The sequence below is a fragment of the Dromiciops gliroides genome, chromosome 2, assembly GCF_019393635.1.
Source record: "Dromiciops gliroides isolate mDroGli1 chromosome 2, mDroGli1.pri, whole genome shotgun sequence".
Lineage (NCBI taxonomy): Eukaryota > Metazoa > Chordata > Mammalia > Microbiotheria > Microbiotheriidae > Dromiciops > Dromiciops gliroides.
Window position 1 is genome coordinate 374,321,829 of NC_057862.1, and position 144,179 is coordinate 374,466,007.

At 42.7% G+C, this 144,179-nt stretch overlaps 1 protein-coding gene across 1 annotated transcript; it reads right to left on the minus strand.

The window, feature by feature from the left end:
- Nucleotides 1-55,372: 55,372 nt before the first annotated feature.
- Nucleotides 55,373-100,360, minus strand: RSPO4 (R-spondin 4). Its single transcript, XM_043988946.1, has 5 exons — nt 99,832-100,360; nt 70,706-70,894; nt 69,685-69,825; nt 67,785-67,973; nt 55,373-55,682 (listed from the first exon to the last, which is right to left on the minus strand). Exons 1-5 carry the CDS (start codon nt 99,908-99,910, stop codon nt 55,606-55,608), a joined length of 675 nt encoding a protein of 224 aa, XP_043844881.1. The 5' UTR covers nt 99,911-100,360; the 3' UTR covers nt 55,373-55,605.
- Between the last annotated feature and the right edge of the window lie 43,819 nt (nt 100,361-144,179).

Here is a 144,179-nt window from a genome sequence, read left to right on the forward strand (position 1 = left end):
TTGCTATATTTATGAGATTTAAGCATTACAACTGTGGAAAGTATTATAAAACTATGCTATTAATATTTGGTAATAATACCTACTATGTGATGCATATGTCACAGCTAGTTGGTGCAGTGGATAGAGCACTAACTGAAGTTGGGAGAACCCGAGTTCAAATCTCATCTTAGAGACTTACTATCTGTGTGACCCTGGGCAAGTCACTTAACCCCAATTGCCTTAAACATCCAGGGCCATCTCCAGTTGTCCTGATGTATATCTTGCCACTGGACCCAGATGGCTCTGGAGGAGAGAGTGAGGTTGGTGACTTTGCACAGCCTTCCCTCCCTTAAATCCAATTCATTTGCCAGCCATGACATTTGTCATGGTCCTCTTTGAGAACGAAGGACAAACAATATGTTACATTAATGGGCAGGATCTTCTTTGATCTCGGTGCTCACAGTTTAGAATCATTTGTATGGTTCTCCCTCTGGGTACTGATGGTCCAAACATTTACTATGAGAATACTCTGGTATATCAAGAGTTAGTTTGGTTTTGTTAAAGTGGTACAAGAGACCTTGAAAAATCAGAGGGTGTAATTATGTTTGCAATGGGCATTAACTATGATCTGAAACTAGTATCTTCAATCTTTGATTCTCCAACATCAGGAAGAACAAGTATGACTGTATAGCTCATGAATAAGCTAAAAGACAGCTCACTTGGTTGAAATATTTTCATGCATTTTCAGCTTAAAATGAATTGAAATCACGAATGTTAAGCCTAAGAATAAAATGAAATCAGAAATGAAAGCACATTTGGAAGTTCTCTGAACATGGTAATTAGAAAATTGGTTTAGACTTTAAATCTTCAGATCATGACAAAAAGATTATATGAATTTTATAAAATTTATGCACTTGGAAATTGCTTTGTCTGTGCAGATTTCCTAATAGTATCCAAATCCTGTCCCTCCATTTCTACCAGATGGGAAGATAACACTTTTACAAGCAACTTATTAAGGAATTTGCTTGATACATGCTCCAACTTTCCATCCCATCCAGCTATTAGCCTGGACCTCTTTGACCTCATCAGGACTACTTTCCCCCCTCCCCCCCTCCCCTTTCTGGTTCTCTTTCCTTTTTATCTGTTGTTTTTCCCTATCAGAAAAAAAGTTCCTTGAGGGTAGGGATTGTCTCTTTAAAATTTAAAAACAAAACAAAACAAAACATCTTATCCCCATCACTTAGCACACTGCCTGGCACAGAGTAAAGCTAGATGACTGTCCAGTTTATAGTCTTACCACAGGGCTGAGAAGATAAAAGGTAAATCAGGTGATAAAAAGTTGAAAGACAAAAAAAAAGCCATAACGATATCCCCCAGAATCTATCATTTATAACTTCCCCTCTACTTTCCTCTTGACTACTGAATTGCTGATTCATTGACCTAGCTACTTTGACCATGATGGAAGAAAGATCATAAGTCACATTTGCAATCCCAAGAGATGACACCTCATACATTAAGTTCCCATGCTTATCATTAGAGAAGGTGCAATTATCTGTACAGTTCATATCAGAATCAACAGGCATGGGATTTTGTTCATAGCTAAGAGATAGAATGGATGGAGAGCCAAGAACAAAATTCAAGTCCTGTCTTAGACACTTACTGGCTGTGTGACCCTGCACAAGTTGTTAATCTCTCCATGGTCTAGACCAAAGCTTCTGAAACTGTGGGTCATGACCCCATATGGGATTGCATAACTGAATGTGGTGGTCGTGAAAAATTTGACAGTAAATGTTTGATTTCTATACCTATTTTGTATACTTAGAGTTTGTAGTTCCACTCTTCCCTTCTTTGACAGCCAGGACACTTGCCACTCTCCAGTCCTGTGGCAGTCCTCTTGTTCTGCACAATCTTTTTTTTGGGGGGGGGGAGGGGGCCAATGAGGGTTAATCGACTTGCCCAAGGTCACACAGCTAGTAAGTGTCAAGTGTCTGATGCTGGATTTGAACTCAAGTCCTCCTGAATCCTGGGCCAGCACCACCTAGCTAGCTGCCCCTGCACAGTCTTTCAAAGATGACCCACTCCTATATCTCATTGGCCTCTTATTTCACTACTGGAGGGAGGTGGTGTGTGTGTGTGTGTGTTACATTTCTGGCCTTGGCGACCTGAAGGATATCCAAGACAGCCAAGTCTTTTCTTAGTTTTTCCTTATTTATAAGAGGTTCCTCCTACTTTATTTTGATCATTTGTGTCATATTTCTCCATCTCAAACTCAAAATGTCCAAAATGGAGCCCGTAACCTCTTTCCCCAAACCCACATCTCCTCTCAGTTTTCCTTTTTCTGTCAAGGTCATGGTCATTCTTCCACCTGCTGTGGTTCACAAGCTCAGAGTCATCCTTGAGGTCCACCCCCTCCCCCTTGTCCAATCACTTTCCCAATCTTGTCAATTCTGACCCCATAACATCTCTCATATCCCTCCCCTTCGTGTGGCCCTCATCCCATCTTGTCTATACAATTACAATAACCTATGTACCACAGTGGAGAGAGCTCCTTGGAGTCAGGAAGACCTAGGTTCAAATCTTTCCTCAGACACCTACTGCAATGTACCAATGGGCAGTGCCTTCTAGGTGCCTCAGTTTTTTCTTCTGTAAAATGGGGAGAAATTATAGTACTTGCCTCTCAGGGTTATTGCATCAAATGAGATAATGGATGCAAAGAGCTTTACAGATTTAGAAACAATATATAAATGTCAGCTATTACTATTAATTACTTCCTAATTGGTTTGCTTGTTTCTCATCTCTCCCTTCTCCAATCCATTCCCCCACAAGAGCTGCTATCATATTTCTAAAACACAGGTGTGATGACAATCACTCACCTCAAGAAGCTACAGCGACTCCTGATTCCTTTAGAATAAAAACCCAATTCTTTTGTTTGATATTTACAATCTGGCTTCAGCCTGCCTTTCCATGATTACTTCATACTGTGCTCACAACCACCACCCATGCCATGCAGGCCCTGCTCCTGCCAAAATGGCCTATTAATGTTGCCCATACGTGGCAAGCCATCTCCCACTCTGGGCCTTTGCAGAAACTGTCCCCAGGTTCCAGAATGCCCTGCAGCCCCAGTTCTGGCGCATAGGATTCTTCTTTTGCTTCACATCTCAGAGGGTCAGGTGGCACCTTGTAAACCAGGTTTGAGATCCCTCCAGTTGTTAAGTGCTCTCTCCTTCCCATAATACCTATCTTCATGCCTGCCATAAATTCCTTGTGGACAAAGACGGTTTGATTTTTCTGTTTGAATTCCTAGCACCTAGTATAATGTTTCACATTTGGAAGGCATTTAACAAATCTTTGTTGAATGAATGAATGAATGAATGGGGTTGCAGTGAGAAGTCAGTTCCCTTCCCTGGCCAGTTCTCTCTGTGGCTTAGACTTTGTGGAGAATTGCTTTTGGGTACTTCTCAGATACAACTCAGCATTGACTTTTTTTTTTTTTTTAGTGAGGCAACTGGGGTTAAGTGACTTGCCCAGGATCACACAGCTAGTAAGTGTTAAGTGTCTGAGGCCGGATTTGAACTCAGGTCCTCCTGACTCCAGGGCCGGTGCTCTATCCACTTCACCACCTAGCTGCCCCTCAGCATTGACTTCTAAGGAGGTGGAAGTGGAGTAGGAAGTGGAGCATTCGTGGTGGGGGTGGGGAAGAAGGTGTAATGTGAAGTAATCACAGAAAGGTAGGCTGGGGTCAGATTGTTGTTGTAGTTCAGTCCTGTCTGACTTTCCATGACCCCCTTTGGGGTTTTCTTGGAAGAGATATTGGAGTGGCTTGCCATTTCCTTCTCCAGCTCATTATACAGATAAGGAAGCTAAGGCAAAAAGAGTTAGGTGGGGGCAGCTAGGTGGAGCAGTAGATAGAGCACCGGCCCTGCATTCAGGAGGACCTGAGTTCAAATTTGACCTTAGACACTTAACAATTACTAGCTGTGTGACTCTGGGCAAGTCACTTAACCCCAATTGCCTCACCCCCTCCCCAAATAAAATTAAAATAAATTAAAAAAAAAAAAGTTAGGTGACTTGCCCAAGGTTGCACAGCTAGTAAGTGTGTGAGCTCAGATTTGAACTCAGAAGGATGAGTCTTTCAGGTTTCAAGCCTAGTGCTTTACCCACTGTACCACCTGGCTGTCCAGAGGCAGATTATAAAGGGTTTTAAATGCCAAACAAAAGAATTTGGTTTTATTTTAGAGGAATTAGCAGTCACTGAAGTTTCTTGAGGAGGTGGATGATTTTGGTCAGACCTGTGTTTTAGGAATCTGATAGCAGCTCTTATGGGGAGGATGATTGGAGAGGGGAGAGATGAGAAACAAGCAAGCCAATTAGGAAGTAATTGGTCACGATAATGTGCTGCCCTGATTTAATCATTATAGATCAAATGGAGTGCTGATAGGTAAATGTTTAACAACCAGCACTCTGGAAAAAAGTATACTTGGCACACTTACAACTTAATCTGCATTATTAGCATTTCCCCATCACTTTCTTAAGTCTAGACCATCAACAAAACAGTGTCAAGCCTGATTTGTAGCATTTGATTCCAAGGTGTAAATGGTCACATTGAAAATTCCCCAATTAGGTTCTCTAGAGCAGGTTTGAGCTAGCTTCATGACAGCAATGAAGCCTAAGGCCCTATGGAAGGTTGGTGTGTGTGTGTGTGTGTGTGTGTGTGTGTGTGTTGAGGGTGGGGGGGAGGTGTATTTTTGGTTGGAGGTTAAACTTTTCAGTGTTTCTCATGTTGATGGGTGACTACAGCTACCCTTCTTTGATTGTACCCAACTTTTCTCCTTTCCTTACTTAGCACCAAACCTAGAGTCAGGAGACCTGGGTTCAAATTCTACCTCTGACTCTTATTAGGTGAGCAGTTCTCCCTACCTATCTGAGCCTCAATTTCCTGATGTATAAAATAAGGGTAGTAATCCTTGCATTACTGGCCTCACAGGTTTGCAGCAAAACAAGTGACTGAAGGAATGAATAAACAAATGAATGAATGAACAAAGAAATAAATGGATAAATAAATGAATAAGTAAATATATGAATAGTCAGATAAATAAATAGATGAATAAATGAATAAACAAACAAACAAATTGTAAAGAATTAATTGTTTTTTGAGGTTTTTATGCCTCAGTGGGCACTGGCCTGGGGCTCCGAAAACTGCAGGGTGCTCCACCCACTGGTTGTAGCCGTTGCCATGGTGCTGCTACCTCACATCATCACCACTCACTGATGCCTACATGAGCCTGGCAAACTTATAATGATTGGAAGCCTAGTGAGGGCAGTCATGTGACTGTCAGAGCGGCCATCCAATTGGCTGGGGGCTGTGTGGAGTGTGCTGGGAGGAAGGAAGTTTTTTTTTCTTTCTGGCATTCTGGCATTCTGGCTGGAAGCTGGAAGGTGACAGGAGCTCTGCTGTGTATTCTCAGCTGATTCCTGGGCAGTGGTATTTTTCAGGTTGTATAATTTCCCTTTCCCCATTTTATCTCCTTTCCCTTGATCCTACTGATCCTGTTTGTGTTTTTTTTTTAAGTTTGTTCTTGTTGAAATAAATCCTGTTTTGAGGGAGGCTGCTGGTCTCCTTCCTTGCCCCAATATTGTGGTGAGCTGCTTAACTTACACTCCCCAATTAAAAATTGGTCCCCACAAAATAAAAGAGGGGCTTTGCAAATTATGTGGTACTCCTTTGGAAATGTAAGTTGCTGTTATTTTTTTGAAAGAGGAGACTGGGCAAAGTCATTCCTTCTCATAATATTTGATTTTACCTTTTGCACTTACCATTAACCACATGGACAGACTGTCTATGAGGTCCCTCCTGGATCTAAAATTCTGTGAGATGCCCACCTATTGAGGCATAGTTAAACAAATTGTGGCACATAAATGTAATGGATTACAACTATACCTTAAGAAACAATGAAGACAGAATTCAGAGAAGTATAAGAAGACTTATATGAACTGGTACAGAGTAAGGTATGCATAACTAGGAAAGCAGCTTAAATAATGGCTACAACAATGTAAATGGAAAGGAGAAATAAACTTGAAGCTGAATCCTATTTAGTTATAATGACCAAGCTTGGTCTGGGGGAAAGAATCAGCAAACATACCTTCTTCTTTTCATTGCAGAAGGGAGGGATTATGGGCGGGGAGTGTTAACTATGCTCTCAGACTCTATTGATGTGTTGGTTGGTTTTATTGAACTAAGTATCTCTCTTTTGTTTTAGGAGATGGTTCTCTGGGTAAAGGAAGGAAGAGGGATATACATATATACACGCATACACACATACATGTATGTATATACATGTATAAATGAAGGTGATGTAAAAACAAAGATCTCTATCTCTACTTCTACCTCTACCTCTACATCTATCTATATTTATATCATCTATCTCTATCTCTATATCATCTCTATCTTTCTCTCTACCTCTCTCTCTCTCTCTCTCTCTCTCTCTCTCTCTCTCTCTTTCTCGTTAACCTGGAAATTAAGGAAACAATCAATATAGGAGAAATAATCAGGGCAGAGGAACTATTGCTTGTGGTATCACAAAGCTCGGAATCTAGGAATACCCAAAGGTGGGAACTGAGGATCGTGTTTTTATGGTGTAACAGAACAGAAGGGAACCAAAAGATTGCTCCAGAGTCACTTACAACTACTTAATGTAAATGAACCTTTAACAAAAGAAAGAATAGAACTGCTCCTAAGTTAAGTATAGGAGCTACTGACTCTAAATAGAAACTACTTAATGTAGGTGGACCCTTTTTTACATAGTAACATAAAGCCCAGGGAGTAAGGTGGGGAAACATTGGGAGGGGATAAGTTGCTTGGGAGAAGGTCCATAAGTCCATCAAGAGTCCCGAAATGACAAAGATTGGTTAGCCTCAGGCAATTCATTTGTCCGGGAAAGAGGGGACTGGGTGGGGAATCAGTTCTCAGTAAATTTTGTAGTCTCAGTCTCTACCTCTACCTCTACCTCTACCTCTACCTCTACCTCTACCTCTATCTCTATCTCTATCTCTATCTCTATCTCTATCTCTATCTCTATCTCTATCTCTATCTCTATCTCTATCTCTATCTCTATCTCTATCTCTATCTCTATCTCCATCTCCATCTCCATCTCCATCTCCATCTCCATCTCTATCTCTATCTCTATCTCTATCTCTATCTCTATCATCTCATCTCTTTCTCTTTAGGTCTATCTATATCATCTCTATCTCTCTCTATCTCTCTCACTATCTCATATCTCTCTCTCAAGAATTCTATGACAAACTTCCCCTACTCCACAATTTGGCTGTGGTTACTTCTAGTCAAGGTGGTGGCGGCTGGTCTGAGGGTGGAGTAGGGGTAGATGGGGAGGAAGTGAGAAGGAGAGGATGATGTCCCCCTGCCCTCAGCATCTCTTCCCACCTGTTAAATTTGCTGATGCCAGAGCAGAGCAGGCTTGAGGTGCTCCAGACCAATATGGTCAATCACCTCTCAGTTATCAGAACAGGCCAGTTGGGGCATTGCCCATAACCCCTGAGTATTCTTAGAACCGCAGGACCAGATGGCAAATCCCTCAGCCATTAGCAGAGCAGTTGGACATGAAAAGGAAACCTTATTGTTGTAGCAAGAAAATCTGTGATTGTTATAAGAACTAAATGAACCCCTAATGCTGGCCAGGTTATGTCAGCACTATTCCATCAGGCAGGGGCCTTGACTATAATGGACTATTAGGCAGGGACCCCATTTTCTTTCAGAGAGATTATAGACACTCCTCCCCCAGCTTCCCCAACCTGATCTACCACCCTCGGAGTGGGGAGAGAAAAAGCCAAGAATGTCTGGAACAGGGCCTGCCATGGCTATGGGGAAGCAAGGCTGGTTGCAAATCAGAACCAGGTGGTACTGAGTGGGTCATGGGAAAAGGAGAAACTTGCCTGCAGGGTGCTGCTGATCAGGACACACAGTGGGTTAGGGGTAAGAGGGTTGGTTGAGGACTAGACTGCTTGGGTGGATCCAGGGATGTATGGGAATGCTCAGGGTGGCACAAAGCGAAAGGGTGATGGGCAAATTCATGAAGTATTCCATAACATCATAGCCCTTCCAACCTTTCCCTCATCCCAATCCACACTAATTTGGTGGAACACCTGCATGAAGTAGGTTTCCCATTTCATTTCCACCTCTTAGAATGTCTGGTTTCCTCCAAGTCTCAGCCTAAACATCACGGTTTCTTAACTTGGGGTCCAAAGACCCACAAGACGCCTGCTGACAGATTTTGCAAATGACTGTAAACTAGATAACAAATGAGTTTTGTTGTTTTTTTTTTAAAAACATCTTTTGATAACTTTATTTCAGCACAACTGTTTTCCTTTGTAATACTATGGAGTTTCTTTTCTGCATTTACAAACATTCATCTGAGAATTCACCAGACTGCCAGATGGGTCCAGGACATGAAAAAAGGAAGAGCTCTTGTTCCGTCTGACAGATCCCCCCAGCTGTTAGGGCCTTCTCCAGTTACCTTGGATTTTGGATGTACCTATATCTGCTTTCTCCCCTAAGATTGTAAGCTTCATAAAAGCAGGGACTATTATACTTTTGTCTTTGAATCTTTGGTGATGACCATCGTGCCTGGTGCTTAGTGGGAGCTTAATTAATGTTTATTAAGTGATATCTTGCCCTGTAATGCTACTTATCTTTTAATTTTGTTTTTGTGGGGCAATGAAGGTTAAGTGACTTGCCCAGGGCCACACAGCTAGTAAGTATCAAGTGTCTGAGGCAGGATTTGAACTCAGATCCTCCTGAATCCAGGGCCAGTGCTTTATCTACTGTGACACCTAGCTTCCCCTGATCTTTTAAATTTGTATATTCTTCCCCCCTCCCACCCCGCCCCCCCCCCATAGCTAAATGGTGCAGTGGGTAGAACACTGGGCCTGGAGTCAGGAAGACCTGAGTTCAAATTCAGCTTCTGATACTTACTAGATGTGTGACCCTGGATAAGTCACTTAACCCCTGTTTGTCTCAGTTTCCTCATCTGTAAAATGAGCTGGAGAAGGAATGACAAACTAGTATAGTATCTTTGTAAAAAAACAACAACACACCCAATAAACCCAAATAAGGTCATGAAGACACAAATGAAAAGCAACTAACTGAACAAAAACAACAACAACAATTCCTCTCCTGACTGGATTTTCTTGAAGGCTGGGACAGTGGCTCATGGTAGGAGACAGCTTAAAGTAGTGGAGAGAATGCTGAACATAAAGTAAGTAGATCTGAGTTCAAATCCTGACTTGGGCTCTTATTAACTGGTTGACTTGGGAAGTTATTTTAATGTCTGTGAGCCTCACTTTCAAAATGATTTTTTTTTTTTTTGCTGGGCAATGAGGGTTAAGTGACTTGCCCAGGGTCACACAGCTAGTAAGTGTCAAGAGTCTGAGGTTGGATTTGAACTCAGGTTCACCTGAATCCAGGGCCAGTGCTCTATCCACTGCACCACCTAGCTGCTCTCAAAATGAATTTTGCTGCCTTCCCACCCTGGAGAAAACTCTGCCCTGAGCCCCACTCTCCTGATTGGTGGCTTTCTAGGCCAGACCACCATTTCTTTAGGGCCCCCAGTCATTCCCATTTCACCCCTAGATCAGCTCTCTCCCAGGACTTCTCCCCTTTCTCAGTTGCAGCCTTAATCCTGATCAGATACCCTCCCTTCTTATTTCCAGCTCCTCATTCCTAGGTTGTCTTTCCCCATTTGAATGTAAGCTCCTTGAGGGGAGGGGGATAGTCATGTTCACTTGTATTTGTATCCCCAGTGCTTAGCACATGGTAAATACTTAAATGCTTCTCTCTCTATGTCTCTGTCTCCCTCCTTCCCTCTCCCATCTCTTTTTCTCTCTCACTCTCCTCCCCTCCTCCCATTTCTCCTCTTTTCTCCCTACCTCCTTGCCCTCTCTCTCATATCTATCCATGCCTATTTATCTGTCTATCTACCCATCCATCCATCCATCCATCCATCCATCCATCCATCCATCCATCCATCCATCCATCCATCCATCTAGCTCTATTTATCTACATCTTTCTGTCTATATCTATTAATTGCTCTGTCTCTGTCTCTGCCATTTTCTCTTCCCCCACTTATCTATCTATCCATCTGATACTTGTGCTACTTACCTCACAGACTCATGGGAAGAGTACCTTGTAACTCTTAGTACATTTCATAAATTCGAGTTGCTCTCATTATATTTCTCTGAGTCTCCTATGGCACCATGCATGTAAGTGTTGGCAGTGTTGGGGTTCATGGGCCTCTGTAGCCACATGGCTTCTCCAGAAGTCTATAGACAGGCTCACTTAGTGTGGCGTCAACAATATCAGCTTCAGTGATGAATGAACCCTTACCTCATTCTGGCAATTGAAAGTTCTCCAACCCCAGATTCTGTTCCGGCTCTTCTCTGATCACAGCCCCAACTCTCTAGCTAAGTTGTATTCCTGGGCTTTCCCAGTTAGTAGACTCAGCTCCCCAAAGCTTTCCCGGACCAGCCTCTGATAAGAACCCAGCTGTGTCCTCCACCCTGTCTCAGCACTCCCAGCTGACGTCAGGATTATGGGAGCATGTCCCTGGCCAGCTCATAACAGGTTGACTGGGACCGATTGATTGCCAGCTCTGTGTGGGTACACAATAGCTGCAAAATTCTGCAAAAGGGAAAATGAAGCTTTGCCAAAATTGTTCCCTAGAGGGCAATGAAAAAAAAAAGCAGAAGGAAAAACCAATAGAAGTAAACTTGGAGCTTTCTCTTTGGAGGTCTGGCAAGTCATTGGAACCGAAGGAAAAGGAGTTAATCAACAAGCTTTTATTAGGCACCTACTGCATGCCGTGTGTTGTGGTCAGTATTGGGGATACCAATACAAAGAATAAAACAAGCCCTCGCTCAAGGATAACAGTTATCTGCAGGAAGTTAACTATTAACGGTTAACTGCAGTTAACAGTTAACTGCAGGTCAGTTATCTACAGGAAGATAATCATAGGATGCAGAATGTCAGAATGAGAAGGATCCTTACAGCATAGAAGGTCTGAGCTGGAAGATCATCTGACTCATTGATTTAGAGATGAAAGTGATAATTAGAGATCATCTGGTCTAAATTATTCATTTTACAGATGAAGAAACTGAGGCTCAAAGATATTAAATGAGTTGCTGGTAAGAGGATAAGATTTATGTGTTTTTAAAAAAAATTTTATTTGTTTTTTTAAAGAAGATAAGATTTAAACCTAGAATGGACCTTATAGAGCAGTTTGATCCAACTCTTTCAATTTGCAGATGAGGAAAATGAGAGCTAGAGAGGGGGGAATAACTTGCCTGAGGTCCCCATAAGTAATAGGTAGCAAAGGCAGGGCTTAAACCCAGGACCTTAGATGTCTACCCTACCTCTAAAGCATTTGGACTTGAAGCTGATGTAGTACTTTATATGATACCATAAGTGGATAATTTAAAATTCCAGGATAGGACACATACATTTATTCAGCCTACTTTGATATCTCTCCATCCATCCATTTATGCATCTATCCATCATTTATCTTTTTTTTTTTTTTTTTTTTTTGCGGGGCAATGGGGGTTAAGTGACTTGCCCAGGGTCACACAGCTAGTAAGTGTTAAGTGTCTGAGGCTGTATTTGAACTCAGGTCCTCCTGAATCCAGGGCCGGTGCTTTATCCACTTCGCCACCCAGCTGCCCCCTATCCATCATTTATCTATCTATCTATCTATCTATCTATCTATCTATCTATCTATCTATCTATCTATCTATCTATCTATCTATCATCTATTTCTCTCTCTTTCTATCTATTATCTATCTATCCATCCATCCATCCATCTATAATGGATAGAGTTCAAGTCAGATAACAAGTAAGTGGCAAAACCGTGAAGAAAAGATTTAGAGATGGAACAAACTTTACAAGTCATCAAGTCCTATACTCTTATTTTACAGATGAGGAATCTGGGGCAGCTAGGTGGAGCAGTGGATAGAGCACCGGCCCTGGATTCAGGAGAACCTGAGTTCAAATCCTAGCTGTGTGACCCTAGGCAAGTCACTTAACCCAAATTGCCTCATCAAAAAAAAAAAAAAAAGATTGGTTCCAGCTGAAGAATCTAAGGCCCAGCCAGACTTGTTCAGTGTCACACAGTTAGTAAGTGTCTGAGGTGGGATTTGAACCAAGGTCCTCTGACTTCAAGACCAGTGCTCCTTCCCTTCTTCCCACTGCTTTCTCCTAGTCTGGGATCAATCAATACAAATTTATTTTAATAGATGCCTGAACAAAACATAATCAAAGAATAATATGCAGCTATTACAAAAATCCAGACAACGGATTCCACAAGCCAAATAGAAATGATGTTTGGGTTATCCACCCACAGCTCCCTTTCAATTAGTACAAATAACTGGGAGCAGACATACCTTGTTTGCAGACTACCTTCTTCCAATGAGTTTCAAGTCATGGATGTCATAATTATAGCCACAGATTGTTAGAGTTGGAAGAGACCTTAGAATTATCTAGTCCCACTTCCTCATTTTACAGATGGGGATACAGGGGCCCATCGAGGGGAACTAACTTGCCTGAAGTCACACAACAAATCAATTTAGATCAACTGCTAAATTCCAGGTTTAGTGAATCCCAGTTCTTTAAGACTTTTATTGCAAAAAGATTTCTGGGGTAACATCCAAATAGGCCATTGTTTAAACATTGAGAGAAACAATGACATTATTTACTATAATCCACTCTGTCCTCTCTGCCCAGACTTTTTTTTTTTTCATATCATATTTCAATCTCTTGGTAATAGAAAAGAGTAAGTGTGAATAGAAACCTCCTCCAAGTTTTCTGCCTTTCTTGGCCCATTTCTCTTCCTTCTTGCCCCTCCTGGGGGTTATCTCTCTCTCTTTCCCAAAATGGGGCTGGTGCCTGAGTTGTTATAGATTCCTAATTTGTTGTGGGGCTCAAATGGATTCTAAAGATCACTTAAGGAATCCCCTCATATTACAAATGGGGGAAAACAGCTCTGAGGGAAAGTCACTCGGGGGAAAACAGCTCTGAGGGAAAGCCACTCGTCCGGGATAGCGTAGAAAGTCTGATGCGCAGCTGGAACTGGAATCTCTGCTACTTTAGACATCAAAGCAGGCTATTCACAAGTATCTGCTGAGTACTTTCTACAAGCTAAGTGTTACACTCTACATTATTGGCTTTATGGAGAGGAAGACATTGGCAGGCCATGGTCCCCCCTAGATTTATGGTCTAATTAAGGAGACAAGGCACTGTTGAAAGAACTAGAAGTACAATTAAGTACTAAATGAACAGTGCTGCCCCAAAAGTAGAGAACCCTGGGGTCAGGGGAAACTTCCTGGGGCCAGGGAGTGTGCAGGTTGTAAGGAATGTGGTAAATTGAGCAACAGATCTTACATAGAGTCTATGTCAATCAGGTTAGGGGAGGGGTGGGCCAATGGTGTGGGGGTCAGACAAGTTTCCTAGAGCAGAATATTTGAACCTCTGGCATTTTGTTTATCTTGAATCCTTTCAACCCTGTCCCATGGCCTAGATGGGGTGGGGAGTAGGTGAGTGTATTAGTAGCCTGGGATTCCATTCAAAGTAGGTTTAATACTGGAAATACCTACCTAGGATACTATTTTCTACATAGTGATAATGAGCAAGTGACAATTTCTTATCTGTAAAATGGGATTATTGATTGAAATACCAGGCAGCTAGGTGGTGCAGTGGAGAGCATGCTGGGCCTGGAGTGAGGAAGACTCATCTACCTGAATTTAAATCTGGACTCAGACACTTAATCCAGTTTGCCTCAGTTCCTCATCTGTAAAATGGGTTGGAGAAGGAAATGGAAAACTGCTCTAGTATCTTTCCCAAGAAAACTTCGAATGGGGTCATAGTGTGACATGGCTGAAATGATCGAATGATAACAACAACAGCAACAACAGACAAGAGATGATAGTTAAACCCCTGGGAGCTGATGAGGCTACCAAATAGAGAGAAAGTATATGGAGAGAAGAGGCAAGGGTCCAGAACAGAGCACAATGTGCATAGTCTGCTCTATGATTTCTCCATTTTAGGGGCTCTCATTTGTATCTTCCATTTACTTTCCTCTGTTAATTTCCTGTTAATATTTCCCCTTCTCAAGTTGAGAGCCTCCTTCTCTAGGAGCAAATTCTTCTGCCTCCTACCTATTTCCAAATAAGAAAGATGGAACGTAAAATGCTTGCAACAGCGTCCTTCCTTTAATAAAATTCACAGTACAATCTCTAAACCATTTCCACACTAATCATTCCCAGCCCTGCTTAGCTGAGAGGCAGGGCTGCCAATCCCCATGTTTCGTCAGGTCATTTAAAACTAATTTGGAGGAAATGTAACTAGGAAGGACGCTTAGGCATCATCTAACCCTCCCATCTTTCAGGTTGGGACGCTGAGACCCAAGAGAGAATGAATTACTTGCCTAAGGTCACAGAATGAGAGTTAATACAGCAGAACCCAGGTGTCATGACTTCCAGTTTAAAACCCTTTCCATCAAAGCACACTGCAGGCTTCCTAAGGACTCTTCTGCCAAAGACCTGATGACACAAGCCAATAGGTAGGTGGGCTTTTCATTACCTATTCCTTCAATTTAGAATGTTTTCAGTGCAATCCAAGTTAATACCTAAACTCCTAACACTTTACAAAAATTTTCCTTCTATGATTAAAGGCAAGGCTGAGAATGTGAATAACCTTGGGGAAAGGGATGCCAGGGGTTGGTATTGCACTAAGAGGTGCCATTCCTGTACCCAAATGCTGCAATGGATCTGGGATCTCATCAGTTCAGAAGTTTCTTCTGAAGATGCAGGTAGTGACCCATCCATGCCTGTCCATCCTGTATGATTCTCATCCTCCTTCCTCCATTTTCCCCGACATTTTGAGAGTACCAGTAGAATCCTCTGGTTGACAACCCATCATCTCTTACTCTAGTCCATTTTCTCTTAACAATTCCTTAATGATACCCTTTATTCCTGTTCTGCAGAGCTCTTTGTTGGTCATAATTTGCAGCCTGATCATCTGTACCATGCAGGTTTCCATTGCCTTTTGTGGGATGCTCATCTTTAGTTCTTTGGAGGTAAGTGATGTTTCATAACTCACTGTCATAGAGTAATACCAATAATATGTTTATATTGAAAAAGTGCAACTAGGTGGTGCATTGGATAAAAGTGCCAGGCTGGGAGTCAGGAAGACTCATCTTCTTGAGTTCAAATTTGACTTCAGACACTTAACAGCTGTGTGACCCTGGGCAAGTCACTTCACCCTGTTTGTTTCAGTTTTCTCATCTGTTAAATGAGTTGGAGAAGGAAATAGCCAACTACTTCAGTATCTTTGCAAGGAAAGCCCTAAACGGGGTCACAAAGACTCAGACAGGACTGAAAAAAACCCCTGGAAATGGAAAAGATGGGCTTTTGCTGTTGTGGAAAGCTTGGGGTCAATACAATTACTTTATAATTTCCTGAAAAATAATTTAACCTACTCTTCAACATTCTGTGTAAAATCAGCCACTAATGCTGAGTCATTCTGAAGAAACCCCATTTTTTAATCTTGGTGGGCTTTAGCTATGTGCTGCCAGCCTACAGGAGAGGGCTGTCTTCATACCCATTGTTCCCATGTCTTCATAAGTACGTGTACAATTAAAAATATTTTTGCCCTTCTATGGAAATTGCTTATTCCTGTCTAAAAAGCAGATACATAGATTGAATCCAGGGGAGTAGCACCCACCAAAGGCTAGTTGCCTTGGTGTGCTAAATAAAATCCTTTTAACCTTCTCTCCTGAGTTTTCCTCATTAATTGGGGTAAGGCTAAACAAAGATTAACACTTCATCCATTTGGTCTTTCCTGTGTGGATAAGCAGGCCAAACCCCTTGAAGTGATTATAGATTTCTTCTAGGAGGCTCTGCAATGTCTCAGGGCTTGATGGAATCAGCGCAATGCCATTCAGAAACAGGAGCATCTGGAGGACCTCACGACCCAAATCTCTGTTTCCATAGCACTTTGAAAATGCTCTTCTCACTTCAGTGGATGGATGCTGAGCGAAGTGAGCAGAACCAGGAAAACATTATACACAGTAACAGCAACATTGTGTGATGATCAGCTGTGATAGACTGAGCTCTTCTCAACAAGACAGTTCCAAAGGACTCATAATGGAAAATGCTCTCCACATCAACCCCCCCCCCCCAAAAACAAAAAAACCCAATGCAAAAAAAACCCTGTGGAATCTGAATGCGGATTGAACCATACTGTTTCTACTTTTTTTTTTTTTGTTTGTTTTTTTGAGGGTTTTCCCCTTTTGTTCTGATTCTTCTTTCACAACATGACTAATGCAGAAACATGTTTAATGTGATTGTACATATCTAACCTATATCAGATTGCTTTCATGCAGCTCATAAGTAGCAGATCAGCATTGGATCCAGATATTTTGAATTCTAAACCTAGTCATAGTTCACACCTAACTCTTCTTTCTTCATGGGGACCCATGCTGGAAGGTCACTCCCTTTCTATAGCATGCTCCTCTGATTGGCTGGTTCCTCCCAACCTCTATTTTAAGGAAAGTGCCCAATTCATCCCTGTTCACTCCTTTGTTCCTCTTTGGGGCTTCCCTCCTAACTCTCTGGACTTTTTATTCACCCCTGCTCTGAGTACTTTTCTCTTCCCCCAACCCCACCACTTTTTAGCTTCTCTTTATGTGTTTGGTGAGCTTGTCTTGGATGATAGAAACAGAGAGAAGAGACAGAGAGAGAGACAAATAGAGTGAGAGAGACACACACAGAGAGAGATAGAGGAAGAGGGAGACAGAGAGGGAGGGAGAGAGACAGACACAGACAGACAGACAGAAGAGGGAGAGAGACAGAGACAGTTTCAGAAGGCAATCATCTGAATTTTCCAATTCCATTTAATTCAAACATCTACTTATTCCAGGCAAGGTGCTGTGTTAGGTACAAGGAATTTAAGGATTTTTAAAAAAATGACCCAATCTCTGCCCTTAAGGAATTTCTATTCTAGAGTAGGGGAAGATAGACATTCTCTTAACCTCAGAGATATGTTTATGACATGATAGAGTGTTGAGACAAAAAAGATGTCCATCATTTTATTAATTTCTTCCTCTGTCCCTTGCCTCCTAAATGCCTTTCTGACACTTTTTTTTCCTGTTTTTTTTGGCTGGGCAGTGGGGGATAAGTGACTTGCCCAGGGTCATACAGCTAGTAAGTGTCAAATGTCTGAGGCTGGATTTGAACTCAGGTCCTTCTGAATCTAGGTCTGGTGCTCTATCCACTGCGCTACCTAGCTGCCCCTCTTTCTGACACTTTTAAGGATACCTCCTCAACTTTCAGATTCTTTGTGGTTCTTAGAATCAGACAATTGAAAAAGAATTTGGAACCATATCAAATCCAGCTTCTTCATTGCATAGATGAAGAAACCGAGGCCCAAAGAACTGGTAATAGAATTCAGCCTCCCCAACTTCCTATTCTGTCTAAAGTCCTACAACACTGTGTTTACCAATTCCTGCCTCCTATTGCTAGGTTTTGTCAGTCTGTGATATAGCAAAAGGGGCAGTTAGGTGGGGTACAGTGGATAGGGCGTCAGGCTTGGAGTCAGGAAGATTCATCTTCCCAAGTTCAAATCTGGCCTTAGACACTGATTAGCTGTGCCACTCTGGGCAAATCCCTTAACCCTGTTTGCCTCAGTTTCCTCATCTGTAAAAAGAGCCAAAGAGGGAAATGGCAAACCACTCCAGTACTTTACCAAGAAAACCCCAAATGGGGTCATGAAGAGTAGGACATGACTGAACAACAAAAATGAAATAATTGAAAGATTGGGGGGGGCAACTAGGTGGCGAAGTGGATAGAGCACTGGCCCTGGAGTCAGGAGTACTTGAGTTCAAATCCGACCTCAGACACTTAACACACACTTACTAGCTGTGTGACCCTGGGCAAGTCACTTAACCCCAATTGCCTCACTAAAAAAAAAAAAAAAAAAAAAAAGATTGGGTTTAGAGTCCCAAGTTACTGGGGCTCAAATTCCGGCTCTGCAAACTGGCTACATATTTGGCCTTGGGAAAGTCAGTTATTCTCTGTGGGCTGGAGTTTCCCCTTTTTAAAATGGAGGTTTGGACTAAATTCTCTCTAAATGTCTCTTTCACATCTAAATCCCCTGAGCTTTTTCTTCTAAAGGAGATTAAATTCCAAGTAGGCACACAGATCCTGTCTAATCTATCTGCTTCCTCTCCGGCTCAAACACATGACCCTATGAGTCCTCAGTAAATGCTCGTTGTGGTAACACTGACATGAAAAGAAAAAAAATCAAATAGTACAAGTCAACATTTAAGTGTAAATTGGACAGTACAGATGACAAGTGCTACTTCAGAGGATGGAGAGGTCACGATGGGCTGAAGGAATGGAGGGTGGGTCCCGAGAAGGGCCTTAGAAGATGTGTCCAATTCAGATATACAGAAGTGAATTTGGAAGGGAATTCTGGGTACCAAGATGAGGACATTGGGAAGGACAAGGTGGGCTTGGGGGACATTGTGGAAACCAAGCTGGCTCAAGAAAAGGGATCATACAGCAGGGGGGCAATGGGGACAGCCTGTGGCCAGGCTTAAATACTGAAATCAATCCTAAGGTACAAGGGAACCACTGAAGGCTTTTTAGTAGGTTTAGAGTGGTAAGTGATTAATAAATGACACCAGTGAAAATGGTGTCTGGCACAGGAGCAGAAAAGAGGTCATATTGATGCACTTAGGCTATAAGCTCCTAGAGGTGAGGGACATCTGTGTATATGCCACAGGGCTGAGCACACAACAGCACCACATATAGACACATTGAGTGACTAACCATTACCTCTGTTGCAGAGTTGTTTTTGTCACTACCCCATTTGGGGTTTACTTGGCAAATATACTGGAGTGGCTTGACATTTTCTTCTTCAGCTCATTTTGCAGATGAGGAAAATGAGGCAAACAGGGTAAAGTGACCTGCCCAGAATCAGAGTTAGTAAGTATGTGAAGCCAGATCTGAAACTCAGGAAGATGTCTTTCTGACTCCAGCCCTGGGACTCTATCCACTGCTCCACATTGCTGTCCTAATCATTCCTTACCTGTTTCTATGTGTTGGGGAAGGAGCTCTGGACTCAGGGAGTCAAGAGACCTGGGCTCTTGCCTCAACTGCATGACCTTGGGCAAGTGATTTCCTTCCTCTCTGCCTCAGTTTTGTCCTCTATAAAATAAAGAGGGTAGTCCTAGACAATATAGAAGCTGATGATTTCCAGGACTGACATTCTATGCTCTAGGATTGCTTCCAAGTCTGACTTCCTATATTCTGAGACTCTGAGATCATCTTCCATCTGGCTGCCTGGTGAGTCAGCCTGAAGGTCAATTTCCCAGACTGTCCTGGAGCCTTGTAGTCTAACCTGTGGCTTATCCCAGTCTATGGAGTCCCAGGATTTCACCCTGCTGGAATTCAGTGTCTGTTTCTTTTTATTTTTAAAATTTCTTTTAATTTTTTAAAAACATTTTCAAAAACTTTATTTATTAATTTAGAATTTTCCCCACCTTACATGTAAAAACAAATTGTAACATTGATTTTTAAAACTTTGTGTTCCAAATTCTCTTCCTTCCTCCCTAACTCAAGTAATTCAGTATAAGTTATACATGTGCAGTCATGCAAAACATAGCAGACAAAAAACTTTAGAAAAAGGAACTAACAACAACAACAAAATATATTTCCATCTGTATTCCGATACTATCAGTTCTTTCTCTGTGGATGAATTGCATTTTTCATAAGTCCTTCAGAGTTGTCTTGAATCATTCATTGCTAAAAATAACTAAGTTATTTGCAACAGATCATTTTACAATATTGCTATTATTTTGTATACAGTACATTTCACTTTGTATCAGCTCATGTAAGTCTTTCCAGGTTTTTCTGATAGCATCCTGCTCATTTTTTTTTAAATACCAAACTACATTTATATAGTACTTTAAAGGGAGATTTCTTTACAGACCAATCATGAGGTTGCTTATTGCAACAACAATAATAGCTAACATTTATATAGTACCTTATACCTGACAAAGAATTTTTTTCACAATAGCCCAGCAAAGCATGACCATCATCAACATCTTCTTGTCCTCATCTTATATTGCTCTTGCCTCTGCTTCAATTTTCCCCCAGTTACTATTGCTGTTTCCCTCCATCCTATTCGCTCCCCATGATATTTACTCTATTTTCTATCTTCTTTTACCCTTTCCCTCCTCAAAAGTGTTTTGCTTCTGACTGCCCCTTCCCCAATCTGCCCTCCCTTCTTCACCCCTCCCCCCTTATCCCCTTCCCCTCCCACTTCCCCACAGGGCAAGATATATTACTATACCCACTTGAGTGTGTATGTTATTCCCTCTTTAAGCTAATTCTGATGAGAGTAAGGCTCATTCACTCCCTCGCTCCCTCCCCATCTTCCCCTCTATTCCATAAGCTTTTTCTTGCTTCTTTTATGTGAGATACTTTACTCTATTCCACCTCTCCCTTTCCCTTTCTCCCAGTGCAATCCTCTCACCCCTTAATTTTATTTTAAAGATGTCATTATGGGGCAGCTAGTTGATACAGTGAACAAAGTACTCACCCTGGACCCAGGAGGACCCAAGGCCAAATCTGGCCTCAGACACAAGACATTCGCCAGCTGCTAAACCCTGGGCATGCTACCCCACCCTGACTGCCCCTTGAAAAAAACAAAACTAAACAAAAAATAAATGCTTTACAGATATCATCCCTTCATAATCAATTCCCACCTGTGCCCTCTCTCTAAATTTATTCCTTTCAGCTGCCCTAATGTAAACAGTTTAACCTTTTAACCTCCCTCATGATTTCTTTTTCCTGTTTACCTTTTTATGCTTCTCCAGGGTCTTGTATTTGAAAGTAGAATTTTCTATTCTGTTCAGGTCTTTTCTTCATGAATGCCTGAAAGTCCTCTTTTTCATTGAAGTCCCATTTTTTCCCCTGAAAGATTATACACAGTTTTGCTGGGTAGGTGATTTTTGGTTGTAATCCCAATTCCTTTGCCCTCCAGAATGTCATATTCCATGCCCTCTGATCCTTTAATGTAGAAGCTGCCAGATCTTGTGTTATTCTGACTGTGGCTCCACAGTACTTGAATTGTTTCTTTCTGGATGCTTGTAAAGTTTTCTCCTTGACCTTGGAACTCTGGGATTTGGCTATAATATTGCTGGAAGTTTTCATTTTGGGGTCTCTTTCAAGAGGTGATTGGTGGATTCTTTCAATTTCCATTTTACCTTCTGCTTCTAGAATATCAGGGCAATTTTCCCTGACAGTCTCTTGGAAGATGATATCTAAGCTCTTTTGGTGATCATAGTTTTCAGGTAGTCCAATAATTTTCAAATTATCTCTCCTGGATCTATTTTCCAGGTTAGCTATTTTCCCAAAGAGATATTTCACATTGCCTTCTATTTTTTTATTCATTTGGATTTGCTTTATTGTGTCTTGATTTCTTATAAAGTCCCTAGCTTCCATTTGTTCAATCCTAATTTTTAAGCAATTTTTTTCTTCATAGAGCTTTTCCATTTGGCTTTTCAAGCTATTGACTTTTTTCATGACTTTCCTGCATCACTCTCATTTCTCTTTCCATTTTCCCCCTAGCTCTCTTACTTTTCCCTCTACCTCTCTTACTTTATCCTCAAAGTCCTTTTTGAGTGCTTCTATGGCCTGAGACCAATTCATATTTTTCTTGGAAACTTTGGATGTAGGAGCTTTGACTTTGTTACCTACTTCTGAGGGTGTATTTTGATTTTGCTTGTCGTAGAAGAAACTTTCTATGGTCCGTATCTTTTTCTGTTTGTTCATTTTGCTAGCCTGTTTCTTGATTTTTAACTCCTTCTTAAAGTGGAACACTACTTCCAGGATGCACTGTCCCAAGCTTCAGAGGATCCCATGTGGTACAATTTAAGGAGAGGCATGTTTGGCACTTGCTTGGCCTGTGCTCTGGTCTGTTAATAACCCCAGGCCTACTTACTCTTTAACTCAGAAACAAAAATCTGTTTCACTGTGGTTGCAAGCTTCAGGCGAGCTTCACCCCTCCCTGACCTGGGCCCACCACTCAAGACTGCTCCCTGATTCCTAGCACAGGCAAAACAACTGAGTTCTGCCTCAGGGCCAGCAGAGACCCCTGTGATCTCCCCCAGGACAGCTGCTCAGCCCTCTTATCAGATGGTAAACTTACTTTCAGAAGAAGTTGTTGCTGCAGCAGATTCAGAGGCTCCAGGGGTCTCTTTCTTTCTCTGGTGCGGCCTGCCTGGGGCTATATCTATGTTGGCATGGCCATGGAACTAGGCTCCACACACGTTTTTGGCTGAACATCTAAGCTGTCTTTGGCTGGAAAATAATCTCACCCTATCCTTTTGTGGGTTCTGCTGCTCCAGGAATTGTCTTATGGCATTATTTGGAGATTTTTGGCATAGTCATGTGGGGAGCTCTGAGAAGTTACTGCCTTTTCTCTGCCGTCTTGGCTCTGCCCCATTTTATCTCAGTGCCTGTTTCTGATGGAGCCCTTATTAAGTCTCTTCCCATAGGCCCTGGCTTTTCTGCTTCCATTTCTATCTGATAGTGATTTGTTTGCCCCTTGTGTAATGTACTCCTCCACTAATGTATCATGGTATGGCTATCTGTCTTTGTACCCTATCTCCTTACTGGACTATAAGCTCCTTGAGGGCAGGGATTATGTACTTATGTAAACTTTGTTTACATCTAGGACAGTGTTTTGCATACACTACATGATTAAGAAAAAATTGTTGAATTGAAATCGACTTCAATTCAATCAAACATTTATTAATCACTTAGCATTGTAAACTTAGGAAAATGCTTTCTTGATGGAATTTAGATCTCTCTTTCCTGATTGATAAGGCCCTTCTTCTGAAAAGGGAAGGAAACCAGAGAAAGACCATGCCTGTAAAATTAAAGGTTTTTATTAAGCAGGGAAGAAAAAAAAATGACATGCTGCATGGGTACTATCCAGCTTATGCTCAATAGGACACCATGAAATAGATTGCAAAGGTTTATATATAGTTTAAATAAAGGCAGGTAAGGATTTTGGAATGTGATGTTTACAATTCTAGCTATGTTGTCTAAAATAATCTAATGTGTGGTCACCTAAAATTAGAAGCTTTAGTACCAGTCTTTTGGGCATTAAGCATTTATTAAAACATACTAGGTATTAGGAAAAAAAAAGAACACTTAAGAAGAGTCCTATCTAGCCTAGAGTTCCAGCCTGGTCTGGTTCTTCCTCAAGTCCTCCACCATAATCCTGCTTCAACCACGAACCTCTTGTGAAACAGGAAACAGGGCTGTCCACACACACACACACACACACACACACACACACACACACACACACAGCTCCAAGCGAATTGGCTGGCAACTTTGTTTTTGTTTTTGTTTTTGTTTTTGTGGGGCAATGGGGGTTAAGTGACTTGCCAGGGTCACACAGCTAGTAAGTGTCAAGTATCTGAGACTGGATTTGAACTCAGGTACTCCTGAATCCAGGGCCAGTGCTTTATCCACTGTGCCACCTAGCTGCCCCTTGGTAACTTTGATTGACACAACTAACAGGTGGTAACTTCTGGACACTAAGTCACATGTGGATGCCGAGTCACATGCTTTCTCCTCATGGTGGAGCTTCCTTGCAATATCTTTCTCAGCATGTTGGTAGTACTCTAATTCCCACAGGAGGAAAGGTGGGCCTAGAAAGGCCCACTTCCAAAGGGAGGTGTGTGTGTGTGTGTGTGTGTGTGTGTGTGTGTGTGTGTGTGTGTGTGTGTGTGTATAATTCCAGGGGTTGAGGATGTGGCCTTTGGTAAGGAGGCAGTTCCGTTCAGGGATTGATTAGGAGATGCCTTAATAAGGAGATCACTTCAAAAAGGAAAAGGATTATTCCAAAGTTAGGGAACAGCTTAAGATAAGGTCCATATCCATAGTTACATATCCTGCACTCAGATAAGTCTTTTTTTGTGGGGAAATGAGGGTTAAGTGACTTGCCCAGGGTCACATAGCTAGAAAGTGTCAAGTGTCTGAGGTTGGATTTGAACTCAGGTCCTCCTGACTCCAGGGATGGTGTTTTATCCACTGTGCCACCTAGCTGCCCCCTCAGATAAGTCTTTGACTGACTTCAAGGTTGCTGATTTCCTGCATGTCCAATTAGGTTTACTCTTGGTCACACAAAGGATTATTGGTGTATTAGCCAATGAAGCCAGTGCTCATACAGTTGTTCTGGTTACCTGGATAATTGGGTGGGGGGGCAGGATCAAGCAAATCAAGGTATCAATTTTTACATCATTTATAAGGTGTTGTGAGTTGGAAATACAAAGATTAAAAAGCCACAGTGCTCGTCCTCAGGATGCTTAACATCTGCTAGACTTTTTGTGTCATGTACATCTGTAATTTGAAGTAGTTTGTATCAGTGGAGAGAACACTAGACCTGAAGTCAAGAAAACCTGAATTTGAATCCTACTCAGACACTTAGCTGCTGTGTGAATCTTGATAAGTGATGGCCACGGTTTCCTCATCTCTAAAATGAGGATAATAAGCATACCTGCCTCACCAGCTGTTGTGAAGACCAAATGGGATAATACATGTAAAGTACTTTGCAAACCTTGTGGCATTTTATTATGTAAATGTTAGCTCCTATTATGATAAAATGAGGAGAATGTGATAAAGATAAAAGAAAGATAGAAAAAAAATGTTCTAGGAAGGAGAGACCTGGAGGGTGTGGGATGGCTGGGGGAGATAAGGAAAGAGTCACAAATGTAAGCTAAGCCTTGAGAAAAAGAAAGATATCAGTAGGGGGAGGTAAGGAAAGAATCAGGAGATCTCATAGCTGGAAAGGTACCTAAGAGGCGATGAGTTCAACCTGGACCTCACCTAGCATCCTCTTTACAATCCCCTCATGAGTCAGCTTCCAACTTTCCTCTAACGAGTTCTAGCAAGGTGGTCCATTCCTCTTTGGTGCTCTCTGATTTTTAGGACATTTTTATGTCAGGCCCAAATCTGTCTTTCTGCAACTTCTATCTGATGCTTCTCTCTGGGACCAAGCAAAACAGATCTAACCTCTTTTTTTTTACATGACTTTCCTCTGCCCTGGTCAAACTGTGTCTGAAGTATTATGGTGACCTCTGACTCCCCTCCTCCCCATTTCAAGGACATTAATGTGCTATGGGAGGAGGGTTAAAGATGGTAAAGGTCTTACCATAGGAGAACTGGTTGAACCAATAGGATGATTAGCCTGAAGAAATGCAAATTTACTAGGAAAATAAGAATAGCTGACATTTATCTAGCATTTTAAAGTTTTCAAAATGATTTACATTCATTATCTCACTTGATCCTGACAATAGCCCTGTGAGACAGGAGCTATTGACAATCCTCATTTTACAATTGGCATCAGAGGTGTCATGTGACTCGTCCATGGCCACATTGCTAGTGTCACAAGAGGGATTTGAACTCTGATATTCCTGACTTCAAGCCTAATACGCTGTCTGCTACACTATGCTGTTATATTTAATGATCTAGTCATGTCCTGTAACATCTTTTTTTTTTTTTGCAACATTTATTTTATTTTTTCCAGTTACATGTAAGGGTAGTTTTCAACATTCATTTTCATAAGATTTAGTGTTCCAAATTTTTCTCCCTCCCTCCCTTTTTTCCCCCCTCCACAAGACAGCAACCAGGTTATGTATGTACAATCCACAAGTGCTCTTTTTATCAGTTCTTTCTATGGGTGTGGATAGTATGCTTCATCATCAGTCCCTTGGGATTGTCTTGGATCATTGTATTGCTGAGAGTAGTTAAGTCATTCACAATTGCTCACTGAACAATACTGCTGTCACTATGCACAATGTCCTCCCGGTTCTGTTCACTTCACTATACATCAGTTCATGAGTCTTTCTAGGTTTTTATGGGATCATCCTGTTTGTCATTACCTATAGCACAATACCATTCCACTACAATCATATGCCACAGCTTCTTCAATCATTCCTCAGTTGATGGGCATTCCCTTGATTTTCAATTCTTAGCCACCACAAAGAGTTGCTATAAATATTTTTTGCACAAATTTTCCCTCTTTTCTCTTTTTCATGATTACTATTGTTATGTCCTGTAACATCTTACACCTCCCTCATTCTGAATGGTATTCCTCTCTTAAGGTAGTCTAAGATCACTCTTACTTTTTTGACCGTCATGTCCCCATCTTGGCTCATGCTGAACTTAGTACTCTAAGACTCCCAGATAGTTTTCAGCTAAATTTCACTCTTGCTATGCCTCCTCTACCTTGTCCTTATGAAGCTAGAGGGTTTTTTTAAAATCCAAGTGTAAGATGTTACATTTATCCAAGTTATATTTCATGTTGTACATACATACACACATACACATGTAGGTATAGATATAAGTATATATACATGTATGTATGTATGTATGTAAACACACACATATAATTAATATTATATAGAATCAGTCAAATCACTTAACCCAATTGCCTTAAACATCTGGGGCTATCTCCAGTTGTCCTGATATATATCTTGCCACTGTACCTGGATGGCTCTGGAGCAGAGAATGAGGCTGGTGATCTTGCACAGCCCTCCTGCACCTAAATCCAATTCACTGAAAGTCATGACATCACCTCCCAATGTCATGGTCCTCTTTGAGAATGGAGGACAAACAACAGCAACAACAACAATTTCAGGTTACTATATTCACCTCAACATTGTTGCCGGTCAAGATCTTTTTCAGATCCTGCCAATCATCTAATAATTTTTGTTATCCTTCTTGCTTTGCATCATATGTAAATCTAATCAACAGACCATCTATATCTTTGTCCAAGCCCCTTCTAAAAATATTACACAGCAGAGAATCAACATATCCCTAGGGTACTAGGGTTATAGACCACAATAGACCTCTTTTTGTGTGTGGGGGGGGGCAATGAGGGTTATGTGACTTGCCCAGGGTCACATAGTTAGTAAGTGTTAAGTGTCTGAGGCCAGATTTGAACTCATGTCCTCCTGAATCCACGGCCGGCTGGTACTTTATCCACTGCACCACCTAGCTGCTTCCCACAATAGACCTTTTTGCAAGTAGACATTGAGTTACTATTGATGACAACTCATTCTGTGTGGTCCTCATCTACCTCCTAAATCCACCTAACTGTGCCATCATCTAGTTCTTTCCCACAATAGGAACTATCTCAAGAAAGGAAGTAGTGTGAGTCTGGAAGGGTCTTTTTTTTTTTTAATGCATTTTATCTGGGCAGTTGGTCTTTACATCATAGTCATTTCTGAAAAAAGAAAATCTTCCTCAGGTTGAATCCTCCCTTGTGACAAAGAGTAACAATTAAACAAAGACAACTGATAGACATGTTTGTTGTTGTTGTTCAGTCATTTTTCAGTTGTGTCCTGCTCTTCATGACCCACCCCATTGGGGTGTTTTTGGGGTGGTTACTGGAGTGGTTCGCCATTTCCTTCTCTGGCTCATTTTTGTAGATGAGGAAGCTGAGGCAAACACAGTTAAGTGACTTACCCAGGGTCACACTGCTATTAAGTGTGTGAGGCTAGATTTGAACTCAGAAAGATGAGTCTTCCTGATTCCAGGCCTAGTGCTTTATCTGCTGCATCACTGGATAGACACAATCTTCTGTCCCCTACCTCTGCTGTGAGAAGGGATATATTTCATGTGTTCTGTGGACCTTCACTGATTTTTCATTAACTCTGAGCTGAATTGTTTCATTTACACCATTTCAGACATTGCTTATGTTGTTCTTCTGGTCCTTATTTTCCTCTGTTATCAGTTCATACTAATTGCTCCACAATTCTCTGAATTCTTCATACTTGTAATTTCTTGCTGTGTAATAATATTCTGGTACATTCATATACTACAGTATTTTTAGTCATTCCCCAATTGGTAGGCACTGACTTTGTTTCCAGTTCTTTGTGGCCACACAGAGTACTGCTAAAAATATTTTGGTGTTCATTTACCTTTGTTTCTCTCTTTGACTTTTGTGTGGCATATGGTACGTATCCTGTTCTTGGTGAAGCCATGCTGACTTGTGTCTCTTCTAAAAATTTACCCACCATTATGAAAAAAAAAAACATAAAATAGATAAACCTTTGGTTAATGTGATTAAAAAAAAGAAAACCAAATTACCAGTATGAAAAATGAAGAAGAAATTAAAGCAATAATTAGGAGCTATTTTGCCCAACTGTATGCCAATAATTTTGACAATCTAAATGAAATGGATGGATATTTGCAAAAATATAAATTACCCAGATTAGCAGAAGAGGAAATAAAATCCTTAAATAAGCCCATTTTAGAAAAAGAAATTGAACAAGCCATCAATGAACTCCCTATCCAGGACCAGATGGATTTACAAGTGAATTCTACTAAACATTTAAAGAATAATTAATTCAAATACTATATAAACTATTTGGAAAAAATAGGTGAAGAAGGAGTCCTACAAAATTCTTTTTGTGAGACAAATATGGTGCTAATACCTAAACCAGGAAGGGCCAAAACAGAGAAAGAAAATTTCCCTAATTAATATTGATGCAAAGATTCTAAATAAAATATTAGCAAAGAGATTATAGCAATTTATCACCAGGATAATACATTATGACCAGGCAGGATTTATATCAGGGAATGCAGGGCTGGTTAAATATTAGGAAAACTATCAACATAATCGGCCATATTAATCACAAAACTAACTGAAATAATGTGATTATCTCAATAGATGCAGAGAAAGCTTTTGTCACAATACAGAACCCATACCTATTAAAACAGTAGAGAGCATAGGAATAAGTGTAGCTTTTCTTAAAATGATAAGCAGTAACTATTTAAAACCATCAGTGAGCATTATATGCAATGGGGATAAGTTAGAAGTGTTCCCATTATGATCAGGGATGAAACAAAGATGACCATTATCACCACTATTATTCAATATTTTACTAGAAATGTTAGCTTTAACAATAAGAGAAGAAAAAGAAATGGAAGGAATTAGAATAGGCAAGAAGGAAACAAAACTATCACTCTTTGCAGATGATATGATGGTATACTTAGAGAATCCTAAAGAATCAACTAAAAAAGCACTTGAAACAATTAACAACTTTAGCAAAGTTGCAGGATATAAAATAAACCCACATAAATCATCAGCATTTCTACATATGACCAAGAGAGCCCAGCAGTGAGAGATAGAAAGAAAAATTCCATTTAAAATAACTGTAGACAATATAAAATATTTGGGAGTCTACCTGCCAAGACAAACCCAGGAACTCTATGAACACAATTACCAAACACTTTGCACACAAATAAAGTCAGATCTAAACAAATGGGAAAATATCAATTGCTCATTGGTAGGCAGAGCTAATATAATAAAATTACAATTCTACATAAATTAATTTACTTATTCAGTGCCATACTAATCAAACTACCAAAAATATTTTATAGAGCTAGAAAAGCTAATAACAAAATTCATCTGGAAGAACCAAAAAGGTCAAGAATATCAAGGGAATTGGGGGCAGCTAGGTGGCACAGTGGATAAAGCACTGGCCCTGGATTCAGGAGGACCTGAGTTCAAATCAGGCCTCAGACATTTAACACTTATTAGCTGTGTGACCCTGGGCAAGTCACTTAACACCCAGTGCCTCACCAAAAAACCCCAAAAAAACCCAAAAAAAGAATATCAAAAGAATTGATGAAAAAAAATGCAAAGGAAGATGGCCTAGCCATAACAGACCTAAAAAATATTATAAAGCAGCAACCATCAAAACTATTTGGTCCCAGCTAAGAAATAGAGTGGTGGATCAGTTTAGGCACACAAAACACAGAAATAAATGAATATAGCAATTTACTATTTAATAAACCCCAAAGACTCCAACTTCTAGGTTAAGAACTCACTATTTGACAAAACCTGCTGGGAAAGTTGGTAGAAACTGGGCAGAGAACAATACCTTACACCACATACTAAAGTCAAAATGGGTACATGATTTAGACATAAAGGGTGATACCATAGGCAAATTAGAAGAGGAAGGAATAGATTACCTGTCAGCTCTATGGAGAGGGGAAGAATTTATGACCAATGATGAGATAGAGAACATTATGAAATGCAAAATGGATTGTTTTGATTACATTAAATGAAAAAGGTTTTACACAAAATCAATGCAACCAAGATTAGAAGGAAAGCAGAAAGCTGGGAAATAATTTTTACAGTCAGTGTTTCTGATAAAGGCTCCATTTCTCAAATATATAGAGAACTGAATTAAATTTATAAGAATTCAAGTCATTCCCCAGTTGAGAAATGGTCAAAGGATATGAATAAGCAGTTTTCAGATGAAGAAATTAAAGCTATCTATAGCCATATGAAAAAAAATGTTCTCAATCACTACTGATTAGAGAAATGTAAATCAAAACTATTCTGAGGTACCACCTCACATCTATCAGATTGACTAATATGACAAAAAAGGAAAATGATAAATGTTGGAGAAGATATGGGAAATTTGGAACACTAATGCATTATTGGTGGAGTTGTGTACTGATCCAACCATTCTGGAGAGCAATTTGGGACTATGCCCAAAAGGCTATAAAACTGTATACCCTTTGACTCAGCAATACCATTATTGGGTCTGTATCCCAGAGATGTTAAAAAAGGGAAAGGACCCACATGTACAAAAATATTTATAGGAGTTCTTTTTGAGTTAGCAAAGAACTGGAAATTGAGGGGATGCCCATCAATTGTGGAATGGCTAAACAAATTGTGGTATATGAATGTAATGGAATATTATTGTGCTATAAGAAGTGATGAGCAAGCAGATTTAAGAAAAACCCGGAAAGACTTACATGAACTGATACTGAGCGAAGTGAGAAGAATCAAGAGAACATTGTTGGGGGCGGCTAGGTGGTGCAGTGGATAAAGCACTGGCCCTGGATTCAGGAGGACCTGAGATCAAATCCGGCCTCAGACACTTGACACTTATTAGCTGTGTGACCCTGGGCAAGTCACTTAACCCCCATCCCCACCCCACACACACAAAAAGAAAGAGAACATTGTACATAATAACAGCAACATTGTGTGATGATCAACTGTGATTATAGACTTAGCTCTTCTCAGCAATACAATGACCCAAGACAATTCCAAAGGACTCATGATGGAAAATGCTATCCACATGTAGAGAAAGAACTGATGGAGTCTGAATGTAGATCAAAGCATACTATTTTCACTTTTTTTTGTTTTTTGTTTCTTCTTTCTTGTGGTTTTCCCCTTTTGTTCTGATTCTTCTCTCATAATATTACCATTGAGGAAATATGTTTAACATGATTGTATAACCCATATCAGATTGCTTGCTGGCTTTGAGAGGGTAGAGGGAAGAAAAGGAGGGAAAAAATTTGGATCTCAAATTCTTACAAAAATGAATGTTGAAAAGTATCTTTACATGTAATTGGAAAATAAAATAAAATGGTATTTAAAGATTCACCCACCATCTCTTTAGTAACATGTTCTAGGAATTTGCTAGTTTACCAACCCAAGTCCTAGAAAGGAGTGTGTTCTGGGCATGAGGCATTAATGAGTATACAAAGACAGCAAACAGTAAGAAGAGAGTAGAGTGGTCAAGTTTAGCTGGACCAGAGTCCATGAAAGGGAATAGTAAGAAATGTCTGGAAAAGTAAGTAGGAGGTGGATTGTGAAGTACCTTGTTGAGGAGTTTGCATCCTATCCTAGCAACAATTGGGAGCCATGGAAGCCTTTTTTGCAGAGTGACATGATCAAACCTGCACCTTAGGAAAGTTATTCTGGCAGCTTTGTGGAGGATGTATTGGAAAAGGGATGGACTGGAAGCAGTGAGACCAATTAGCAGGCTGTTATAATAGACTTCCAGCAGGGTGATGAGGGTCTAAACTGAGACAGTAGCAGTGGGAGAAGAGGAAGAGGTGCTGTCACCACCTGTCCCACTTCAGCCAGCTTTGCTCTTCTATCATGTTTACTCAGGGCTGTGCTTTGCCTCTCAGGGTGGCTCTCCATCAAGCTGGCGATGATATGGTGAAACTTCTATGCCTCTTCTTATACCTGTGGACTCCTCCCTGGAGCTCCTAAGCACCAACTTGCCTTGATGTCTAGAAGCCCTCATAGGTGAGGTTAACTTGTTTCTTTTCCATAGTGCACTGAGGACTCCCTTAGACCAGGCTCCCCATACATGGGAACAATGGGAGCACATGGTGGAGGAGCACTCCACTACTGTGCCCAGGCTTCTCCACCACAGAGGCAGTCCTGTCCAAAGAATATCTTCCCCAAGCTTCTGTGCTGAATCTCCCCAATCTCCCATCCCCTTAGTGCCAGGCCCCCAAACGCCCTCAAAATCTTGTCCCTGTAGCCCAATCCTTTCAGCACTGAGCTCTAACTACATACTCTTGTTTTCTCAATGCCAGGGTCGTCCTCCAAACCCCAAAGTCATATCCCTTCAATGTTAATTTACTTAAATTATCTCAAAATCCAGTCCCCTCTAACTGCTTTTTTCATCTTGTTGCCAGAAGGTAACCAACTCTAATGTATTAATTCACATTGAGCCATTTTAGCCTTTAACACAAACTCACAGAATAGAGGGTTGGAATGAACCTCTGAGGTCATTCATTCCTTCCCTCTGATTCTATATAGGAAGAAAGGGAGTACCAGGGACTCATAGATACAGAGCCAGTCAGTGGCAAAGCCAGACATAAAGGCTAGATCGAATGACTTTCAGTCTATGGTTTTCCACTCTCAACATTTATTAACAGATTTCTGTATGTTAGGCTCTGTCCTTCGCAGGGCAATAGCAGTTAAGTAGTTGTCCTCAGAGAACTTATAATTTGGTACATGATACATTTAGAGGTGGAAGGCCATTTGAGGTCTTCTAGTCCAGTATTTCATTTAATAGGGAGGGAACTGAGGCCCACAGAAGAGAGGTGACTTACCCTAGGTCACTCAGGTAGTGAGGAACAGAGCTAGGCTTTAAGCCCTGGTGATGTGACTCCACAGTGCCCCTTAGGAGATAAGACAGGGCCATGGAGAGCTATAATAGCGGGCAGAATGTCCTAAGGGCTGTAGTAGAGGTAGCCAGAAATTGAAGGCCATGGATAGAAGACAAAGCAGAGTTCATATGATATGAAGATGGGAATTTCAAGTGGGCCTTCAGCCCATCACCCATCATCGAGGTCTACTTCCGATTGATTTCCAGAATGCATATTCTTGCTGCGAATGCAGCGAGTGAGGTCTATACTAGAAAACAAACTTGGATTCCAATCTAGATTCTGTCACTAACTAGCTGTGTGATCCCAGACAAATCATTTCCTCCAATATATAATGAAGCAATTTGACTAGAGGACCTCCAAGGGCCCCTCCCAGCTTGGATATTCTATATTTCATTGTTCCTCCCAGCTCAGACATTCTGTGCTTGATGGTCTAAACTCTCTTCCAGCTCTGACATTCCATGTTCAAAAGTCTCTTTCAGCACCAGGAATGAGAATGTGTGGAGCAGGCCTGCCACCCCAGAGAGGACTCTGTAGACTCTACCTCTGACCTTAGCAAAATCTGTTGTTGAAAAAAGGCCCCAAGTGAGACTAATTCATCCCTATCCATTCGGCTGTGGTGTGGCCCTCTGCACAGAGGAGAGAAGCATAAACACTGGCCTTCCACATGTCTTATGCTTTCTCCCTGCACCGATGGGAGTCATGTAAGGTTAAAAAACAGCTCTAAACTCATCTGAGAACCATTGCCCCTCCCAAAGCATTGGAAAGAGTCCTCGAAACCAAATTCGGGAACACATCATTACCCTAATGGAAACAGCTCGGTGGGGCCTCGGCCTGGACCACGGGCTTGCTCGTGCAAGTCTCGTCTCCGGGAGAATTCCCCTTGGAGAGGTCTGGGCTGGGAGGCCTCCCAGTCCACATGGGCAGTGAACGAGACCATCTGTGCATCTGCTCCCCATCAAGAAAAAGGCCATGGATAGGGGAAGACACGGCTCTGCCTGTAGGAAATTCAATAGCTCACATTGAAGGCCAGTCTTACACATAAAGATGCAATTTCAGCCCCCTGAACTTACCTCCTCCCACTACCACCTCTACCCCCTAGTCTTCTTCCATTGTCCACCCTAAAGACCAATCATAGAATCTTTTTTTTTTTTTTTAGTGAGGCAATTGGGGTTAAATGACTTGCCCAGGGTCACACAGCTAGTAAGTGTTAAGTGTCTGATGCCGGATCTGAACTCAGGTCCTCCTGACTCCAGGGCCGGTGCTCTATCCACTGTGCCATCTAGCTGCCCCCAATCATACAATCTTAACATGATCTGGAAGGAAAGGAAAAGATCATCTAGGCCAATCCCCGCATCTTACTGAACAAGAAACTGGGGCCTGGAGGAGAGATGACTTGCCCAAGACTGGTGCCCATTGCAGAGTCAGGCACACAGTAAGCACTTAATAAATGATAGTTGGCTTACTGATTGATCATGCCATAACTCAGTGGCAAAGCCAGGAACACAACTGCATCTCCAAAAATCTCTCAGTCCAGTAAGTTTGGTGTAGCATAAAGAACATTGGATTTGGCATCATTACATCACCATTGACATTTCACTTTATCACTCAGTCCCTCGGTTTCCTTATCTGTAGAATTAGGGGAATAATAGTATTCCTACCAACCTCTAAGATTGTTGAAAAGAAAGTGCTTTGTAAACCTTAAAGTCATAGAGAAATGTGTGTTATTTGCCCTTTCTCACTATCTCTTATTATTGTTGCCTAGGTCAAAGTTTCCAGATCTGTAAAATGAAAGGGCTGACTTCCAGCTTTGACTTTCTATAGTTTCTTCCCCCCCCCCCCTGCCAAATTACATTTTTGTTTCAATGAGCAAGCATTTATTTTCTTGTCCTCCCACCTCCCCCTCCCATTGGGAGAAAAAAGAGAGAAACAAAAGCCTTGTAAGAAATATGCATAGTCAAGCAAAACAAATTCCCACATTGGTCATGTCCAAAAATGTGTGTCTCATTTTGCGTATTTGCATCACCTCTCTGTCAGGAGGTGGGCTGCAGACTTCATCACGGGTCCTTAGGAATCCATGATTCCTGTTTTACTCTGTCCCCTCCATTCCTCATCCTCCCTCCCTCCCACCATTCCCAACCACCAGTTCTAATTAACTTTAATGTAGTTTAACAAAGACATTAAAGGTCTATTATGTTTAGTACCCTTTGTGTAGCACTGGGGATATAAAGATTAAACAAACAAACAAACAAAAGACTTAGTCCCAATGCTCAAGACACTTACAATCTAAATTATATATAATAGCCATAAACTATATTATATATCATATAATTATAATGAATGATGTAATATAATTATTTGTATATGCATCAATGAATAAACAAGAATTAAGCACCTACTATTTGCTGGGCTAAGTGCTGGGCATACATTAAAAGCAAAAGACAGTCCCTGCCATAAAGGAGTTTACAATCTGTGGGGAAGACAACATGTAAACAAATATCTACAAAATAATTTGTATTCAGGATAAGTAGGAAATAATTAACAGAGGGAAGGTGCTGAAATTAAGAAGGGTTGGGAAAGGCTTTCTGTAGAAGGTGGGATTTTAGTTAGGATTTAAAAGGAAGCCAGGGAGGTAGGAATCGGAGTAGAGGAGGGAAAGCGTTCCAGGCATGGGGGTCAGCTAGAGAGAACGCCTGGAGCTGAGAGATGGGGTGTCTTGGTCTTGGGATACCCAAGAGGTCAGTGCCACTGGATGGAAGAGTAAGTGTTGGAGAGTAAGGTATAAAAGGAGATTGGCAAGGTTCTGAAGGGCTTTGAATGCCAAACAGAGTAGTTGCTCCTGGAGGTGATAGGGAGCCACTGTAATTTATAGAGTAGGGGGTGGGTGGGTGTATAATTATAATGAACTATAATGACAAATTTAAATTTGTGCATAGGAGGGATCAAGCTCACCTCCCTCTCACCATGACTGATCTCTCCTCTGAGAAGACCTTCCATTTATACTCTGTATGTTTTATCATCTACAGAGTTGTTTGCATGTTGGCTCCCCCATTAGACTGTTAGCTCTTTGAGGGAAGGGAGCACATTTTTGCCTTCCTTTTATCCCCAGGACTTTGCAGAGTGCCCAGCACATAGTAGGTGCTTAACAAATGCTTGTTGACTTACTGGCCACATAGGAAGTTGAGCTAGCCCTACTACTACCACTCATAACTATCAACCCTATAGCCCAACCATGTTAATCCCACATGAATGGGGCAGTGAGTGGTTTTAAGACTACAAAACCTTTCACCAACATGGACAGTCTTACCTGGCTTTTCTCCCCTAATGGGGTCTCCCACTTTCTCACTGCCAAGCTTTTTGCTCATGCTATTCTTCCCATATTCCTGTCTCTGCCTGTTGACTTCCCACCTGTCATTCAAAGCCTTCTTCCAATGTCCCTTTAAAGGGAACCCTAGTCAATCAATATTAAAACCTTTGAAAATACTCATGAAGAATTTTCGAACATGGAATACAAAAGACAAAGGGCACTTGCTCTTCTTTTTATAGTTGGTGGCACAGTGACTGTTGGAATCAAGAAGACCTGAGTTCAAATCTAGACCAGGATACTTGCTAGCTGTGTGACCCTGGGCAAGTCACTTAAAATTTGCCTCAGTTTCTTCAACTATTAAATGGGGATCATAATATCACCTTCCCACCTCCCAAGGTTATTGTGAGGATCAAATGAGATATTTGTCAAGTGCTTATCATAGTGCATAGGACTTAGTAGATATTGAATAAATGCTTGTTTTCCTTTCTTGATTTCCATCTGAGGCATGTGGCCAATAACCTCTCTGCAACGATGAGCAAAGATTACTGTCTGCCACCCACCAGGGGCCAGTAGTAAAAATGAGTGAGTGAGGAATTATAAATTTGGAGCTGGAAGGAACCTGAAGGTCATCAGTCCAATAGCTTGATTTTATGGATGAGGGAGATTGAGGCAAAGAGAGCTTAAATGACTTACCCAGGGTTACACTGCTAGTGTGCATCTGAGGTGGTATTTAAGCTTAGGTCTTTCTTACTCCAAGTTGATTGTCCTACATTGCACCCAATTACCTGTCCAATGCAGGAAAGCAGCCCATCCTCAGCATAGATGGGCCCATCATGGGACTATGCTCACTCCATTAGTAACATTCAGTTCTATGGATGGGAACCATGACAGAGATAGCATAAAATGATTTCTTTCTATTGGAATATATTATTCAATATTCCTTTGACAAACATTTATTAAACATCTTTTATCTGCAAAGACTTGTGATGGGTACTGAGGGAGGGATGCAGAGATCAGTAAGTCTCAGAGCTTATAGTTTACTAGGGAGAGATAAGTCATGCACATAGATGAAAACAGTCGAAATTATACTATGGTATGCATGAGAAGTATAAAAAAGTACTATGAAATTTGACAAGGGAGATATAACTGGCTGGGCAGATCAGTAAAGACTTTATAGAGGAGGTAGAATTGGAGCAAAGCTTTGGAAATGACCAAGATGTCCACAGGTATAGATAAGGCCACAGGTGAACCAGTGTGAGTAAAAACAAGGAAGAGAGAAAGTGGGAGCTCTATCAAGGGGATGGCAAGTAGCAGGTTTGGGCTAAAGAGTAGCATAAGTCATAGGAGAAAAGACCAGAAAATCTAGCTATGCTAGGCTCATGTTTTTGGCAGTGTAGGCCCTGGAGAACCATTCAAAGGTTTTGGGCAAAGAAGGGAAGTGATCAGAGGAATGACCAGATGGCCTTGGCAGTATGTGCAGGATGAACTGGAGGGGCAGAGAAGACACAGGTGCTGGTTAGGATACTATTAATATAATATAATACAATACAACATAACATAATATAGCATAGCATAACACAACACAATATAATATAATTAATATAATGTAATGTGATGTGACATGATGTGATGTGATATGATATAATATATAACATATATAACGACATGACGCAACATTACAACATAATAGAAATGTAATTTTATACAAAATAATAAAATATGTAATATAATAAATAATATAATGGTTATACAATATAATAATTTTCCTAACAACAGTTTGCTTAGGTAAGTATTAAAATGAGTTTGTATCCTCTGATGATGACCCTGGAGGGTGACTGGTTAAAACACCCATCTCTGGATGATGAGACAGGAGACTTGAGTTTCAGTTTCATCTCCATTATTTGCTTGTTGCATAACCTTAGATAAATCACTTTCCTTCTCTGAGGCTCAGTTTTTTCGTCTTTAAAGTGAGGATAATACTATATTACTGTCCTGCCTCCCTCACAGCACTGTTGTGAAGAGCAAATGAGATAATTTAAATAAAGTATTTTGTAAACAAAATGTGCTATATGAATATATATATATATATCATTAATATTAGGATGATGAAGACTGTCCATGAGCTACCGCCATTACTTAACCAGCCTCATTTGTTAAATGGGGAAAATAATACCTGCCTGGGGCTGGACCAACTAATCTTAGCAGGTTTCCTTCCAGTTCCAAAATTCTACAATTTGCTATAGATTGTTGTTGTTGTTGTTGTTGTTTGTTTGGTTGGGTTTTTTTGGAAGAGGACTACTGACATCACAGGTGATGTCTTGACTTGCTTGTGACTTGGATATGAGTGAGGCAGAGTTGCACAAAGTCCTCAGTCTCATTCTCTCCTCTAGGGTCATAAGTTCAGTGGCAGGACAAAAGTCGAGATGACTGGTGATGGCCCATTTACAGTGGGTGACCTTGGCATCTTCCATGTCTGACCAAGCTCAAAGTACTCCACAGCGCCTCCTTCATGGCTGTGGAGCAAATTGTGCTCACCTCTCCACTCCCCCATTACATTATAGACAATCCACACATGGATAAGGAAGAGTTGCTTCTATTTACATCATAAACTTGTTTATGTGATTGTGACCTTAGAGACCAGGTCTATTCCCTGGGAATATTCATTTTCTTCACTACCTAATTTCCTGTGGTTTTTCTAATGCCAGGTGAAACACCACTTGGGACCATTTTTCTCCTATGGATTTCGAAGTAACTGGTAGCTTCCCACAAGCCAAGGATGGAAGGAAATGCCACTATCCTAGGAGCACAGAAGGCAGAACCTGAAGAGACTTTAGAACATAGGAGATAGGGTGTTAGGATGGGAAGGGATCTTAAAACAGAGAACGTCAGAGTTGAAAAAGGACTTGCACTATAGAAAGTTTGAGCCAGAAGGGCTCTTAGAACCACCGAATGTTAGATCTCTAAGAATATGGGAGGTCACAGAGGGAGAGTGCCATAGACACCATTTAGTCCAATTGCCGAGGGGGATACCGAGGCCTGGGGAGGGAAGTTTAGTGGTATACTCCAAGATTGTGTACTCTTCCAGGGTTGTGCCCCTGTGAATTGTAATAAATTGTAATAAAGGGCAGGGAGGAGGAGGAGCCATTTGTCTTGACAGTCTCTGGCCTGGAAACTGATAGACATACCAGGGGACTCATCCTGGGCCCCCCCACATCCATGATGGTGTGGAGGGTGTGGATCAAGAAGCAGACCACAAGTCGAGAAAGCAGCCCCAATTGGAAGCATATGGAACAAGCCATCTCTTGGCTGAGCATGCTGTGTTCTTTCACTCCCTTTGACCGTGGCGGGCGGGCTGCTACATGACCGGTCCAGTGTGGTCAGCTATCGGGGCCTTGGTAGGGGCCAGACACGGTCTGGCCAGACAGGGACTCAGGACTGGAATTCCCCCCTCCCCTCACTTTCTTCCTTCTCTGCTGGGCCTCCTAGACTTTGGCCCAACTTCAAACCCTGCAAGAGTCCTGCTCCACAGGCCGTCTGTGGCCAGCTGAGGTCCAGGGGCGGGGAGGGACAGTAGGGGAGCTGTGTATGGATTGCAACATAGTCAGCTCTAGCCCAGGCTCGGGGCCAGCCACATCTGTGAGGCCACGAGGAGGAGAGGGAAATGGGGCTTTGGAGGAAGGGCAGAGGGGTTATAGTAGATACCCCTTTTAGAGAGTCAGAGGCCCCTAGGCTTCTGGGTAAACCCGGGCACAGCTAAGGCAAGGGATCCTCTCCTAACCCGACTGGGCAATTCTGCTTGGCGAAAGGGCTTGAGATTCTTTCCCCAAACTCTCCTTCCCCCCATCTCCTTCTCCCTAAGACTAGAAATGTGCAATGGAAAAAGCATTGGCCTAAGAGTCAAGAGACCTGTTTGATGTTCCAGTTCTGACACTTATTAACTGTTGGACAAATCATTCTTCCTCAGCCTCAATTACTCAACTGCAAATTGATGGAGTTAGAATAAAGTCTAAGATCCCTTTCAGTTTTGACAGTCTAATGTACTATATTCTAAGTTTATAGATCTACTGCTGGAAGGGTCCTCAGGGATCATTTAGTCTCCCCTCACCCCCCGCCTGATTCTGCCACTTTGTTTTACAGATGAGGAAACTGAGACTCAATGAGGTTAAATAACTTGCATAAGGTCATAATAAATATCTGAGATAGGATTTGAACCCAGTCAGTGTTCTTTCCACTATATCATGTGTCTTCTCCCCTCCCTCTCCCTTCCACAACCCTTTTAGCTCTAACAGCTTCGGTGTTCTCAGGACTCTTGACTAGAATTCAATTCAATTCAACAATCATTTATTATTTCAGCTCTACTATCCCATTGCTAAGGTCCATTTTAGCTTTGAAATTCCATGTTCTAAGTTCTCAGGTTCCTTCTAAAGTTCTCTGTCTAAGGTTGGGGATGGATTCACAAGTTCTTTTCTGGTAACTCTTGGTCATGCCCTCTAGGAAGCCTTTCCTGACCAATTTCAGCCTTTCAAGCATTGATTGAGTCTAACTCACTTGTTGCCTAAATAGACCAATGTTCTCTGGCATTCCATGTTCTTTTTTTTCCATATAAATATTTTATCATTTTCCAGTTACATTGAGACACAGCCTTCAACATTTGCTTCCACAAGATTTCTAGTTTCAAATTTTTTCTCCCTCCCTCCCCTTTCTCCCCCCTCCCCAGGACAGCAAGTAATCTGACATAGGTTATATATGTATAATCACATTAAACATATTTCTGCATTAGTCATGTTATGAGAGAAGAATCAGAGCAAAAAGGAAAAAACCTCAAAAAAAGAAAAACAACAACAACAAAAAATAGAAATAGTATGGTTCGATCTGCATCTAGATTCCACAGTTTTTGGTTTTTTTTTTCTGGATTTGGAGAACATTTTCCACCATGAGTCCTTTGGAACTATCTTGGACCATTGTATTGCTGAGAAAAATCAAGTCTATCACAGTTGATCAACACATAAAGTTGTTGATACTGTGTACAATGTTCTCCTGGTTCTGTTCATTTCACTCATCACTAGTTCATGCAAATCCTTCCAGGTTTCTCTGAAATCTGCCTGCTCATCATTTCTTATAGTACAATAGTATTCCATTCCATTCATATACCACAACTTGTTCAGCCATTCCTCAATTGATGGGCATCCTCTCAATTTCCGATTCCTTGCCACCACAAAAAGAGCAGCTATAAATATTTTTGTACATATGGGTCCTTTTCCCTTTTCTATGATCTCCCTGGGAAAAAGAACTAATAGTGGTATTGCTGGGTGAAAAGGTATGCACAGCTTTATTAGCCCTTTGGGCACAGTTCCAAACTGCTCTCCAGAATGGTTGGATCAGTTCACAGCTCTACCAACAAAGCATTCCATGTTCTAAGGACTTTCCCAGCCCTAACATTCTATGTCATATGTTCTAAGGTCATTTTCAGTTGTAACAGTCTATGTTATGACTCTAACATTCTATGCTTGCTGTTCTAAGTTCCCTTTCAACTCCAACATTCTGTTCCAAAGGTCCTCCCAATTCTGTTGTTATAGAATAATAAGGTACTAGTTGGGCTACTTAGACAAAAGGAGTTAAGAGTTAGAACAGAGAGATCCTCTAGGGCTGAGATTGATCAGAAAAGACTTCCGAGAGGAGAGGAGGAAAGACATTAAGGGTAGCCAAAAGCTCTTGAAGAAGGAACCATAAGCTCCTTCCAGACAGGGCAGATAGTCTCCAAGAGTTATTCAAGCTTAAGAATTCATCACCCTGAAGCCAACCTAGTGTTAAACCTCTCTAGCTTGGTTAGGCTCATGCTAGAACCAGAGATGCACAATCCATCACTAGGTGTGTCCTCAAAACCTTTCCAGATTCACAGCTTCCACTCAAGCTTGCACTCCATTGGTGTTTAGGATTGGGGTTATAAAAATAAGTACTATTATTCCTAGAGGGTCATGATTTTCTTTTAAAAAATGCTCTCCTATCTAGGAGTGGTGCAGTAGAAAGAGCAAAGGTCAGGAACCTGAGTTATTGTCCTGCCTCTCCCCCAGGCTTCTGTTAGGACTTTGGGGAAATCACATTTCAAGTCTTACTCCCTCCATCCAATTAAAAATAAAACCAAAAATATTACCACCACCACCACCACCACCACCACCACCACCATCACCACCACCACAAGAAAACACCACATATTCCAAAACTGACTCATTATCTTTTCCCCAAACCCTGTCCTCTTCCTAACTTCCCTATTGCTCTTGAGGGCACAACCATCATCCTGGTGTCTGAGGCTCAAAACCTAGGCTTCCTCCTTGATTCTTCATTCTCTTTCACCTCCTATATCCCATCTGTTGTCAAGTCCTGTCTATTCTATCTCCTCCACACCTCTCCTATTTATCCCTTTCTCTCCTTTGATACTGCCATGACCCTAGTACAAGTCCTCATACCTAGGCTATGGCAAAAGACTGTTGGTTGGTCTCCCCGCCTCAGGTCTCTCCCCATTCCAGTCAATCCTCCAACTCAGCTGCCAAAGTGATCTTCCTTAAACATATTTTGACCTTGACACTCCCCCCACACCTAGAATAAATTTCAGTGGCTCCCTATTACTTCCACAATCAAATACAAAATCCTGTTTGCATTTGAAAGCCTGTCATAATCTGATCCTTCTGATCTTTCCAGTCTCCTTACACCTTACTTCCCTCCCCATCCTCTGTGTGTTGTTCCTCACACATTCTCTAGTTCCAGACCCTGGTCATTTTCTCTGGCTGTCCCAAGTGCCTGGAATGAGCCACCTCCTCATCTCTGTTTCCTTGGCTTCCTTCAGGTGCCAGTTAAAATCCTATCTTCTATAAGAAGCCTTTCTCAATCCCCCTTCAATCTAGGGCCTTTCCTTTGAGAATACCTCCAATTTATCCTGTATATATAGCTTGTGGGTACAAAATTGTCTGCATGTGGTCTCCTCCGTTAGATTGTGAGCTCCTTGGGGGCAGGGGCTGTTTCTTTGTTTTTCTGTTTTTGCCTTTTACATCCCCAGCATTTAGCACAGTGCCTAGAAAACAGTAAGCTCCTAATAAAGGCTTGTTGATTTGACTTGCTCTTGGATCTCTGTTTCACCTTATTTAAATGAGGGGGTTGGATTAGACCCTTTAGAGCTCTTTAGACTCCAAAATTATATGTTTCTAAATTCTAAGCTTTAACAATCCGGGTTCTATGTTCTAAGGACCCATCTATCTCTAACAGCCTAATCCTATATTCTAGGATCCTTTCTAGCACTAATAGCATCACAGATCTAAAGCCTAGGGAAGGGGTCCCCAGATGCCATTTATTTCAGCCCTTTTAATTCACAGATGAGGAAACTGAGGCTCAGGGAGTTGTTAAGTGACTTATTCAAGGACCTATGGGTAGTAAGCATGAGAGGCAGGGTTTGAACTCAGATCCTCTTACTCCAGAGACAGTGTTGTATTTTTTTTTTAACTTTACTAACCTGTCTCCTCTACATTCTATGCTCGGAGGTTCTTTCTAGCTCTGACATTCTGATTTCCAGCTCAAACACTCTAAGATTCTATGCTAGTCATCCCTCAGTTCTTGTTTTCCCCCTTTCTTCCCTCTCTTCCCCCATTCTCAGGTCTCTAGCTCCCCAAGACACAGGCTATATGAGCTCCTCTGAAAAGAAGCAGAGTCTGCAGCATAAGAAAGACAAACAGCTGGGGAATTCCTTTCCCAGCACTCTTTGGGGAGAAGAGCTGGAGGCTGCCTGCATAACCTTATCCTCTGCTTGGCAGGATCTGAGCTCAGGACCTGAGCACATGGATTCCCGGCTGTCTTTTGGATGCAAACAGAGTTTCCAGTGGAGAAAACATCTCACTGTGGGGGGAAGGTCAGGCTTGTTCTTACCTCCTCCCTGACACAAGCCCAAGTTGAAGGTGGGGGGGGGGGGGAAGCTGGGCCTTCTCCTGCTTCCCCCATGGTTTCCTGAGTCCCAGATCCAGGCTCTTTCCCAGAAGATGCCATAGTCTCCAATTCAGCCTCCTTGGACTCCCCTGGGAATTGCTAATTATGCTATGGTAGATGGACCACATGACTGGGAATTCGACCTGAATTCTCATCTCTGCTCCACCACCACCTACATGACACCTGTCCTGATTCTTATTTTCCCAGGGATTCATGCTCCCTAAAGGCTCCAGGTTCACAGGAACCAGGTTCTATTCTAGGAAGTGACCCTAAAGGACCTACTTCTCTCTTTAGATCATTGTCCTCACCCAGTGTTTTCCAGAAAGATCTTTATCATAAAGGTCAGGTAGGCATTGTGTCAGGAATGCAACTAGGTGGTTCAGTGCATAGAGCTCTGGGCCTGGAATCAGGAAAACCTGAGTTTAAACAAGGCCTCAGATGTGTACTAGCTGTGTGACCTTGGGCAAGTCACTTAACCTCTGTTTGCTTTAATCCATTGCAGAAGGAAATGGCAAATCACTCCAGGATTTTTGCCAAGAAAACCCCTTATGGGGTCACAAAAAGTCAGACACTACTGAATGGCTGAACAATAGGCATTGTGTCTAGGTTTCTCCCATAGTAGGATAAAAGAGTACCTAACCCCCTCCACTGTCATTCAGTGGTGACAAAATGGGAATCAGCTACAAACTGACCTTTATTTTACCTCTCTATAAATGCACAACATGCAAAGTACAGGAACCCATGAACAAATACAGAAGCACAAAGCATCTGAATACCCCATCAGACTCCTTCCTGGAAGGTAAAGGGTCTTTGTGGCTACTGGGCATCTCTCCCCATTCACTGCCTAAAGAACTCATACTCACTCCCACACTGTCAATTTGGTGATTTCCAGATTTTCTGTCCCCCTCTGGCAGAGCTACAGGGGTAACTCTTTTCCTTTTCTAAGGAGTATTTCATTGAAGAAATTCTGAAATTCTTATTCATTCAGAAACTCTTCAACTTGCATGGAAAACACATTCTTCAGGAACACTAGCCTGTGACATGCTTAGAAAAATAACCAGAGGCAGAATAAAGAGTATAGGCACCTGAGCAGGTTCCAAGGATCATGAGACACCTGGGCAAACACAATAGAGCTTGCTTTGTGCTCCTCCTAAAACCTACATTTTTCTGCTCCTGAAGAGGAAAGGGGAAAAAACCCTCTCTATCTTGCTGTACTCTGTCTAAGAGTACTCTATATTCTGGCTTAGAAGTCCAAGAGAAAGGGCCAATTTGTTATTCAGTTTAGTTTTGTAAACTATTGAGAGAAAAGTGGCTCCTTTGTCCAGGATCCATCCCCCAATTCTAAAATCCCAGTCATCTTGGAGAAAGTCCCAGGCATGCATTGGGGATCAATCAGAGGAGTTCCTTGTGTTATCCAGCAAGATGCTAAGGACACTGTCAACCTTCATGGGAGGTACCCTTCAGCTAAAGGTCCATACCCTATAATTACAACAGATTGATCAGGAGAATTCATCAAACACATATGTAAGGATAACTCCTACACACATGTATCTATGTGCATACATATGTATGGATGTATGTACATCCATCCATACGTATGGGTGTATGTGTATGTGTATGTGTATTTTGCTGTGCACATGTTGGGCCTTACACCCTTCCCACTCCACCCACCTCCATCACCAGTAGAATGTAAAGTTCTTGAGGGCAAGGACCATTTTAGTTTCTGTCTTTGCATCTACTGAGTAGACACTAAGTACATAAATACTTTATGAATTGAACTGAATTGAATTTACACTGACTTTCTGTGTAACTTTGGTTAAGTCCCTGAGACTCAATTTCCACACCTGAAAAAAGGAAGATAGTTAATGTGTAATTTAAGATTCTAAATGTGGATTCTAATCTGTTCCCCCAGTTTTGGGGGAAACTGACTAAAATCACTGATAAAACAAGTTTAGGTTTTTAAGGGTTTATTGGAAAATAGAAAAAGATTGAGAACAGAATTCCAACAGCCTGGCATTCCTATCTTTCCTCAAATTTCCTGTGAAGTCCTCTGCCGCCACCACCATCCAGTCAGGAACCCAAAAAGCCCCAGAGCTCTCCGTGCAGGCTCCCTTTCCTCCTTCCTGTCTCCTCCCAGACCATAGGAGGCTCCTCAAGTTGATTGGCTGGTAGCCTTGATAGACAGCCCCCATGAGCAAACGTCATTTCCTGACGCCAAGGAAAAGCCACAATGCCTCTGAGGCATTTTCCTCATGGTGGAGCTTTCCCACAGCAAGTCTCCAGTAGGTGGCATCATTCCAATCATTACATTAACAAGTCTTTATTGGGTCTTTATCAGCCCATGGCTAGTCATCCTTTAGAGATACAGAGGAGAACCACTTGTTGCCAAGAAGCAAGACTTATACAGAGCAATCTATGCCAAAGACCCAATATGCGGTAGTGCCAAATTCCCCATACAATGGAAACAGCCAAATCCTAGGAGTGAAAAGACTGCAGATAGAGTCCTACTTCTGTCATTAACTTGCTGTGTGACCTTGGATAAGCTTCTTTCTCTCTCTCTGGGCCTTAGATTCAGAATCAGAGATTCACAGAACTTCAGAGATTCCCTCTCGAGGTAGCCCATCCTGCTTTGGGATAGCTTTATGACCTCCACTGCTCCCTCATAGTTCTGCTCTCTGGGACCACCCAGAACAAGCTGTATCTCTTTCCCACATGACAACCTTTCAGGTACATGAAGATGCATTGTGTCTTTCTCTCCCCCTCAACCCCATCTCCCTTTGAGCCTTTTCTTCATGGTGAACATCACCAGTTCCTCCAAATAACAACATGCCATGGACTTGAGGCCCTTCACCATTCTTGTAAATATGCCCTAAAATGTGATGCCGAGACCCTACACAATATTCTAGACCTCTTTGCTCCTGAAACTATGCCTCTCTAAACACAGCCCAAGATCTCTGTAGCGTTTGGGGGGACCGCCATACCACACTGTAGACCCATATTGAGCTTGTAGTCCACTAAAACCCCCATATCTTTTTCAGAAATACTGCTAACCTGTTTCTCTCCTCTTGTAGTTATGAAGTAAATTTCTTGAATTCAACTATAAGGTAATACCTTTCCGTATTAAATTTCATCATTGTACATAGATTCAATCCAGCTTTCTACACTGTAGAGATCTTTTTCTGAGCCCACCTCAATCATCCAATGTGTTAGTGATCCCTCTTAGCTATCTGTCAAATAGGAATCACAGGACCCTACTATTTTGGCCTAAAAGGGACCAGAGATCATTTAGTCTAGTTACAGAAGAGGAAACTGAATTAAATAATTTGCTCAAGGTGATGAATCCGGATATGTATACAGTGATATGGTGGTAAATATTTAACAACCAGCTTTCTGGTATAAAAGTACACATGACACACATGTTTAATCTGCATTATTCACATTTTCTCTAACACTTTCTTAAGTCTAGACAATCAACAAAATAATAAATCAAACCCTGATTTGTAGCATTTGCTAATTTCTGAGGTATAAATTTTTATGTGTGTGTGTGTGTGTGGGGGCAATGAGGGTTAAGTGACTTGCCCAGGGTCACACAACTAGTAAGTGTCAAGTGTCTAAGATCGGATTTGAACTCAGGTCTTCCTGAATCCAGGGCCTGTGCTTTATCCACTGCGCCACCTAGCTGCCCTTGAGGTATAAATTTTTACATTGGAAATTTAACAACTGGTTTTTAAGAGGCAGTAGGAGTAGGTTCAGCACACCCCCATTACAGGGCCTTTGAATTCCAAATGGGGTGTTCTTTCCACTATCTCCTCCCTTCCCCTCCCCTAGCTCAGAGAATTTCTATGAGGCTCAAATGAGAAAACCTATAATGCTGTATGGATGAAATGAGGAAGTCCTTAATAGGAGTAAATAGTTTTTGTAAGGTCTGGCCAGTTTACATAGAGGAAATTCTTCAGGTCGCCGAAGGATTCCTTTGGGCAGTTCTTTGAAAACTTAATTTATAAAAATTTAATTTACATGCATCTTTAGGAATATAAAGGCCAATCTTCTTCTCCTGTTCCTGCCTTCCCCCTTCCCCTCCCCATTGCTACATGACCTCTCACAATAAAGGGAACGGTGGCTTTTGTTTATTTGTGTCTGGGGCCAGGGTGGGACACAGAATTAGGCTGTTAGAGCTGGAAAGGGCCTTGAAGATCAAGTCTCGGTATGGTAGGCTCATATGTCTAGATATGGAAGGAAGTTTCAGAGGCCAACTCCTCCAACCCCCTCAATTTGCAGAGGAGACAACTGACGGTCCCAGGGTCACACAGCTAGTGAGTGTCTGAGGTAAAATTTGAATTCAGTTCTTCCTGACTCCAGGCCAGAGCTCTATCCACATCCCCAGTGGGAGAGCTCATTTGGTCTGTGTTGTCTGCTATACATTCTCCAATATATACATTCTCTGATTTCTGTTTGCAAAAACAAAACCTCACCTGCCTACATCTATATTTCCCATTGTATCACTCTCCCTACCTCTCCCAGAGACCCACAATTGCCTATTTTGTTTTTTTTTGTAATTGCCTCTGTCCCTTGCTTAGTAATAATTCAACCCCTAGCCACAACAGAGAAAGGTCCTTAGTACTTTTCTTGGTTTTTGGTTTTTTTTTTAGGCAACGGGGGTTAAGTGACTTGCCCACGGTCACACAGCTAGTAAATGTCAAGTGTCTGAGGCCGGATTTGAACTCAGGTACTCCTGAGTCCAGGGCCGGTGCTTTAACCACTGCGCCATCTAGCTGCCCCCCTTAGTACTTTTCTAATACACTAACCATAACTCTTTTTGTATCCTATTTTTCTGTGCCAATGTCTTCTTTCCTACTAGAATAGAGGCTCCGTGAGGGCAAGAACAAGATCTGATCTAGATCAGAAATCTCCCAGAGACAGATTTGGAGGGGATAATTCATCGAGTTATAGGGTTTAGAGCTAGAAGAAACATTAAAAAAATATCAAGGTCAATCCTCATTTCACGGATAAAGAAACTAAGGCCCAGAGAAGCTGAAGGACTTATGAAGGTCCCAGAGCTAGTATCAGTCAGGATCCAAATCTATTGCTTTTCGATCTACATCATGTTTCACAATTTGCATGTGTGTGTGTGTGTGTGTGTGCATATGGAGGGGAAGGAGCGGGGATTGCTTGTTCACCAAAGGATGTGTGTGGGGTGTATTGTGTATGAGCTTGGGGAGAGGAAGGCCTTCAGTTGTAGGTCACTTTATGACCCATAATCCCATGGGAAGTGGGGGTACACCTCTCCTGGCCAGGCAGCTGAGACAAGAGGAGGAAGCCCAATATCCTCTTTCCTTCCCTCTCTCATTCTCTTTTTCCAACCAGGTGGGCTGGGAAGGGCATTCTAAGACTCAGCTGCTGCTTCCTGTTGTTGTAGAATCTCTGTCTCAAAATAACTCTTCATCCTTCCCCATCTCTGCCCTTCCCACAGTCTCAATAGGTTGGGGTACTAGTGACCACCTCCATCTGAGTGGGTCTGAAGAAAGACTTTACAAGGACCAATGTGCAACAGATGCCTGTTGTGAGCAGGGAAGGGAGGCCTGGTGAAGGGCATAGTGACTGAAGCTCCCAGGCCCAGGCTTCGGCTATCCCTCTAAGATAAGATTCGCAAAAGGGAATCTGTGCTAAGGCTGTCCATACACACTCCATTCCTCCTAAGGGAGGCTTCTCTGTGGTGGGCAGCACTTACAGCCAGAGCCTGGTTAAGCACTTAGAATCTGAGAATGCCAAAGGTGGAAAGGACCTCATAACAGAGCAGAGTATCTGAGTTTAGAACACAATGTAAGAACTGTAAGGAATATGAAGTAAGAGACTGTTAGAGCTAGAAGGGCCCAAAGAAAATAGGCAATTAAAGTTGCTTCTCAGACCATCCCAGACATAAGTCCCTCACAGCCAGCCAGGCCTCAGGGAAGAGGTGGTCTTGTCATGTTCAGGGCAGGAGGAATAGCATGAATTCTCCTAGGCTAAGGGGGGGGTGGGGGTATACTGAACCCTAGTCAACAGAACTGGGTGAACGCCTCCTAAGAGAAATTTTAGTGGAGCTCCACTGCCCCCTGCCGGTCCCATTGCCTGGAAAGTTGCTTGAGCCCTTGGATGACTGAATGTCTGCTTCCCCAGCCTCTTACCATTTGCCACTCCTATTTGCACCAGTAGCCTCAATGAGACAGGGCCCCAGGGAGCAGTACAAACACCCTCCTGCTTAGGAGCACCATTCCAGAGTCAGTGCTTTCAGGATGGGGGACAGCCCGGGCATCTTGGTAAGCTTCCTACCTCAGATCTATTGATTCTAAAGGGACCCTTCTACAAATTCTCTGCCATTCTGCTAGAGCCTGCCTTGAGTGCCCAACCTGGGGGTGGAACTAGCGACCACTGAGGTGGATAGAGGTCTAAGATAAAACCTGGCGGGAAGGGGGAAGGGCAGAGGGTGAGGGGAGAGAGAGGAAGGAAGCAGGTAGGAAAGGAAGAGTCTGCAGGAAGGGGGGGGGGCAGGCGGCAGCAATTGGTGGTAGGTCTCAGCTGCTGGGAGAGTGAGAGAATTACCAGTCATGTAATAAATACCGGCCAGTAAGTGCTAGGGTTGTAACCCAAGAACCTACTGACCACTAGCTCATCAGTGCAATACTTCAATGACCAGGGATCTGTCCATGTTGCAACCCATCTATGACTCAGTGAATAGTCTTTGACAGTTGCAGACCTCTCCAGAAGCTCATTACCTTGTTTTTTTAAAAATTATTTATTGATTTATTTTTTTTAATTAATTAAATTTTTTTTTAGTCAGGCAACTGAGGTAAAGTGACTTGCCCAGGGTCACACAGCTAGTAAGCGTTAAGAGTCTGAGGCCAGATTTGAACTCAGGTTCTACTGACTCCAGGGCCGGTGCTTTATCCACTGCGCCATCTAGCTGCCTATTACCTTGCATTAAACCTGATTGTGGATTCCTCCATCACATGCCACCCAGGACCACAGACACAACCCATCAATGGACATGTACTCTAAGTCTTGCTAGCTTGGCAGGACCAGCCAGAATTTGTCCTGGACTCACTGATATAGACTGAGAGCTCAAGGTCACTGGCATCACCCTGTGGTGACAGCTGGACTTTGGTGGAGGTGCTGTGTGGTTTTTAATGGAGAAAGTGCTCACTGAAAATAGTGGAAATCTTTTGTGGGGAAGGAAGGGGTGTGGCGTGGATGTATTGGTACTCAGACAGTTCCTTGACTTGAGAAGCAACGGTTCAACTCGCATTTATTCTTTAAGAGGTATTCATGGAGGGGAGAGGATATGGGGTTAGGAAGGAGAGATTACTGTGTTAAATCATAGACCGCATGAATGTGCTTGGCTAAATGCTGCCATCTCCTGGCCATTTGTGGGAAGAACAAGGATGAGAGGAGGAAAGCCGCTCTCTGGGCTAGGACTCTGTAAGGCTAGGTTTGCCATGGGCATCCTGTGAAGGAAGAAGCCTGAGCGTTGCCTGCCCTGCTGAGGTCTGCTGGGCCTCTGTACTTTGGGCCTATTCCCCAGAGCGGCCTTGGGGAAAGGAGAGGGGAGGCTCAGGAATTCCCTGAGCCCCCAGCCTCCCATTCTGTGCATAGCTAAGATGGATATCCACCCCATTAGGTCTCCAGGTCAAGCCTGGGCTCGGGAAGGCCTTTTTCAAGCACTCAGCGCTGTACAGAATTGTTCCTCCATTGTTCCTCTTCAGGGCCCTGAGGGTCACTAGTCTTGAGAGAAAACCAGATGGGACTCACAGGAGGCCACCTGCTATCCTCTAATGGGTTCCTGGAATCCCATCCTAGTTGGGTGACCCAGTTTGTCTCGATACAACTTGAAGCATGTGTGGGAGGGAATACTTTCCACCTCAGGCAACATTTCTATCCAAGTTTCCTTAAGGCGTTTAGAATCTTACAATGTCTGAATGGAAAGGAACCTAGCGGAGAATTCACATCTCTGTCCACCTGGCTTTGTCAGAGGGTCTCTTCCTCACCTTTCAGCTCTTTTACCCAATGACATCAGATCTGAGCTACATGCAATCTGTTCTCATTTCACCAAACCTCTGTTTGCTTCAGGGCCACAGAGTGCGGCTGAGCTTATGGGACTCCACATGTTCAGGGGACCCAGCCATTTAAATAGTATAACACTTATTGATATCCAAAAAGTTTTTCTGTTTCTTTTATTTTTCTACTCTTTACAACAAGAAGCTCTGAAAAGCTACTGTCTTGAAGAAAAGGAGAAAACCAAGAGCCTGCTATCAATGATAAAGTTACCTTCTAGGCCCCTCATCTCATTACATTGGAACCAAGGCCTAGGGTGTTGAGAGCTGGGAGGTCAGGCAAGGTGCTTCCCCCCCCCCTCAGGCTTTTTTTCCTCATATGCCATAGGAAACAGATGCATTAGATAGTTTCTAAGGAGCCACGGACTCTATGAACCTCCATCACTCTTGTGGACTTGGTCCTTCAACCTTCTAGAAGTATTCCCGAGGCTGAGAGAGTCTTGGCCCCTAAAGGAATGATGGGAGAGACACACATGGCCGTGGAGGACGGCTGCTGGTTTAATTAGGAGGAGTCAGGGTGTGGGTTGATTGGCAGCTCACAGGGGTTGAGGAAGCCCTCTGAACATCGGAGAGCGAGGCACAGGTCCTTTGCTGGCTGGTTGGTCGGGCCTAGACTCTCTCCCCTTTCCAAAGATGCCCTTGCTGAGTTCTCCACTCTTCTCCCTCTCATCTGTCCCATCCTTGCATTCTATGTCCCATCTTTGTTCTCTTCTAACTCTCAGCTAATCCCTCCTAAAGTGCTCATTGATAACTAAGGTGACAACAGTTAAGAAAGAAGCTTTGGTGGAAGGAGCCCTGCCTGGCTTGTGATCCCATCTCTGCCACTAACTTGCTGCATGACTGTGGACAAGTCATTTCCCTTCCATTGAGACAGTTTTCTATAAAATGAAGGGGTTGGGCTAGATATTCACTAAGCCCCTTCTCTGACATTCTATATTCTATGTTCTAAGGTCTCTTTCAGCTCTAACATTCTAGGTTCTAGGTTCTGAGGTCCCCTCTAACTTCTGTTCTATTTCTTTTTCTCCCAAGGGTATTTACTTCTTTTTGTTTTGTTTTGTTTTGTTTTTTGCAGGGCAATGGGGGTTAAGTGACTTGCCCAGGGTCACACAGCTAGCAAGTGTCAAGTGTCTGAGGCTGGATTTGAACTCAGGTACTCCTGAATCCAGGGCCGGTGCTTTATCCACTGTGCCATCTAGCTGCCCCGGGTATTTACTTCTTAATAAAGAGGCCCAAGGAAGCAGAAGGCCCAAAGGAATGAAGTCATAATGATGGGATCAGTGGAACTGATTTATTTTGTGAAGGGACACTCGGTTGGCACCCCCACAAGAGTGCTGGATTTAGAATTAGAATCTAGGTTCAGACCTCAATTCTGGCACTTGCCATCTGTGTGACCATGGGCAAGTCATTTAACTGAAGCCAAATTTCAGTTTTCATATCTGTAAAATGGGGGTAATAGTACCTTGCCTCATAGGATTGTTGTGAAGTTCAAATGAGATAATGTATGTAAAGCGCTTTGTAAACTTTAAAGCGCTATAAAAATGTCAGCTATAATAATAATAATTATTATTATTGTCATTTCCCCTTTCTGGGACACAGTTTCCTGCTCTGTAAAATGAGAAGGTTGTATTAGATAATCTCTAAGGTCTCTTCTGGTTCTAAATCTACGATCTGTGAAAATCTCCCCACTTCATTCTCTGTTTTCTTGAGATCTGGAGCTCATGTAGGGGACTTCCTTATCAGGAAGAGCCCATGACTACCTTATTACCCCAATCCATCCCTATTTTAATCCCAGACTTCTTCTGCAGCTGGTACAGTTGCTTGATGGGATTTTGGAGAGGGCACATGTGTTTGGCTTAGAAGGGGATAGGGTGATGGTCTAGAATTCATAGTTGGGACTGGAGTTGGTGGCCTGGTCTTACAGGGAAGAGCAGTTCTCTGACCTGCTCCTTCTGCTCCCAATAGCCCCCAGGGTTCTGATCATAATAAACAAGTTAGAGACCTGAAGACAGCTAAAGGGATGGAGGAGCGAGGGAGGGGTAGGAAGGAGGATTGATGGAGCAGGAAAGCAGGAGGGAGAGAACCCAAGCTTCTCTAGGAACCTTGGGACAGGCTGGGCTTAAGACAGGTTCTCATGACCTTCTCCTGCCTGTGTGGCCTCCCTGCTCTGACAAGGAAAGCTCATTCTGCTCTGTCCCTTTCCTCCTTTTCCAGAAAGAGGTCAAGGCTGCTTCCTCAGCTTTTCAGCTCTGTGAGATCAAGTCACTGACCCTCTCTGGGCCTCAATTTCCTCCTCTGTGAGTTGAATGGGTTGGACTCAATGATCCCCACAAGTCCCTTCAGCTCTGATGATTGGCTGAGAAGGGGGTGCCCTGCGACCCCAGATCCAAGTCCCTTTGAGTCCCTCAGATGTATGACTGCTGAAGGTCCATGCCTGGTGAGGGTCTATTCCCACTGGGAGAAGTCGGACTCATGGGGTTTGTACAAAGAGTGGGGGAGAGAGGCTTCTAGCTAAGCAGAGTAGGGCTTGAGGTCTCCTGGTGACACATCTCCTGCTCCTTTGTCTCGGACAGCTGAGATAAGTCTATTGTCTCTGTTCTTGGGAGGGGAGATGATGTCTCCAGCCCCCAATGGAGAGCAGAGTGGGTTTCTTCCTGTGGTTGTCTGGAACATCAGGAAGGGTGCTGCTTGGGTTTCCTGATGGCCTCGGACCTCTCTAGGGCGCTGTCAAAGATCCACTCAGAAGTTTGCCAATGTGTTTGTTTCTGTTGAGAAAGAAGGGGAGGAGCCAGAGAAAGAAAGGTGAGAGGAAGGGAGTGAGAGGAGGAAGGAAATAAGGGGATGGAAGGAAGAAAAAAGAAGAGAAGGAGGAAGGGAACATGAAGGAGGCAGGCAGAAAGAATAAAAGGAAGAGGAAGGATGAAAGAAAGAAGGAATGAAGTAGAGTAGAAAGAGGATAAATGAGGAAAGAGGAAGGGATAAAAAAAGGAAGGCGAGAAAAAACAAAGGAAGGAAGACAGGAAGGAAGGGGAAGGAAAGAAAGGAGAAAGGGGCAATGAGAAGAGTGTTCAGTCTTCCCTGGATGGAAAGGGCCCGATGAGTGGGGAGCCACTGATGGGTGGCTGAGTCAGTGCTGCCCCTTTCTTTTCCTGGCCCAGAATTCCCTGTGCCAGGAGGAGGTGGCGTTCAGTGGGAACGCTCCATCTTTCGCTCTTTCCTATGTTTCCTTTCCTTCTTCCCCCGCTTTCGGGTCAGGTTTTTCTCTGAAAAGGGAACACAGAAGACCATTTCATTCTTTGAATGACATGCTAATAATCCTTTCAATGCTTTATGATTTACAAAATGTGTCACATTCCTTTTTGGTGTAATGGAAAGAGTACCAGACTTGGAGTCAGAAGAGCTGTGTTCAAATCTTAGCTCTATTACTCTTTCCCTGTGTGACCATGAATAAATCCCTGAACCTCTCTGTGCCCTGGTAAAATGGGGAAGGAGTAGAAGGAGATACATTGAAAGTTGATGCTGGGGGCAGCTAGGTGGCACAGAGGATAAGGCACTGGGCCCTGGATTCAGGAGGACCTGAATTCAAATCCAGTCTCAGACACTTGACACTTATTAGCTGTGTGACCCTGGGCAAGTCACTTAACCCTCATTGCCCCCCCCCCCAAAAAAAAATGATACTGGAAGTATCTGAGAGCCTGGAGGCCAGAGGAGGAAGAGAATGTTAGGGCCTAGGAATGATCTAGTTCAATATCCTCAAATTATAGATGAAGAAACTGAGATTTTTTTTCCATAGACAGATGATTTGGGGGCACAGATGAGAGTTCATTTTACCCTCCCACAAGACACCTGTCAGAGATAGGCCCCTGGGCTTACTGGGCCTTGGGGCTAGCTTGGAACATTTATGATGACCTTGGATAAATCACTTTCCCTTTCTAGATTTCCCTTTCTTCCTCTGTAAAATGAAAGAGCCGATATTCTAGGGACTCTTCTGGCTCTAACCTTCTATAGTCTTCATCTTAAGGTCTCTTCTTCTTCTATTGATCCCTTCTAGAACTTGCATTCTGTGTTTGGTTCCTTCCAGCCCTCCCATTTCATGCTCTAAGGTCCTTTCCACATTTAACATTCTATGTTCTAAGATCCCTTGAAGACCCTTTAATGTTCTTAATCTTTTACCGCATAGAGACATGCCTCATTTCTACTCAAAACTCACCTCTGTCCCTCCCCAAACACAGGGGTTTTGTTTTGTTTTGTTTTGCCACAATTACTTTCTCTCTGGCGTGGGAGGGGGAGGGGACCTTAGGATCTGACTTCGCTTATGGACCTAATGCCTCTCTCTCTGTACATCCCCTGACTCTGGATCTCGGAGGTCTGTAAATAATTCGCCTTTGCTCTGTCTCCCACCCTGCCAGTCTAGACAGACGCCTCCAGTGCTCCTGCTCCTGCCCTGGCTACTGTTCTTGGCACAGAGAGGAGGTCTGTCTCCCCACCCTTGGCTTTTATGATCTGAGACATGGAAACTTCCTCTAAAAATCCAGGAATCCCACTCTAAGGGAAAGGCGCCTTGGAGGACAGAAGTGCCAGCAGGCACAGCCAAGGACGGAAAGATCCCCGGGGGGGACATAGCTCAGGCCAGGGGTTGAATCAGCTGCTATCAGTTCAGCTACATGGTGGCGTCTCCTGGGGCCTGATGCCGCCCTTAAGCATTTCCTTCCCATAAAAGAGACGCACATGAAAGAACACAGTACAATGGACGTGCCGCTCAATTGGGAGCCAAGAGACTTGGCTAGAATTTGCTATATGACCCTGGACAAATCGCTATATTTCTCATTTCCCCATTAGGCCGCTAGGTGGCACAGTGGAGAGGGCTGGATTCCAGCCAGAAAGACCTAAATTCAAATCCAGCCTTAGACACCTCATAGCTGTGTGACCCTGGGCAAGTCACTTAACCTTCGTTTGCCTCAGTTTGCTCATCTGTAAAATGAGGGTAATAATAGCGTCTACCTCACAGGGTTGTTGTGTAGATTAAATGAGGTAACATTTGTAAAGTACTTAGCACAATGGCTGTCACATAGTAGGTACTTGTATAAATGCTTATTCACTTTCCTCTTCCACCATTTGTAAAATGAGGAAGTTGGACCATGGTAATAATGGTATACAGCATTTATAGAGTAATATATCTCTATCTTTTATCTCTATCTCTATCATCTCTATCTCTATCTCTCCAACTACATCTATATATGTGTGTATATACATACATATATATGTATATATATATATACACATAATGATTTGTAGCATTTGTATTGTGCTCTAAGGTTGGCAAAGTGCTTTACATCTATTATGTTATTTATTTCTCATGCCAACTCATTTTAGAGAAGAGAAAACTGAGGCTGGGAGTGGTTAAGAGACTCACCTAGGGTCACACAGCTGATAAAGGTCTGAGGCAGGATTCAAACTCAGGTCTTCCTGACTCCAGGCCCAGGGCTCTATCCTTTGTGCCACTTAGCTACTCCCCTAATAGAAAGAGCATTTTCAGAGAACCTGTGTTCAACTGCTAGACTAATGAATGAATTAATTCTGTCACTTTGGAGAGGTCATTTAATCCCTCAGCCTCAGTTTCCTCCTCTAGAAAACGATGAGGTGGGACAAGATTATCTCTAATGCCCCTTTCATCTCTCATCTCTATGATGAATGATCTGAATTCAGAGCTTTCTCCTTTCCATTCTGACATTTTGTTTTTTAAGGCCCCTTCCTCTGTGATTTGAATTGAGGTTATCAGCCAAGGGACAATGAATAGGTCGTGTGTAGCCTTGGATGAGACATTTAACCTTTCTGAGCCTCAGTTTCCTCTTCTGTAAAATAAGACCTTCAGACTAATACCCTCTAAAGTCTTCTTGAGCATTAATCCTGATAGCAATTCCCATTTCTTTTTCTTTCTTTCTTTCTTTTTTTTTTCAATTCCCACTTCTTTATGACAAATGACTTTCCTCATACCAGCCCTGTGAGGTAACACAAGCATTATTTATAGAAAAGGAAACTGCAGCACAGAGAGATAAAGGGATTTGCTCAAGGTCACAGTGCAAGTTAGTGTCTGAGTCAGAATTAGAACTCTGATCTTTTGACTGAAGTTCCAGCTTCTTTCTGTCTCTATCCCTCATTCTCCCTCCTTAGACAGAAGAAGTATGTCTCCTAATTTTTGTCCAGTGAGTTTTTTCCTTTTCTCATCCAAGCCTGCCCATGTCCTCCTGAGCTCAGCTCCACCTCTGTCCCTAAGGTCCAACCCTCTGATCCTGGGCTCTGATTAGGGAGGTCTGCCTTGTCTTGCCCTATCTCAGGGCACTTGCCCATTATCTCTAAGCCATGCTGCTATGGCAGGGACTTGTTCAGTCCCATAGAAATATCTCTGGGTCCTTCTTTCATTGCCTCAGAAAGACAGGACTGGGTTAAGCTGGTCAGTGTGTGCGATATCCTGAAGCTCATCCCCTTTCTCTTGCTGAGATGGGATCTGGAGTCAAGAATTGCTGGGTTCAAATCACATCTCAGACATCAGTTATCTGTGTGACCCTGGGCAAGTCATTTAACCCCTCTGCACCTCAGTTTTCTCATCTGTAAAATGCAAATAGTCTCTAAGCCCCCTTGTGATCTTTTATGACCCTATGAGTGAGAGGGACAGCTGGAGTCCCATTTATACTTTAACTCTGGGAAGAGGTGACCTGGAGAGGGAGAATCTTGAGGTATAGGCCAAGATTTAGTCAAATTGCTACTAAGGAACTTTTTAAATTTGAAAGAAAAAAAAGAAAAGATCTCCCAGAAGTCATCTGTCTATGCCTAAGCCTGCTGTTAGTGAAGCCAGCCTGGGCCCTATCTCCTGGGATCTGAGACTGAAACAGACCTCAGGTAGCTGCACCGATGGTCACTCGGGCACCCCACAGCTGTCATTTGAGGACAGGGTTGGGCTTTAAGAAAGACACCTTTGTGGCAGCATAGAATGCAGCCAGAAGAGACCATCAGGAAGAGGAGGAGGAGGCTGGAAATCATGTCATGGATGAAAAGACTTAGTATCTTACTGTTAGGAAGTAGAAGGGACCTGAGTGTTCATCTTGTCTAGTACCTCTCATTTTACAGGGAAGGAACCTGAAGGCCCAGGGAGGAGGAACAACCTACCCAAGGCTATCCAGATGCTACCTGGCCAAGCAGCTGTATTTTCTGACTCCGCTGCTTCCTCACAGTTTGGAGAAGAGAAGACTTAGCAGGGACATGATAACTACGTACAAGTACTAGAAGCACAGACTTGGGAAAGAGGAGTTAGCCCTTTTATCCTTCAGAAGGCTCAACTATGACTGGTGTGGGAGAAGTTACAGGGAGGCCGATTGCAGCTAAATATAAGGGAGAGTTTATAAGAGTCAGAGCTGTCCAGTGATAGAAGAGGCTGTCTTGGAAAGCAGTGAAAGAATGACAAAAGCATTTTATTAATAATAAAAGAAAATGGTGAGAGTTTCTCATGAGTGTACTCGAATTCTAGGTGCCTATGGCAATGTCTGGTATGTAGTAGGTAACTGATGAATGCTTCTTGATTGGTTCGTTGATTGCCTGGCACATAGTAGCATAGGCGTAAGGACTGGGAGTGGGGCAGCTAGGTGGCGCCATAGTGTACAGAACGCTGGGCCTGGAGTCAGGAAGACTCATCTTCCCCGAGTTCGAATCTGACCTCAGACACTTACTAGCAGTGTGACCCTGGGCAAGTCACTTAACCCTGCTTGACTCAGTTTTTGTGAAATGAGCTGGAGAAGGCAATGGAAAACCACTCCAGTATCTTTGCCAAGAAAACCACAAATGGGGTCACAAAGAGTCAGACATGACTGAGAGAGAACTAACAACAAAAAGGATTGGAGATAGACCTGTGATTTTATTACTATAGGAAACTCCCATATGAGGAAACTCAATCAATCACTGGAAGTGCACACCTTCTCTGCTGTTCAGAGTCTCAGAGAATTGGTCTAGAACACTAAGCAGCTGAGTGACTTGCCCAGGGTCACATAGCCAATAGATGCCAGAGGGAGGACTTGGACCCAGGTCTTCCTCTTTTCAAGGCCAGCTCTTTCTCCACCATATCAAAGGTTTTTGTTTTGTTTTGTTTTGTTTTTGCTGGGCAATGAGGGTTAAGTGACTTGCCCAGGGTCACACAGCTAGTTAAGTATCAAGTGTCTGAGGCCGGATTTGAACTCAGGTCCTCCTGACTCCAGGGCCAGTGCTTTATCCACTGCACTGCCTAGCTGACCCCCATATCAGAGGTTCTTAATAATTAGTCGGTGCTGGCTTGATTGTCACTAGAAGCATTGACTCTTCTGTCCTCTGCCTTGGTCAGACCCCAAAAGGAGGGTCTGTGACCAGTTCTCTGGCCACATTTTAGAAGCACCTGCAGAAACTGGAGCTGTCCAAAGAAGGGCAGTTGTAATGATGAAAGGAATAGAGGCCCTGTTGTGGGAGAAACAGAAAGGTGGGGTGGGGGTTGGCAGGAAGCCTAATTACTGTGTTAAGTATCTGTTGTGAAGACAAGGGATTAGATGGGTTCTGCTTGACCTTTGGGGGGTAGAATTAGGAACAATGAGTACAAGTAATGAGGAGCCAGGTTCCAGGGTGGTGGAGCATGGGAGCATGTGCACCCTCCCCTAAAGAGTTCATGATTTTCAAGGAGGAGCCTAGAGAGGTCAAAATTTAGCTCAGAGGATTGAAGTGCTAACAGGGGATTCCAGTGCCCTTCCAATCACTCAACAAGTAGCTGCCTATAAATGAGCTGGATTATCCTGACCATATCAGGAGAGGGCCAGGGGCATAGAGCCTCCTCTTCCCCACCTCCAATCCCAGAAAAGAACTAGTGACTTTTGCCTGGCATTCAAGGCTTTCCACAGTCTGGCACTATTTTCCTTTTTCAGGCTCATGTGACTTCTCATTACATACTTTGTCCTACGTCTAAACTAGACTGGAGTCTTTACCCAACATATTCTTGACTGCTTGCTTGCCTTTCTTTACTCTCTTCCTCGTGTTTGCAATTTCCTCCTTCCCTATCTTGGACTACTGAATTTCTGTCCATCCTTTAAAGCTCAGCTCAAAGCCCCCTTCCTCCCTGAAGCCTTCCCTGATTTCTGTAGTTGGCAACCATGGCCTCCTGCATACCTCATATGGCACAGTGCTCTGTACCTTCTTGATATACCCATGTCATTTTATTTCTTCCTAGTTGTCTATTTGTATTTTATCTTCCTTATGGATTCTGAGCATGCTGACAGCACGGATTGTGTCTTACCCAACCTCATACCTCTCCCAGAACCTAGCATAGGGCTGTGCATTTTGTAAGTTCTTGATAGAGATTTGTCCAAGAGAATAGATTTCACTACATCCAAATAGGCCTTACCAGCTGGCTGATAGGAAAGAAAGTGGGGAAATAGGCTCTAACCCAGGCCAGAATCATTGAACCTCTTTGTGGGCTTCCTCTGAGTCTCAGTTGGATATATAGAGTTTAGAGCTAGAAGACACCTAGTTCAACATGTTTCCCCACCCCCAACCTCCTTTTCCCAGATGGAAAACGAGGCCAGAAAAATTAAATGACCTGATCAGGGCATCACAGCAAGAGAGTGGCACAGTCAAGATTTGAACGCAGGTCTTCTGATCCCAAAGACCCAGTATACTTTACAGTCTCTCTCTCTCTCTCTAACCCTCATCTCTAGCCTCTACAACCTTTGGGGCCTGTCACTGTCCAGGGTGCGTGAGGAAATCAGTCTCTGCTGCCTCCGCTGGACACATCTGTCCACATAAGCACAAGCACGAGCTCACGCTCACACGCTCCCTCCCCCTCCACCGACTGTCTAGCGGGGAGTCCTACATTCCTCCTCTTTTGCTCATATACTGCTGTTTTAATGACAGGGCAGGACAGAGGAGGAGCAGTGGTTAAGGGGGAGAAGTTTCCCTTAATTGGCACCAGCTGACTCCATGTTTCTGGTTAGCTCAGACTTCCAGCGGTTCTTGTCACTCACAAGGACAGAACCTCCTCAGGTGCTGCTACTCCATGCCACACACTCAGAGGGCAATGACTTGATGTCTCCTCCCTGCATATGCCCACGTGCACGCACATGGATGCAGTCATGCTCACCCATGCAATGAGCTTTGTACTACCAACCTTACAGGGCTGTTGTGAGTAAAGTACTTTATAAACTTTGAAGTACTATAGAATTATTATTAATTCACTGTACTAAATTATTAAGGCAGCCAGGTGTCATAGTGGATAGACTACCAGGCTTGGAGCCAGGAAGACCTAAGATCAAATCCAGCCTCAGACAATTACTAGCTGTGTGACCCTGGGCAAGTCACCTAGTCTTATTTGACTCAGTTTTCTCATTCATAAAAATGAGCTGGAGAAGGAAATGGTAAACCACTCCAGTATCTTTGCCAAGGAAACCCCAAATGAGGTCACAAAAAGTTTGGAATGACTAAACAACAACATAGTAAGTTATTACAATTATTATTTGTGTCTATATCATATCCCTTTAACTAGACTATGAGTGCCTTGTGGGTAAAGCTCATACTCTCATTCATTTTTGTATCTCCTTTGATGAGACAGGGAAGGAAGGAAGGCAGGAAGGCAAGCAGGGAGGGAAGAAGGAAGGGAGGGAGGAAGGAAGGAAAGAATGAAGGAAGGAAGGAAAGAAGGAAGGGAGGAAGGAAAGAATGAATGAAGGAAGGAAGGAAATGAGGAAGGAAGGAAAGAAGAAAAGGAGCAAGGGAAGGAGGGAGGGAGAGAAGGAGGGAGAAAGGAAGGAAGGAAGGAAGGGAGGAAGGAAGGGAGGAAGGAAGAAAGGGAGGAAGGAAGGGAGGAAGGAAGAAAGGGAGGAAGGAGGGGAGGAAGAAAGGGAGGTAAAGAAAGAAGGAAGGAAGGGAGGGAGAGAGGAAGGAAGGAAAAGAGAAAGAAAGGGAGAGAAAGAAGCATGTATGCCCACAAGGAGTTTCTGTGAGCAATGACAAGGCTGGGGTGGGGGTGGGGAGGGGGGAAGGTTGTACTTTGTCTTTTGGGACAACAGGAAGTCTCCTAAAGGCTCACTGGGTCCAGGAAAAGAAGGGACTTGAAAAGTCATTTGGTCCAGCCTTCTCTTTTTACAGAGGAAGAAACTGAGACCCAGAGAGGAAAACCTGGCATTTTCCCTGGCTCATACAGTAATGGAGCTGGGATCCTAACCCAGGTCTTCCGGCTCCCAGTCCACTGCTCTTTGCACTCATTTCAGAAACTGAAGGACTTTGCCTTCAATTAGCAGCAGTGGGAAAAACACCATCAATGCTCTTAAAGCAGGGGTTCTTAACCCTTTTTGTGGCACAGACTTCTTTGTCTAATGGATCCCCCTCTTAAAGCAGCACATAAAATATATGGAATTATAAAAGACACACAATAAAATATTCAAAGCATATTAAAATAAAGATGCAATTTTTCTCCTATCCACGTTCACAGACCACCCTCTCCCACCCACCCAAAAACTTAACCACATATTCTTTGGGGATCCAAGGACCCTAGGTTAAGAACCCCAGTCTTAAGGTCTTCAGTTTCCTGTCTAAAACCTAATATTCTTTAGCACTGCTTTCTAGATTCCTTCTGGTGACATTATGTGTGACTGCATAAATCTCCAGTAGTCATCAAGTCTGGGGAGCACACAGGCTCCAGGAAGATAGCCACTCTCCTAGGTTATGATCAGATTGGTGAATAGTGACCTCAATATCTTTTTACTCACTGAATTGACTTTCATCACTATAAATTAAGATAAATGTCTAGGAAACAGCAGAGTGATCCTAGAAATCCACAGAAGGAACAGTAACATAGCCAAGAGGACCAGCCCCCAACTGTCACACCCCTCTCACCCACCTATTCAACTTATTTTTTGGTGGGGAAGAGGAGGGAGGGTACCAGACTTGTGATTTCACTGCAGGTGAGAGTAGCCGATGAGCACCTACTAGTCTATTCATTCAATGACGGTGTTTACTCAGTCAAATCCGTATTCTTATTTATTTCTATCTTGTCTCTTTTCAGTTTCAAGCTCTTTTGATCACCCAGACGGATTTAATTGGTAAAATTCCAGTTACATTTTTTAAAACTTGCTTTTATAAGGCATACTGTTGTTATTGTTGATCCTTTGTTTTTGAAGAGGACCGATGACATCATGGGGTGATGTCATTGGATTCAAGTGAGGTGGAGTTGTCCAAAGTCATCAGCCTCATTCTCTCTTCCAGAGTCATTGAAATCCAGAGGCAAGACAAAAGTCAAGCCTGGCCATGGCCTGGGTTGCAGTGGACAACTTTGGCATCTTCAATGTCCGACCAAGCTCTAAGCGCCTCACAGTACCAACTTCAGCCAACTTCGTGGCTGTTGGAACAAATTGTTCCCATCCGCCCATTCCGCCGGGGGACGTCTTCACATGCTTGGGGTAGACATTCCCTCTAACTCACTGATGGGTTTGAGAGTTGATGGTTATCCTTAACCTGCTGTAGCCCATCTGCCTAATGGTTTTACTAGGATGTGCTGCAGCTTCTTGGGGCCACAGGTGGGAGTAAGGTATACTGCATTCCTGACCAACAGCTTGTCATTTCTAGATTCTAAAGTGTGGCCCAGAACTCGAAACCTCATCCTCAGACATCATTTTTATTTCCCTAAACAGATTTGTTTTCTTCTGCAGTCCTTGCTTTTAGTCAGCAGCGGTGAAGAAAACACCACCTGTTCCCCTCCATTGCTTGGTTAAGACTTTATAATTTTTAGCAATGCTTTCTGGAATCCTTCCAGTGATATCATTTGTGGCCATATCAATCACTAGAAGTAGGTAGTAGTCAACATGTTTGACAAGCCTTGTGAACATTCACTAAGTTCTTCCACCATTGACCCATAAATAATGGTGGGCATATGGGGTGTTTGAGGACGATTTGGTGCCTCTGGTGTGAGAGCATGTTGAGCCCGTGGTTTTTTTTTTTTTTTTAGTGAGGCAATTGGGGTTAAGTGACTTGCCCATGGTCACACAGCTAGCAAGTGTTAAGTGTCTGAGGCTGGATTTGAACTCAGGTCCTCCTGACTCCAGGGCCAGTGCTCCATCCACTGCGCCACCTAGCTGCCCCATGTTGAGCCCTTTTAAAGGCTGCTCATCCACCTTTGGGTATCCATCTTCACCCAACTCTCTCACGTGTGGCTCTAAGAAGCTGCAGTAAGTGCAGCAGACACCCCTTGATACACTTGTCTTGGCAGGTGGGCTAAACCAGGTTGAGGCCCTCAAACTGTTGGTGAGTTAGGTAAGGATGTGCCTACCCCAACCATCTGAAGACTCCCCCTGATGGAATGAGGGGATGAGACAATTTGTTCCAATGGCCATGAAGGCGGCTGAAGTGGGTTCTGTGGAGCACTTAGAGCTTGCTCAGACATTGAAGATGCCAAAGTCACCCACTGCATCCCAGGCTGTTGCCAGTCATCTTGGCTTTTGTCTTGCCACTGGACTTCAGTGACGCAGAAGAGAGAATGAGGCTGGCAACTTCATGCAACTCTGCCTCACTTAAACCCAGTTCCAGGGACCAGCTAGGTGGTGCAGTGGATAAAGCGCGGGCTCTGGATTCAGGAGGACCCGAGTTCAAATCCAGCCTCAGACATTTGACACTAGCTGTATGACCCTGGGCAAGTCACTTAACCTTAATTGCCCCACAACCCCCCCAAAAAACCCACCAGTTCCCTCACAAGTCAAGACATCACCCCTGATGTTATCAGTGCTCTTCAGAAATGAAGGATGAACAACCACCACCACAACCACAACAAGAAGCCATATCCAAGACCCAATCAGATAGGTATTCTAGTAGACAGAGCAGCATAGTTAAAAATAGAATCAGGATGACCTGAGTTCAAATCTAGCCTCAGACACTCACTAGCTATATGATCCTGGGCAAGTTGTTTAGTCTGTGTGCCTCAGTTTTCTACACCTATGAAATGGGGATAATAATAGCACCTACCTCCTAGGGTTGTTGTGGGGATCAAATGAGAAAATCTTCATAAATCGCTTAACACAATATTTGGCACATAGTAGATACTTAATAAATGCTTGTTTCCTTCCTTCCAGAGCCATCCAGTGCATGTGTCATCATAAAGCTGGTCCCTTCTTTCTTGCTCAGGGGGTCCCATTATAACACAGGTGTCAGGGACTGCCTAAATCCCATTATACTTTGGTTTTTGTTTTTGTTTTTTTTGATGAAGAAATTGGGGTTAAGTGACTTGCCCAGGGTCACACAGCTAGTAAGTGTCAAGTGTCTGAGGCCGGATTTGAACTCAGGTATTCCTGAATCCAGGGCCGGTGCTTTATCCACTGTGCCACCTAGCTGCCCCTCCCATTATACTTTGACCCCACAAGGTATGTTTTTTTTTTTTTATGGGAGACTCCCACGACACAATGATCTAAGTCTTTTAAATTCTTGTACCAAGGATATTAATCCTTTCTTATGTGGTTCTTGGCTAAAGCTCCTACAGTTTTTCCTCTTGCCAATAAAAGAGGGTGTTTATTAGAATTATCCCAACTGGGCCAATCAGGTACAAGAATGACGCCCACTTTTCCTGGCTTCCATCTGCTTGTAACTAGGTCAGGCCTTTTCTTCATGTTGGCCACCCAGACCTGCTTACCTGAGATGAGAACTAAGGCTGCTGCAGTCCATTCACATAGGTAGTTACCTAATTCACTGCTATAGTGGAGTTCGTGCAGCCCAATTGTGATTCTGTGACAAGGAGCTTGGAATCATGTTTGGGGGCAGTTCCTGAAGCTAGGAGTCAGGAGAGCTGGATTCTGGTCTTAGCTATGCTTTTTTTTTTTTTGGTGACTTGCCCAGGGTCACACAGCTAGTAAGTGTCAAGTGTCTGAGGTCACATTTGAACTCAGGTCCTCCTGAATCCAGGGCGGGTGCTCTATCCACTGCACCACCTAGCTGCCCCTTTGCTATGCTTTTTTTTTTTTTTTTTTTTTTTTTTTTTTGCAGGCAATGGGGGTTAAGTGACTTGCCCAGGGTCACACAGCTAGTAAGTGTCAAGTGTCTGAGGCCGGATTTGAACTCAGGTACTCCTGAATCCAGGGCCGGTGCTTTAACCACTGCGCCATCTAGCTGCCCCCCTTTGCTATGCTTTTTACTGGCTTTGTGACCATAGGCAAATCTTTTCCTCTCCTGGGCCTCAGATTCCTTACCTAGAATAGGAGAGAGTGGACAAGATAATCTGCAGGGTCCTTTCAGGCTCTCACCATCTGTCTTTCCTAATGGTCTGAGTCTAAGGCTGTCTCAGCCCCCTGCAGCCTGGCTTGTCATGGGCTCCCTTGGATGCTCACCTCCTGGGCAGTGCCTCCTGATGGCACAGTTTCTTGACTCAGACAGGGCTTGGCAGGCCGCTGCCCCCTCCTCCCGACTGCCTCGGCTGACCTCTCGTACCCGAGTCTCCAGGCCCCAGGCTGACCCGCAGGTTTTCCCATCCTGGCTGCAGGGACTCCAGGTGCTCCAGGGTCCAAATTCACATTCCTCTGGATAGTGGGGGTGGGGATATGTGATGGGAAGAAGAAGGAGAGGAAAGCAAGAGATTAATAAAGTAATCGATAATCATTCACATTTCCTAAGAAAGACTTAAGACCAAAGATTAAAGAACTGGAATATGTTTTAGAGGCCAGTTAATCCAACCCTTTGATTTTATAAAGGAGGAGGCTGAGTCCAAAAAAAGTTAAATGAATTGTCTAAAGTCACACAAGGCAATAAGTAGTAGACCCAGGATTCAAAATGAGGCTAACTCTGAAGCCAGCTCTCTTTCTACAAGACTACTGTAGCTTCCCAAAGGGTTCCTTGCAACAGTTCTTTGAATTAGAGGTTGCTTTATTTAGTAGAGAGAGAACAAGTATCAGAGTCAGGAAGATATGTAGTGAATAGAGTATTGAGTCCGAAGTCAGGAAGACCTGAGTTCAAATCCAGTCTCTGCACTTACTAGCTGTGTGACCTGGGGCATTCTCACTTGACAGCTGTTTGCCTCAGTTTCCCTCATCTGTAAAATAGGGATTAATAATAGCATCCACCTCCCAGAGATAATAACTGTAAAGTGCTTAGCACAATGTTTGGCATAGAAAGGTATCATATAAATGCTAGCTATTATTATACAAGCCTCACATCTGACACAGACTGGCTGTGTGTCATAATGGAAAGTCACTTAACCCGTCAGTGCTCTAGAGCTAGACATTATCTCTAAGATGTCAAATTGTGAAGAAGGTGCCCAAGTGGAGTTTCCTCACCAGTGAAAATACAAGTCCAGTCTATAGCCCTCTCAACTTTAAGTGTGATGCTTTTCTATTACATTATGTTGAGTGGGGATCATATTCTCCCACTAATTATCCACAAATTTGAGAATTAGAAGGGACTTCAGTGGGCATGCACTCCAGCCCATACACAAAAGGAATTCCCACTAAGCACACAACTAGTCATCCACCCTCTTTTTTTGTTTGTTTGTTTTTTGTTTTGGGCAGGGCAGTGAGCATTAAGTGACTTGCCCAGGGTCACACAACTAGTAAGTGTCAAGTGTCAAGTGTCTGAGGCTGGATTTGAACTCAGGTCCTCCTGAGTCCAGGGCTGGTAATTTATCCACTGTACCACCTAGCTGCCCCCCATCTACCTTCTTCTTGCAAGTTTTTCCTGTCAAGGAGGAAAGCCCTTCACCTGTCCAGGAAACTCATTGCACTCTAGGACAACTACAATGTTTCATTTCGTTTTGTTTTGTTTTCCGACATCAGATCTGAATTTGTTTCTTTGGTTTCTACCCATTTCTTCTGTTTCTGCCTCATGAGACTAAGCAGAAAGATCCTTCCTCCATATAACAATCAGTCAGTTATTATGTTCCCCAAATCTTCTCTTCTCCAATGTAAACTGGCTCCTAGTTCCTTCAATAGATAATTCATAACCATTATCAATGATCACAATAATTATAATCTCTATCCAGAAAAATTAATAATTATCCCTTAGGTTCAAAATACTTTTCCTTTCATTTTCCCATTGGATTGTTACAACAGCCCTGTGTAAAAATGTGATTTCTCTCTTTATTCAAAGTGAAGGAAACAGACTCAGGAAAAAGAAATGATTTGCCCAAGATCATCACAGAATACAGATGGTAGGACTGAATCTCAGTCTCAGGTCATCAAGAAGAAATAGACTGGGACAGTGGGAGGTTGGGGCAGTGGCCTGTGGCTTTTGGCTTACCTTGGCATTCCCACGTGCTCTGGTGGGCAATGGTGCCTGGTGGGCAGGTGGGGGCACACTTCCCCTTGTGCAAAAAAAACCTCTTTTTGCACCGAATGCAGAAGTCTTGACTGAAACAGCTCTCACAGGTGGACCCACATTCTGCAACATAGCAACAGCTTCTTCGATGAGGAACAGTAGGGTGGATGCTCCCTCCCCACCCCCAATAGCTGTCAGAAGAAATGGATCATCAAGGATCTTTGGAAAGGTGGGCAAAACATAGTAGTCCTAAATGATCCTTATCATAGAATCTAATAAAAACAATAACAATAACTTTTATATGGTACTGTAAGGCCCAAAGTGCTTTACATATGTTATCTTTTTTGAGTCTCACGATAACCCCGTGAAGTACATGCCATTATTATTTCTATTTTACAGTTGAGGAAACTGAGGCTGACAAGTTAAGCAACTAGCTCTTTGATCTTGGGCCTCAGTTCCCTCAGGCCTCAGACTCAATGACATCTAAGGTTCCTGGCAGCTCTAAATCTATGATCCTATAATTTTCCCAGGGTTGCATGACTCCAAAGGGTCTGAGATGGGATTTGAACTCAGGTCTTCATGACCAAGTACTCTCTATTGTACTTCATTAGTGCTTCTAGGTCAAGACTGTTGAGCTGAAAGGAGACTTAGGTATCTTTTAATTCAACTGTCTCATTTTATAAGAGAACCTCAGTCCCATACCATAGCTTTTTCCTTTATGCTGCAGACACCTCCGTTCCCTATGAGCTGAGGTTTGCGGTAAAGATGATGCCTTCCTTCAAGTTTAGGTCCAAAGAGATCAAGTGAGTGACTTTACTAAGGTCACAAAGTGAGCCTGCAATCAAATCCCCATCTTTGCGTACCCAGGTCTGTTTGCTACCTACTTGCTCTTGTCAACAGAGTCATGTCGGGGAGGAAGAAGAAAAATATACCCTTCTAGGGACTGGGCTGGGGGAAGAAGGATGATGGGGAGTAGATGTTCTTGACCAAAAGCCCCACATACTTTTGCATCTGTTGACCTCGTGGCCACGCACACCAAAGTAACCATGGGGACAGTCGTGCACGCACTTCCCATATTGGCGGATCCCATCTCGGCGGATGTGGAGAAAAAGTCGTGGCTGGCAGGTGGAACAGCCGTTCTCCTCTGAGCAGATCAAACAGCCAGTGCAGTTCTCCTTCAGTCCAACCCCCACTGGAGTGAGAACCAAGGGGTGGGTGAGAGAAAAGAGAATCGGGTGTCCAGACTCAATAGCAACATGTATGCTCAGTAAAAGCCACGTCCCCTCCTCCTCCCCTGCAGTGCAAGGACACAGAATCGCATAAGCACCTTTTATCAAAACATATGCAGACCATGAAAAAGCACAACTGCATGGGAATGGAGAAAAAGAAATACAGTCACACCTTTGAGACAGAATGCTTTTCTTTGTCTCATCAAGGCCATAGCTTATAAGCACCAGAAGCAGCCACACCTTGATGCTGGTGACCTGATATAGCCACACCTTAGCCCTATTTAGCAGGGTGAGTTATTTTTGGAAAAACAAAACAAAACAAAACAAACCTTGTTGAGCTCTATAAATGGGATATTGCCAGTATTGTAGGACCCACAGTGTTGGAGCATCATGCCTTATTGTTCACTTATATTGGTTGGTGTGTCTCCCTCAGAAAGTCCCCATTAGGGCATGGATCCAGAGAGCCCTGACTGCTACATTCTTTGATGCCCATATCAAAGAAGGCACTGTGCTCCATGAGCAAGATGGAATTGCAGTAGCTCAAAAGCAGTGTGAGCTAGGCACATTTAGAGACAGCTCCACTCCAAATGTTCATATGGACTCTTTGGGCCCAACCTGTAGTAAAGCCTTTCAAGCTTGTATTGGGTTGATAAGCCATAGTTAAATACACTGCACCTCGACCCCAGTGTAGTGATATCATTTTGGTCCTCTTTGACTATGGAAGACAGCAACCATTGTTCCTCGGATGGAAAGGATCCCTTATAAGGAACTTGTTGGTTTGTGTTTACCTACGAGCAGTAGGAAGAGAGTGGGGAGACTACATTGGTCATATGAGGAAGAGCAATCATTGGTGATAAACCCTGCATCTAGATAAGGCGTCTTGGCTCTTGTCTGAGAGAATAATGGCAAATTAACTTTGAGGTATCTCCATCTTTATTCTTCACCTATAATACTTGTCAAAGAAATAAATAAGTAGAGAGAGGCAGAGAGACAGAGAAGACAGAGACAGAGAGAAAGGAGAGACAGGGAGACAGAGAGAGACAGAGAGTTTGAGTCTAGTAAGAAGAGAAGTCTATGGCATACTGAAGTATAACTCTAAGGAAATAATTACCATTATAATAATTCCAATTAATTTATCATGGTGTTCTACAGTTAGGAAAGGTCTATGATCTCATATGATCCTGCCAGAGCTGATCAAATGCTTTTTCCAGGTAAATCTGGTGTGATGCACATTTTCTTTGGATAGAAACTACTTGTTACAGGATTCTCCAGGGGGTGATCGAGGCAGGTACTGTTTCTCTGCTTCCAGTTGCCCCCAAGACTCTGCAACCTGTATGTCCTGTCTCATTACAAACTTAGTATGTTTAAACTGCTAGGCTCATACAAAGTTAGAACTAAAAGGACTCTTGGGACATGGAATGTCACATACACACACATACATATACACACACATATATGTATGTATGTTCAAATTGAAAGGAATGTCAAGCTGGGAGAGGCCTTAGAACATAGAATGTCAGAGCTGAAAAGGACCTTAGAACATAGAATGTCAGAGCTGAAAGGGACCTTAGAACATAGAATGTCAGGGATGGGAGGGGCCTTAGAACATAGAATGTCAGAGCTGAAAAGGCCCTCAGAACATAGAATGTCAGAGCTGAAAGGGACCTTAGAACATAGAATGTCAGGGATGGGAGAGGCCTTAGAACATAGAATGTCAGAGCTGCAAAGGACCTTAGAACATAGAATGTCAGGGCTGGGAGGGACCTTAGAACATAGAATGTTAGGGATGGGAGGGGCCTTGGAGAAGATCTCGTCTAACCCCCTCATTTTATCAATAAGGAAGTTGAGGTCCAGATTGAAGAGGAGACTTGCTCACGATCACACAGTGAATTAATGACAAAGCTGGGACTAGAATTAGGCTTTCAGACTTTCAGTCTAGGTCTCTTCCCACTACACCCTATCTTTCTCCCTACCTTATGCTTCCCTTGATCACTGGAGGGGAAAACACAGGCCTGGGACAATTTTGTTTCACTTGAGAGATAATTTTATCTGTCATGTGAGAGGTTGACTTAAACACTAATAGATAAGTAACAGCCAGGTGGCACAATGGTTAGAGCGTTGGGCCTGAAGTCAGGAATGATTGAGTTCAAATCTGGCCTCAGACACTTACTAGCTGTGTGACCTTGGGCAAGTCACTTCACTTCTGTCTGCTTCAATTTCCTCATCTGTAAAATAAGGGTAATAGCACCCACCTCCCACCATTGTTATGAGGATCAAATGAGATAATAATGTAGGGCTTAATATATATAGTAGGCGCCTAATAAATGCTCATTCCCTGATATTGATCTCCCTGTCCAAAACCTCATGTGATATTGAGACAATCATTTCACCTCTCTAGTGGACAAGCATTTATTAATCGCCTCTTACATGCAAGGCTCTATGCTAAGCCTCAATTAAATTTTTTTTCCCCCAGGGCAATGAGGGTTAAGTGACTTGCCCAGGGTCGCACAGCTACTAAGTGTCAAGTATCTGAGGCTGGGTTTGAACTCAGGTCCTCCTGAATCCAGGGCTGGTGCTTTATCCACTGTACCACCTAGCTGCCCCTAAATTAATTTCTAAATCTGTTTGATGAAAGGGTATGACCAGATGTCGTCTGGGGTCTGTTCCTTCTCTAACATTCTATAGTTTAATGTTTCTTCCAGCTCTGTCTGGCATTCTTCGTGCTATGTTCTAAGATCCCTTTTCTTTTCACATTCCAGCATTCCTAGGCCCTTTCCAGCTCTAACATTTCATCTAAAATCCCTCCCAGATCTCTCATTCTGTGTTCTATGTTCAGAGGTCCCTGACACGAGCTCTCTTGTTGGATGGAGGGCCCTTGTGTGTGCTGTGGTATCACTTTCTGTTTTTAAGGGCACGATATTCCTTTTAATCACAGCATCAGTAAAAATTGTTAGGAAATCTTTCTCCCCTTCATGCTTATTTATTTCCCCTTCCCTCCCTCCCCCCCACCCCATCCCGCTCCCCTGGACTGAGCTGACTCTGAGTAATGGTGGCTCTTCACTTCATATCACTTTTTCAAAAGCCAAGAGAATATGGTTTTTATTCTCATGCAGGCTGGAAAGTTCTCCCACGCAGACAGCTCCGTGCTGGTGAGGTGTGCTTTTAATAACAGCCTTGTAGCTCTGATTGCAACCTCCCGGGGTGTTCTGAGGGCTACAGATGTGATTGTGACCCCATGAGACTCTTTTCTTTATTTTCTGATAACCGCTTTGGCTCTTCTAACTTCTGCTGTCTCCCAATCAATGCCATCTTTTGCTAGGTAAATTATGAATTGATTCTTCAAATACCACCATGCATTGATTTAGAGTTGTCTTGGTACAATTTAAAGAGCCCTTGGAATATGGTCCGGTCTGCCCCAAGGGTATTGGGTCATGAATCTTAGAAACTTAGAATTATATATAACTCATAGAATTTTATCATAGCAGGTTAGAACCTAAAATTTTCACATTTGAGGGTCTGGAATCAAAAGACCTGGGTTCAAATCCCATCTCTCATGCTTACTACTTGTGTGACTTTGGGTATCTTGTCTAGCATCCCTGGGCCTCAGTTTTCTTCCTTCCTTCCCTCCTTCCTTTTCTTTCCTTTCTTTCCTTCTTTCCTTCCTTCCTTCCTTCCTCTTTTGTTTCTTCCTTCCTTCCTTCCTTTCTCTTTCTCTTTCTTTCTTTCTTTCTTTGCCAAGGTCACACAGCTAGTGTCAAGTGTCTGAGTCTGGATTTGAACTCAGGTTTTCCTGAATCCAGGACAAGTGCTTTATTCACTGCACCACCTAGCTGACTCCTCAGTTTTCTCATCTGTAAAATTAAGGGGTTGGATGAGTTGGCCTCTGAGGTCCCTTCCAGCTTTAGATTTATGAGCCTAGGAACCCCAATCTCCTTGGCTTCTTGGACATTGTTCTCACCACTCACACAATACATGTCATCTTAAAGAATAATGCCCAGTGAGGCAATAGAAAGGCAGCTGGAGATCTGGACCAAGGGACTCCCAATTCCCTGTCTAGGCCTCCAAAGAGAACTGCCTTTTTATGATTCCGATTCCTGGGAGAGTAGACTGAGCTGTCTGGGTGGCCCTAGGGAAGGTGGTGTACATCTCCCAGGGGAGCTGCAGGAGGCCAGGCCCTTACCTGCTACAGTGTCAAGAGCTTTGCTCGCATTATTCTGAATGTCAAAGGTGACTTTATGTAATATAACAGGATTTTGGTGTTTGGAGGAACTTGTTCCTTGGGACAGATCATGCGCTTGGTAGGCTTAGGGATTGGCCCCACACAGAGATGTTTCTTTCATTTGGCCTCTCTTACCTTTCCTGAGCTCCTGTACATTAGCATGGAGTGTGTTGCTCGGACACCAACTGAAGTCATCAGCATCTCAATGCTTAGAGCAAAGGCTGGGACATGTGAGAGGAATTTTTAACTCTTTGGAGACCAGCTAAAGTTAACCCAAGGAGGCATTAACTAGAGACTATCTGGTTCCTGAGCCGGGTGGAAGATATTACCTGGTACCAAATACTTCTCTCTGAGGGCTCCCAAAGCCCTTAATAATTTCCCTGGAGGCAGCTAGGTGGCGCAATGGATAGAGCACTGGGCCTGGAGTCAGGAAGACCTGAATTCAAATCCAACCTGAGACACTTACTAGCTGTGTAACCCTGGGCAAATCATTTGAACTTGATCTGCCTCAGTTTCTTCAGCTATAAAATGAGGATAAAAATAGCACCTACCTCACAGGTGAGGATCAAATGAGATAATATTTGTACAAAGTTCTTGCACATTTTTGTTGTTTAGTCACCTTTCAGTTGTGTTTGACTCTTCATGACCCCATTTGGGTTTTTCTTGGCAAAGATATCTGAAGTGGTTTGCCATTTCCTTCTCCAGCTCATTTTACAAATGAGGAAACTGAGGCAATTAAGGTTAAGTGACTTGGCCAGGGTCACACAGCTAATATGTGTCTGAGGCTGGATTTGAACTCATGAAAATGAGTCTTCCTGACTCCAGGCCCAGCACACTCTCCACTGTACCACCTAGCTGTCCACCTGGCATAGAGTAAATTATATAAATGGTTATTCCATTCCCTCCCCTGTTAGCTACCTTCGTGATATAATCACACTGGGGGAGGTTCTGAGCACTGGGGTTTCAATGCTAGAACCCTGGAGCATTGAAGGCCCACTTGGGTGATGTTGCTTCCAGGTTTGCACACTGCTGGCCAGAACATTGCTCACCTATCAGCTCCTTTCTGTCAGAAATAGGGTAGAGGCAAGAAAGGAAGAGGAAGGCAAGTGACCTCCTCCCTCCCTTCTCTCACCCCCATGCCCAGTTCCATTCAATTGATGCCAGAAAGAAACAGAACATTTTGTTACAATGCTGCATCATATGATGAAAAGACTGGAAGTGAGAAATCCTGGGTTCAAGGCCTACTTACGTCACTTACTAGGTGTGAGGACTTGGACAAGTTACTTTCCCCTCTGGGTCTCTGATTTTTTCCTCTATAAAATGAGGAGAGTAATCCCTGCCCCGCCAATCTCATGAGACTGTTGCAAGGATCAAATGAGTTAGCTAATCTAATGATAACTATAAAATATAATATAAAAGGAAGGGGGTAATAATAGTAATGATTAAAAAGGAACAACAAAATCGGGGGTCCCTGTCCCCAAATGTCTCCCCAACCCAATGTCTCATTGTTTGAAATTCTACCATCAGCGTTTCATCCCTTTGGGTCTTCAAGATGCTTTGGAAAGTACAAATGGTCCTGGGAAAGAATATGCCTCTACTCCTGGCAGTTCCATGGGGGAAATAGACGATATAAACCTAAGAGCAAGTTCCTTTCAATCAATCAATCAAGTCTGGGGAGAGGACCCCTGAAGTCCCCTGAGACTAGGATCTAATGAGAGGAGTTGGGGGCAAGCGAGGGGTTAAAAAAAAGGTCAGAGGATGTCAAAGACAAGTCCCAACATCTTGAGTCGAATGAAATTTGAAGAATCCTAGGAAACACTGGAGAAAGCTGGACCTCAGAAAAAGAGGACAAGGCGGCCAAAAACCATCCCAAGGGCTAGAAGGAGGAGATAGGAGGAGAAAAAGGAGGGAGAGCAGAAATAGAACTGGAGACATACAGGTTGGGTAGAAAACAGCCACTCACAGAAGAGGGAGCATTAGGAAAGAGGGAGTTAGGGAGTCAGCCTGAAAGAGACCCCTGATTTGCCTGTAATTCTGCACTCCTCTCTTTCTGAGAGTTAACGTCCTTGTCTTTGTAGTAGCAGCCTGGGAGGCCTGGGGCCAGTTAGGGACACTATGAGGAGGATGCTATGACCATGGAGAAATATGGTTGATCAACTTGCTGGTGTTAGAGATTACTCTTTCCTTGGAGAAGCAAAGTAGTAAATTAACCAGGTAGTGGTTAGTCAAACAGATAATAAAGCAGACATGCCAGGGACACCCAGAAAGCCGGGCGCCTTGAATTTATAGCGTGAGCTTAATTGGAAGCCAGTCATGCAAAAAAAAAAAAAAAAGTTAAAAACGGGGGCAGCTAGGTGGCGCAGTGGATAAAGCACCAGCTCTGGATTCAGGAGGACCTGAGTTCAAATCCAGCCTCAGACACTTGATACTGGGCAAGTCACTTAACCCTCATTGCCCCCCCTCCCCCCCCTCCCCCCAAAAGGAAGCCAGTCATGTTTGCTATGTGGTTGGGACCAGGTAGTGACAATAATTTCAAGTTAGAAATGTGGAATTTTTATTATTCATGGATCCAAATAGTTAACATCGTCCTTTTCCAAACTGCCGTAACTTTTCAGTCTTAAGTCTCTTCCTCCACCCACTTCTCGCCTTTACAAAATTGTCATCTTCTCCTTTGTTCGGGGAGTTGAAGTTTAGACTTCTTCTCCCGGCCACGCCTCTATGTGCTGAATAATAAAAACTTTTACTTAAATTCTTATTGGAACATGTAGGCGAGTAATTCTTTGAAAGAGGAATATTTTCAGAACCAATTTAGCAGTAACATCTTTAAAATGAGGAGGTCTGATTGAATGATCTCTAATCATTCTGATCAATAGCCTTCTAAGGCTAACATTCAATATTCTGAATTTAAGGTCTCTTCTAGCCCTGATATTGAATAATCCAATATCGAGGATTTTTTGGGAATATTTTGGAGTGCTTGGGGAGAGAGAGGTCTTTTGGCCTGGTGCCACTGAACTCCTCCTACCCCCCAAGCCTGTGGATAACACTGTCCCCAGAGAAGAAACTAAATGGTTGAAACTTTATTATTCAAAATCTGATATGAAAAAGAGCTAGCATTTATTTTTTAATTTTTAAATTTTTTTTTTTTTTTTAGTGAGGCAATGGGGGTTAAGTGACTTGCCCAGGGTCACACAGCTAGTAAGTGTTAAGTGTCTGAGGCCGGATTTGAACTCAGGTACTCCTGACTCCAGGGCCGGTGCTCTATCCACTATACCACCTAGCTGCCCCCAAGAGCTAGCATTTATAAGGCTCTTTTAGACTTAGGGTGGTTCATAAATATCTTGTTTTATTCTCACAAAAACCCTGGGAGGTGCTGTTATTATCCCCATTTTACAGATAAAGTGTGGTAAGCAGAAGTTAAGTGACTTGCCTAGGGTCACACAGCTAAAGTTTGGTTCCCATTCCATCTGAAGACTTTCTTATGGGACTCAGACATTTAAAGGCTGATCTGAGAAGAAAAATCCACTACCAACAACAACAAAAAAAAAACTTTCAATCAAATCACCACTTTATTGCATGTCTCCTGAGTGTTGAGTCCTTTGCTCGGGGCTGAAGATGAAATAAGGATGTACATGCCCTCCAGCACCCATTTACAACCTAGTTGAATGGATGATTCACTTATATGCGAAAAGCAAAAGGATAACTCCAGGTAGGCAGTGACTAGGGACTACTTAGAAGTGGAAAAAAACCCCTTACTTTGAAGGAGTTCAAATGGACATTTCAATATAGAATGTCAAAGAGGGAACAATTCTTAACAATGAAGAATGTCAGGGGCAGCTAGGTGGCACAGTAGATAAAGCACCAGCCCTGGATTCAGGAGGACCTGAGTTCAAATCTGACCTCAGACACTTGATACTTACTAGCTGTGTGACCCTGGGCAAGTCACTTAACCCTCACTGCCCTGCTAAACAAACAAACAAATAATTAAAAAAAGATGAGAATGAGGTAATAATGATGATAATAAACCAACAATATATCTACAAAAGTGTCAAACAAATAGTTAGATCATGAAAATTTATTCACAGAAATGGAAGTTATTGGTACCAATTCAATACTTGATAGAGTACTAGGTCTAGAATCAGGAAGACCTAAATTCAAATGGGACCTCAGATACGTACTAGCTGTGTGACCCGTTGGTTTCCTCATCTGCAAAAATCAGAATGATAATAGCTCCTACCTCCCAGAGTTGTTATGAATATGAAATGAGATAATATTTGTAAAGCACGTAGCACAGTGACTGGACACATAGTAGGCACTAAATAAATGTTAACTATTATTGTTGTGGTCATTGCCACCAGAAATTACAGAAGAGCCATCCCTTAGGATCCCAGACTAAGTTTTCAGTGCAGATTTTGCAAGAAAATGGTAGAAACCATTCAACATGTCATTTCAAGGTATTCTGAATACCTAGCAAGACAATATGGTAGGTAAAATTCTATACAGAAGCTCAATATCTTTCACAAATTATAGGCTACAAACCCCTATATTGCACATTTAGACTTCAAAATAATCCTGAGAATTCCACAAATGCACTGTATTGAAATCTGGCAACTTTCACAAACAGAACTGTTGCCCACAGTCAACTTGATATAGGATTGATCATAAACAATTTAATAATGTTATTCATTGATGTTGTCATATCAAATATTTGCAACCTCCAAACTATGTGGAATGAAGAACCTTCAAAGTATAGAGACTAGGGCAGCTAGATGGTGCAGTGGATAAAGCACCAGCCCTGGATTCAAGAGGACCCGAGTTCAAATCCAGCCTCAGACCCTTGATGCTAACTGCATGACTCTGGGCAAGTCACTTAACCCTCATTGTCCCCACAAAAAAACAAACAAAGCATAGAGACTAGCAGAAGAAATCCAAATCACTCAGAAACCACATGATGTGCATGTCATTCCCATCCTTCTGTCTGTTATGGGAGCTGTCCCAGGGATGTTTTCTGTGAGCTTACATAAGAGGAGCATATCCCCCAACACTTTTACTCAACTACAAAAAATGGTCAGTTTTTTGCCAGAGAACATCAAATGTAAAAGAATAGTAGCAATGTAGTATCTCATGCCAGGACTATTTCTATCTAACTCTATTTTAAAAGATGAGGAAAATGAAATTATTGTTATTAATAAATTGATGGCATTTTAAAAAGGAAAGATTATGATGGTTGAGAGCTAATGTAGAAGATATCAGAGCTGGAAGGGACTTTAGGGATCATTCAATTCAACACCCTAATTTACAAAAAGGGAAACTGAGGCCCAGGATGGGAAAGAAATTTGCCCAAAGTCACCCAGAGAGTCAGTGGAAGAGTCTTTTTCCCATCTCCAGCTGGTTGTACAATGAGGAATCAAAAAAGAATGTTTATTTTTATTGTGGCTCTTTTTTTTTGTTGTTAAAGACACAGCTGGTAAAGCCTTTGGGATGCAAAGGTTGCAAGCATTAAACCAATGTGTAATTAAGTCCAGAGCAAACTAATGGGTCCAAGGTGGATTGTTAATGAGAGGGAGAAACAAAGTCTCAAGAGAGAAAGGGCAAGAGTGGGGCTCCCAGACACAGGGGGACACCCTCCCAACCCAGTGACCATTGCCCTGAGACTGTGGAGGAGAATCTGGATGGGGGGATTGATGAGACATGAGTCAGTGAGCCTCTGACCCTAGTAACTCCTTGCCAACCACCTCCCCTCAGATGCTTTTTTCTTTTTTATGTGATCTCACACACATCCCTTCACATGATCATTCTTCCCCCCCTTCCCGGCCTCCCCACCCCCCAAGCCTGGATGATCTCAACCACTCAGGGCTTCTCCCCCCACCCTAACTTCTCAACTCCATCTCATCCCAACAATGTCGAGGGAGAAGTGTGTGGAGGAAGAAGCTAACCTTGTGCATCAGTTTCACGTGCTGCCCTCAGGGAATGCCTTGAGGGTACTCAAACTAGGGGTCCTGCCTAAAAAGATCCACCCAACTGCCTTTAGTCCACCACAATAGCTTCATTTCTTTGGGTTATGAAAACATTTCATTCTTCCAAATATCTGGAGGCATCACAATGTAGTCAAAGAACCCTGAACAGAGACTCAGGAGGCCTGAATTTGAGAATGCCATTAACCTGCTGTATGGAGTCACTGACCCTTGCTATGCCTCAGTCTTCTCCTCTGTAAAATGAAAAGATTGGGCTAAGTCATTTAGGAGATCCCTTCATGTTCTAATCTATATTTTTAGGTCCTTTCTACATTTGGTAGTCTATGTTCTGTGTTCTATGTTCAATGTCCCTTCCAATTTAAACAATTCTGTTTTCTAAGGTTCTTCTCATCTTCGATATTCTCCCATGTCTTAGGTATCCTTCCAACACTGATATTCTGTGTTCTACTGTCTTTTTTTTTTTGTTTGTTTGTTTTTTGTTTTTTTTGTTTTTGTGGGGCAATGGGGGTTAAGTGACTTGCCCAGGGTCACACAGCTAGTAAGTGTTAAGTGTCTGAGGCTGGATTTGAACTCAGGTACTCCTGAATCCAGGGCCAGCGCTTTAACCACTGCGCCATCTAGCTGCCCCCTCTACTGTCTTTTCAAAGTCTGACATTCTTTTTTGTTTTTGTTGGGCAATGAGGGTTAAGTGACTTGCCCGGGTTCACACAGCTAGTGTCAAGTGTCTGAGACCAGATTTGAACTCAGGTCCTCCTGAATCCAGGGCTGGTGCTTTATCTACTGCATCACCTAGCTGCCCCCATTCTCATCTTTTTTTGACAGAGTTCAGACATTTATAAGTCCTGAGATAAAATTGTTATTCTTCTATTATTCTTTTACATTTATCAACATGTAGACAAAATTATAGTTTTATGGTTGGATAAAACTATTAAGATGTTTTATTATTCTGGGTATAATAATCTCTTACATTTGTAGAATGCTTAATAATAAATATGTATGTGCTACATGTATACTATATATGTAATACTACATATAGTATAATTTACATAGAGTACTTTGTAATTTGTATTTGTTCAGTTGTATCCAACTCTTCCTGATCTCATGGGGCCCCATGCCAATACTGTCCTTGGGATTTTCTTGGCAAAGATACCTGAGTGGTTTGCCATTTCTTTCTCCAGTGGATTAAGGCAAGCAGAGGTTAAGTGACTTGCTCAGGGTCACACAGCTAGTATCTGAGACCAGTTTTGATCTCAAATCTTCTTGACTCCAGGCCCAGCACTTTATCCACTAAGTCACCTAGCTGCTTCTATAATTTGTATAGTACTTTGTAATTTTGAGTATAATTTGAGACACATCATCATGTGTCCCTGTTAGGGATGCAAGACAGGTATTCCTCACAGTACAGTTAAGGCAAATCAGTAACAGAAAAATAAAGGTCACACAGTGAGTTGAGGATGGATGTGGGGACTAGAAACCAGGCCTCCCGTCTTCCAGTCCAAGACTCCGTTTTCTATGATGTGTAAAGATCTCATACATACACTTGTTTCTGTGAGTATTCTTTTTTTTTAACCAAAAAGACAAAATCGTGTTGAGAGAAGCTGAGATCTCAGCCATTTGGAGCTAATTCTTACACAGTAGAAAGAACATAGAATTTAGAGTCAGAGGACATTCAGGTCTTGGCTCTGTTAACTACATTTATGAACTGGTCAAATTACTCTCCCTATGTGATCCCTAGTTTGTTTGTCTCTAAAATGAAGGAATTGCATTTGAAGATACTTCAGGTCCATCCTAGCTCTAAAAAAAAGTCCAATGGGTTCTGGACTGAAGGTCTTGTTCAGGAATGGTCTCCATCATGCATGGTTCTCTCTCTGGGGTGGCCCTGAGTCACTCTTCAAACTTCAAGCATGGGATGAGTCACAGTGATGTCTTTCTAGGTCTAGACCTCAAAGCAAGTTTGTCCATCTCAGGAAATGGTAGTGGGAAGGGGGCAGGAAGGATTGAGGAGGGCAGGTCCAAAGAAACATATGGTATCAGGTGCAGGAGGCCAGATGGCAAAGTTGTCTATGTTAGGGGGTAGGAGGGGGGTAGGCAATGAACTCTTCTCAGAGGCTAGGGCCATGGGAAGCAGAAGCTTTGGCAGCACAACATCCTTACCCTCCACTGAGGTCAGAGCTCTGAGAGAAGGGTTGATGCCCCAACCCTGACGACTTACCAGTCAGACTACCTACGGACACAGCCTTTGCTCACATCATTCCTGATTCCCAACACACCCCTACCCATCCCTATCTGTTGGCAATCTTCCAATTCCTAAAGGCTACCTCCTGGGGATTATTATCATTCCCATCATCACTCACATTTCTGCCCTTGTTTTTTTTTTTGGGGGGGGGGCAGGGCAATGAGGGTTAAGTGACTTGCCCAGGGTCACACAGCTAGTAAGTGTCAAGTGTCTGAGGCCAGATTTGACCTCAGGTCCTCCTGAATCCAGGGCTGGTGCTTTATTCACTGTGCCACCTAGCTGCCCCCTTAGTTTTCTATCTTTTCTGCTACTTCACAAAGTGTGCCATACACAGTAAGCACCTAATAAATGAAATCAAGGCAAGTGTTTTCTGTTAACATCTTAGCAGCTTTCATAACTCTAATAACTAGAGAAATACAAATTGAAGCAGCTATGAAGTTCTCCTTCACACCCATCAGGTTGGCAAAAATAGCAAAAAAGGAAAATGACAAATGTTGGAGGAGCTCTGGGAAAACAGGCACATTAATGCTATGAATCGATCTGATCGGGAATTTAAAACTATGCCCTAAAACTATTGAACTCTTTGACCCAGCAATATCACTATTAGGCTTAAACTCCCAAGAAATTACAGAAAGAGGGAAATGACCCATATGTATAAAAAGACTCATAGCACTTCATTTTCTGGTGACAAAGAAGTGGAAATTACAGGGGTGCCCATTTATTGGGGGGTGGCCAAACAAATGATGGTCTATGAATGTGATGAAATACTATTGTGTAAGGAATGGTACCTGGAAGACTTATATGAACTGATAAAGAGTGAAGCAAGACTCATCCCATGCTTGAAGTTTGAAGAGTGACTCAGGGCCACCCCAGAGAGAGAATGATTTATAAAGAGAACTCAGATCAATGCCATGACAATTACAGAAGATGAATGAAAGAGCATGTTATCTACCCCCTGACAGAGTGGTGATGCACTCAGTGTACTGAAAGAGATATATATATATATTTTTGGATGTGACAGATTTGGGAATTTGTTTTGCTCACCTATGAATACTTGTTACCAGTATTTTCTTTTTCTTTTCCTCTATGGTAGGAGGTGAGAAGATAAGAACATAAATTTTTATTAATTAAAAAAATTAAAGATTTAAAAATATATTAGCAAAAGATTAAAATAATGGAGTACCTTATATAATAATAACAGTAATATAATAATAATAATAAGGGAGTACCTTATATATTAAAATAAGGATTACCCCACCTCTCTTTTCTGAGTCCCTTTATCCCCACACTTATCAGGTGTCCAGGCCCCTCATGCTGCCTCAGGACCTTTCCTTCAGAGTTGAAAGTGATCCAAAAGACTTACATGAACTAATGTAGAGTGAAGTGAACAGAACCAGGAGAACATTGTATATAGTAACAGCAATATTATATGATGCATAACTGTGTATGACTTAGCTATTCACACTATGATCCAAGACAATCCCAAAGGATTCATGATGAAAAATGCTATCCACCTCCAGAGAAAGAACTGATGGCATCTGAAGGCTTTCTTTCTTTCTCCTTCTTTCCTTCTTTCTTCCTTCCTTCCTTCCTTTCTCTCTCCCTCTTTCTCCCTTTCTTTCTTCTTTTCTTTTCTTCCACAAAATGACTAATATGGAAATGTTTACATTATTGCACAAGTATAACCTATATTAGGTTGCTTACCATCTCAGGGAGGGGGGAGGGAAAAGAGGAAGGGATAGAATTTGGAACTCAAAACAAACCCCCCCCCCACAAATGTTAAAACTGTTTTTACATGCAATTGGGAAAAATAAGATATTATTTTTTAAAAAGAAAGTAATCTGAGTTAATAGTATTACCTCTTGAAGAAGCTTAATTATAGTATTTATTTGCTGTTTTGTTTCAATAGTCAAAAATTGTTAAAAACAAAACAAACAAATGTGGCCCCTTACAAAAAACCTTAGCCTCCTTCTCCTGGGCCCTGATTCTATGCTGTGTTCCATTTAGCTGGGCTTCAGCTGTCTTCACATTATTGTCCTCAAGGGGTCCACTCCCAATCTTCTCTACTCTTGCCCTTAATTTGGACTCACCTAAAAGGTAAGAACTCATGAATTCTATGATGAGCATGCAGTCAAATAATGCAGATGACACAAAGCTAGGAGGGATAGCTAACACATTGTAATGATGGCAGATGCGGGATCCAAAAAACTCTCACCAAGTTAGAACTTTGGGTTGAATCTAATGAAATTATATTTAACAGCCATAAATGCAGTCTTATGTTGAGTTTTAAAAAATTAATCCCACAAGTAGAAGAAGGAGGAGGAGGAGGAGGAGAAGAAGAAGAGGAAGGAAGAGGAGGAGGAGGAGGAGGAGAAAGGAGGAGGAGAAGAGGAAGGAAGAGGAGGAGAAGGAAAAGAAGAAGAAGAAGAAGGAGGAGGAGGAGGAGGAATGGGTAGGTAGCAGTTAGTCTATAAAAATCAGGGGTTTCTAATGGATTGTAAGCTCAGTGTGAGTTAGCAGTGTGATACGGCACCCATCAAAGCTCACCCGATTCAAGGCTGCATTAGGAAGAAAACAGAATTTTGGACTAGAGAGCTGCTAGTTGTGCTGCACTCTTCTCGATGCAAACTACCTCTGGAACACTCTGTTCAGTGCCAAGCTATTAGGAAGGCCACAGATCACCTAAGAAGCACCTAGAGATGGGTAAGCAGGGTGGGGGGAGACCTTGAGATCACCGAACATCAGGATAGAGTAAAATGGGGAGAGGGAGAGAAGGGGGAGGGACATTTTTATTAAGCCCCTCCTATGTACCGGGCACTGTGCTAAGCACTTTACAAATATCATCTCATTTGATAAAGGAACTGGAGATGTTTACCCTGGAGAAGAGAAGGTTTAGAGAGGATGGCTACATTTCCATATTAGAAGGACTGCTCTGTAGAAAGGGGATTGGGTTTGTTCTGTTTGTCCCCTGGGAGCAGACCTAAGAAGCAGCAGCAACCACCGATTTCAGCTCGATGTAAGAATGAACTTCCCAGTAATTAAACCTACCCTGACATAAGATCAGCTGCCTGGAGAAGTGTTGAGTTTCCCTTCATGGGAGGTCTCCAGCACTTAGTACAGTGCCTGGCACATATTAGGCACTTAATAAATATTTATTTGTTGATTGGTTCAAGCAAAGACTGGGTGACTGTTTTCCCAGTGTATTCTAGAGAAGATCCTTGTTCAGGCATAGGAGGCAAACCCACATGACCTTGTCATAGGAGCCATACACATTACCGCAAAGGGTCAAACCCCTCAACAACTAGATGGCCCTTCCAACTCTGAGATTTTGTGAAATCGGTTAGTCAACAAGCATTTATTAAGAGCTTATTATGTTCCAGGCCCGGCATTAAGGCTTTGTTTTGTATCCATGGGGCTTAGTATAGTGGTTTTTGTTTTGTTTTGTTTTGTTTTTTGTTTTTTTGCAGGGCAATGAGGGTTGAGTGACTTGCCCAGGGTCACACAGCTGGTAAGTGTCAACTGTCTGTGGCCGGATTTGAACTAAGGTCCTCCTGAATCCAGGGCCAGTAATTTATCCACTGCGCCACCTAGCTGCCCCTAATATAGTGTTTTAATCTAGTTGTTCAAATCCAGCCTCAGACACTTAATAGCTATGTGACCCTGAGTAAGTCATTTCACCTTGTTTGCCTCAGTCCCTCATCTGTAAAATGAGCTGCAGAAGGAAATGGCAAGCTACTTCAGTGTCTTTGTCATGAAAACCCCAAATGGGATCATGATGAGTCAGACCCATCTGAAATAACTGAACAGCACCAGCAAAGTGCTTAAGACTGACTAACAGACAATAGCATGGTCCCTGTCCTCAAGGAGCTCACATTCTAATTGGGGAAACAACATGCCAAAAAAATGTAAATCACAGAGGGAAAATACTGTTCGAACAGGATACCCCCCCCATTAATGCACATATAATTTTCATCAAGACCTTTAGTGTGGGGGCAGCTAGGTGGCATAGTGGATAAAGCACCAGCCCTGGATTCAAGAGGACCTGAGTTCAAATCTGACCTCAGACACTTGACACTTACTAGCTTTGTGACCCTGGGCAAGTCACTTAACCCTCATTGCCCTGAAAAAAAAAATACCTTTAGACCTCACTATCTCCCTGTTGGGAAAGCTGCCTTTTAGGGACAAGTCTAGCTGTTAGTCAATTTTTCTGTATGTTTAGCTGAGGCTTGTCTGTCTGCTACTTCCTCCCATGATGATTCCTAATTCTGGTTGTTCATCCTTTTTTTTTTTTTTTTTTTTTTTGGTGGAGCAATGGGGGTTAAGTGACTTGCCCATGGTCACACAGCTAGTAAGTGTCAAGTATCTGAGACTGGATTTGAACTCAGGTACTCCTGAATCCAGGGCCAGCGCTTTAACCACTGCGCTATCTAGCTGCCCCCATTCATCCTTTTTTCTTGAAGAGGACCAATGACATCACGATGAGGTCTTGACTTGCATGTCTTGACTGGCTCATAAGTTGGATGTGAGTGAGGCAGAGCTGAGCAATCATCAGCCTCTTTCTGTCCTCCAGAGTCATCCAAGTTCAGTGGCAAAATGAAGATCAAGACGGCAGCAATGGCTCCGGATGCAGGGGGATCGCTGCTGGCGTGGGTGAGTTTTCTCATGCTCCTGGTACATGATGTGGTGGTAGTTTCTTTGAAAAATAGATCAGGGAAGTCTTTGATGTGGTGCTTGAAGGGACTTAACCTTCGAAGATCAAACTGGGAGGACTCTTTGGCTAAAGAGCAGTTCATGAGCAAATGAGATCCTATATACAAAGCTCTTTGCAGACCTTAAAGATATGCTGACTATTATTATTATCATCACCATCATCCATCCCCATTGCATCGGAGTGATTGATGTTCTCTCATACACACACTCCATATGGAATCCCAGAAGAGACAGAGTTGGTCCACGTTCCAAACAGAAGCACTTGGTGCTTTTGGAATGGAATGGAGAAAACAATCAGAGCTGGAAAGGATCTACTCACATTAAGCAAAGAAAAGCCAGAACAGCAAAGGACCTTAGTGATAGATCATCCAGTCGACCTCCTCCTATATCAGAGAAGTAGAATGGAAACTTCCTGAGGGCAGGGACTGTCTTGCATTTGTGTTTGTATTTCCAGCGCCTAGTATAGTGTCTGTCACATAGGTATTTAATGAGTGTTTGTCCACAAGATCAAAGATCTAGATATGAAAAAAGACATTAAAGAGCATCAAGTCCAACTTCCTCATTTTACAGCTGAAGAAGCTAATGGCTGTGAGAGATTAAGTGACTTGCCAGCTAGTTAGTGGCCAAGGCAGGATTCTAACTCCGGTCTTCTTGAATCCAAACCCAGTGACTCCCCAATTGTTGACTGACTTCTCAAAGTCACACAAGGAGAGTTGACAGTCATGGTGGGATTTATCTTTAGGTTCTCACACCTCTGCCCTATGTCTGTATGGCTTAGGATTCCTCTATTTGAGGGTTAGGACCCACTGGGATAATGTTGATGACCTCTGTGAAGAAACTCCTGTGGAGCTACTTCCTATGCTCTTGGGCATGAGCCAGACTTAACAAAGAACAGTGTGATTTCAGGAGTACCTGGAAGACCCTAATGCCCCCATAACATCTCCTTAAACAACCCTTATGTTATGCTTTTAGTTCCTCATTGCCTCAACTAAAGGTTCTTCTTAATTTCTGTCTTCGTTTAAAGGAGATTCCCCTGGAGAAGTCATTCCCAGTCCTTGACACCGGAGTGTGAATGAAGAACCCAAGAGCAAATCTAGAAGTTGTCCTGGGAGGTAGAGAAAGAAGGGCATTCTTTTGTATGAAATAGAAATGAGGGGACTAATGAGTTGGAAAATAGTATGATAGGACTTAGAACTGGAATTTTAGAGATGGAAGAGATGTTAGAAAATATCTAATCCAACACCTTCATTTTATAGAGCACAAAACTGAGGTCCCAGGAGGGAAAGAAACTTAGCCCTAGGTAACCCAGAGAGCAGGGCCGGGATTCTAATCCATATCTCTCTTCAATTTCTATAGCACTTTATAGCTTAAAAAGTACATTCCTCAGGATAGTCCTGTAAGGCAGATGGCACAAGTATTTCTATTTTTCAGGGAAGGAAACTAAGGTAGAGAGGGGAAATAGCTTATCTTGCCATGAGTTAGCAGCCAAGCCAGAATTCTGACCCAGGTCTCCCTCTTCCTAATCCAGGTCTTTTTCTGTAAAAATTGAGAGCCCGGATACCACTTCTGGATCTCTTGGGTTTCCTTTGGACTAATCCTTCAAGAGGGACAGAGGGTAAGAGAATATCAGAATGGTTCAGATGTTGCTAGGATGGTCACCTGACATCCCTCCTGGAACATTCCTCAGCAAGGGGAGGAACTGGGGAGATGAGCTGGCGTGTCTGCCTGGGCGGTGGAAAGAAAAAGGGCCATGAATCGACCATGACTTCAGGGTGAAGGGAGGTTTAGATAGAATGAGAGCCTTGGTCAACTGATGCCCCAGGGGCAGCCTTGTCCCAAGTATAAGAATGACTCACTGGATGAGCCTGGAGTACCGAGAAGAGCAATGACATGCATGGGAGCCCAGTGGTGGGAGTTCTGGCTGGCTCTGCCTCTCATTCATCGCATGGTCTTGGACAAATGACTTTTATTCTCTGGACTCTAGCGTCTTTCTCTGGAAATGAGGGGATAGGGGGTTGAACCAGATGATCTCTAAGACTCCTTCCCACTCTAAAGGCATATGACTCTAAGACGTGAACCCTGTTTTCATGTTGTTGTTGTTCATTCTTTGTTCTCAAAGAGGACCAATGACATCAGGAGGGTGATGGCTTGACTTGCGTGAGAATTGGATTTAAATGAGCCAGAGCTGGGCAAAGTCAACCCGCCTCACTTTTTCCTTCAGAGTCATCAGTGTTCAGTGGCAAGACATAGATCAGGATGACTGATGATGGCTCAAGATGCTCTGGGTGACCTTGGCTTTTTTAAGCTAAGGTCTTTCCCAGTTCTTGATTTCCCTGAGACAATGCCCATTCAGTGAGTAAGGGCTAGGTAAGGATTGAGACAAAAGATGGCCTAGTTTTCCATCAAAAAAGAATCAATCTTGGGGCAGCTAGGTGGCGCAGTGGATAGAGCACCGGCCCTGGATTCAGGAGGACCTGAGTTCAAATCCAGCCTCAGACACTTAACACTTACTAGCTGTGTGACCCTGGGCAAGTCAATTAACCCTCATTGCCTCGTGTAAAAAAAAAAAAAAGAATCAATCTGGGAAGGGAAGTACCTCAGAGCTTCTGGCCAGAACAAGGCTGTCCTAGGAAGACAGATTAGACTTGTAAAGTCTGGCTCCTCAAGAGAGAAGCAGGATAAACGTAAGGGATGTACAGGGAAGCCAATTTCAGCTCAATATAATAGAAGGAACTTCCTGTCTCTGCAAAGTGGTCTGATCAGGGGATAGAATGCTTCAGTAGGTAGTGAGTTTCCCATCACTGAGAGCCTTCAAGCAGAAGCTAGATAGAAGGTTGTCAAGTATGTTGTAGGGGGGATTCCTGCTCAAGGAGGTGTTGGACCAGATGCTCTCTGAGGTCCTTTCCACCGATGGGGTTCTATGGTAACAGTGATGTCAGCATAGACTTACTGCAGAGAGTGCTGCTACTCCACCCCCAGCTCCTCAGACTAATTTATCAAGCCCATCAGAACATGACAGAGATTCATTGATTCACAGAATGTCAATCCTGGGCTTAAAGAAGAGACTTTAGAATACAGACCATAAGATGTCACAGGACTAGAGAGGACCTTGGAATATTTGTCAAGCATGTATTCAAATGAATTAATAAATGTTTGATGAAAAGAAAATAGAATTTCAGAGCTAGAAAGGAAATTAGAAGGACATGAGAGGCAGATGAGACCAACTCTAATAACAGACAGAAAAGCTATCATTTACATAGGTTTTAAGGTTTGCAATATTCTTTTAAAAATTATCTCATTTTATCCTTACAACAACCCTGGGAGGTAAGGACTATTATAATCCCCATTTCACAAATGAGGAAACCGAGGCAGAAGGAGGTTAAGTGACTTGCCCAAGGTCACACAACCAGAACATGTCTGAGGCCATATTCAAACTTAGATCTTTCTAATTCTAAGCCCTTCGCTTTATCCGCTACATCACCAGCTGCCTAGATGACAGGGATTTTGATTTCTACTATGAGGTCCCTCTATATCTTGAATGCTTTTCATTCCATGTAGTTTGGAGATAATGTGTATTCATCATGCTGACATCAATTAAAATATTAAATTTTTACAGATCAATTTTATGTTCAGGCAATTATCAGCAACAGTTGTGTCTGTAATAACATTTCATTTCTAATCTAATTTATCCATTGAATTTTTTCAAGGATATTTGGGGATCTGCATTTGAAGCATAGGGATTTGTGTGTCTGATAGTTTGTGAAAGATAAAAAAGATTCTGCTGCCCATCCGAATAGGTCTTTCTAATTAGTTGGTAGATATTTTTTTGTAGCCTGCAGTGACAAGTTGCACAGTTTCTTCTCTTTCCTTCCATAATCTGTGCCAATAAATAAGTCTGGGCTCCTTAATGATAACATTTCTGTAATCTCTGATGGCAATGACCCTATACTTTAATCACTATCATACACTCTTTCCTTTCTATAAACAAGACTGCATGACTCAGCCATTCATTCAATGCCTCTTTGTCCATTTACAGTGGATGCTGCCCAAGGTAGGTCTTTGATTCTACTCTCGGATGTTGATCACTTAATAAGCTCCATCCAGAGGTAGATCATGTTGGGTTCCATTCAACAAATCCAATGGTTTGTACTTATTGCTCACCTTTATAATTACTTGATGAATCATCTCTTAGTTCCAGAAGTATTATATAAGTTATTCATCAATTTGTCAGGTGCTCTGAGAATATAGGACCAGAGATTTAGGGATAGAAGGGACCTTAGATGCCACTGAGTAAAACCTCCCCATTTTACATATGAGGACATTGAGGCACAGAATAGTTAAGTGACTTGATCAGGATCACACAGCTCATAAGTCTCTGAAGCAGGATTTGACCCTTGGTCCTCTTGACTCCAAATCCAGTGCCCTTTCTGCAATGATATCAATTCTCTTCCACCCTTTTTTGGGGGGGCAATGAGGGTTAAGTGACTTGCACAGGGTCACATAACTAGTAAGTGTCAAGTATCTGAGGGCAAATTTGAACTCAGGTCCTCCTGAATAAAGCTGGTGCTTTATCCACTTCACCATTTAGTTGTCCCTTCTCTTCCACCTTTTTGATGGAGAAGTGTTCAACTTTCTAAAGTTGCCTTGAGTATAAGGTTTCATTAATATTGTTGTTATTGTTTTTGTCATTCTTGTTAATAATAACGTTAATATCAGAGCTGGAAGGACTTTCAAACACAGTGTCAGAGCTAGTCAAGGCCTTAGAGAAGGGAACAGTGCAATTGAAAAGGTACTTACACCTGGTTCCATTTTACAGAGGACTGAGATCCCAAGAGGGAAAGTGACTTGCTGTGTGACCATCACACAGATAGTAACAAGTAGCAAAAGCTAGGGCTAAAGGACAGGTACCCTGACTTCTAGTCCAGAGCTTTTTCATTTCTACCACACTGCCACTCATTTCCAGAAGTCTTTGCTTTAAAAGAACTTAAGGGGCAGCTAGGTGGCACAGTGGATAGAGCACCGGCCCTGGAGTCAGGAGTACCTGAGTTCAAATCTGGCCTCAGACACTTAACACTTACTAGCTGTGTGACCCTGGGGCAAGTCACTTAACTCCAATTGCCTCACTAAAAAAAAAAAAAAAAAAAAAAAAAAAAAAGAACTTAGGCAGCAATGGCTGTGGAAATGTTAGAAGTCTGGAGAAGAGTCTCTGGGAGAAGAGACGAAAGGGAATCAAAGAGTTTTACTCTGGACAGAAAGTGGGGAGGTGAATTTGATGATATCACACCATCACAGGTGTGAAAGTTTATTTCATGTGGGAGAAGACAACAAAGTAGTTTGTGGTTTCTATCCCTCACAGAACAGCAGCAACAACAAATCACATTTCTTACTTTACAAAGTGCTTTATTCACTCACATCCATTTAAAGCAAAACAGTGCAAGCATAATTATTCCCTTTTTTAAAAAATTGTACTCACTTTATTTATTTATTTCATTATTTTTTTTTTTTTAGTGAGGCAATTGGGGTTAAGTGACTTGCCCAGAGTCACACAGCTAGTAAGTGTTAAGTGTCTGAGGCCAGATTTGACCTCAGGTCCTCCTGACTCCAGGGCTGGTGCTCTATCCACTGCGCCACCTAGCTGCCCAATTATTCCCTTTTGTGGAGGCAATCAGGGTAAAATGATTTGCCCAGGTAAGTGTCTGAGGCTGGATTTGAACTCAGGTCCTCCTGACTGTGCCACCCAGGTGTCCCTAATCGTTCCCGTTTTGCAGATGAGAAACCTGAGAATTAAAGAGATTCAATGTCTTCTCCGTGGTAACTACAATACTTAGAGCCAGAAATTGAGGCCAGCCTCCCTCACTCCAGGACTAAATAATCCTCCCATCATGTCACCCTGATTACAGGAGGGACCACAGACAGAGACCATTAGATAGAGATAGGTTCAAATGCCAATCCTGCCTGGAGAAGACCGTCTTATTGTCTTCCAGGAGCCAATTGAGTCCATATATCTCCCCCAAAGGGAGGTCATAGGATTATAGGGTCTTTGATACAGAGGTGGACAGAACAGCAGAAATTGTCTTGTCCCATCCCTCACCCCCAAGGCAAATGAGAAAAAGCCAGGGACAGAGAGATGAGAAACCTGAGTTGTAAGTCCTATAAACTGACTTGTGTAATGGACAAATCATTCTCCCCTCTTGACATCAGTTTTCCCAATCCATAAAGAAAAGGATTTGGACTAGATGATATCTAAAGTTTGTTCCAGGACTAAATTCTATGTCCTTGTGATCCTTTCAAATTCAGCACATGTCCATTGTGCCTACTATTTGTCGAGGACTGTATCAGATACAAATTGGCTTGGAAAGAATATAGAGACAGTGTGGTACATGGGGAAAAGCATTAGATTTTTGATCAGAAATCCTGGGTTCATAAGCCAGCTCTCTTACTGCCCCTGTGACTTTAGGCATGTGGAATTGTGGATATAGCAGAGATGGGAAGATTTGGGTTCAAATGCTGCCTCAGATAATTTACTAGCTATGTGACCCTGGGCAAGTCACTTATGCATTTTCTGTTTTCTTCATCTGTAAAATAAGGGGTGTGTGTGTGGGGGGGTTGGATTCGATGACCTGTAAACTCCTTTCCACATTTAAATCCTGTGATCCAATGATTTATGCTTTCTCGGACCCAGCCTGACTACTAGGAGTCAGGACACCTACGCGTTTATTCTGGGCTCTGCCAATAATTCACTCATGTGATCTTAGGCAAGTCACTTCCCTTCCCTAGGACTCATTTCCCCATCTACAAAATGATCATGATTCCCTTTCATTCCCACCCCACAGGGCTGTGCTGGGGTGTGATGAGATTCGGAAACTGTCTGGAGCATTTCAAACCGACCAACACCGGACGGACCACTCCACTCACCACCAAATCCCCTTTCCCAGATGCTATTCCCTTCTGACAATGTTGGCTCTGCCCCAGGGCTTGGGGGGAAACCCCAGCTGGGGCTCTTCCAGTCCCCTCAATTAGCCTTAAAACAATCAGGTTCGAAAGCAAACAAGACCCCATTTTACACCCAGGCCTGACTTCCCATCCCTGGGAAGCCCCGGCATATTTCAAGGGAAATGGATCCATCTGCTTCTCATTAACTCACACTTAAGTCATCAAAATGTTGTTTTGTAAGAGACACTTGAGTTCCAAGCAGCCTTTCTCAAGTCTTTTTGTCTTAGAAATAGAAAATTGCATTTTGCCAACTACTAATGACTCCTGAGCCGAAGAGTCTCACGTCTGACCCGGGACCAGGGACCCAGGAGGCTTCTATGGGCATGGGCTTGGCGTCATCCTACTCTCTTGCATAAGGCACACACAAGTCATTTCTTCCGAATTCGGGTTGGTTTCTTCCCAGATCGAACCACAGTGACATTTGGGGGCTAATGCCTGTGTGAGAAAGGGAAGGGGGGAGGGAGAGAGTGGAAAAAGCCCTGGACTCAGACTCAGGAGACCTGTATTCAAGTTCCAGTGTTACTACTAACAGCTATGTGAACTTAAGCTAGTGACTGAAACTTTGTGTGACAAAAAAGGGCAGCTGCGGTTCAATAACATCGACAGTGGGGGTATGGCATGGGAGAAAGGGCACTGAGTTCAGGGTCAGAGAGGCTAGATTTATAATTCCAACTCCGCTTTTCTGGTCCATTTCCTCAGCTGTGAAATGAGAAGGTTGACGACTAAGAAGTCTCATAGCTCTAAGTCCTGTGATCTGATGGTCTCTTCTAGCTCTGACGAATGTTCCATCAGATGAGCAGGCCACAAAACTGAGGGGAAGTAACATCCATGATGAGTTCCCTCCTCAACAAAATCTTTTTGGTAGAGGCAGCTAGGTACTGCAGTGGATAGAATACTTGCTGAACCTCTAGTTGGGAAGATCTAAGCTCAAATCTGGCCTTAGACACTTATTGGCTGTGTGACCCTGGGCAGGTCACTTAACCTTTGTGTGTCTCAATTTTCCATTTCTATAAAATGGGGGTGATAATAGTGCCTACCCCTTAGGGTTTTTGTGAGGATAAAATGACATAACATTTATAAATGTGCTTAGCACTGTACCTGGCACATAGATGCTTAAAATAATTCCTTCCTTCCTTCCCTCCCTCCCTTCTTCCTTCATCCCTCCTTTCCTTTTTTCCTTCCTTCCTTCCAACTGGTAGAATCCAGACATTCTGCATGTTTCCGTGTGTGTGTGTGTGTGTGTGTGTGTGTGTGTGTGTGTGTGTGTGTGTGAGATATTATCGAAACATTCTTGGGGACAATATGCCAGTTAAATGAAAGATAGCAGAATTACTTCTCCCAGAGGATAAAACCAGAGATATTGACCATGCCTTAATCTCTCTATCCACTGCGCCACCTAGCTGCCCCCAGAATTCTTTCATTCTTGTCGTTATATTTCAGAGTTAGAAGGGACCTTAGAACATGGAACATCTAAGCTGAAAGAGATCTTAGAGATAATCTAGTGGATTCTCTTCATTTTACAAATGGGAAATGGAGATCAAGAAGGAAAATGACTTGTTCGAGATTACACAAATCAGTGATAGGGACAGACCAAAACTCTGGTCTCTTGTCTCTCGGTCCCTTCCTCTTTCCCCTGGGCCATGCAGAGTTGTCAGTTGTAACGCCAGCCTAATTTACCATCATTTGTAATACGCTTGCCTCATTTCTTCTTCAGGCTACCTATTCCACACCATATATATAATTCCAGACTTAGTCTTGTTTGCTCCCAACCGACAAGCCTCACCTCCTGTTCAGAACACACGCTTTGCTGCCTCCAGTCAGATCTCCTAACAAGCTTTCCCATGTACGGTACCGAATTTATGGCTTCTCTGCCGTTGGAATAATCCAATTCCATTTCCTCCCTTACAGGGCTATGTGAAGAAATCAATCAACCACCGAGTTTCTATCAGACACTTGCCATGTGCCAGGCACCGTGCTAGGTTGTGGGAATGCAAGTACAAAGGATGAGGTAATCCCTAGTACTTCATGAAACTAGAAGTGATGATGAAATGTGGGTTAATGTCATCATTCCAGTCCACCTTGATGGCTCCCTTCTCTCCCATCCTATTCCATCACTCTGATGATAATGAGTATTGTCATTTTTATAGCACACTAAGGACTCTGTTTTTTCACAACAATCTTACACAGTGGATAGTGAAAGGATTATTTTTACAAAAGAGGAAATTGGGATTGAAGAAGAACAATGACATGCCCAGGGTTACACTGCTGGTAAGTGTCAGAACTAGGATATGAACCCAAGTCTTCTGACTCCAGGACTACTGCTACAGCATGATGAGGGGAAATTGGGTTTGGAGTCAAGTCATAGTCACAGACCTGGGTTCAAATCTTAGGTCCATGTGTGACTTTGGGCAAGTCACTTTACCTCTCTGGGCCTCAGTTTCCTCATCTTTAAATAAAGGATTTAGAATTCATGGCCTCTGAGGTCCCTTGCTGTTCTAAGCCATGATCCTATGATCACACTGTCTCTCAAGGCACAGCTCACACCTCATCTCCAGGAAGTTTTTCCTGACCACGATCTTCCTCAGTGACCACTCTCTCTACTAGGTTTCTATGACCCTGAAAAATTCACAAGACGAGCCAACAACAAGCATTTGCGAAGGACCTACTATGTACTAAGAAATGTTGGGCACAGCTTATAGATGTCTTTGGATGGTTTATGACTATTCCTTGAGTGTTAGTCTCATCTTTCCAAGTAGACTGTGGACTTCATGAGGGTAAGGACCAAATACTTTTTCTTATCCATCAGATAAAATCATCAGAAAGAGCCCCCATGATACCTTGTGCATAACAGGTGCTTAGTCATTATTAATAATTGATTTCATTTCTATAAGTACTTGTAAAATTCCAGATCAATTTCCTTACATCAGCCCTGCGAGGGAGACAATGCCAGGATTGTTACCCCCATTGTAGAGATGAAGAAACTGAGGCTCAGAAATGTGAAGGTCTAGTGGAAAGAGTGCTGAATCTGGAACCAGGAAAACCTGGGTTCCAATCCTAGCTCTGCTACTTATTACTGGCATGAATTTGGGCAAGTCACTTAAACTGAATGAACCTCCTCTGTAAAATGAGAGAGTTGAACTAGTTGATCTCTGAGAAACTTTCTTACATAAAATCAAATCTATGACCTGACTTCACCAGGGTCACCCAGTGAGTAGACGGCAGAGGTGTGTTTGAATCTAGGTCTAGCACTGTAAATTATCTTGACTCTAAATGCCAACACACTTTATATTACACCGTGATGCTATATTATTATATTATATTAACACACTAATTAATCTTCTACCCCTAGGTGACAGGCACTTGTGATGCAGCCATTTTACAATCCTTTGATCTGCTTGCTTGAAATAAGGCAGCACATTATACATAATGGCATCTTATATGTGTGTATCCAATCTTCCACACCTGATTCTAATTAAAGTCAGACACACCGAATAGATTCTGCTGTCCCAGGCACCTTGGCAACTCAATCCCCCTGCTGATTACAGAGTCTCAGATAGAAAATACAAAAAAAAAGGGACCACTTTCCTCATTTCTTTCAACAGTCATTCTTAAAGTCAGTAATCTATATATGCTCTCTTGTCCCAGTTACCTCTCCTCAGTTCAGCCCAACCAATGTGGTAGAAAGAGTGCTGAATGTGGTCTCAGAAAACCCAGGCTCCACCATAAAAGTGATCTTAACTACTTCCCCTCTTTAGGCCTCAGTTTTGTCTTCTATAAAATGGAAACAGGGTACCTAGGTGGCGCAGTGGATAAAGCACCAGCCCTGGATTTATGAGGACCCGAGTTCAAATCTGGTCTCAGACACTTGACACATTCTAGCTGGGCAAGTCACTTAACCCCAATTGCCTCCCTCAAAAAAAAGTGGAGGGGCAGCTAGGTGGCACAGTGGATAAAGCACCGGCCCTGGATTCAGGAGTACCTGAGTTCAAATCCAGCCTCAGACACTTACTAGCTGTGTGACCCTGGGCAAGTCACTTAACCCCCATTGCCCTGCTAAAATTAAAAAAAAAAGTGGAAACAATTATCTTTATCTTGCTCATCTCATGAGAAGTAAAGAGAATGATGAATTTAAGAATATTTTATAACCAGAAAGTACCACACAAATAAATGTGAAGGATTATTACTGAGCGCCGGCCTCCAACTCATCTGCAATATTTAGAAGCCATATTCACAGAACATAGAATGTCAGAGCAGGAAGAGCCTTTAGAACATAGAATGTTTGCATCATAAGAAACCCCAGTACATAAAATGTTAGCAGTGGAAGGGCCCTTAGAACACGGAATTTCAATGTTATAAAGAACCTTAGAACATAGAATATCAGAACTGGAAGGGACCTTAAAAATCTGGTTTAGTACATCTCTTTCCTTTTCCATATGGGAAAATTGAGGCCCAGAGAGGGGGAAATACTCACCCAAGATCACACAGTGAATTAGTGGCTAATGGGGTACAGGAGCCCAGGCTCCTAACTCCCAACTTAGGACTCTCTCCCTTGAGCTACCCAGCTTATCTCTTGCTTACACTGGATACTGGGACCAGCTCCCTTGACCCCTGGCCCTGCTTATGGTGGGACATTCTTCAGCAAATGTGTGTACCATGTTTCCCTGGTGGGCTGGGAGAAGGAATGGGGAAGGCTGAGGTGAGGGAAGGAGTAAGGATGTGAAGAGAGAAAGCAGCTCCTGGACCCCTCTCCCAGTTAACCAGGGACCATACCTTGTTTCTTGCTGTGGTTTAGGGCGAACATTTCCACAGCGTCCCCGAATAGCAGCAGTGTGAGCAGGATCCAGGGCATCTGGACGGCAATCGTGGTGGGCAGGGGAAGAGTCAGATCATCCAGCCAGCGGGTGGAGGGGGTGGGAGGGCCCTTGCCAGATGCCGACCGAGGGCCAGAGGGAGGGAGAGGTGGCAGTGGGAAAGGGGGCTCTAGTGTGAGTGGCTCCCCAGCACCAGAGGGCTAGTCTGACTCTGAAGGGGCCTCTGAAGGGATCCAGAGTTCAGGGTGGCATGGAGGGTGGGGTGGCCACAGGCAGCTGGCTATCAAGCGCCTCTGGGAGGCATGGCTTGGAGGGCCAGAGAAAGGCTAGGGGCAGCCTCTTCTCCACATCCCCTGGCTTTATAAGCCAAGCCTTCCTCCAGTCCACTTCCCAAGGGAAAAAGCTGAGCCACCCACCCGGCTCCCAGCCACCCCTCAGGAGGGCAAACCTGGTACCAGACTGGCTGCTGTTGGCTGCTCTTCAGTCAGGCTTGGCCTGAGCCCCCCGTCCTGCTGCCTGCCCGCCTGAGGCGGGAGCCAGGTTAAGAGTAGGAGTGTAAGGAGACCACTGAACTCAAATGATGGGGTGGAGTCAAGGAATTGGGGATTTAACTCTCTCTCAACTGAATTAGCAGAGTCTCCTCCCCAGCTCCCGTGCCTTGGCCCCAGAGCGGTTTGTGTCCGTTAGTCACAGTCTAGTTGTGAGCCCTCTCTCTCTGTCTCTGTCTTTGTCTCTGTCTCTGTCTTTCTCTGTCTCTCTGCCTCTCCGTCTTTGTCTCTGTGCCTGTCTGTCTTTGTATCTGTCTCTGTGTCTTTGTCTCTGTGTCTCTTCCTCTCTTCTCTCTGCCTTTTTCTGTCTTCTGTTTCTCTATTTCTCTCTGTCTGTCTGTCTGTCTGTCTGTCTGTCTGTCTGTCTGTCTCTCTCTCTCTCTCTCTCTCTCTCACTGTCAGCTGTCTCTTCTTTCTGCCTGTGCCTTTGTCTCTTCTGTCTCAATCTCATAGACCATCTGATTGCCTTCCCCCAACTCCGACACACCATTATTTTGACAGAGGAGAAATACGTAGAGGGAGGAAATGACTTTCCCAAAGTCCCACAGACAGACAGCTAGTGACAGAGTTAGGACTCATGCACAGATCTGACTCCCAGTCCAGTGCTCTGTTCTCTGGGTAGGCTGCTCTCTCTGAGTTTCCTCTATCTTTGTCTGCTTTTCTCTGCTTAGCTCCCAGTCTGCTTGTTTCTATCTGGCTCTGTGCCTATGTCTGTCTCTGTCTCTCACTTGCCTATCCTTGGTCTGTTTCTCTTTTTCAGGTCCTCTCCCACCTGTTTCTGTCTCTGCTTCTCTCCCGCCTTTCCATCTCTCTGGCCATTTGTGTCTGCTTTTCTCTGTGTGTCTCTCTCCTCCATCCATATCTGTTTTTCTTTGCATACGTCTGTCTCTCTTTTAGCCTTCCTGCCTTTTATGTTTATCTGTATGTCTGTTTTTCTTTGCTTGGGTGTCCCTCCATGTATCTGCCGTGTGTGTGTCTCTGTCTCTCTCACTGTTCCTCTGCCTATCCCTCTCTCATCATGAGGAAGGACAAAGCAAGCCATTTGGATTTTCTAACTCCAAGTGTGCTGGGTGCTCTGCTGTCAAGATGGAAGACCCAAGTGGGGAGACAAAATAGCAGACTCCACCAAAGTAGCTCCTCTCAGCCCCTCATGAATTGGTCTATGATCCCTGCAGGCCATTTGTCTTTTCCAACCTCATCGCCAGGGGGAGCTTATTTTCTTTCTTTCTTTTTTATTTGCTCTTTAAGAGTCAGATCCTTGTTTATCCAACTTACTGTTCAGTAACCCAGCTGATGCCCGCAGATCACCCGGGCTTCACCTAGGACAGAAAGTTGTCCTTTTTAACAAGTAACTCAGACTCCTGAGTTCTGGATTGTAAAAGCCATCAAGATTCTAGCCTGAGTGGCATAGTGACAAGAGTCATAGGACCTGTGTGACCTTGGGCAGGTCTCTTAACCTCTCTGGGCTTCAGTGTCCTCATCTATAAAATGAGGGAGTAGAGAGAAATGATTTGTAAGGTCCCTTGTAGCTCCAGATCTATGATATTATTATCCAGCCTTGGCCCTGTTTCTTCTCAGCTCTATGACTTTAGGCAAGTCTGCAAAATGTGTCTAAGCTTCTGATATCGCCATTGTCAATAAGTTTATAATAGTAAGGATCCTACTGTCAAGGAAAGATATTCTCCAGCACACAGTAGATAATGCAAGTGCAGTCAGGGTAAGTCACAGTCTTTTATTCTATAGTCTGTGTTCTATCATTTTATGTTCTCTCTCCTTCTTTCCTCTTCTCTCCTCTCTTCTCCTCTCCCCTCCCCTCCTTTCCCCTCCTTTCCTCTCTCCTTCTCTTTCCCCCTCCCTTCTCCTTCTCTTTCTTTCCTCTCTTCTCCTCTCTCCTTCTTTCCTCTCTTCTCTCTTTCTTTCCTCTCGCCTCCTCTCCTCTCCCCTCCCTTCCTCTCCTCTCTCTTTCTTCTTCTTTTTTTTTTTTTTTGGCGGGGTAATGAGGGTTATGTGACTTGCCTAGAGTCACAAAGCTAATAAGTGTCAAGTGTCTGATGCCAGATTTGAACTCAGGTCCTCCTGAATACAGGGTCAGTGCTTTATCCACTGTGCCACCTAACTGCTCTCCTCTCTCTTTCTTTCCTTTTGACTCTCCTCTCCTCTCTCTTCTTCTTCCTCTCTTTCTCAATTTTTTGTATCTCTGTCTCTTTCTCTCCCACTTTCCCTCTCCCTCTCTCTCCTTCTCTCTCTTCCCCTCTCCTTCCCTTTCCTCTCCTCTCTTCTTCCTTTCTGTCTCTGCCTCTTGGTCTGTTTCTGTCTCTCTGTCTCTCTGAAGACTGGGTCTCCCTATGTGGCCCAGTCCCACTACTGATCAGCCTGGGACCTTTGACCTGCTCTATTTCTGACTTCAGCAGGTTCATCTCTCTTTAGGCAGCCTGGTGCACCCATCCCCAAAGGGACTCATCATGTTGATGCTAGACTTGGTCTGGACACTTGAGCCCATTGCATCTCAGAACTCTTGTAGCTCAAGGGTTCCACGCAGCCTCCCTGGGAGACAAGATTATAGAAAGGGCAACATTCCATGTTCTACAGATCTTTCTGGCTCGAAAATTGTATGTTTTATATCATACGTTCTTTTTTAAAGTTGAATTTTCTATGATTCTATAGACTACAATTATTACATGTTCTAATGCTGTAACATTAAAGCTAGAAGCAACCTTAGGTGACAGAATATGGAATATCAGAGATGAAAGAGGCCTTAGAACATAAAATGCTGAAAGTTCCAGCTGAGAAAACCTAGCAATCATGAATTCAGTCCCTTTATTTTAAGACCCTCCAATTTAATTCTCTATCTGGAGACATGGCAAGCAATACTTCTAGGAGAATAATCATAATAAAAATAGCAATAACAGCTCCCATTTTTATAGAGAATTGGAACTTGTGGCTGTGTCTGGCAAACACATTACCTCATTTGATCCCTAAATAAGCTCTGTAAGGTAGGTAGGAAAGTAACTCTTTTGACATATGAGGAAACTGGGGCTTACAGAGAGGAAATGACTTGCTTAAGGCCATGAATCTAGTAATGCCAGTAGTATCACAAAATAAACAAAAAAGGAGAGGGTTAGGTCATGGTTTCTGAAAGAAGTGTCAGGTGGTGTGATGTAGCAGAAACAGCAATTGAATAGGAGGCAGGAGACTGGACTTCTATTTCCCCTCTACTATTTGCTCTGTGACCTTGACCAAGTCCTTTAACTTTTTGGGGTCTCAGTTGTCTCATCTATAAAATGGGTATAATAATATCTCATTTGCCTAAAAATACTTCTGTTTCAGAATCTATGATCCTATGAGGCACTGAGACCGAGTATTCTTTTTTTTTTTTTTTTGGTGAGGCAATTGGGGTTAAGTGACTTGCCCAGGGTCACACAGCTAGTAAGTGTTAAGTGTCTGAGGCCAGATTTGAACTCAGGTCCTCCTGACTCCAGGGCTGGTGCTTTATCCACTGTGCCACCTAGCTGCCCTGAGACCGAGTATTCTTGAAGAAGAGAAAAATAGCCAAAGTCAACACCTATGTTGTATTTGGAGTCAGTTTAAAGAAACATGCTTTCTTCTTCCCAAGGTAAAAAGTAAGCTGATTTCAAGGAAGACAGTGCAGTGTAGTAGAAAGAACCCAGAAATGGGAGTCTGGAGACCTGAGCTCTAGCCCTGACTCAACAATGAGTCCTCATGTGACATCAGCTTCTTGTCTTCTCTTGGTCCCAATTTCCTCATCTGCAAAATGAAGGCATTTGGACTCAGATGGTCCAGAAGGTCCTTCCTAGTTCTAATATCCTCTCTTCTCATAAAATGGATGACAGAGTCAGCAACTAAAAAGGCTTGACTGATGGCTCGAATCTAATTAGATGAAATTTAATTGAGATAAATGTAAAGTGTTATATACCTGGGTTCAAAAAGTCAAGTGCATGCATAGAAGATAAGCAGGGTATAGGGAAGATGACAGTTGATGTGGAAATCATCAGTGGATTTTACTGAAATTCAAGCTTGCTGAGTCCACAACGTGGCATGGCAGTCAAAAAAAGCTAGTCTGTGTCAAGACAAGCATATTGTCCAGAATGAGGGGGTCTTTGGCAGTTGATGGTTAGCAGACCCATCAAAGGACCAGATCTATGCTGTATGACTAGAGGCAGATCATTTCACTTTTCTGGGTCTCGGTTTCCCCATCTGTGAAAACAGAGAAACATTTCAGTCTCTGACACTGTGCCTGTCTGACCACATCTGGAATTCCATTTTCAGCCCCGGGTGCCACACTTTACGAAGACCATTGGCAAACTGGAGAGCAGCAGGGAGGACAAAGAGAACAATGAGGGGCCTCAAATCTATGCCAAACCAAGAACAGCTGAAGGAAGTGAGTGTGGTCAGCCCAGATAAAACTCAAGAACACGATAGCGTCTTCAAAGATTTGAAAGGTTCTAGAAGAAGCATTAGGCTTTTCCTCATTTGGTAAATATCAAAGGTACAAATAGGCAGATTTAAGTTTGATGTAAGGAAGAACTTCCTAATAGTCAAGGCTCTCCAAAAATGGAATGGAGGGAGTGAGTTCAGCCTCCCTGAACCACTTGTTCCATGTGTTGGAGAAAGGATTCTTAGTCAGCTGTGAGTTGGACTGGATGGGCCTAACTCTAAGATTCCATGTCAGATCTAACATTCCACATTCTACACTCTTAGGGACCTTCTGCATCTGATGTTCTTAGACTTCCCTTGTCTTTCTCATTCTTCTCTCCCTTCCCTGTTCTAGTTCTCTCTCTCTCTCTCTCTCTCTCTCTCTCTGGCTCTGACTCTTCTGTTCTCATTTTTTTTTCACCTCATTTGATCTTCCCTAGAGACAATACTTCAACTTTCCTCCATGTAGTTTGATCTGAACAAGAGAACTGCTTCAGACCAGTCAATGCTCCCCCCTCCCCTCCACAATCCCTCTTTGGAATAATGGCTGGGTTTTTTTCCCCTTTTTAATACCAGTGTGAAATAAATTGAAAAATTACCCGTAAAATGCAGGTTTTCAGCGGCTGGCTTGAAACTTCTTTCCATAAACAAACAAGTTTAAAGAAATGCCTTAATATGCTTTCATCCCCCCAGTCATTCACATCCCTGTGTGGGCGGAGAGGGAAGGAATGGGTTTGGAGGGCATTTCTTTTTTGGGAGGGAAAGGGGGGAAGAAATGAGAGACGCCTGGAGCAGGAGCAGACTCCTGTAGGTCAGTGAGTGCATCCCTCTGTCTTGGACCAAACAGATCTCTCTGGTCTTAGAAGTTCTCCCGCAACTTAATGACATAGGATCAGAGATAACTATTAAGGTTGAAAGGGGCCACGGTGGGCATATAGACAAGGGTTTTTAAAGCTGGGATCCATGGGCTTCCAAGGGGTCCATGAATAGATTTCAAGGAATCCATAAACTTGGATGAGTAACAAAATATATGTATTTTTATGAAATTCTAACTGAAATGAGCATTTCCTCCAAATATTTAAAAACATTGTTCTGAGAAAGGGGTCGATAGATTCTACCAAATTGCCAACAAGGTCCTTGACTTTTTTTTTTTGCGGGGTAATGAGGGTTAAGTGACTTGCTCAGGGTCATACAGCTAGTAAATGTCAAGTGTCTGAGGCTGGATTTGAACTCAAGTCCTCCTGAATCCAAGGCTGGTGCTTTATCCACTGTGCCACCTAGCTGCCTCCCAGGATCCATGACTTTTTAAAAAAAAGTGAAGAACTCTAGATCTAGGTCATCTCATTCATTTTATACAAAAGGAAACAGAAGCCTAAAGATTTGCCCACCATTACAATGCCTGTTTCCATAAAGCAGGCAGAAGAGAGTGAAAGAAAGATAGTGAGTTGCCTAGCATTGTAACAGGAGACATTTAGGCCTAATATTTGGAAGAACTTCTCAAGAGTGAGGGCTCTAATGCTAAGAAATTGTAGAGAAATCGCTGATAGGCAATGTTCTTTCTGGGCTGAAAGTATAATTGAGCCTAAAGGTAGTGGTATGGACCAGATGATCCCTTTGGGCCCCTTCTTGTGTCAAGAGGCTACAATTCTGCTATGATGTAAAAGGATCCTAAAAGGTATCCTTTCCTGCTCTTCTTAGGTTGATCTAATCATTATTTTTTGGTACTGCACTAAGCCCCGATCCTAGCCTGGACCCAGGTTGACCTCGACAATTACCAAGGGCTGAGTTCTAATGCCAGGGTTCCATCCCTGAATCTATCTTTAACTTCCTACATGACAGAGATTCAGTTGTAGAAGCTCTCTGGGCCTCAGTACATCCATCCATTAAATGGATGGGAAGGGAATGAATCACTGTGTTAAGGTTGCTTAAACATTCAAAGCCTCTGGGAGCAGGAGGATTTGTACACAAGTATGAAAATGGAGACCCCAGGCCAGCATCCTGTGAAACTGAGGCATGTCTGGAGCCAGGATATGTCAATGGGCTTGGTGTTGGCTGCCCAAGTCCTTTTCCTGTGCCAGGACTCTGAGGGCTCAAACTGTGGCAGGACATTTTCCAACTCTGATGACCAAGTCCGGCCATTTCTGGATTTACGTGTAGAATTCTCATCTTTTTTTTCTTGCTTTCTTTCTTTGCCTTTTTTTTGTGGTCAGCATTGTAACACTCTTTCAAACAAAGGAAAAATTTTAAGAACAACAGTGAAAATATTTCCAAACTATGTTCATAATAAAGCCAATCCCTCAGTAATTGACATGGGGAAGGGCTGGAAAGATGAATGGCACAGACTGAGGCTGGGGGATTGCAAATCTCTCATGAGGCTGAGAGGCCAACCTCATCACCTCATAGATGACAGAGAGGCTCTGGGTGTATATGTGCGAGGTGGGGGGGACTTAGGAGGAGATCATGAAGGAGGATGAAATTGAATGCCATGCAGTTGGAAGGACATTGGGCAGAGAGTAAGGATATCTTCTTGTCTTAGATATCTGTTAATTCAACCTTGTGATCTTAAGCAAATTATTTTCTCTTGCTGGACCTCAGTCTCCTCACCTGCAAATTTTGGAAGTTGTATTATTTCAATCAATCAACAAAAATTTGTTAAACACCTGGGTTGGGGCAGGCACTGTCCTAGGTGCCAGAGGTATAGATATAATCAATGAAACAATCCCCAAATCACAAGAAGTTTATATTCAAGCGGGAAAGACAACAAAGACAGACATGAGTTATACAGAATAAATATAAGGGCAGCTAGGTGGCACAGTGGATAAAGCACCGGCCCTGGATTCAGGAGGACCCGAGTTCAAATCCGGCCTCAGACACTTGACACTAGCTGTGTGACCCTGGGCAAGTCACTTAACCCTCATTGCCCGGCAAAAAGGAAAAAGAAAATAATATAAAGTAGTTAAACATAAGGTAGTTTGTGAGGGAATGATCTCTGAGATCTCTTCCAGCTTTGACACTCTGTGTTCTAAGGTCCCTTCCAGCTCAGGCACTCTAATATGTTCTAGGCTCTAGGGTTCTTTCCAGGGTTAATATTCAACGTTCTATATTTTAATGTTTCTTCTAGTTCTAAAATTCTATCTTCTGTGTTCTTAAATCCTCTCTAGCACTGAAATTCTATATTCTAAGGCTGTGTGATACTGAGGCAAGAAGATGACTCTGGAGTCAGAGGACTTGGGTTTGAATCTCTCCTTTGATGCTTCCATGTGTGACCGTGAACAAAAGTCACTTAATTTCCATGGGGCTCAGTTTCCTTTTCTATAAAATGAATGGGTAGGAATGGATAGCCTCTGGGGCCCCTTCCAAGTCTAGGTCTATAATCTCTTCCAGCTCTGACAACCTACAATTCTGTGATGACAAAAGAATAGACACTTCCTTAGCTACTTCTCCGGAGGTTCTTTTCTCTCATCTTGAGGGATTTCAACATTCTCATCGATGACCCATTGAACTCTTGACTTCTTCATTCTTCTCCCTCATATTTCTATGATACTTTAAGGTTTATGAAGTACTTCTTCATCGTAATCCTGACATGTGGGTAGTACAAGCATTATTCCCATTTTCCAGATGAACAAACTAAAGCACTAAGTGTCATGGCCAAGGTTATGCAGTTGGCAAGTGTCTGAATCCAGACTCAAGTACAATTCCTGTAAACCCCCATACCAATGCTCTTTTAAGGGTATCATATTATCTTCCTCTTATTCTGTTGCTAAAATGATGATGGGCTTGCATTTTCCGAGCACACACCCCCTAAGATCCAAGAGAAAGGGCTCATCCTCATTGCTAAGATCTTTTATCTTCTTTTCCCTCCAGTCGCTAACATTGCTCCCTACTCCAGCCCAGTGGCTTCCATAACTTTAATTGGAACTGACATCCCAGACCCAGAGATCAGGCCCAATGTATACGCTGCATATGTCTGTAAATGCCATCCAGAGAGTGTCCACACACTGTGTTTGATCTCCACAGGGACTCCCACTGACACATTTCTCTGTTCTGCTCGAAATATCTGCCATATGCACAGTGGCCTCATCCCCCCAGACTGGGGTGTTGACAAGCTCTTTCCTCCCTCTTCATGATTTAAGGGGCAAAATACGTCCCCTAAGGTCTGCATTTCTCTGTTATCTTATAGACATAGACTCATAAACCACCAGAACTGGGAGAGACAAGAGACCATTGGAGAGACCTGCATTTCACAGAGGAAGAAATCAAGGAACATAAAGCAAAAGATCTCTGTCTCTGTCTCTGTCTCTCTGTCTCTTTCTTCCCTCTCCCCTCTCCCCTTTCCCTCTGTCTCCTTTCTCTTGCTCTCTGTTTCTGTCTATCTCTGTCTCTCCTCTCCTCTCTTTCCCCATGTCTCCTTTCTCTTGCTCTCTGTTTCACTGTCTCTCCTCTCTCTGTCTCTGTCTCTCTTTCCCCCTCCCTCTTCCCTCTCTTTTTCTCTCTTTTCCTCTGTCTCCTTTCTCTTGCTCTCTGTTTCTATATCTCTGTCTCTCCTCTCCTCTCTTTCCCCATGTCTCCTTTCTCTTGCTCTCTGTTTCTGTCTATCTCTGTCTCTCCTCTCCTCTATTTCCCGTCTCCTTTCTCTTGCTCTCTGTTTCACTGTCTCTCCTCTCTCTGTGTCTGTCTCTCCTCTCTCTGTCTCTTTCCCCCCTTCCCTCTCCTTTTCTCTCTTTACCCTGTCTCATTTCTCTTGCTCTCTCTATGTCTGTCTCTCCTCTCCTCTCTTTCCCCATGTTTCCTTTCTCTTGGTCTCTGTTTCACTGTCTCTGCCTCTGTCTATCTCTCTCATCTTTCTGTATCTATCTGTGTAGGTATGTATATATGTATATGTATGCATATAAGCATACATAAATATAGATAGATAAATACATATCACAGGAACTACCAAAGTCATAAGTGGCATCAGAGACAAGCCTGATTCTATACAGTCTACCCTCTGCTTCTAGTTTTGGCCCCTGGAGCCAAGCACAACAAGTTTAAACCTCCCAATAGCAGCCTATCAAATACGTGAAGATAGAAATCAAGTTCTCATCCCATGTCTTTCCTTCTCCAGACAAAGCATCCACAGTTCCTACAAATATGTGTATATTTGTGGAGGAAAGTACTGGTAAGGTGGAAAGGTTCTCAATTGCGAGGTAGCCGGCCATGAGAAAACATAGTTTAGATACATAAAAGAGACTGAGTGGAGGCTCGGTGGTTCCTCACCACCATTCAAAAGACAAGCAATGGCTGGACTCTGCTTCTGTCCTCCTCATGTATAATCATACATATAGATGAATAAGAGGACATAGGGAAACTTTCCTTGGACTCTAAGGTTTGGGGAAAACAAAGGCAGTGAGCCAAAAGAAGGCAAAGAAAATGAACACAGGAATGGCTTGAGTCACTCCAAAGCCCAAAGGCAAAGGAGAAAGCAGGAGCTAGGTTGGAGAGGGGGGGTGGGTCAGGGTTTTCAAAGAGCTTCAGCTAGAAGACATGAGCTCTTCAGCTCTGAGAGTCTAGAATTCTAGGATTCTGAGACCCTATGACTTGAATATTCGGTTATTCTAAGAATTTAAGATTCGTTCTATTATTCTAGGATTCAAATATCCTGGGAGTCTGAGTCTGACTGAGGCTAAGATTCCAGAATTCTGGGGGTCTGTGAAGCTAAGATTCTAGGATTCTAATATTTCATGATTTTCTGATTCCATGGAAGGAACAACAGGAGAGCCCAGTGATTGTGCCAATGAGCAGACAGAGGCAGCGGAAAAGCGGGGCCAATTAAAGCCCCTGTTCCCTCTCTTCCCTTCCTGCCCCTTTTCCTGCCTCCCTGCCTGGCCTTGTGCAGGTCGAAGGACTGCTTTGTTCCAGGACCTGGCCTGCTGAAATTCCCTTGCCCCAGCGCTTTCTAATCGCAGACCAGCTTGATGAGCTCTAATCGCTACCATTCTGACCAACCAGCCCAGGGCTCCCCAAAGAAAGGGACTTTTGTGCTTGTTCTGGCTTGGGGCAGGGTGGGGGTGTTCCAGAGGCCGGGTTGGCTGGACAGCTAGTCCTGCTGCTTGTCTCACGAGTATCCCTAGAGTTAAGCCACAGGGTCCTGAGGGAGTACATCTGAGGTAACTAATTCATAGAGTAGTTGAGTAGCCAGGGAACGTTACAGCCTGAATCATGATGAGGCTTCACAGAGCCAAGTAATGTCCAAAATGGGGCAGTAAAGGCCATTTAAAGCAGCCCCCTGCCTCCATGTAGAACTATACCTCAAACTATGTCATAGGTAAAAACCTAGAACATACAATGTACATCATAATTAAAGTTGTTCAGTTGCTTCTGACTCTTCATGACCCCATTTGGGGTTTCCTTGGCAAAGATACTAGGGTAGTTTGTAATTTCCTTCTTTAGCTCATGTTGACAGATGAGGAAACTGAGGCAAACAGGGACTTGCCCAGGGTCACATAGATAGGAAGTATCTGAGGACAGATTTGAATTCAGGTCTTTCTGACTCTAGGCCCTAGCTGTCCCAATTATAAAATACTTTAAACATAATCTAGTCTAGTGTTTTTATTTTATAGAGGAGGAAAATGAGGCCCAGATAAGTTAAGTGACCTATCTAAGGTAACACAACAAATAAGTAGCAGAACAAGAATTTGAGACAAGTTTCTCCTGTTCCAAATCCATTACCTTTACCATGCTATCATGCTTCCTGTCAGCCAAGTTGTTTTGCAGATAGGGAAACTGAGATGCAGAAAGAAAGAGAACAGTGGTCTGCCTAAGGCCACATAGTGACGGTACTCAGTCCACATATCTTGAACCCTAGTCTTTCTAATGTGCCAAGTTGCCTTATGCCCTCTTTCTTGGGCCTGTCAGAATTGAAAATTCCTTGGCGCAGATGGAGGGAGGTGAGGTGGTCTGTCTTGTGCCTGAAACTTTGCTTGATGTGATCAGGGAGAATTTGCTCTCTCCCTAGATTAGGAAATTTGCTGTTCTCTCAGTACTAAATTGAAGCTTCCAAGCAGTAAAAGAGAGGACAGAGGGACAGAAAGAGTAGAAGGGGGAGCAGGGAATGCCTTTTGACTACGTTATATGATTAATTAAAAGTTCATGTCACCACATCTGAAGCCTCTGTCCTGATCTCTTCAGCATATGTTGCTTTTATTGGGATGTTTGGGTGCTATATAGGAGCCCGAGGGAGAGGATATTTGCCTTCCTGTTTCCACAAATGTGACAGTGACCCTCCACCCCCACCCCACTGTCTTGGTAAAACTCAAAAGCATTTATTTGGCACTGATTCTCATCCTTTCTGGGCCTCTGTCGTGGAAAGAGCAGTAGACTGGTAGTAAGGAGGCTTGAGTTCCCAATTCTTACATCGATTTGTTGTGGAACTTAACATCCTATGAAGAGAGCATTGAGTGCCAGAGCTAGAAGGGACCTGAGAACATTGAATGTTCGAGTCAGAAGGGACCTGAGAACATAAAATATAGAATGTTAGAGCTGGAAGAAACTTTGTGACAGTGATGGACCTCAACTGAACTGAAACGGCACTGAGGATGGGAAAGCTGGAAAGAATCTTATTTGGAGCACAGAATGAGAAAGCTGGAAGGACCCCGAGAAACTGCTTTGTCCAGGGGTTCTCCACCTTTTTTGTGTCCTGGACCCCCTTGGCAGTCTGCTGAAGGCAATTGAGGGCTTCAAACAATGTTTTTAAATGCAAAAAAATAAAACAATGTCAGTAAGGAAACCAATTATTTTGAAATATGACTATCAATTTTTTTTTAAGTTCACAGATCACAGATTAAGAACCCCTGATCTAGGCCAGCCATTTTCATTTTATAGAGGATAAATAGAGGCCCAACATGGGGAAGTGTCCTAAGGTTCCAGGCCTGAGACTAAAACACGATTCTCCTAACTATCTTTCCCTGACCTGCCTCTTTCACAAGACTGCTGTCAGAATCAATGGGGAAAAAAAGGATGTGAATGCACTGGATAACTTTTTGTAAAGCTCTGAACTATTTATATAATAATAATATAATAAGGAGTTATTATTATTATTTTACCCTGGTTACAGATTAAGATGGACTTTTTTGAGAGGGGGAGGGGCTTTCCAGGGAATGTGTTGTCTTTGCTCCCCATTCTAAGAGAAGGCACTTTGGCTACAATTCAGCCCAGAGGCAGCACTAGGGGATTGAAGATCCTCCCATCTCCTGTCAGGCTTCCAGGCCCCCAGCCACGGCCCAGCATGCAGGCACCTGAGATATGTGCTCCCCCAATGATCAGAAGAGGGCAAGGCAAGTTCTACAAATCTCCCTTATAATAAAACACCAATCCAGTGCCAAGTAGCTAATAGGGCAGGATGGGAAGTGAGAGCCAGCAAATGTTTTCATGCAGGGTCAGTAAGTCAACACGCATTTATTAAGTGATTACTATGTGCAAGGCATTGTACTAAGTACTTAGAGATACAATGAAAGGCAAAAATGTTGCCCTGATGTTGAGTGGCTCACTTTTTAATGAGTTGTTGTTCAGCCGTTTTCAGTCATTTCCAACTCTTTGTGACCCCATTTGGGGTTTTCTTGGCAAAGATACTGGAGTGGTTTGGCCATTTCCTTCTCTAGCTCATTTTACACATGAGGAAACTGAGGCAAATGGGATTTGGTGACTTATCCAGAGTTACCTAGCTACTGTGTCTAAGGTCGGATTTGAACTTGGGTCCTCCTGATTCCAAGGCCTGTGTTCTATCCACTTTGCCACCTAGCAGCTCCAATGAATGAGAGAGATAACACCTAAATAGGTATGCACAGGATACATAGAGTAGATGGAAGTTAATGTCCGAGTTTGAAGGGGCCTTTACAGTCATGTAGTCTAATCCCAGTGACCCAATAAATGAATCCTCTCTATAATATCATTAATAGCCATTGGGGGGGCAGCTAGGTGGCGCAGTAGATAAAGCACTGGTCTTGGATTCAGGAGGACCTGAGTTCAAATCCAGCCTCAGATACTTGACACTTACTAGCTGTGTGACCCTGGGCAAGTCACTTAACCCTCATTACCCTGCACCCCCCCAAAAAAACAACAACAACAAAAATAGCCATTGTCGAGTCTTAATTCAAAGATCTCAAGTGATGGGATATTCATTGTCTTATAAGATAGCCCAATCTATTTTTGGCAAAGTCTCCTGTGTCTGATTAACCTCTGTATTCTATGAACACCAGAGGGCTGAGAAAGCCATTGATAGTGGGGCAACTAGGTGGCGCAGTGGATAGAACGTCAGCTCTGGATTCAGGAGGACCTGAGCTCAAATACGACCTCAGACACTTGGCACTTACTAGCTGTGTGACTCTGGGTAAGTCACTTAACCCCAATTGCCTCACCAAGGAAAAAAAAAAATAAAGACATCGATGGACAACCTCCACAGCCCGGGCTGGGCAAATATCTAAAGCCAAACTGGCTTTGTTAATAAAGAGAGCCGGTGGCCCCACTAATGGGGAGGGAGCAATTCATAAAGTTCAGAAAAGCTCATGGGGAGTCTTGTTTATATTCCCTCGTTCAGAGTAGAAGCTCTGGGCTCAGGGCTCAGGGCTAGGGGCTGGGAAAATGCTTCACCTTCCCCTGCCAGGCTCAGCCGGATGCCACGTTCCTGCCGGCATTTTTTAATAATTGAGAACTTAATGAAAACGACGGAGAAACAGTCATCGCCGCCAGCAATGGAGCCTGGCCACTGTCTGGTGACCCAGCAACGCCTGGCAGGGTGGCGGATGGGCGGCTGCAGGAATGGATGAGGCACCGGCAGAAGCTGGCAGAGGCAGAAGAGGAAGAGGAAGGTGAGGAGGCAGATGGGTAAGGGGTAGAAACGTAGTTGCGTGTGGCCTTTTGGAAAGGAGCCCGACTCGGGACGTGCACTTTAGTTTTGCCTCTAACTGGCTGCTGGATCTTAGACAAGTTACTTTCACCATCTTGATCTCAAATTCCTTCTTATCAATGAGAGGGTTTCACTCTATGGTCCCTTCAGATTGTAACATTCTCTTGTTTATTCTGAGATCCCTTCTGGGTCTGATACCCCATGATTCTATGATGCAAGGTGCAATGGTACTGAGAAGTGGAGAGGGCTTCTACTAAAAACCAGTGTAGCGTGAGCCCAAGGCTGACGTAGAAAGCGAGCTGCCTTGTTTGCCCATTTTCAGTCGGGGCAGAGGGTAGCAGTGGCCCAAGCCCCTTTGCACGAGGACTCGGGATATATGGCTAGCCTGGTCTCTATGGATTACAGAGATAAACCCCATGCAGAAAGATATCAAAAATGGAATGGGTCACCTCAGGAAGTGGTAGATTCCTCATCATTTGAAATAGTTAAGCAAAATTGAATAGCTGCTTACTGGATTCATGTATTCAATTGAGAAGTAAGGTTTATTAGAAGACTTCCAAAGTTCTTTTCCAATTTTGAGATTCTAAAGACCTAATTCTAAGATTCTACTGTCTTATGAGTCTGTGCATCCATGGGTCTAAGATCCCAGGATTCTAAGATCCTCTGAATCTCGAAGGCTATAAATCTCTAAGATTTGATGACTCTCTAATTCTAAGATCACACAAGTCGAAGACCCTAGCATTCTTTGACTTTTCAAAGGGTGCAGTTACCTGAGAAAAGGAGTCAAAATAGATCCCCTAAAACTCCTTGTATTTCTTAAAAAGGGGGAACACGGATAGAATCTGAGGAGGACTGGAAAAGAAGCCCCACATTATAGACCCAAAACAGCAGATTGGGCTGGGCCTGTGCTGTGAAGGGAGAGAATGCAAGGCAAATGGAGTGAAAAAGTACCTAGAACTGATGTTTTGCCAAAGCTACCAATATTACAACCCAGTCTTGTCATTTTAGAAATGGGGAAACTGAAGCCCAGAGGAAACTGGCTTTCCCAGGATCACCCAGCTACTAAAAGACAGAAGGAGCCTTAGCTAACATTTGGAGGGATCTTAAAAGATAATAAGAATACTAATACATTTATTTATATAGCATTTTAGGGCATACCAAGCATTCTTTGCACAACAGCCCAGGGAAGCAGATAGTGTCATCTTTAGTATCCCCTGTATACAAATGAATAGCTCAGACACAATGCAGTTAATAAATGTCAGGGTCTTTTGAACTTAGAACATCAGGGATCGATGGAACCTTAAAGATCATAGGCTCATAGATTTTGATTTGGAAGGGATCTTAGAGAGGAACCTTCTTACTTTGCAGAAGAGGAAACTGAGGCCCAAAGAAGTCATGAGCCCAGCTCAAGGTCCCACAGGATTTGAACTCAGGTGACTCCAAGTTCAGGCTCTTTCTGCTGTTATAAGCTGCTCCTCAATCATGGAGTCTAACTGCTTCATTTTATTGATGGAGAGACCAAGGCCCTGACAAAGGAAGGGATTGCTCAATGTCATGGAGGAGCAGAATGGGTGTCAGTCTTTGGAGAGAGAAATGAAATTTAAGAGAGCAAACAAGCGAGCCAGTGAGCCTCGGCAAGGGGCAATGGGATCTGGATGTGATTAGTGGCGGGTTTTCAGGCCGGGGAGGAATGTACAGCCACATTCTCCCTACAGGTTGCTGTTCCCTTTTTTCCTTGCTTTCAAACGTTCCCCTTGGAGCCTGTTTTTGCCCGGCTTCGTATCCTGTTTATGTGGCCGACAAATTGAATTTTCAGAATTGGCCGTCAAACAAAGTCAGCCTAATACATTGGAGGGTTTCTTTCACTCAATGTTATTTCTTGGTGGGAAGCCCAGGCTCTGGGCGCCCAAAGGAAGCTCGTGGTGGCTTACAAATGCTGAGCCACCAGGCCATCAGAGAGAAGACCATTGGCAAGTGTGGAGGGGGTGACCATGGTAGGATGAAGCTGTGGGACAACAGCCTCTGGTGACTGTCTCTTGGTTTTTCCTATTTCTTATCTTTCCTCCTGGATGACTCACCTCATGTCTCAGTTTCCCTTCTCTTGTCTCGTAGCTGACGATGTCCTTCACACACCAGCCATTAGTCCTCGCCTCTCCTCGTCTACATCTTTTCCCTTGGTGATCTAATTTATTCCCATAGCTTCATTTCTACCCTGTCCCCCAATTCCAACATCTCCCAAATCTCCCGATCTCTCACCCAGACCACAGACCCATATCAAGTAACCAATCTACAAACAACAAAATTGAGGGAATAGCTCAACCAATTGTGGTAGATGAATGTAATGGAATATCACTGCATAATATGACAATGAACTTGCAGAATACAGAGAATCATGAGAAAACTTGCAGGACCTCGAACAGAATAGAGTTGTCGTTGTTGTTGGTCTTTTGTTTTTGAAGAGGACCAATGACATCATATCTTGACTTACTCAGGAAATGGATTTAAGTGAGGCAGAGTTGCACATAGTTGTCATCCTCACTCCCTTTTCCAGAGTCATCAAAGTTCAGTGTCAGGACAGAAATCAAGAAGACTGGCAATGGGGCCGGATACAGTAGATGACCTTGGCATCTTTTGATGTCTGACCAAGCTCAAAGGACTCCACAATGCCAGCTTCAGCCGCCTTCATGACCATTGGAAAAAATTGCCTTCTTCCACCTAACTCACCAACAGTTTTGAGGCCTGCTGGTTACCTTCAACCTGTCTTAGCTCATCTGCAGAGATGGAGGTGGCTGCTACACATGCTATAGCTTCTTGGAGCCACAGGTGAGAGTTGGGCGAAGGCAAGTACAGAATACAGTAAGCAGAACCAGAAAAACAAAATACACAGTGAGTACAATGATATAAATGGAAAGAATTGTTTTAACAATCCCTAATTTTATGATGCTCAAGCTTAGTCCCCCCTAAAGAGGGACAAAGATACACCTACATTCTTTGCATAGCCAGGAACTATAGGTCTGGTACATTGCATATGTTGTCAGACTGTCGATGTGATGGTTAAAGTTTAGCCGAATTTTTTTTCTCCTCTCTTCTTTCTTTGTTGTAAGTGATTTCTCTCTTGATTGGAGGATGGGGATATGCTTAGAAATTAAAGTCATGTAAGAACAAAATATATACGTGAATTGTTTTAAAGAAAAAGAACAGTAATTTAAAATTTTTAATTGCTCAATAACTAATAAGTGGATATCGATTGTGGGCAAGAATTTTCAAGGCACTGGGGAGGCAAGACAAAAATGAAGCAATCCATGACTTCAAGGAGCTCACGGTTTATTAAGGGAGACAACACGTACAAGTGGATATAAAATATACACACTATAAACACAAGGTAATTTTGGTGGGGAAGGTACCAGGAGCTGGGGTTGAGGTTAGGGAAAGGCCGCATGTAGAAAGTCACACTAGAGCTGAGCACTCTGAAGGAAACTAAGGATTCTAAGAGGTGGAAGAAAGTAGGTAAGGGAAGTCATGCATTTCAGGCATGAGGGACAGCCTGTGCAAAGGCAGAGATGGGAGACCAGTGCTGTATGTGAGGAATGGCAAAGTGCAGTAAGATTAGAAGGGCAGGTTGGAGTCAGGTTGTAAAGGGCCTTAAATGATAGAGAGGAGTTTGTATTTAATACTGGTGGAAATAGAGTAGAAATGGAATTTACTGAGCAATTGACAGTATGTCATCGTTTGGGTATCCAACTGGAATCATAGAGGAAATGCGTCTAAAATCCAATGTGACATCTTACTTGGGATCACAAGTTCTGGAGCTAGAAGGGAACTTAGAATTTAGAACATGGAATGTCATCCTTAAAAATGGGATAATAATAGTACCTTCTTTATGAGGTCATTGTAAAGATCAAATGAAATTTTATATGTGTGTGTGTGTGTGTGTGTGTGTGTGTACAAAGCAAACCTTATATACAAACCTTAAAGGCAATATGTGTTAGTTATTATTAATTATTATTATTATTATTAATGTTGTAGCTAAGAAGGATGATAGAACATAAAAGGGATTTAGAACATAGGATTTCAATGCTTAAAGGGCCTGAGAATATGGAATGTCAATACTGGAAGGGCCCTTAGAACATAGAACATTAAATCTGAAAGGGCCATTAGAACATTAAAAATCAGAGCTAAAAGGAACCACAGAATAAAAGGAACCTTGCTTCTCAGGACTCAGAATTCATGAGAGATGCCAAGCTACTGGGTGTCAGAAGCTCTGGAGAAGCTGAGCTAGTGGGATTTCAGATCTCAGATCCCGAACAGATTCATGGACAATGCAGAGTCTCCGGGTGTCAAAGGTCCTAGAGGGCCTTTTTTTGGGGGGACTCCAAGATTAAGAACCTTGTTCAATGGACAGGGTATGTTCTGGATCAGCCTCACACACACCCACCACCATCTTGGGATGGGGTTGCAAGGCTGATGTTGAGTATTAGCACTGGTTATTTACTGATATACATAGCCAGTCAGACCCTCTTGCTGTTTCCAAAATGCTGTCTTCTGATCGTTTATGTTTGGAGTAACCAGCCATGAAATTGAGTCTTGGTCATGACAGAATGGGCAGCTAGGTGACACAGTGGATAAAGCACTGGGTCTGGAGTCAGGAAGACCTGAGTTCAAATCCAATTTCAGATACTTATGAGCTGTGTGACTCTGGGCGAGTCACTTAAACTTGTTGGCCTCAGTTTTCTCATCTGTAAAATGAGCTGGAGAAGAAAATGGTAAATCACTCCAGTATGTCTTCCAAGAAAACCTCAAATGGGGTCATGAAGAATTGGACATGACTGAAAAGACAGAACAGCAACAATATCACAGAATGTAACCCCTATAGGATAATTGGGGCCACAGTCCACTAGTTCTTTCATCTTATAGAAGACAAACAGAAAAAAAAACTAAATTTAAAAAAAGAAGAAGACAAACTCCCAGCTCTTGCTCACTTATTCAAGTGATTCAGTCACTAGTTCTGCTGGGGAAAAATTTTTCCCCCTTGTTCCTTCTCCTTTTTTCATTTCTATTCATCTCAGCCACATCCTCCTTCAATCCACACCCCATTTTTCTCTCCAAGAAATCCCTGCTCATAGTATAAGATCATACATTTAGTTTGAAGGAGGCTTAGACGTCATCTGGTTCAATAAAATAGATAAAATATTGCTTAATTTGATTAAAAAAAGAAAGAAGAAAACCAAATTACCAGTATAAAAAATGAAAAGGGTGATGTTACCACCAATGAAGTGGAAATTAAATCAATAATTAGGAATTATTTTGCCCAACTGTATGCCAATAAATTTGACAATCTAAATGAAATGGATAAATATTTACAAAAATACAAACTGCCCAGGTTAACTGAGAGGAAATAAAATCCTTAAATAAGCCCATATTAGAAAAAGAAATTGAACAAGCCATTAATGAACTCCCTAAGAAAAAAATCCCCAGGGCCAGATGGGTTTACAGGTGAATTTTACCAAACATTTAAAGAACAATTAATTCCAATATTATACAAATTATTTGGAAAAATAGGTGAAGAAGGAGTTCTACCAAATTTGTTTTATGATACAAATGTGGTGATACCAAAACCAGGCAAAGCAAAAACAGAGAAAGAAAATTATAGACCAATTTCCTTAATGAATATTGTTGCTAAAATCTTAAATAAGATATTAGCAAGGAGATTACAGCAAGTGATCACCAGGATAATACACTATGACCAGGTGGGATTTATACCAGAAATGCAGGGTTGGCTGAACATTAGGAAAACTATTAACATAATCAACCACATCAATAAGAAAACTAACCAAAATCAGATGATTATCTCAATAGATGCAGAGAAAGCTTTTGACAAAATACAGCACCCATTCCTAATAAAAACACTGGAGAGTTTAGGAATAGGTGGAGCTTTCCTTAAAATAATAAGCAGTATCTACCTAAAACCATCAGCAAGCATTATATGCAATGGAGATAAGTTAGAGGCCTTCTCAATAAGATCAGGGGTGAAACAGGGATGTCCATTATCACCCCTATTATTTAATATTGTACTAGAAATGTTAGCTTTAGCAATCAGAGAAGAAAAGGGAATTAAAGGAATTAGAATAGGCAAGGAGGAAACAAAACTATCACTCTTTGCAGATGATATGATGGTATACTTGGAGAATCCTAGAGAATCAACTCAAAAATTACTTGAAACAATTAACAACTTTAGCAAGGTAGAAGGATATAAAATAAATCCACATAAATCATCAGCATTTCTATACATGACAAACAAAGTCCAGCAGCAAGAGATAGAAAGAGAAATTCCATTTAAAGTAACAGTAGATAATATAAAATACTTGGGATTCTGCTTGCCAAGACAAACCCAGGAACTCTATGAACACAATTACCAAACACTTTTCACACAAATCAAATCAGATCTAAATAATTGGGAAGATATCAATAGCTCATGAATAGGCAGAACTAATATAGTAAAAATGACAATTCTACCTAAATTAATTTACTTATTCAGTGCCATACCAATCAGACTACCTAAAAATTATTTTATAGAGCTAGAAAAAATAATAACAAAATTCATCTGGAAAAACAAAAAGTCAAGAATATCAAAGGAAATAATGAAAAAAAAATGCACAGGAAGGTAGGTTAGCTGTACCAAATCTGGAGCTTTACTATAAAGTGGCATTCATTAAAACTATCTGGTACTGGCCAAGAAATAGAGTGGAGGATCAATGGAATAGGCTAGGCACAGAAGACACAGTAGTAAATGACACTAGTAATATAGTGTTTGAGAAACCCAAAGACTCCAGCTTCTGGAATAGGAACTCAGTATTTGACAAAAAACTGCTGGGAAAACTGGAAGACAGTATGGCAAAAATTAGGCATAGACCAACATCTTACACCATATACTAAAATAAGGTCAAAATGGATACATGATTTAGACATAAGAGATGATACCGTAGGTAAATTAGGAGAGGAAGGAATAGTCTAGCTTTCAGATCTTTGGAAAGGAGAACAGTTTATGACCAAACAAGAGATAGAGAATATTATGAAATGCAAAATGGATGATTTTGATTATACTAAATTAAAAAAGTTTCTGTACAAACAGAAGTAATACATCCAAAATTAGAAGAGAGGCAGAAAGCTGGGAAACAATTTTTGTGGCCAGTCCTTCTGATAAAGGCTTCACTTCTAAAATATATAGGGAACTAAATCAAATTTATAAGAATCCAAGTAATTTCCCAATTGAGAAATGGTCAAAGGATATGAACAGGCAGTTTTCTGATGAAGAAACCAAAGTTATCTATTCCTATATGAAAAAATGCTCTAAATCTCTAATGATTAGAGAGATACAAATTAAGACAACTCTGAGGCACCACCTGACACCTATCAGATTGGCTAAAATTACAAAAAAGGAAAATAATAAATGTTGGAGAAGCTGTGGAAAAATTGGAACACTAATGCATTATTGGTGGAGCTGTGAATGGATCCAGCCATTCTGGAGAGCAATTTGGAATTATGCCCAAAGGGCGATAAAGCTGTACATACCCTTTGACCCAACAATACCACTTTTGGGTCTTTTCCCCAAAGAGATCATGGAAAAGGGAAAAGTACCTACATGTACAAAAATATTTATAGCTGCTCTTTATGTGGTGGAAAGGAATTGGAAGTTGAGGGGATGCCCATCAATTGGGGAATGGCTGGACAAGTTGTGGTATATGAATGCAATGGAATACTATTGTGCTGTAAGAAACAGTGAGTAGGAGGAGTTCAGAGAAACCTGGAGGGTCTTGCATGGGATGATGATGAGTGAGATGAGCAGAACCAGAAGAACATTGTACACAGTATCATCAACATTGTGTGTGGATCTACTGTGATGGCCTAGATTCTTCTCACCAATGCAATGGTACAGAAGAATTCCAGGGGACAAGAGGATCTCAAAATCCAGGAAAAAAAAGAACTGTGGAGTATAAATGCTGATTGAAACGTACTATTTCTTTTGTTTTTGATGTTGTTGTTTTTCTATTTTGAGGTTTTTCCTCATTGCTCTGATTTTTCTCTTATAACATGACTAATGCAGAAATATGTTTAGTGTTATTTTATATATATATATATATATAACCTATATCAGATTACCTGCTGTCTAGGGGGGAGGGAGGGAGAAAAATCTGAAATTGGAAAGCTTGTATAAACAAATGTTGAGAACTATCTTTACATGTAACTGGAAAAAAATAAAATACTTTTTATCAGAAAAAAAGAAGTCATCTGGTTCAATCCCCTCATTTCAAAGATGAAGACCCTGAACCCCAGAGCAAGTTACTTGTCCAGGTTCACACAACTAGTATCTGGGACAGAATTTGGACCCAGGTCTTCCTAAACTCGAGTCCTGTGCACCATCTACTATAGCACACTGTCTCTCTGTTAACAAAACCCTTTCACCCTAGATCTCCTCATTTTACATCCTTTTCATCTTCAAGAGCTGACAGAAACTTGTTCAGAAGATGCTGTATCTTCTCCCCATTACAGGATACTCCTCACATACCTCCAGACAATGTGGAACAGGAGGGATAAGCATGCTCCTTGCTCCTAGGTGCCATTTTTAGGCTGTCCATCTGCCGCCATCACTTAGAAACCTCCTCTCCTTTGAGATTCACTCCATCTACTTATATCACCTGGTCCAGATCCTTGTTGCCGTTACTGACCAGCCCACAAGTCATTCTCTCCCCTTTCTTAAGATGTTCTGTATGAGGCTCAGTTTTCCTTTCAATCCCAAGACCTGAACCATATTTGGGAACTTCAATATACACACTGATGTCCTCTTGAACACCCTGGCTTTCCAATTAATTAGTCTCAATTCCCATACCCTATATCTTCATTCCACCAATTTACCCCAGCCACCCATAGGAATAGTCACATTTTAGGTCTCATCAACACTCAAAATTGTGGAGCCACTGGCATTTATTGAATAGGGGGTGGCAGGGTCAGATATGCATGTTAGGAAGGTTACTTTGATGGCTGAGTGGAAGATGGATTGGAGTGTGGAGAGACTTGAGTCAGAGAGACAAACCAGAATTCTACCGACTTCCTAGTTTTCTTGGCTAGATCATCGTCCTTCTCACACCCCAAGATGTGTGTACCTCAAGGCTCTGTTCTTGTCCTCCTCTCTTTTCTCTGTACGGTCACTCTTAGTGAGCTCATCAGCTCTCATGGATTCAATGATCTTTCCTTCCAATTTTGGAGATTACTCTCAAGTCTATATTTCTAGTCCTAATTTTTCTCCTAATTCCAGTCCTAGGCATCTCTATCTGGAAACCCCATAAGCATCTCAAAGTCAGAACGTCTAAAATGAAACTCACTGTCTTCCCCCCATCCCCTACCTCAAACCCAGCTCCTCTTCTGAACATTTTTTTGCTTTGAGGACAACTCAGAGTTGGCCTTGACTTTTTCCTCTCCCTCAAACCTCACATCCAATCAGTTGTCAAAAGCATTCTACCTCCACATCTCTCCTCTGGACTTTTACACTAACCACCTAATTGTTCTCCTTTCTAAACTCTCTAATCTCTGATTAATTCTAATCTCTTCCGTCTATAATCCATCCTTCACAAAGCCCCAAATAAATCTTCCCAAAGCACAGGATTGATTGTGATGCTCTGCCATTCACTCTTTATTGCCTGGAGGATAAAATACAAACTCCCAGTCTGGTATGTAAATCCTTTTATGTTCTGGTTCCCACCTTATCTCTCTAGATTTATTCACATTCCTCTTTATGCACCCAATGCACTCCTCACACTGGCCTTCTAGCAGTTCCTCAAATTTCACTTTCCAAGCCCCATCTCTGTGCTTTTGCCCAGTCTATACCCTATACCTAGCATGCCATTCCTCCTCTCCTCTGGTTCTTATAACTCCTAGTTTTCTTCAGTTTCTTCAGTTCACTTCTCCTGTTTCCCCCAGTTAACTAGAGCACTTTTCATTTCCAAAAGAAGCCATGCTCACTTCTGATCTAGCTCAGCCCCAACTCTCCAGACTAGTTTCCCACCTTGACCCCAGTGGGTACTTCCTTTCCCCGTTCTTGCTCCCTTTAATTCGTGGTCTTCCCCCATTAGACCGTAAGCTCTTTAAGGATGGGGACTGTCTTTTTGCTTGGATGTGAATTCCCAGGGCTTAGTGTGGTGCCTGGCACACAGTAATCACTCAATAAATGCTTCATTTAATATTTATCCAAATTATTTTGCATTTCCTTATTTGTATACATACTGTATTTCCCACACCCCCGGTAGGATGTAAGCTCATTGAGGTCAGTGGTCCCTAGCAACTAGCAATGTACCCCAAATATAGCAGTCATTTATGTGACTTTTTTTTTTGCAGGGCAATCAATGAGGGTTAAGTGACTTGTCCAGGGTCACACAGCTACTTAAGTGTCAAGTGTCTGAGGCCAGATTTGAACTCAGGTACTCCTGAATCCAGGGCCAGTGCTTTATCCACTGTGCCACCTGCCTCCCATGTAAGTTTTTTAATAGACTTTAAAAAAATACATTTTAAAGACATTCAGTCCATAGGACAAGTAGATATGAGATAAAGTAAGTCCCAGTCACTAGCTTACCACAAACAAAACTCATGACTCCCACAACTGTCTGTCCTAGATTGTTTAAGACAGTCAAAAGGCTTCTCAAAGGAACACCCTTTGATAAAGCCAGTTGAGACTTGGGATATTTGACTACCATATCTCTAGCCAGTTAAAAACTGTTCCCTTCTCCATTTCCATTGATGTTGATGTCCAAAATACATTACTTTCTCCCAGAGATAACTCAGAATACCAGGAATGAAGGTTCCAAAGGGAGAATAAACAGATAGAAAAGTGAATCTAAATGCCCCCCCCCCCCATCTGAGTAGGAAGTTAACAATCTAGGGATATTGGTCTTGGAAGTTAATGGCTCTGCTGGTGTTTGATTTGGCTGGTCCTTCAATCTTTTCCATGCTCACCTCATTCATGACTTCTCTCCTTCTTTACCAGTCTATGATCCAAAGTTACAACCACCTATTTGGGCTCCTCTCTAAACTCATCTTCCCCTCCTCTTTTCTAAGACTTCCCCTGGCTTTAGCTCAGCTTGTTTCTTCAATGTCCAGAAATATGTTCTATTCATTCTCACCTCTTTTGCCATATTGTTCCCCTGTATTTAAGAAGCCTTTCCTCTCTACCAGTTCTCTGAATCCAGCCTTTGAATAATCATAATCTACTATAATGTCAGAGCTGGGAGAGACCTTACAGGAGGCAGAGTGAAAAACTCTGGAGTCTGAGGACCCAAGTTCACATCCTCTGATGCTTACTGCCTTTGCAACCATGGGCAAGTCACTTCAACTACCTGGGCCTCAGTTTCCTTCCCTGAAAAATGAGGGCCTCTGATATCCCTTCCAAAGTTAGACCTTTGATCCTAGGTCACATGGCCTGATCCTTTCATTTTACAGAGAAAGAAGGTGATCTGCCCAGTGTCACAAAGGAGCACAGTCAGGTCTTTGTAGCACTGAAAGTAGAGCTCAATTCACTACATCAAACAACGCTTAATAAGAAGCCCTATCATTGTTTAGTAGACTGAGGGTCTGTGGGGAAAGAATCATTCCTCAACATGTATCTTCACCCAGCAGTGCTCATGGTAACTCAGAATTGATTGGTCATCAATAGGAGGCACTCTCTTTTCCATGATCAAAATTCCCTCTACCTTCTGGAATATAGTTTTCAAACTCCATATTGATGACAGATTGGGGAGAGGGGGCATTGTTGGGGAGAGGAGATCCTTCTTCAGTAGGCTGCTGAGGATTCTGGGAGAATGGGACAGCCTCTTCTGAGATGGCTAGACAAATCCCCAAAGGCCCACATTGGCCACTAAGTAAAGCGTCTAGGATTCGGGCCCCTGTGATGGAGTAGTAGAAATATCACTAGACTAAGTCAGAAGACTAGGGATCCGGTTCCAATCATGTCACTAACTGATTGTGTGTCTTTGTTGATTTGACTCCCACATGTTTCCCACCCATCTCTCCACTCATATAGTCACAATGCTAGTTCAGGCGCTCAGCACCTCTCACCTGGGCTATCCCAATAGCTCCCTAAGTGGCTAACCTACCTCAGGTCTCTCTCCTCTCTGGCTCATCGTCCACCCAGCTGCCAAAGTGATTTTTCCTAAACCATAATTCTAACCATATCTCTCCCCTGCTTAATAATCTCCATTGGCCCTATATTGCCCTCTAAAGACAAATACGAATTCCTCTCTGGCATGCAAAGCCCTTCACAACTTGCCTTCAACCTTGTTTCCTAGTCTCCATCATTTTGCAATCTACAGGACTTCCAAACTGGGTTTCTTGCTGTTTCTTAACCCAGACTGTCAGTCCTAAAATGTATTCTTTCCTTACCTCTTCCTCTTAGAATGCCACCTTCTCCATGAGGCCTTTCCTGACCTACTAGTGTTTTCCCTTCCTGTCAAAAGTACAATGCACTTGTTTCCTATACACTACCTGTATACATGTTTTCTCCTGCTATAGACTTTAAGCTTTTTGAGATGAAGACTGGATCATTTTTAACTTTGTATCCTCAGTCTAGTACAGTGAATGGCACATAGTAGATACTTAATACATGCTTGTTCATTGATTGACTTGGGGGATTCACTTCCAATCTTGGTGCCTCACTTTCCCCATTTGTAAAATAAGCAGGCTGAACCAGGTGGTTCTTAAAAGACTTTTGTAACTCTGACATTAAATTCAATAAATGACCATTAGGCACATGCTATGTGAGGCCCTGGAAATACAAAGACAAAAACAAATACATTCCCTTCCTTCAGAGTTTATTTTCTCTTTTTGTTGTTCTGAGGTCTATACCAGCTGTGATGTTCTATGTTTTATGTTACAGTGTTCCTTCCAACTCTGATAGTCCATGTTCCATGGTTTAAGCTTGTGTGGTGTTCTGGAAAGAGCCCTGGACTTGGAGTGAGAGACTTGGGTTCTGGCCTAGCTTGGTCACATCCTACTTGTTTGTTCTTAGACAACTCTCTGAACCTCAGTCTCCTCATTTATAAAATGGTGATTAATAAGGATCATATTTCTTACTTTTCATGGTTGTTAGGAGGAGAACACTTTGTAAAACTCAAAGTTCTATAGGAATGAGAGTTCTTGAGTTCTCTTCTCAACCCAGCAATCTATATTTTAGGTTCTAAAGTCCTTCCAAGCCCTAACAGTTTTAATGTCCCTTCCAGCTCTGACATTCTGTGTTCTGAGCTCCCTTCCAGCTCTGATATCCTATAATTACATGATCCATATCCATTTTCTACCACTCCTAAGAAAAGAACAATAGAACATGTTCTCTCCTAAGCTCTCAATTTCTCCATTGCCCTGGGATCTGACATGATAAAACTGGTCCACTTTCCTTGAATTGTCTTTGAGAAAGTAGACATAAATATGAATATAAAACTTCTCTTTTTTCCAGCCACTGACCTTTGGTTGAGAATGGCCTCTCCCCACTCTCTCTCCTTAATGTGACTTAATGAGGGGCTAGGTTCATGCTCTGCCCCCTCACTAGCCACCGAGACATGCATACCTACCTCTGAGGGAAGCAGGGCTAATGATAGGGTCCTGGTTGGCAGTTGGGGGGGGGGAGACTCCTTGCAATATTCTCCAGCCTCTTTGAGTCTCCATTATAAGACCACACAGCAAACTCTCACTGGCACTGAAGGGAACCCTTGATTTACATTTTCCACTGAGGAAACATGTGGTGGAAGGCAGGGTGGGCCAGGGAGGTAGGGTGCACTGGCCCAACTGTGGCCAATCACTCAGTTAAACATTGAACCAACCTTCCCCATGCCCTGTGCTAGAGTACAATGTCTTTGTTTCCATCTCTGTCTGTTTTCATTTCAGTCTAGGCTGCACAAGCAGCCACATTAACCTTTCTAATGTACTAGTTGCTCTGGTCATATCTCTCTCCTACTCAAATACCTTTAGTGATCCTCCCTGACCAACATCCAAACTCTTCAGCCTGGCAACCACAGGCTCATAGAGAGCAGCAGCATGCAGTGGGTAAGTCCTTATTGTGTGCACTGTGCTAAGGGATATAAGAAAGAAGGACCGAGAGAAAGAGAGGAAGAAAGAAAAGAAAAAAGAAAAGCAACAGAAAGGAAGGAAGGAAGGAAGGAAGGAAGGAAGGAAGGAAGGAAGGAAGGAAGGAAGGAAGGAAGGAAGGAAGGAAGGAAGGAAGGAAGGAAGGAAGGAAGGAAGGAAGGAAGGAAGGAGGGATGAATAAAAGAAAGAAAAACATGGTGCCTGACTTCAAGGAAGTTACAATCTTTTGGGAGAATAAGAAATCTACACAAAGAATTCTGATAAAATCTAGAATATGAAGGGTATATATCAGGGGCATGAATGAAGAGCTGTGCAACTTATCACATTCTCTGGGAGGAATCAAAGGATGCTTCCTGGAGGAGGCAGTCAGACCTCAAAGAATATGTAAGATTTCAACAAGCAGAGGTGGGAGTGGGGTAGGCTGAAGGGGAATTTCAGCATTGGGATCAGATTGAGCAAAGACGTAGAGATAGGACATGTTTGGGAGCCAGTGAGTCATCTAGCTGGCCTGGAGTACAAAGCATGTGAAGGGAATGAATGAATAAATGAGTGAATGGCATTTATTAAGTATTTACTATGAGCTAATCCCTGGGGATACAAATACAAAAGCAGGATGGTCCCTGATCTCAAAGAGCTTACATTTTGGTGGGAGAGACAAAACACATGGAAGGGGAGGGATGACTAGGGAAAGGAGTCAGGGTCTGGGAAACCACAGGTCTGGGGAGTGGAGTCATAGGTCAGCTGTGCCACCTGGTCTTTCTGCCAGCAATGGTGATATTGACTTGATTGTAGTTCCCAGATCAAGAAGGGGGAAGCAAGTGGAGGCAAGATATATGCAAATGGCAAGAAGGTGGTTAGTATAGATAGCTGGGGTAAACAACTGGGTGGGATGTAAAGGGATATAGTGGGAGAAGGGGCTGACTAGGTAGGATGGTACCAGACTGTGGAAGGCCTTAAGTGCCAGGCTGAGGTCCATCATCTTTATTTGGTAGACAGGTGGGAGCCTTTGAAAATTATTAAGCAAAGGAGAAATGTGACCAGATCTGTGCATTAGAAAGATTACTCTGGTAACCTTTGCAAGATAGGAGTGGAGAAAGGCTGAAGACAGAGAAACAGCTATTCCAAGTAGTTCTAAAGAAAGTTGATGAGAATCTCACATCAGGCAATGACCTCAGAGATGGAAATAAGAGGGATGGAAAAAATTTCATGGGTAGAACTGAAAAGATTTAGTGACTACATGTGAAGGAAAAGGGAAGAGTTAAAAATTACTCTGAAAGTGAAGCGAGAGGAATTTGGAAAACAAATGTATGCAATAACAACAACATTGCAAAAGGGAACTTTGAAAGACTTAAGAACTCTGATCATTGTAATGACCAACATGATACCAGAGGTCCCCATAATGTTGCATGCTCATAATCTCCTGACAAAGCAGTCATTATGCATTCAATATGAAGAATGAGACATGCATTTTCAGATGTGGTCATCGTGGGAGTTTGTTTTGCTTGATTATACATAATGTTAAAAGGGCTTTCTTTTTCTTTTTCAGGTTTTAATTTTCTTTTTCATTCTCTTTCCCACCTCAGGGGAGGTGGAAAGGAGAGAAAAGAAATGTTTGTTAGTTCTTTAAAAGGGCAGCGCATTGGATAGAGCACTAGGCTTGTAGTCAGGAAAACTCATCTTCCTGAGTTCAAATCCAGCCTCATACTTACTAGCTGTGTGACCCTGGACAAGTCACTTAGCCCTGTTGACCTCAGTTTCCTTCTTTGTCAGTTGAGCTGGAGAAGGAAATTGACAAGCCACTCCAGTATCTTTGCCAAAAAAAAATGGGGCTACAGTCAGACATAACTAAACAACAACACATTTTTAGAAAAATTAATGTAGAATGACCAAAGTTTTGAATCTGTGACTGAAAATGCAATGATACCACCTATTCCTATAGGCAAGTCAGGAAAATGACCAGACTTGGGAGGGAAGAACATAAAATCATAATATTTAGATCAGCAAAGACAGTCTTTCACATAATCTAGGCCAGTGGTGTCCAACTCAAATAGAAACAGGGCCACTAATCCATACATAAGGATCCCCAAGGGTCACATGTTGACTTCATTTTAAAATGTGATATTAACTATGTCTTGTTGTATTTTAATTAATTTTGTTAAGTATTTTCCAATTACATTGTAATCTGATTTAGGCTGCACTCAGGAGAGTATGGGCTTCATGCGGCCCAATCTAATTCAACTCTGTAATTTTACAGATACAGAAACTGAATGTCCGGGAAGTTAAACGGATCGCCCAACATCAGAAAACAAAGAAATGTCTAAGCTGGAATCCAATCCCAGCTTCTCTGACCACAAACACCATGAATATGATGGAGGAAGTGGTCCTCAAGTTGGGCCCTGGAGGAGAGAGAAAATTTGAAGAACGACAGAGGGTGCTCTAGGGATGAGTTTGAGCAATGATGCAGAGATGGGAAAAGTACAAAGCCTATTGTTAGGACCTGAGTGAGGATCCTTGGCTAGCTGGAAGTGGGGTGTGATTCCTGGAGGGTAGGGCAAGAGGAAGCTAGAGAGAGAGAGGCTGGGATCAGATTGGGAAGGGTTTTGAATGCCAAGCTGAGGAATATAGGCTTGATCTCCGGGACTTACTGGTCCATCCCGGGGTTCTTGCTTGAGGGCTCATTCAATCAATCAGAACTAGAGAAACCTTTAGACATTTTCTAGTTTAACCCCCTCATTTGATAATCTGGGAAACTAAGGCCAGAGAATAACTCTTATTTGCTAAAGGTCACCAGATAGTAAGAAGCACAACCAGGATTTGAAGCCAGGTCCTCTGGGTTTGGAAACTGAGGCCCAGCAAGGTGAAGGGAAACACATGGGTTTAACCTTTCTGGGTCTGACTCCAAATTCAGTGTCATTTACACTGCCCTACATTGACTCTTTGAAGAGGTCAGGTGGGAGGGCTGTGGAATGAACTCACCACAGCCTATTCCCGGAGGCAAGGTATTTAGCTCCAGCTTTACTCAGACACAGGCTGAGACCACCAGGACCACAAACAAGTAAACAGAGGGCTTCCAGTTAAGTGCAAACCCACACTTATCATGCCCACCCCAGGAATTCACCATCAGGCATGGACACAGAGACTGGCTAGCGGGGCCAGCTCAGAACAGGCAGGTCCCTGATGTTCAGGGTCCGGGAAGAAAATTCTGAATAGGTTACACAATCCTTTACTGGAGAATTATACTGAGAAATCCCTGCACTGGGGATTAGGAGTCCTGGAGCCCAGTCGTGGCTCTGCCACTAATTCTTTGTGATTTTGGACAATTTGCTTCTTTCCCTGAGTCTCAGTTTTCCAACATGTAAAATTCAGAGCCTTAATTAGCTACTTTCTTATCTCCCATCTCTTTCTTTTTTTGGGGGGGGGAAGGCAAACAGGGTTAAGTGACTTGCCCAGGGTCACACTACTAGTCAGTCAGCATCTGAGGCTGGACTTGAACTCAGGTCTTCTTGACTTCAGGCACCTTGCTGCCTCAAATATTGAATGGACTGGACAGTTTCTAAATTCCTTTCCAATTCTGACATTATATGCATGGCAGTATAGAACCTAATAAGGAGAGCCCAGAACTTAACATCAGGTGACCTGGATCTGAGGACCAGTTGCTTTGACCTCTCTGGGTCTCAGTTTTTTTCTCAGTAAAAGTGGGATGTCAACATTTGCATTCACCTCATGGGGCTGTTGTGAGCAAAGCGCTTTTTAGTTGTGATATAGAAATGTGAGCTGTTAGGAATAGACTTAAACCTCTTATGTTAGATATTCCCCAGAAAACCTTCAGAGTTCTCACCCACCAAACAAACTGAGGAATTACTTTTCTTTAAAGGAGACACTCTCTTGTGCAGAGGACACTATGGATGCAAATGCAAGAAAACAAACTGGGAGAATCTGACCCCCATACACCAAAGAACTCCAACGTTCAGTCACCATTCTTCCCTCTGCTGAAAGCCCATGCCTACTATGTTTGAGGCTCAGTACTCAACCCTAAGGATTCAAAGATTTAAAAAAGGACCGGCTTCCTGCCCTCAAGGGGATTACAATTTAACAGGAAAAATGATAGGTACAGAAAAATGACAACAACCCACAGCTATAATATAAGAAAGAGTGTGATGGCAACAAAGGAAAAACCAGACAAATGACTATGAAAATCAGAGGAAGGAGAGATTACTTGCAGCTGAAATCACAGGGAAGGCTTCACAGAAGTAGTACATGGATCTCAAAGGGAAAAAGGAGAGAAAAGCAGAGATGAGAAGAGGATGTATCACAAGCCTGTGCAAATGCATGGAGGCGAGAAACAGACAGGATAAAAGCAGGGGAAAGTAAGTAGTCCAGTTTGGCTAGAATGGAGAGGATGTGAATACCTGGGGGAACTTTGGACAAGTCACAGCCTCCCTGGGGTTCAGTAAAATGGAGGCTTGAACTCAATAGCCCCTGAGGTCTCTGTCTCTGTGTGTCTTTCTGTCTCCTTTCTCCTCTTCGCTCTCCTTTCTCCTTTCTCTCCTCTCTCTCCCCCTTCTCTCTCTCTCTCTCCCCCTTCTCTCTCTCTCTCTCTCTCTCTCTCTCTCTCTCTCTCTCTCTCTCTCTCAGTATCTTTTCTCTCTGTCTCTGTGTCTCTATCTCTCTTTCTCTCCCCACCTACTCTAATTAAGTTGAGGCTACATTACAGAGGGCCTTCAATGCCAAGCCAAGAGTTTGGAAGAGATCAGTCCTTGGACAAATCTGATTCTTTGTGTCCTGGGGAGAGCAGAGCCCTTTAGTAACTCTTTGCTTGTCTGCGTATCTATAAAGAGAAGAGGGATCTGGGAAAGAGAAAGAGGTGATCTTAGTTTGGTTTGTGAACAAATAACAGAAAGTGTGTTGTGTGTCAAGGAGTAGAGAAGCACTCAGATAAGATACAGAACTGTCACATTTCGTTTGAGCCCAAGTCGTGTAGGGGATAAATCAAAGGACTTGGATTCAGAGGATTTGTGTTCTGGGGTCAGCTCTTAAATTCACTAGCTGTGACCATAGGCAAGAAACTTAGCCTCTCTGGTCCTCTGTTTCCTTATATGGAAAATCACGGGATTGGACAAGAACTGGATAATCTCTACGATCCCTTCCCATTGGACATCCTATGATCTTTCCCTCTCAGGGGGCCTGGATACCCTTATATCGTCTGCAACTCCAAAAAAGAAGTCCGTGTCATAAATCCGTCGTTTCCCCTCTCTGCCTACATGTCCAATTCCTTCTCTAGCCTGCTTGGATCTCCCGGGAGACCCTGGAGGGTGGAGGTGAGGATGAGAACTGGGCGGGGCCAGGGTGTCCCACACGCAGAGCAGCAGGGGGGCTTGGCTGACTTCCCAGCATGGGCGGGGCACCCTCAGTCTCTCTCTCTCTCTCTACTCTCCACAGCTCTGCTTGGGGCCAGATATTCATGGAGTGCATAAATCTCCTCCCTGAGGCTTGCCCTGGCTTTTTAGACTGTAGTAGCATGGGCTGTGCAAAGGCCATCCGCAGTGCGTGATTCCGACATCTGTCATACTTTCCCCTTTACTCGCCGCCCTCTCCCTCCAAATTCTTCCTCTTTTCATTATTAGTGTATATAAAAAAAATTAAGCCGTTTTAATTATTTTCCATATTAGCAAACAGCCTGCTTCCATATGGTTGGGCTTGCCGACCATTCCTCCTGCACCTCCCTCTGCTTTTCCAAAATAACAAACCCCAAACGAATCCCAGTTGTTGAAAGGTCTCCTCTCCCCTCTAGCCTGGGAGTTTCTACTTCACGAGAGTGGAGTCTCCTACAGCTTGCCTGTGCTGGGAGTAGTAGTCCCAGTGTATCAAACCATCATAGGGGAGATTCCATTGGACACGTATTTGAATTCTGCTGCCAATACTTACTTACTAGTTGGCCCTCTCTGGGCCTCAGTTTTCTCCCTTATGCAATACAGATAATAATATCTCTCCTAACCAGGATCGTTGTGAGGAAAGCCCTTTGTAAAACCTTAGATACCTATAAAATTGTGTGCTTCTGTTGCTACCATTGTCTGTCTTCCACTAAGAAGCAGTATGGTACAGTGGATAAAGAGAAACCTGGGTTCAAGTCTCGACTCTGACACCTACTGGCTGTGTGACACTTGGTGGTGGTGATGATGATGATAACCACATCCAAGAGGATGCTGGCATTTACTAGTTCTTTTAGGTTTGCAAATCACATTATCTCAGTTGATCCCTGTGAAGTAGGTGTTGTTATGGTCTGTTTTACAGAGGAGGAAACTGAGGCAAAAAGATTTAATGACTTGCCTAGGGTCATACAACTAACAAGTTTCTCAGGCACGATTCAAACTAGGTCTTTTAACTCTAATATTCTATCTACTGTGCCACGTACCTACCTATAAGTCATAATAAGACCATAGAATCATAGATTTAGACCTTAGAAGTCATCAAGTCCAACCCACTCATTTTACATATGAGGTAACTGAGTCACTAGTTAGTACTCTAGACACTTAAGATTATAAATTGTAAAGAAGGTGCCAACTTGTACTGTAAAGAGAACTTCCTCATCTGGGAATTCCCTATACCAATGAAATCACAAGTCTGGTCCCTATTCCATTCCTTCATTAAAGCTCTACCTTATTGTTACCCAGAGAAGAGCTTGGCTTCTCCAACCCATGGCTAGCATAAACTCTGGTAGGTCCTCCCAAGCTGGAAAGGCTTTGAGTATGGGCTTGGTGATATATTGTTTCTGTTGTCCCTAGATCAGCCCAGCTAAGCTCAGGGTAGCTCCTCATCAAAAGGAGGCTTCTCAGGGCAGTTAGGTGGCGCAGTGGATAGAGCACCAGCCCTGGAGTCAGGAGTACCTGAGTTCAAATCTGGCCTCAGACACTTAACACTTACTAGCTGTGTGACCCTGGGCAAGTCACTTAACCCCAATTGCCTCACTAAAAAAAAAAAAAAAAAAAAAAGAGGTAGTGTGGAGGGATCAGACAACACTTGGACCTTACATTCATCTGAACTGGTTCAAGGAAAGAAGAATATTCATTATATCCACCAGGGAAGTAGGAAGAAAAGGAATTTAGAAAAAGGTAGGAGGAGGATATTAAGGGAAACAGTGGTTCAGAAGCAAAACAGACTTAAAAGAGGATAAACAGAATAGAATAGGATGGGCAGAAACACACAGTTATTAGTTTTAACTGTTAACGTGAATGGGATTAACTCATCATAAAACAGAAGAGACTATCTGAATGGATTAGAAACCAGAATTCAACAATAGGTTTACAAAAACAAACTTGAAAAAGATACACAGAGTTAAATTAAAGGGCTGGAGCAGGATCTATTATGATTCAGTTAGAGGGTCACACAGCTAGTGAGTGTCAAGTGTCTGAGGCCAGACTTGAACTCAGGTTCTCCTGAATCTGGGGCCAGTGCTTTATCCACTGTGCCACCTAGCTGCCCCCATTTTAATTTTTTTTGAGGGGCAATGAAAGTTAAGTCGTGATCTCAGACAGAGCAAAACCAAAAATAGACCTAGTTAAAAGAGATCAACAGGGAAACCACATTTTGTTAAAAGGTAGCATGGACAATGAATTAATAGCAATACTTAACATATATACACCAAATGGCATAGCATCTAAATTATTGAAAGAAAAGTTATAGAAGGAAATAGAGTAAAACCATAATAGTGGGGGGGTCCTCAATTTATCTCACTCAGACCTTGATAAATCTATCCATAAAATAAACACAAAAGAAATTAAAGAGATGAAAAGAATTTTAGAAAAGAGAAAATATCCAATGGGAATAGAAAGGAATATATCTATTTCCTAGTGGTGCATGGCACCTTTACAAAATGATCATGTATTAGGGCATAAGAAACCCAAATGCAGAAAAGCAGGAATATTAAATGCATACTTTTCTCATCATAATGCAATAAGAAGTAAATTCAACAAAGGCCTGTGAAACATAGCGTAATATTAATTGGAAACCAAATAATTTAATCCAAAAGAATGGGTGGGTCAAAGAAAAAATCATAGAAACAATAATATTGTTAAAGATAATGACAACAATAAAACAACAAAATGTAATTGGGAAATAGTTAACAAAATAAGTAAAACGTGATAAAACATAGATAATATTAATATTTGGATTTTAAAAAGTCAATATGGGGGCAGCTAGGTGGCGCAGTGGATAAAGCACCGGCCCTGGATTCAGGAGGACCTGAGTTCAAATCCGGCTTCAGACACTTGACACTTACTAGCTGTGTGACACTGGGCAAGTCACTTAACTCCCATTGCCCTGCAAAAAAAAAAAAAAAAAAGTCAATATGTCCCACAGATACCCTTATGGATGATTGGGTAGCCCCCATTTCTGAGTTTAACCCCATCAGTCTATACTACATTTAGCACATACTACTGAAGACTGTTCATTTATTTATTGGTGTCAGATTATGTTTGTGTATGTGTGTGTGGCGGGGTGATGGCAGTTATACTTTCCAACTAGATTATAAACTGCTTGAGGATATGAACTGAGTATCTTTTTTAGTCCCTTGCAGTATTTCACATAATAATCAATATGAACTTAATTATATGAATCCAGCTATTATTCCTTGGAATGACCAAGAGGTCTTAATAAGAGCCTCCTGTCAATGTTCCCTTTCCTTTCCTCCTTCTCATAATGGACATTGACCTTCTTCATCTAGATCCTACCCACAACACCCACCACTTTTCCATTCTAACCCTCAGGCTCTCTCTTCTTCCTAATAATCATGGGCCATGGTGGAAAAGACTGTTCATGGTGCTTAAGAACAAGGCATCACCAACTACTATCTTTCTAAAGAGATAAGAGACTACCAGTCCTGGCTGCCAACCCTGCCACTATATCCTTTAACCTGCTGCTTCAAATACCTGGGAGTTGCCTTTTGCCTTGCTGATGCAAGTCACTAGGCTTGGCCTTCTACTCTGCTTGTATGCCCTGGAAAGTGAACCCTCCTATATGTCTTGTCTCCCTCATTTAGTAGGTGAGCTGCTTGAGATCAGAAACCATCTTGCTATTCTATTTTTATCCCCAGAAATTCTTGTTGTTGTTATTGTTGTTTGTCCTTTGTTCTCAAAGAGGACCATGACATTGGGGAGATGTCATGACTTGCAATGAATTGGATTTAAGTGAGGGAGGGCTATGCAAGATCATCAACCTCACTCTCTCCTCCAGAACCATCTGGGTCCAGTGGCAAGTTATACATCAGGACGACTGGAAATGGGCCTGATGTTTAAGGCAATTGGGGTTAAGTGACTTGTGCAGGTCACACAGCTAGTGTCTGAGGTAAGATTTTAATTCAGGTCCTCTCAACTTCAGGGCCAGTGCTCTATTCACTGTGCTACCTTGCTGTTCCAGAACTTAGCACAGTGATTAACACACATGCTTAATCAATTATTTTTCTTTCATTTTTTAATTCATTCATTCACAGTGCATATACACAAGAGGTACCTAATATATATATTTTTTTTACCTAATATATTATATATAATATATGTTGAATTGACTTCTTGTTTTAGATCCGCTATTCTAGCCTGAAATTTTTAGTTTGAATTATGAAATAAGAATCACAGAATTCACAGATGGATGAGACCTCATTTGTCATCTAGTCTAAACCATATTTGAAAAGAGTCTCTTACAAGTGGTCGTCCAATCTTTACTTAAAGACTCCCATAGAAGGAGACTTGACTCCCTTCCAAAGCAGCCTATTATCCTTTGGCAAAACTCTGCATGTTAGGAAGTTTCTTTCTAACACCAAGTCTAAATTTTTCTCTTTGCAACTTGTGCCCATCACTCCTGGCTTTTTTTAAAGACAAACAGAAACAACTTTTTAAAAAGTACATTGCGGGGGCAGCTAGGTGGCACAGTGGATAGAGCATTGGCCCTGGATTCAGGAGGACCTGAGTTCAAATCTGACCTCAGACATTTGACACTTACTAGCTGTGTGACCCTGGGCAAGTCACTTAACCCTCATTGCCCCACAAAATAAAATAAAATAATAATAAAAATACATTATATCCCTCTAGGACACACACACACACACACACACACACATATTTGGTGAGGCAATGGGGGTTAAGTGACTTGCCCAGGGTCACGCAGCTAGTAAGTGTTAAGTGTCTGAGGTCAGATTTGAACTCAGGTCCTCCTGAATCCAGGGCCAATGCTCTATCCACTGCGCCACCTAGCTGCCCCCAGATATTTTTAAATAGCTACCATGTCCCTCCTGAAACTTCTGTTCTCCAAGTTAACCATGCCCAGTTCCTTTGGCGAATCCTTACATTGCATGAACTCAAAACCCTTCATCATTCTAGTTCTTTCTCTGGATATTCTCCAGCATATGAATGTCCTTCTCAAACTGTACTCCATACTCCAAATGTGGTCTGAGAAGGGCAAAATATACAGAGACTATTACATCCTTATTCCTGGGAGCTATACCTCTCTTAATGCAGCCCAAGATCCAGCTAGCTTTTTTGGCTACCATATTATACTCTTGACATATTGAGCTTTCAGTCCATGAAATCTCTCCAGATGTTTTTCAGACAAATTCCTAGCTAACCATGACAATCCTGTACTTGTGAAGTTAATCTTTTGAACCCATGTAAGGCTTTACCTTTATCCCTCTCATGTTTCCTTACATTAGACTTAGCCCATTGATCTAGTTGTCAGATGTTTTTGGATCCTGGCTCTACAAACCAGTGTGTTAGATATTCTTTCCAGCTTTGTGTCATCTGCATATGTGATACACATGTGTTATGAGGTTGGGCCTGGTGGGCTTCAGACCACCAGGACAGTCTCCCCTTAATGGAGGCTGAAATCTTATAGAACATAGTCATGGAAAAATACTAACAATTATATTTTTGAAGGTTAAGAAAGTCTTGTCCTCAAAGAATATTTTGTCTACCACCAGCTTTTTTTTCTCCCTGATACAAACCCCCAAATAAAATTTTGCCCTGAACCCTGACATGCCACTCAGCCAGCTCCAAGGGGGCTATCCAAAATCATAGTCTAAGAACCCCACTCTCAGAAGGGTATTTGAAGCACTTCCTCTCCTCCAGAAGGAGCACCCCGTCCTGCTGAATGGAGCCATGTTTCGGTGCTCCCCAATGTAGCGCTGCCTTTATGTGATAGAGATGGAGACGGAGACACAGAGACACGGAGACACGGAGACACGGAGACACGGAGACACGGAGACACGGAGACACGGAGACACGGAGACACGGAGACACGGAGACACGGAGACATGGAGACATGGAGACACGGAGACAGAGATAGAGATGATAGAGATGGAGATTAGATAAAGATGTAGATATAGATGATATAGGCGTAGGTGTAGGTATAGGTATGTGCATGCATACATACATAAATACATATATACATGCATACACACATACTATATACATGCATGCGTGAATACATACACACATACATACACACACACACATAGTATGCATGCCGGAGTTGCATGTTGGCTCTTCTTTTCCTCTCCTTCCCTTCTTCCCCATTGTTTAGAATAAAGCTTTGGATTGAACTGACTCCCATGGTTTTTACATGTTATTCTCGGCATCAGAAATAAGGAAGGGGTAATTTCCTGGACTTCTCTGACGGGCCCATAGGCCTTTCCTCAGAAATAAACCGGATACCTGGACAAGAACTTTACCTATTGACAGCTGCACCTACACTGGGGTAGTAGGGAGCTATGTGTCCAGTTTTAGAAAGCACAGGTCAATAGGAGAACCCTACATCCTCCCAGGAAGAACTCTCATGCCAGAGGCTTGTCATAAAATATGCCACCTGTGGCTTCATATAAGATCTTGATAAATATGTTTAAATAGCACAGGGTCAATATCCATCCCTGGGGCATGCCTCTAGAGACCTTCCAAGTTGAGATGGATGCATTAATGACTATCCTTTGAGTCATTCAACTGGTTTTGAATCTATCTAATTATACTATCTTCTAGTCCACATTGTTGAATCCTTTCCACAAGAATTGCATGAAATATTTTATTAAATACCTTGTTAAAATCTGGGCAAATTATACCTATGGTATTCCCCTGACTGACCCATTTAGTAACGTTATTAGAAAAGAAAATATTCTTGATGAAGCCATGCTGGCTTTTGGTGTTCACTACTCTTTTTCCAAATGTTTACTGACCATATTTTTATTAATCCATCCTAGAATTTTGTCCAGAATCAAAGTAAAACTCAGTGGTGTATAGTGTGTAGATTCTTTTCTCTTTCTCTTTTGGAAAATTAGGACATTCACCAATATCCCATCCTTCTCCCATTCTCCATGATCTTTCTGATATCACTGACAGTGGCTCAGCAATCACATCTATCAGTTCTTTTATTATCTGAAAACGTAGTTGATCTGACCCAGGTGATTCAAATTCATCAAAGGCAACTAGGTGCTCCCTTGCTATCTGCCAGCAGCAAAGAAGGTGGTGTACTAAGAAAAGGGCTGGGCCTGGAGTCAAGAAGACCTGAGTTCAGAAATAGCCTCAGACACTTACTAGCTGTATGACCTTAGGCAAGTCATTTAACCTCTACGTGCCTCAGTTTCCTCAACTGTAAAACAAGGAAAATAATAGCACCTAAACCTTAAGATTGTTTTGAGGATCAAATGAGGTAACATTTGTAAAGTGCTTGGCATGTAATAGCCGCTTAACAAATGCTAGCTATTATATTATTACTATTTAAAATGAGTATCAATTTACTTGAGTTGATTTTGGTAGCATGACGTAGTAGAGTCTGGACCCCGCCCCCTGCAAATCCCCAATTCCTTATTAGTCTGTTGGGTTCTGTCACCTACAGTCCAGAGGTAATTCTCCTTAGCAAAGAAATCAAGCAAAGTAAGACTTTAGTGGCTCTTTCTTCTCTTCTTGGTCAGTTACCATCCCCCTATCCTCCTTGAGCATCAGTCTTTGATCCTCTTCTTTCCTCAATAAAGCTTAAAAAAAAAACCAAACGACCTTTTGTCTTGAGCTTTTCTGTTGGCTTCAAATCTTCTTGCAATACGATGCTATGGTTTTGCATTAGTCCTCTGCACCCTACACATATCTTTTTTAAAAATCTAAGTTGGTTAGCAATATGCATCCATATAAAGGGAAATGGGAAATTCCCATTTTATTCTTCATAGGAATTGTTTCCCTTTGAATCTTTAGAATTTCCTTCTTGAGCATCTCCCATCTCCCATCTCCTCTAAATTGACTTCCCCTTTAGAATATTTAGTCAGTTGGAAGGAATCTTTTAGGTCAACTAATAAAGCATTGTTATTTTACCAGGGAAGCGAAGGGACTTACCAAGGTCCCAGAGTTTGTAAGTAGTAGAGTCTGGATTTGAACCCAGGTGTTCTAACTCCAAATTCAGATCTCTTTTAACTGGACCATATGGCCAATTCAATCCTGCCTATTTTTCCTTTACTTCATGATGATTCTCCTCGATTAGGCATAGCACTGACAGAATATAGGCTAATAGCTTTCTTACAGATGGAGAAACTGAGACTCAGAGAGGGGAAGAGACTTGATAAAAAAAATCACAGTGATTCACAATTAGTAGCAGAACTGAGACTAGAACCTAGGTCTTCTGACTCTTAAGTCCTGAGCTCTTTCCATGACCCCACTCAGATACAAGGTCAGGCCTTGCTGATCCCTGGAGATTATCAGGACCTTCCTATTGGGCAAAGCACAAGTTCCAGTGGAGCCACCCTGGACCAGAAATAGTCTATAGGCAGGACACAAGAACTGGGGGGGTCCATGGCCTCTCTGATCAAACTCACCTAAGCCAGACGCACATTGTCAAGAAGCCGTGCCTTTACCAAATGTCCAAAGGACAAATCTCGGAATTCATGTCAGGAAGAAGGGATAGGGAATATGGGTCAAATGCGGAGCAGGTCCCTGATGATCCATTCTGGCATGACGGTAAAGAGCCCAAGCCTGGGAGTCAGGGATTTGGGCCAGTCCCTGGCCCGATACTAAGTAGCTGCGTGACCTTATACAAGTCACTTCCTTTCTCTGGAGCTCAGTTTTCTCCTCTGATGAATGAGATGAACTAGTCCATGGAATCATAGGGTTAGAGCCAGAAGGGCACTTTGAAGTAAACTAGTACAGCATCTTCCTTTTACAGATATGAAAAAAATGTCGGGGGGGGGCAGCTAGGTGGCGCAGTAGATAAAGCACCAGCCCTGGATTCAGAAGTACCTGAGTTCAAATCCGGCCTCAGACACTTGACACACTAGCTGTATGACCCTGGGTAAGTCACTTAACCCCCATTGCCCTGCAAAAAAACCCCAAAAAACAAACAAAGAAATGTGGGCCAGACACTTAAAGTGTCACCTCGCTAGAAAGTGAAAGAGGCAAGATTTGGACCTCAGCCCTCTGCCTCCAAATTCACTGTTCTTTTCACTAGACCATGTTGCTAGACTTTGTTGTCACAAAGATCTTTTCCAGCTTTGATGCTGGAAGTCTGTCTGTCTGTCTGTCTCTCTCTCTCTCTCTCTCTCTCTCACTCACTCACTCACCACAAAAGGGATCAAAACATGGATATTTAACCGTTAGAAACTTAAGTGAGAAGTCAAAAATAGCGATGATCATTAGAAATGACTGGCCAGAATCAATCTTCCAGATGAAATGTTATAAGTAATTATTTATGCCTCTGTTTCATTATTGTTACACTGTTAATAAAAGAAACTTAGCCACAAACTATCATTCCAGCCTTGTCTTTCATAATTACACAATCCACACACCCTGTTCCAAGTCCTCAACGTCTAGCACCCACACCAGGCTCACTCCTGTCTCTGTTTTTCTGTTTGAACCATTCGAATCCATCGAGTTTCCCCTTCCTTCTCTCCAACCCCTTCAAAAGGCCCAGACTGAGAATTTTCCCCTCCACCACAAAGCCTATCTTAACCACTGCCAGACCAAAGAGATGTAAATTCTCACCCTGAATCACAGCTTTTCTTACTTGTACCACCTTTGGACAATTAATACTGCCCTCTAATACTTCTTGCTTGTATTATTATTTAAATGTCTGTGTGATATCTTGTCTCCTCAGCTGGACTGTGAGCTTATGAGGGCAGAAGCAGCTGTCTTCTATATAACCCACAGAGCTTGGAATAGGTTCAGGTATGAAATAGGTTCAATCTGTACGAGTCACTTAACAGAGGAGGGAGCATGGAAGTCAAAGAGCAGTGGACAGGGAGATTTGGGTTCAAATCCCACCTTTGTCACTTATGACCTATGTTGTCTTAGGCAAGTCACTAAACTTGTCTTGACC

Bases quoted from the DNA above. Each gene is read 5' to 3' on its own strand.
- RSPO4 (XM_043988946.1), bottom strand. From the start codon at position 99,910: ATGCCCTGGATCCTGCTCACACTGCTGCTATTCGGGGACGCTGTGGAA. The intron at 69,826-70,705 runs GTATGTGGGGCT...GCTATGTTGCAG, and splicing joins CGAGGTCAACAGATGCAAAA to AATGTGGGTCCACCTGTGAG. The intron at 55,683-67,784 runs GTGAGCATCCAA...TTCCCTTTTCAG, and splicing joins CAGGAGGCACTGCCCAGGAG to AGAAAAACCTGACCCGAAAG.